Source organism: Adiantum capillus-veneris, chromosome 23 (assembly GCF_014529385.1).
Source record: "Adiantum capillus-veneris isolate H3 chromosome 23, ASM1452938v2, whole genome shotgun sequence".
In the NCBI taxonomy this organism is placed as follows: Eukaryota; Viridiplantae; Streptophyta; class Polypodiopsida; order Polypodiales; family Pteridaceae; genus Adiantum; species Adiantum capillus-veneris.
Genome location: NC_140953.1, coordinates 24,813,010 through 24,957,188, shown reverse-complemented (window position 1 = coordinate 24,957,188; position 144,179 = coordinate 24,813,010). Strand labels below are relative to the sequence as shown.

The 144,179-nt window shown below is 43.9% G+C and overlaps 2 protein-coding genes and 2 pseudogenes across 3 annotated transcripts; 3 read left to right on the top strand and 1 right to left on the bottom strand.

The window, feature by feature from the left end:
* Positions 1-33,038: 33,038 nt before the first annotated feature.
* On the bottom strand, positions 33,039-130,996 carry LOC147427530 (uncharacterized). Of its 2 annotated transcripts, XM_086497614.1 has the most exons (10): positions 130,308-130,996; positions 89,058-89,258; positions 88,799-88,921; positions 88,675-88,712; positions 88,118-88,259; positions 85,900-88,038; positions 85,575-85,733; positions 84,070-84,180; positions 48,100-48,242; positions 33,039-33,562 (listed from the first exon to the last, which is right to left on the bottom strand). In XM_086497614.1, the coding sequence occupies exons 1-10, from the start codon at positions 130,383-130,385 to the stop codon at positions 33,304-33,306; spliced, it is 3,393 nt and encodes a 1,130-aa protein (XP_086353740.1). In that variant the 5' UTR covers positions 130,386-130,996; the 3' UTR covers positions 33,039-33,303. The 2 variants fall into 2 exon arrangements, with proteins under 2 accessions (XP_086353740.1, XP_086353741.1); XM_086497615.1 differs by lacking the exon at positions 130,308-130,996 and having other exon boundaries at positions 89,058-89,264.
* On the top strand, positions 77,003-78,489 carry LOC147427532 (uncharacterized). Its single transcript, XM_086497535.1, has one exon. It carries the CDS (start codon positions 77,303-77,305, stop codon positions 77,810-77,812), a length of 510 nt encoding a protein of 169 aa, XP_086353661.1. The 5' UTR covers positions 77,003-77,302; the 3' UTR covers positions 77,813-78,489.
* LOC147427531 (uncharacterized) lies at positions 79,707-81,898 on the top strand (annotated as a pseudogene).
* A 123-nt stretch (positions 130,997-131,119) lies between the features above and the next one.
* LOC147427529 (uncharacterized) lies at positions 131,120-133,981 on the top strand (annotated as a pseudogene).
* Positions 133,982-144,179: the final 10,198 nt, after the last annotated feature.

Here is a 144,179-nt window from a genome sequence, read left to right as displayed (position 1 = left end):
CCTTGCTTCACATCTATTGAGGATAACCCATGTCTCCTTGGCCCTGCCACATTTGGCATACATGTCGACCAAGGTAGTGTCAAGCACGACATAGATTGTTGATTATATGTTTGATGTTCTCCATTTTGCATAGTACACATGGCTTCAAGATGCAAGCATAGGTGATTGCATCTAGAGAAAATTTCTCCGTTTGCATTTGTTGAAAATAGCCCAAAGATCTCTAGTCATGCCGCTGTTGAGCATATCCCATAGTTAGTGTGTTCCAAGAGATGACATTTCAGATAGAAAGCTCCTCAAGCCCTTTTTGTGCTTTCTCAAGCACACCACATCTAGCATGCATGTCGATCAAGGCAGCACCAAGCATGCAACTCCTATCTAACAATACCATCATTGCTCATGTTGGAGTCCTACATAGTGCCACATGCTTGCTTCACATCCGAAAAGCTTTGTGGCCCTATCCCTGTTGGGCATATCCCGCAATCAGTGCATTTCAAGAGACAACATTCTGGAGTACATGTCGACCAATGCAGTGCCACATGCCTTCAAGACAAAATCATAGGTGATTGCATCTGGATATATGCCCTCGCTTTGCATCTGTTGAGAACAACTCAGGGCTCCTTGGCCCAACCACATTTGGCATACATGTCGACCAAGGTAGCGTCAAGTAGGACGTAGATTGTTGATTATATGTTTGTTTTTCTCTATGTTCTACTACATGCCTTCAAGATGCAAGCATAGGTCTTCTGCAAAATCTCTACTACATTTCATCATTCAATTTGCCATTCCCTCTTCTCTGATTGCCTTCTTCAACATCAAATATGGCCCCTTGGAGCTCGAGCAATCATGGCGTTGTGCAGAAACCGAATATGTTGTTTCACACATCCTCTTCCTTGTTAAGCCAAAAGTCCAATCTCATCAGTAGTGAGGTAGAAGAAGATAATAATGATGCATTAGCACCCCCTCTTGCATCCATCAGTAGAGCAACTTTCGGCGTTGGCGGTCCTCAAGCAACCAAGCACGCACTTCTTTGGGCACCCATACCACAGATTGGGATCAACAAAGGAAGTTTTGGTTCTCTCAAAACAACTTCCCAATGCGCTCATGCCAATATGTTAATAACCGCTTGCATCCCAACATCCGCCTCATCACTGGGTCCAGCCCCAAACCATGTCGAAATCCCCTTGGCGACCACCTCCTCCTACGATTCACCACGAACAAGTCGTTTGCACAGAATCCGCATATTCTACAACATGGAACTTATTGTTGGTTTAAGCTCCCACTCCTTCGCAAGCTCATGTTGTCGCATCCGGAGGTGGATTGGATACGGTGGATGGACAACGATGCAGCATTCAGACTTGACATTTAAGCTTTTTGTCTTTGTCATGTAAAGCACCCGATTGAAAACTTAAATTAAACTCTACACTATTTATAGATCCATCATCTGCTATTCTACATCTAGATTTCAATCATCCAAGGGCTAAGTTTGGACCAAGTGGCTCACTCTAGGATCCAGAAAGTGAAAAAACTCAATAGGTTTACCAAAGTGAAGAGAGAGAAGAGAATTTTTTGCATCATGGGAACAATAACAATAGAGCTTAAGTCTAGCCAATAAGTCTTCAATTGGAGACTTGTTATTCAAAAGAGATGGTAACCCTTGGGAATTCCCTTTGACACTATGACTAATTGCGCTTTCAAACACCATTCTTATCATATCTGTCAAGCTTGTTCATCATTTACCTTCAATCATCACTAATCTTTAACAAATATCACATCGAGCTCAGAATTACAATATCCCTTTCCTTATATTTTTTTGTATAGCAAAGAGGCAATCATGTATCCCCTAGACAACTCTGCCCTTAGGCAAAATCCTAATGACCTTTAAAGTTTGAAGCATGGCCTAACCTCTAAAGAATCTAAGAAAATGAATCATCAATGTTCCTAAAATTCATGAGTCTCCGCCTAGCCTTGTATATGGTAAAGCTCATCATGTCAGTGATGGAGAACATAGTCTGGCCTAAGTATCTCTATCCGTCACGTAAGTGACAGGTCCTTGAGCTTGATTCCCTCTACTTCTAGTTCCCCCCTTCAAACAAGCAAATGCATTGCTCTTGACGACTTCCAAAACCAATCTTGCTAGAAAATTCCCTTCAAAGACAAAGGCTTCTATTCTAGGTACAACATCTCTATAATGAGTGGATGCTCATGTTGCCTCCAAATGTAGCACCACTTGTAATAGCAAGAAAAGAGAAGGGATAGGTACCTTGTTATATCTTAGCCATGAAGTCAAAATCTAACAACAATCATGCAACTTTAGGGATTCGAGAGGATAAAAGAGAGAACCATTCATGGTATTAATAGACATGCTAGAATGCCCCTCATACCCACACACTTAAGGTCTCTGTCCCACATGATTCTTGCAACCTAGACATACAGTAGACTAGGGGTGACACATACCAAAGCATAGGATAAAAGCCCATAAACCTAACAACCCTACCCTTGGGGTTTAGACTATGATAATTGATAACTCTGACACACTCCAATCCAAGAGCAAAAGAACATCTCCAATCGGGCTCCAATCTAGAAGACCATCCCCAATCTAAGAAACAAAACATCTCTAATCCAAGAGACACTGCATACCTCCTTTTAAATAGATGTAGAAATACCAAGACTAAACTGATCCAAGCTATCTCCAACAAAAATACACTAAGAGGTAAAGGAAATAAAGAAAGTAGAGAATGTCATCATAGTTGTGGTCGCAAGTAACAAGAAGCCTATTTTTCCGGTTTCTTCCTCTTCCTCTTCTTTGCCTTCTCCTACCCGGCATATTGATCTTCTAGGCTTCGAACTTCTATTAGTACTTCCTTTGTCCTTCTTGAAGCACTTTGAAGGAGGATGGCCACAAGCTTTGGATTCTAGGCAATCTTTTGCTATATGTCCCTCACCCTTTTAAAAAAAAAAACAAATTATTGCTAGAACTATTTGAAAATGCTCCTCCCCTTGAAGTTGAGTTCCTCCTCTTTTTCTTCTATTCAAAGTCTAAAGAGTTGATCATCGTGAAAGTTGGGGGCTGGGTCCTTCTCCTTAATGATAGTAACAATTTGATGTTGTGTTATTTGATGGCAACACACCCAACCATCTTGTCCTCTTAAGGTACACCACAATTCAGATAGGTGATTTGTGTGATCCTACTCTTGCGGCGGTTGACAAGGCTTGCTATATCTTTGTTGGGCTCCATTTTTAGTTTGTAGAGTTCCTTCTTAAGGCTTACCCTACTCTTCTTCCTCCTAGCCCCAAATTTATTTTATAATCCTTTGCATGCGGCTGATTAAGTCTCACAATCATCCGTGAAGTGTACATAATTTTCATGCAATTACGTGATTATAATTCCTAGTGCTTGCTCATCCTTTGCTTGTGCACTGATGGCCCGTGTTTTCACTTGTGCCCCATCACTTGAAGAGGGATCACTAATGGTTGGCTTGACTATTCCCCATAACCCCTTCTTCATTAGGTAACCTTTAAGTTTAGTTTGCCATGTATGAAACCCATCCACATTAAATAGCTCAATGAACTTCTCTCCTATTGTGCTACAGAGGGATCTTAATCAAGGAGACTCTCCTATGATCAGTGTTTGTCCTATTATCATTTTGATCAAAATGCCATTACCCCTTTTGATCCAAGTGTCCTATTTTAACCCATAGGTTAGTTTTTCAAATATTTCTTTGCCATATTGTCAGGCCCTAATTCCTCTTTTATAAGTACCATAAAGCATAAAGTAACCCAATTAACAACTTGAGATATGTACCAAAAAATCCCATTGTTGGGTTAGAGCATCAATTTTGGCTAAGTAAAAACCAAAACTTGTAGGCCTACATGGGCGAATCAAATCTGACTTACCTCAATCTATATGTGTTGTGATAGATAAGAGAGAAATCTGCTAAGTCTATCCCAGCTTAATCTAATTACACATTAGTAATGGCATTTTTTTAAGCGGAAAAATAGCAAATATGAACCTGGTATCAACGTTTTATCCCAAATTATGCAAACCATAGTCCCCACAGCTTGTTTCACACAATATTCGTCCTTCAGGGCCCACTTTACCATTACCATTTTAACTAGTGTCAATGGAAAAACCTAAATTTTAAGCTTCATAGTATCAAGACAGATCAGTCTTACTGAAATATCAAGTACTTTTATTTTGTTGTCCAAACACGGCATTACCTAGCATCAAGACTATGATTATGCAAGGATCTCTAGAAGCCTCAACCACAATGCATTAATGCAATACCCAAGTTTACCGATTTCTTTTGGGTCATGACCCACTGTTATGAAAAAACCATCTTCCTACCATAAAAAAGCCAAAAAACATAAGTAATCAGCTTAATGAGTTATGGATTAAACGACCATTGATCCCCTCAATGAATATCACCAATTTCATCAGAAAAAATGGGTATTGTAAGCCATATTTTTTCACCATCCATCCTACAAACAGTCAGTTCATGCACAATTATGCAGTCACGGCATAATATCCAAAAAAAAACCAGGTAAAGCCAGTCGATAATTGCGCGAATAGCAAAATATAACCTAAACTCATCATAGTAACAGGAAGGTTTTAAAAACATTATCAAATGTTATCAAGGTACTAATATCAAGGAGAGTACCGACCTGAGACATTAGTTCAACAACCTCCATAGCTGCACATTATTAAAGCCTTCACACCTCACTTTGAAATACACACACAGAGAGAAAAATACCCACGGGCTAAGTGAGGGGCCAAAGCACCCTCACCTTTTATAGGTCATCCGATTTGCTCAAGGTGAGAAGACGCCCCACGATCAGAGTATTTAGTGGGTACAAGTTCCCAAGCCACCTCATTGCCTGCCCCTGCTCGCGTACTGGGAGTTGAGAAGGAGAGAGATTGTGTGTAGGAGTTAGCTGTTAGGAAATAAGACGTAGCTAAATAGATAATTGAGTAGATTACTTAATGGAGAGAGACAGATTTACATACACAAGATTATAGAGTAGAGAGAGAGAGAGAGAGTACACACGATATACGTGGTTCACCCAATGTGGGCTACGTCCACAGGAAAGCAGCCACTCAATGGCTTTAGTACTTCAAAACAAGAAGTAGTTTACAAAGGGATTATACCCTTAATGGAGCTCCCGCCTTGCTTCACTCTCGCCACCTCACACTCACCTTGTTGCATCAACTTCACACTATGAAATGTGTGTAGAAATGGCCTCCTTTTATAGGCCAAAAGGGTTGCCCTCTGTCATGAGAGGCAGCCATGCGTAGCCGTCCTTGTGTGAATAAGTCCAAATCGGACCCTCCAATCCGCCCATGTGTGGCCGCCCTTGTCTAGACAAATCCGCTTCTGAATTCGACCACCGGCCATCGACTTCCGACCACCGGCCAACCTACCGGTTGTTTTTCGATCACTTTCCGGCCGTCGTCTGGCCATAATATTCCGACGAAAAAGAATATTCCGGCGAGGGAAAAAAAAGTCCTGAATTTTGGCCGTGAAAATTATGGTTTCCGGCGAGTGATTTTCCTTCACACACGATGGCTTCTCCTCATAATGGGGGCCTTACAAATGTGCGCTTTTACCACAGAAGATTACAAGGGGTAAATCAGGCTCCATACTTAACAATCTCCCACTTGGAGAGTGATCTCCAAACCAAACCTGTGACTGCTTTCCATCATGGCTTCTTATCCTTGAATGCCGAGGATTGAAGATGAGAAAAAGCTCAACTTCTCCTTGTTGACCACCTTTGTAAACATGTCTGCAGGATTTTCACTTGTATGCACCTTTCCTAGCTTTAGTTGTGCCTCTTCCAAAAGAGTGCGTATGAAGTGATATCTCACCTCAATGTGCTTTGTCCTTGAATGAAAGGCTAAGTTCTTTGCAAGATGGATAGCGCTTTGACTATCACTGTACAAGACACAATTGTTTTGTTTGAATCCAAGCTCTTCTAAGAATCTGTGAAGCCATAGAATTTATTTGCTTGCCTCCGTCATTGCTACATACTCTGCTTCCGTGGTAGAAAGTGAAACCACTTTCTGCAGCTTTGAAGCCCAGCTTATTGTTGTGCCTCCAACCGTGAACACATAGCCAGTAGTGCTCCTTCGAGTATCTTTGTGTGTAGCGGAAATGAGCATGAACATACTGGGCATTTCATTAGAATAGATTCCTAATGAGAATTACAAGAGTGCTTGGGTGGAGAGAGCAACAAAAAGCATAACACCTAGTTAGATAGCATTGACAATACTTTCAAAAGAGAGAGAAATTAAGCTAATGACAACAGTTGAGGACCGGATTTGCATGGAGCCGGTCCCCCCTCCAAAAAGCTTTGTATTATGGTTTCTCCCATCAAGAGAGACATTGTACAATACAATTCTTTGTGTTCCTTCAAGACTAGCTAGTGCAATGAAGATGAAAGCTTCATGCACTAAGCAAAACACTTAGCAAACACAACTTGAATTATCCCCATTCTCAGACCCAAGACTTCACACACCTTTGAAGATGGTGAGAGCTAGCAGGGTATGAGAGTAGATTGAGAGGAAGAAGGAGTATCTTACGAGAAAGATATACATCTTCTCACATAATCACTCATATTAGCATAGCTTAGCTTAGTAATTAGCTTGGTAGAGGAGATGAGCATGCATTGAAGCTTGGCTCTTGGTTGGATTTTCATCCACATGCCAAGAGTGTGTTGATGTAGGCTTCTATCTCACAAGCTTGGAGTAGGTGATGAGTTCTCCATTAAAGCTTGGGAAGAGATAGTCTTCTCTTTCTTCACACATGAGATTGTGTGAGTGTGTGTGTGATAATGCCTTGCAAAAATCAGCCCCCTCTCTCTCTCTTGGGCGATCCCCCTTGCTATTTGCTCTTGCAGGCTCCCTATTGGACAATGCCAAGCTCAGCCAATGGCTAATAAGCAGCATAAGTGCTAGCCTTCTGACATGTGTCCCCCTTTCCCCTTTTGTGAGAGCTTAATCAATTAAACTTAATTGATTTAAATGAATTAAATCCCCATTGGACCTTTCCCCATTCTGACCAATAGGAATTAAGTAGCCCATTGGGCTGCTCAATTCCTATTGGACCCCTTCTCAGGCTGTCCAATAATCATCCAGGAGACTTAATTTTCATTGGTTATTTTTATTAAGTGTTTCAAAATTAATTAGGCTAAATTTACTCTAGCCTAATTCTCATTGGTCCACTTCAAGGGTCATCCAATAGGAATTGGGCACACCTTGTGGGCATCTGGGCTAGGGAGCTGACATGTATCCCTAATTCCCTTTGTGTAAAGGGATGGCTTAGCCCATTTTGGAACCTTAGCATTTTGGAAGTCTTAATGGGCTGAACCTTAGGGTCTTTTTAGCCCATTGTTGCACATGGCTCTTTTGCAGATGGCCCCCCCCTTTGGATCCCTATTTTCATTCCTTTGGATCCCTACTGTGGCCGGTCTGCTAGCTTAACCAATATTCTAGCTTTTTCTCCCCTGGCACTTCCCCACATTAAATGATCAATTTAATATGAGAAAATCATTTAGGAGAATTAGATATTGATTATTATGACAAAAATATCAGTTCCTCCAAAGTACAAAGCATTTGTTGTTGTCCCTTTTAGATACCTAAGTATCAACTTCACAGCTTGCCAATGCTCTTTTCCTGGGTTGTCCATGAACCTACTCACAACTCCCACTGCATGTGCAATGTCTGGCCTTGTCCAGACCATAGCATACATTAGAGAACCTACCGCTGCAGCATATGGAACTTTAGACATATAGGCTATCTCCTCTTGTGTCTTTGGACACATATCCTTTGTTAGTTTAAAATGACCAGCTAAAGGTGTAGAAACTGGTTTTGCATTTTGCATTGTAAACCTCTCTAGTACCTTCTTGATGTAATCTTCTTGAGATAGCTTTATTGTCTTCTTTGTCCTGTCCCTTGATATTTTCATACCAAGTATCCTCTTTGCAGCACCTAAATCTTTCATTGAAAAAGATTTAGATAGCTCCTCTTTTAGGTCTTTGATGTCCTGCATGTTAGCACTTGCAATCAACATGTCATCAACATACAACATTAGGATAATGAATTTCCCATCTCCCAAATTCTTCGTGTAGACGCAGTGATCCGAGTTGCATCTTGTGCATCCATGATCCAACATCCATCGATCAAACTTCAAGTACCATTGTCTTGATGCTTGCTTTAAACCATACAAGCTCTTCTTTAATCTGCAAACCATTTTCTCCTTACCTTTTACTTCATACCCCTTTGGTTGAAGCATCTAGATTGATTTCCTCCTCTAAGTCACCGTGAGGGAATGCCGTATTTACATCCATTTGCTCGAGATTTAGATCATGAGCAACCACAACGCTTAAGACAAGCCTAATTGAGTTCATTTTTACAACATGAGAAAATATTTTATTGAAGTCAATACCTTTCTTTTGAGAAAACCCTTTTACCACAAGCCTAGATTTGTACCTTTTCTTCCCACCTTCTTCTTCCTTCAGCTTGTACACCCATTTTTTTTGAAGTGTCCGCTTACCTTTAGGCAACTCAACCAACTCCCATGTTTGGTTGCGATGTAGTGAGTCCATCTCCACTTGCATGCTCTTCGTCCATTATTCTTTGGATTCATGTTGCATAGCTTCTTCGTATGATTCTGGCTCTTCAGAATCTAAGATCAAGAGATGGTTGAAGGAAGGAACAAACCTTTCTGGAGGTCTACTTGCTCTTGTAGATCTTCGGGGAATAGGTTGAGGCTCCTCATTTGGTTGACGTTGTTGCACATTGTCAACGTTTGCAGTCCTTGAGTCTTCACCGTCCTCAAGCTCCATATACTTATCACATGTTTCTTTTGTTTGTTTTCTTTCCAAGTAATCTTTCTACATATTTTGTTCGTTAAAAATTACATCCCTACTCCTTAAGATTTTACCATCTTCAGGATTCCATAGGCGATACCCAAAGTCACCTTCTCCATAGCCAATGAAGAAACACTTTTTGGACTTTGCATCTAACTTTGATCTTAGGCTTCTATCAATGTGCATGAAAGCCTCACACCCAAACACTTTGAGAAATGCATAATTCACCAGTTTACATGTCCATGCCTCTTCTGAAACTCCCACATCCAATGCCGTTGAGGGTGACCGATTGATTAAGTACACAGACGTACTTACAGCTTCCGCCCAAAGCTCAAGCGGTAGGCCTGCATGTAGCCACATGCTTCGTGCTCGCTCCATGATTGTCATGTTCATCCTTTCCGAAATCCCATTTTGTTGAGGTGTCCTTGGGGTTGTCCTTTGCCTCCGAATGCCATTGCTAGCACAAAAGTTTTCAAAAGCTTGGCTGCAATATTCGCCTCCATTGTCGGATCTGAGGCATTTAACCTTGGTACCTGTTCCATTCTCCACAAAGGCTTTCCACCTTTGAAATATGGAAAATACATCAGATGTATTCTTCATGACATAAACCCGTGTTTTTCTAGTCGCATCGTCTATGAATGTTACATAGTACAATGAGCCACCAAGTAATGGTGTACTTGCACGACCCCAAAGATCAGAATGAACCAACTCAAGTTTTTTATTTTTTCTTTCATTTCCTGATTTTGAAATTTTACCCTCTTTTGTTTACCATAAACACAATCTTCACAGAACTCTAAGTCCACTTCTTTCAAACCTGGTAGAAGCTTCTTTGTTTGAAGGATTTGCATTCCTTTGGCACTCATATGCCCAAGTCGATAGTGCCACACCGCACTATCAACTTCTGTAGTTGTTGCACAAGCTGAAGGTTGCGTGCTAACAGTACACAAGTAAAGTGTATTGACCTTTTCTCCCTTGGCAACCACCAAAGATCCCTTTGAGATCTTCCACCGTTTGTTTCCGAATGCAATGTTGTGACCTTCATCGTCCAATTGTCCTGTAGAGATCAAATTTTTGCGAACAGAAGGAACATGCCTAACATCTTTAAGCTTCCATTCATTTCCGTTAGCAGTTTTGACAGAAACTGTACCTTTGCCGACAATCTCACAAGCTTCATCATCTCCCAAGTATACATACCCAAAATTACCTTTGGTGTAGTCTTGGAAATGTTGCTTGTGTGGTGTTGCATGGAATGAAGCCCCGAAATCTACTATCCAGGAATTAGACACATTGTCTAATGAGAGAATTAGAGCATCTTGCTCTACTTTACCTGCCACATTGGCCTCCGATGTTGGCTTGTTGTCTTGAGACTCAGTCTCCTTCTTCTTCTTGGACCAGCAATCCTTCTTGACGTGGCCCTTCTTGCCGCAGTTCCAACATTCAAGAACTGACTTTGTGCGTGACTTGCTCCGTCTTGAGCGATCACGACCCTTTTGGTTTTGAACCTCTCCTTAGGCCTTCCTCTTGTTTCCACTGACAATGCAGCACTTGATGATTCTTATGTGCTTCTCCTTCGTATTTCCTTGCTTAGGAGAACACCCACAACATCATCAAACTTAAGAGTATTTGTGCCAAAAATAGAATTACTTACAGCCATCACAAGGCTGTAACTATCCGGTAGAGATGATAGTATAAGGAGAGCTCGCACTTCGTCATCGAAATGGATTTTCACCGATCGAAGTTGACTTATGTTTGTGTTAAAGTCATTTAGGTGTTCTGCAACTGAACCATTCTCTGCCATCTTTAGATTGCACAAGCGCTTCATAAGAAATACCTTATTGGATGCCGATGGTTTCTCGTAGAAGTCGTCAAGTGACTTCATCAAGTCCTCCGTGGTCTTCATCTCCGAAACATTGAAGGCCACCGTTGACGCCAAGCTTAACCGGATTGTTCCCAGTGCCTTTCGATCAAGGACAATCCATGCTTCATCTGCCATCGTTGTGCAGGCTTCTTTGCAAGACTGCCTAGTGGCAGATAGAGGTCCTTCTGGTAGAGATAGTTTTCAATCTGCATCTTCCAATGTTGGTAGTTTTTGCCATTGAACTTCTCAATCTTGAGCTTCCCTTCCTCCGCCATAACTCCCACTCAATTCAAGGAATCCTTTCCTTGAGATAATTTAGCTACGAGCAAACCTTGCTCTGATACCAGTTGTTAGGAAATAAGACGTAGCTAAATAGATAATTGAGTAGATTACTTAATGGAGAGAGATAGATTTACATACACGAGATTATAGAGTAGAGAGAGAGAGAGAGAGAGTACACACGATATACGTGGTTCACCCAATGTGGGCTACGTCCACGGGAAATCAGCCACTCAATGGCTTTAGTACTTCAAAACAAGAAGTAGTTTACAAAGGGATTATACCCTTAATGGAGCTCCCGCCTTGCTTCACTCTCACCACCTCACATTCACCTTGTTGCATCAACTTCACACTATGAAAATGTGTGTAGAAATGGCCTCCTTTTATAGGCCAAAAGGACTGCCCTCTCTCATGAGAGGCAGCCATGTGTAGCCGTCCTTGTGTGAATAAGTCCAAATCGGACCCTCCAATCCGCCCATGTGTGGCCACCCTTGTGTAGACAAATCCGCTTCTGAATTCGGCCACCAGCCATTGACTTCCGACCACCGGCCACCGGCCATTGACTACCGGCCACCGGCCAACCGACCGGTTGTTTTCCGACCACTTTTCGGTCGTCGTCCGGCCATAATATTCCGGCGAAAAGGAATATTCGGCGAGGGGAAAAAAAGTCTCGGGGGCTCCCGCCCCCCAGGCCCCTAAAGTTGCCCTGAATTTTGGCCGTGAAAATTATGGTTTTCGGCGAGTGATTTTCCTTCACACACGATGGCTTCTCCTCATAATGGGGGCCTTACAAATGTGCGCTTTTACCACATAAGATTACAAGGGGTAAATCACGCTCCATACTTAACATTAGCAGTAGGTTGCGGTGCGTAGTAGTACAATCAAGGGGGACAGAGAGAGCGAGGGCGTGAAGTGTTAGGGTAGCAATGAAAGCCACGATCCTTACATAATATCTTTAGGGATGGGTACCCATGTGAAGATAGAAGGGAGAGGGTTGTCCCCCCAGAAAAACCCATACAATATTTTTAGGGTACAACTTAGGAAAATAGACCAAGGTAAATAGTAACCCTTGAGAAGAAGAACAATTTTTTTAATATTTTAAGTGCTGGATAAGTACACATGTGTGTGTGTGTGTGTGTGCGTGCCCGCCCTGTCCCAAACACCATACACAATGGGTTGATAGTAGGCCCATTGTGAATGGGCCTACTACCTAATCAAAGAAATGAGGTTGTTGTGGTTGAAATGTAAGCCAGGCCAATGATTTTGAGAAAGGGATTGTGTGATTCTGTTAATTATGTCCTTTCTTTTGAGTCCATTAAGGAAAAATTTATGTATAAGTATCTTAATATCTTCCCAAGCAAAGAAACAGTTGGAAGAGGAGTATACTATTAGGTATAGGAGGCTGATACAAGTACTAAGAGCTGCTTTATGTGGTCAGTTATTGTTCTTTTGTAAGAATTGAATAGGTGGGATATCTAACAGGTCTCTTTTCCAAGAGAACTTTTGGTCATAGTCTCCTACACAAGGGTTATGTAGTCCAATTGTAAAGTTAAGGAATTGGACAATAGTGGCAAAGAAGCCGGTTGGTGAGAAGAAAACCCATGTTTAAAGGTTGGTTCAATTTTTAAGCAGTTGGGATATACGTGATTAATTTCCTTTGAGAATAATCTATTGTTGAGGCTTAATAAGTCATCCATATATTTGTATTTGTAAGTATGATCAAAAAATGAAAGTTTACGATATTTACTTTTTTCACTCATGGCTATTCAAAGAAGGCTAAGTATAGTTTACATATAAGAGGTGAGCAGGAAAATCCCATGGGAATGCCCTGGCTTTTATTAAAGCGCTGTCCTCCGAAGAGAATAGTACATTTATCAAGTACCCAAGATATGTTTTTAAGTAGTTTTACTTCATCGAAGTGAAGGGGATGAGAAGATTGTGATTTTTTAATCCATCTAGGTTTTTTGGAGAGTGATATGTAGAAGAAACCATTATTCCTAGCATTCTTGAAGGTAAGCTTAATCATCTGAGATAGAACATCTTTCAGTCCTAATTCACCTTCCAAAGGTATATTCTCATAGCACTGAGTAATATCAGTTGTGAAGAGATGAAAGATTTATTTAGGGAGGTTTAGAGCAACCTAAGTGGCATTTTTTATCAACCAAAATGAGTTATAGTGTATTTGTATAAAGTTAGAGCAAATTTTTTGTTTAGAGGCACAGATATTCTAAAATTCTGAAAGAATAAGGTCAAGTCATAGGGTAATATCTTTGGTAATGTTAGAAAAAATAATATTCGAGGCATCAGATATCCATCTAAACTTATGCTTGTGTAACTTATAGGTGGGAAAAAGTACTGGAAGTTTGTTATCTTGAATACAATACCCCATATTTTCTAGATTATTTGAAATAATATAGGTGACCTCATAAGGAGATGTATTAAGTGGTGTGAATTCCTTCCCAAAAATCCTAGAGTGAGCTGCATTCCAAGCCAATTTTTTGCATATAAGAGTGGGACAATTGGAGCTTTTATCAAGTTCTACAATAAAGCAGTCTTGTGAAAGTTTTTGAAAATCAACAGCTAGTTGTGGTGTGATCCAAGAGCTTTCAGTACATAGCCATTAAAAAGGTATATGTGAGATCTTCTGAAACAAGCATTTTTCAACTAATTTAATAAAGTCCAATAGGACTGTCTTCTCCAATCGGAGAGTACTGATAAGGTCAGTTAAACAACTAAGCAAAGTTGTTAAAGGTAGATATGGGTTTTAAGGAAAAGTGGGTATGTGATTAGGTCCCTTAGCAAGGATTTTTCGGATTGTAGTGGTTTCAATGAGATCCAGATTACAAGTGCAGACATGTAAGCCATAAGTGTCAAAATCTTTGCACTATGGGATAAATTTATCACAATCACAATCAGGCATAGTGTTGTGTCGTAAGAAATCATTACTGTAGACCACATTCTTAATAGGTTGTTGATATTTCCAACCAATAATAACATTATCAAGTATCTCATGGTTTCCAAACAATAAGTCAAAACATTCACAGAAAATTGTTTTAGGGTGTACCCAATCCATAAGTACATTTTGAAAAAGACAATGTTCATAAATATACGCTTTGTCAGATGTCTTTTTGGTGAGACACAATCTTCCACAAGGGCCAACTACAACCTGCACAATCATAAGTGATTATAAGTCAAGAAGGTGCCTGATAGGGGTGTTCCTTCCTCTTCCCCTAGTGAAGCTACGAGATTTTCCTCTATTAAAATTAGAGGGGGAGCTGGGTGTCACGAATGAAGTGAAAGAATTGGGGGTGGCAATAGACTTGGGTCTTTTTAGTGAGGGGGAATCATCATCATCAACACAAGTCTTGAGAAGACTGGTGTAATCTTAACACCTTCATCATTTTCATAGGTAGTTAAATAAGTCCCTTGTTCATCAACTTTCAATTCTTTGAGGATATCTAGCATAAGTCCACGAAAAATGTTGAAAGCAACTTAAGAAATTACTAATTGTTTAGCGTGGCCACCTAGCCAAGAGCATATGAGAGGCAGATGCAAGTCCACCGGTTTTTCAGGAAAGAGCTGGTCCAAATGATTGAGGATAAACCAGATAGCATGGTCAAACCACATAATGTTGGATTTGCATGAAGCTTTAGGGTCAAGAAATTTACAAGCACATTTAACATAAAGTCGAAAAACATTCCAAATGGATTCTGTGTAGAAATTAGGACTTTTGGAAAACTCCATGTTCCCTTTTGTTCGTATGTATGGACCTGTATTAGAGGAGCACTTGGAGTGGTCTATTAGGTTAGGGTTGAAGGGGTCTTTAATGAGTTCTCCTTTGTCTAAGAACTGGCCTCCTTTCAGAATTTTGAGTCTACAGTCCTCAATAGTGGCGGCAGGGAGATTAGCCAAATACACCCATGTTTCGCTAAGTATAGGTGCCAGAAAAGCTTTGTTAGGTAGAATCCAAAGCTGATGATCCACCCCAAAGGATTCAATTTCAATATGTCTAACAGGAAGGAAAGGAAAAACCTTGGACACTTTGGTAACCATTTCTAAAAGGTTAGAGTCAATTAGGGAGCAAAGATTAATTTGGAATTCCTTCACAGCCTCAAGTGTTGCAGTATCTCTGCAAAATATTCCACCAGTTTGAGGAATAGTTGGGGCAGCAGGGGTACTGATAAAAGATCGATTGAACCCACATAATTTTTTCAAAAATTTAGATAATTCTGCTTCAGAAGAAGAAAGTAAGGCAAGCTCTTGCTGATATTTGTAAAGAAAGTTGTAACATTTAATGCACTAGTAACTTGTGTGTAGCGGAAAATGATAACATAGTGAGCATTTCATTAAGAACAAGTTCCTAATGAGCATAGAGAGAGTACTTAGCTGAAGACAGCAACATAGCAATTACATCTAGCTACTTTGGCATAGACAATACTTGAAAAGAGAGACAAATAGAACAATTGACAACAATTGAGGACCGGATCTACATGGAGCCTGTCCACCCTTCAAAAAGGCTTTATATTGTAGCTTCTCCCATCAAGGGAGACTTTTGTACAATACAATTTTTGTGTTCCTTGACAAAGCTCTTTGGTGCAATGAAGATGGAAGCATCATGCACCAAATTGTGCATGAAAAACACACCTAGTGACCCTAGCTTCAGTCCCAAGACCTCACATACCTTCAAAGATGCTAGCAGGGAATGAGGAAATATTGAGAGGAAGAAGATGTATCTTATGAGAAAAAATTATTCTCCTCACATAATCACTCTAATAGCATAGCTTAGCTTAGTAATTAGCATGGTAGAGGAGATGAGCATGCCATTGAAGCTTGGATCTTGGTTGGATTTGCATTCCATAGCCAAGAGTTGTTGGTGTAGGCCTCTACTTCTCAATGCTTGGAGAAGGAGATGGAGTTCTTGCTTAACACATGAGTAATTTGTGTGTGTGTGTGTGTGTGTGTGTGTGTGTGTGTGTGTAGCCAAAAATTGGTTAGTCTAAAATGCCAACCTCTCTCTCTTGGTCGACCCCTCTTCCCACTTTCTCTTGTTGGCTTCCCATTGGCTCCTGCAAAGCTTATCCACCAATTACAATTAAGAATCAAAATTGATAGCCTTGTGACAAGTGTCCCCCTTTCTCCTTTTGTGAGAGCTTTAGGTAATAAAAATAATTTATTTAAACTCTCATTGGACCTTTTAGTGTTCTGGCCAATAGGAATCCAGCAAGCCATTGGGCTGTTGGATGCTCATTGGACCCCTTGGTAGACTGTCCAATAGTCTTCTAGGGAGCTTAATTTATATTGGTTCTTTTATCAAGAATTTTTTAATTGATTAGACTAATTTTATTCTAGCCTAATTCTCATTGGTCCACCTCTATGGCCATCCAATAGGATTTGAGGGAAGATTGGGGGCATCTGCGCCGCTAGGATCCTGCCATGTGTCCATTATTCCCTTTGTGTAAAGGGAGAGCTTGGGAGTGTGTGTGTGTGTGTGTGTGTGTGTGTGTGTGTGTGTTTTTTTTTCTCTCTTCCCCTACATTTAGGGCTCTCCCCCTCCTTCCTAGGGATGTGGGAAGACTTTTAGTCTTCCCATAACCATCCAATTTTCCCCCTTTTGACCATTGAACTTATTAATTTACATTTTGGAACCTTAGCCTATGGAAGTCTTAATGGAGCCGAACCTTAGGTCTTTCAAGCTCCATTGATGCACATTGCTCTTTTGCAGACTGTCCCCCTTTGGATCCCTATTTTCCCTCCTTTGGATCCCTGCTGAGACCGGTCTGTCAGCCTTACCAATATTCTAGCTTTTACTCCCTGATACCTCCCCATATCAAATGATCAGTTTAACATGAGAAAATCATTCGGGAGAATTAGATATTAGTTTTTTATGACATTACCTCTCTCTTGAAATCATAGCCGTCCTTGACAATGAGATAGAGAAGATAAAGCCTAGTCATTAGTCCATTTGCTAGCGGGTAGAGGATCCCTATTTTACCCTACGACAATGGATGACTAGTCTATTTGGTGCTTGAGAGCCTTAGCTGCCGCAAGCATGTATGTACATTAGTCAGTATCAATCTTCCATAGTAGAGTGACAAACTCTACTTGGTGTTCGGGAGACGTCGTCTCCACAAACATGATCCTAAGCATGCATACTTATTAGCATTTGTGCACAATAAATAGAAAGAGAGTCTTTTTAGACAAAACTTTGTTCATTTATACATATTTACATTTGCTTACTCTAGGGAATCATTGTAAGCATTGACAAGGTTTAGGTTATCTTTTGATTGTATGCCTTACATCCATATAGCATCTTCAAAAGGAATTTTTAAATTTGATAAGATATCATCCAATAGTCTTACCGCCTCTCAATACCTTGTCTTCGTGTCGGAGAATGGATTCGGGCTGCAGCACCTCTTCTTCGTCCTCGATCTCCGGTGGGTCTTCAATGGTTGCTTCTTGAGGTGGCTCTCCTTTGGAAGGCTTTAGTAGGCTCACATGGAAAGCATTGTGTATGATCTAATTCTTATGGAAGGCAACCCTCATTTTGTAAATTGATAGCAAGGACTAAATTGTTGGTTTTCAATGTGACCCTCTTTGCATGTGACAACAGGGGCTAAATCAGTGTTTTTCAATGTGACCCTCTTTGTGTGCACTATACAAAAACTGATATTTTGGAATAGTTGCACCGTCGGAGAGAAAGCCGGAGAGAAAGCCGCTTTGGGGTTGATTGGAACAGTACTCTTCTAATATTTTCTAATCTTCCTTAGAGCCTCCATTCTCATCCTACATCTATGTTTCTTTTGTGTTGTTGATGGTAGGGGTGGAGCTTGTTGTTGAACCTATTGAGGAGGGTCATTTTTGTAGTTTTTCATCTTCTCCTCTTGTGCCTATTGTGCTTCGGGCATCAACGAGCTTATCTTCTTCTTGTACCATTGCTTGGCACATTGTGAAAACTTGGGAGAGTCCTAGCGGCACCTTGTTGGGCGATTTGAGCATTGTCTTTTGCTGCCTTCTTATCATCTTCTTTCCTTGCTTGTAAATTGGCAAGGTGGACTCTCTCGACTTCTTCCCTTGCCCACTCGTCTTGCTCTCTCTACCTTATCTCCTATGTTGCATCTTGTGTGCTTCTTTCTCCTTCTCCTTCCTTTGTGTCTCCTCGTCTCTCTTCAACAGCTTGGTCTCTTGTGCTTTGGATTTAGGGTCACATGTTATGACCTTGTGAATCCTTTATTTGATGTGAGGGCCAAAGTTGCGCTTTGTATCCTGAGCGGTAGTTTCAGCTACAGCCTGTGGGACAACGGGAGGTTTTTCCACATTAAGAAGAGGGCCTTGATATTCTTCTTTGGTGGCCCTTGTTCTTGCTCTGCTTTTCCTTCTTTTTGTAGAGTATCTAGGGGAGGGGCATCTGACAAAGGCGTGTGGGTGGCATGATTTAATGGTGATATATTATCAAAAATCTAACGCATGGTTGTTGATCCTCTTGATTTGTTGATGGTTGTAGGGAAAAAAATGGGCATCAGGGATGGGTTGTGATGATGGTGGAGGTGGCAAGGTCTCCATGGTGACCATGGACTCCATATACGATCGAGGTTGTGGATTTGATGCCATAAATTTTGCATGAGTGACTGGTTGTGGATGTATGGTGGTTATACTGGTGGTGGTGCCATTGGTGTGCGTAGTTGTTTCATGTTGTGTGTCATCCATGGCATGCAAGATATGAGTGGCTGCTCTTGCGGGTGAGATAATTTCTTAGAACGTGCAAACGAGAAATGAACTTCAAGTTATAAGTTTTGACTTATATAGTACTTAAAAGAAAATTTAATTCAAAAACTTAATAAAACTTATCAAAATCCTTAAAAACTCCAAAAAAAACTTCTTGCATGGAGCCACCGATGGTGTCGCAAAAAACTTCACTTGACATTATTATGCAGGTTTACAATAGAGATGGTAAATTTGAAGAAAATTTGTCAAGTTTTTGCCTAATGCATGTCCTTTCATCGCTTTGTTTTTATCCACTCTAGGAGGCAATCTCTTGCACCTGATGCATGATAGGATTGTGATCACCTACGTTAATCACTATTGTGATCCTACATCTCAAACTACTTTTGACTCTAGTCTTTTTTCTCTCTCTTCTAGCTAAGACTCTATAGAAGTATTTGAACATATCATGCAGAGCATTGCTCCTTTTCCTCTCACCTCCATGACGTATATATTTGAAGTAAACTACTTTTCCTTGATAATGTGAGTGCTCCATTCCATGGCTACTCCAAATGCCCAACGAGCCATACATGTCAAGGAAAAATGCACCATGTACAGAAAGTATGTGTTGCAAATAAATATAGACAGCTTTAGTTCAAACCCACAAGCAATTTGACTTTAGAGACTAAGTATTTTGCCCAACATGTAATGTGTCGTGTGTTTGCCCCCAAGAACCAACCATTTGGGATGTGAAATTATTGATTGCAAACTTCAAGGTGGAGACCTCATCATTGGTTATCTTTGCCTTTTCAACTAGACTAAATAACTCATCAACGGATTGCCATACATGAGCATGCTTAATTCAAAGGGATGCTTTATTACCTCTGTAGGTGATTATGTCACACATCTTTTTCCATAACTGAAACTCATTGGAACTTTGGAAGCCATAATAGTTCCAAAACAGATGCCTCTCTTTACTACCACCCATACATTTTTTTATTGGGGTGATCCTATATGCTTCTCAATGCCTTCTTGTCCACCACAAGACGGACACTTGATAGAATAGCATCAAGTTATCTTATACACTCTTCCCTTCTTTTTGTAAGCTCCAAATCCAAGCATAATTAATGTGAAGCATTGGCAGCTTGTCAAAAATTCTTAAACATGCATGAATGGGGTGCACACATCTACATTTTTTAGTGGAATGTGTAGAATAGAATCCCAATTTGGGTCTTCCGCATTCACATTAAAGGGTACACTTTGGTCACATTTAAGAATACCTTGAAAGCGGTGTTGTAGTGCTTTACTCACTATTTGCATAGCAACCACACCTTTTGGCTCCAACTATGCCAACCTTTTTCTCTCCACCCTTTGACTTGTTTTCCTTTGCATCCTTGCCTCAGTGATTGTTGCAACTTTACTGTGGCAACAATAAATGCATGGAAAGCAATTCATGACACCTTGCTTCAATGCTAACATGTTGGGGATCACCCCAATTTGGGTGGCCATCACATTTGAAATATTTGTAATGCCTTTAAAAAGACCAAACCCTAAATGAAAACTCCTCTCTTTTTGTGTGCACTCTTATATTTCATTCATCCTACGAGCCTCTCTTGTGTCGTGGCTATGTTGATTAGGGAAGGGCTAGGCTATCCCCTTAGGTGGTATCAAAGCCATGGTGGAGGAGATGGGCTCGCCAACACTCAAGGCCACTACAACTACCTCTAAAAATGCTATCAAAAGTGGTGGCGCCATTGTTGCATGGTCGCATATTTCACAGGTCGGCATGTTGTTGCATCTCAAGACGTTGTTGTTTCATTTCAAGATGTCGTCTTCAACTGCCCTACTTCTGGACAGCATCTCAAAACACCCCTACATGTTGCCTCATCATGCTACCCTAGTGTGCAGACTTTGACTGCTTCAATCCTTTGCATCTCAAGATGCGATCATCCACAAAGTCTAGGGCTTCCTCATGCATCTCAAAAAGCTGAGGAAATGGGCCTTCTTCCAACCATGGATATTCAAGATGCAGATCCAACACAAGGTAGAATTTCAAAGGGTACCGCCCATTGCCACTCAGCTTGCATCTCAAAAGGTTGTTGTTTTGCCTACCCAGCTGCCTGCGGCATCTCAAAATGCCATCTAGAATGGTAAATAATCCGCTGTCAATTTTACCTTCATTAACTATTCCCTTGCAGTTTGTGCATCCCAAAACCCAGATGGAGCTATGGTACTTCAAAAGTAAGTGTTTTGCACGGTTATTTAGCACAAGATTGAGTATCCTCTTTGCAAGCCAATTGTGTTTGACTTTTTGTCTTTTTCAAAACCCTCCATTCACATTAAGCAGTGTATGTGATGATATGTATGTCAAACAAAGGTTGGTGAAGACCCCACTTCCGTCCATGTTTATTGAAGTGCCTATCAAGATATGTCCAAGCTCTCGAAAGTTTATAAGGGATTAGACATTGCCCCGTCTAAGGAAATAAGAGACCAAAGGTAAGACCTTCCCTCATGAATGGTATGTTTAAATTGTGAGCCTAGGATTAGTACTCTTGTGAACCATGGGTGATGAATCCATTATGAGAACCACCATGATGTATCAAGTACTACACCTAGATGTATCAGTAGAGCCTAAGAGTACAACATTGATGATGATTATACCAAGTTTGGCTGAAGGGGGCGACTGTTGGGAATCAGCCCAACTTGGGCAGCCATCACATGTAAAATATTTGTAATGCCTTTAAAAGGCCCAAACCCTAAATGAAAATTCCTCTCTTTTTGTGTGCACAGTCATATTATCTTTCATTCATCTTGCTAGCCTCTCCCCTTAATCCTCAACCCAAGCCGTAAGTTTATTGGGAAGCCATAGGCTCGGGGGGTTCACCATTTAGTACCCCTTATATAACGTGCATTCGTGGGGTATTAAAAAAATCCCTCTTTTAACATGTCTGAATGAATAAAATGACCCCTTATTTCATGATTTTTTTCCAAATTGAATATAAAACCCCTTATTTTAATGTATCTCTGTTAAATTGCCTAATTTTTTGGCATTTTAAAACCCCTCCTTTCGAACTCACATTATACATTAATATGATTACATAGTGCACCCCCCGAGGCCATAGGCTATCCCCTCATAACATACACTTCAAAGTTTTCAAATTTCTTGCATAGTGTCATTCAGCTTTAAACATTCCCAAACCTGAAACTAGAATTTTTATCGTTCATGTTGTTGCCGAATGATGTCAACAATTACAGTGTGATTGAAATACCAATTGAGGAACTCATGTGTCATACAGGAGGTGAAAAGTTTTCAGTTACCAAATATTCTTCTTTGATTGAACCCCAAAACACGTTGTGCCCTTTTGATTGGCATTAAGCTCAACAACAACACCCACCAAGGCCCCGTTCATCAAGGTAATGATTACCCTTTCAAGATGTTGACCTTTCACAACCTGGCACTCATCGAGCTTCATAACAAAGATTACTTTACCATCACAATCTTCCTGTGCTAAACCATATAACATGATCATTACCTCCTTAAGCTTCAACAAGTCAATACATACATTTTTGAACTTATTGTAGCAAAAAAAATTGTTGTCCTCCATGGACATGACATAATCCACACATTGAAACCCACCTAATAAGCTTACAACCTCATTATTGGCACATTTATTTGCAAGGTTCACATTGTAAGGTAATGGAAGCAATCTAAATATAGTCCCTTTTCTCTGTGTTTGAGCATGATGGCTCTGTACAAGGCTTTGTAATCTTTGCAACTTATTCTTGCACTATCACATACCTCCATCATTGCTTGAGGTGACATAGTGTTCAGTAAAATACTTACGGCACAAAAGTTTGGCAATTCTAGAATTGGATGGGTCATTCAATAGCTCAACAAGATCCTTTTGCTTGACGACCTATTGTAGAAGAGTACATCATGTTGCTTGACCATTGAAATTGACTTTCATCATCATGCTGCAAAATGCCTGCAAGTTGAATAGTTTCAATAGTGTGCAAAATTTTAAAATACATGTCAAAAGCGTGCACCCATGCTTATACCTAGTTGATAGGTATGTTTCTTTCATACTCCACCACCAAAAGATAGAACAGACATAATTTGTCTCTTGCGGTTTGCAAATGTGGAAGCCAAGGAGAATGTGCGTGAGATGATCAACTCAGTGCAACATATTATGTGCATTGTGTTACAGTTGAACATAATTGTTCGGTTGTCACACTTGATCCTGTTTTTGTTGGCCTAAATTTTGTTCGAGATGTGCTATTTCTTTGTTGAGCTACTCGATCTTCTCATTGGCTTCCTCTTGGACTTATTGAATGTCCTTGACATACTTCTCTTGTAGTGAAGAGTATGCAACAAATAGTTGCTTTCTTGCTTCCATTTAATCGAAGAAGATAGAATACAATCTCCTACAATAGCCAAACAGTCCTTCTTTTCCATCACTTACAAGGCACAATAGCTCAGTGGAATCTCAAAATGGTGGTGATGTATTGGTTAGAGGATCCTCAATAAATATAACCATCAATAATCAAATATAACCATCAATGATACCATTTTGGCATGTTAGTAATGTTTTGAAATGAAAGGGGATTGAATGACATTTAGAGTGAGATTGATCAAGCTAATAAAAGAAACAAGGTGTAATGGTGATTCATAGTACAACAGCTATAGCCAGAGGATGTTGGCTAGAGAGGAAGAACCAAAGAGAACTCAAAGATATGAGATTTGGATGATGTTTTGGAGGGAAGAAATGATGCTGTTGATCATGGTTGTGCTAGAGAGAAAAATTCTATTGCACACAAGTAGGTTAGAGTCTCACATTGCTCTAAGTTAGTGGTGGAGATGGAGAACCATGAGAGAGAGAGAGAGAAAGAGAGAGAGAGAGAGAGAGAGAGAATAAAGGAAGAGAGGGTAGGAGAGAGTGAGCAGATTTGTAACCTAAGAAGATCTTCTCTTTTTGTTAGATCTAAGCAGCAAAGAATGTCCCTTCAATCATTGGGAGAGGGAAATGACTTTGATATGAGAGAGAGAGAGAGAGAGAGAGAGAGAGAGAGAGAGAGAGAGAAAGAAGAGAGAGAGAGAGAGAGAGAGAGAGAGAGAGAGAGAGTGCATAGAGAGAATGTGAAATATACAATTTTCTAGGAGGTGACCTGGAAAGTACTTCCTTTAATAACCTTAAAGTGAGAGGAAGCGGTTTCAATGTGATAGAGTGGAGAGGGATAGGAAAAAGAAAATTTAAAATTTTGAACATATATTATGAAAGTAAGTTATCTATCTCTTTTGATAAAAATTGCATATTTTAATAGACAAAATATAAAAATTGATTTTTTTTTAAGATCAGCATAGGCAAATTTTCTCCACTCTTCTAAGATTGGTCAAACTTGACTTAAGCCTTAAGCATTTCCTTACACTTCCAAATAAAAAGGTCCTCCTACCCGTTTCACTTCCTAATGCCTTTCACCCAGATTATTGAACAATTACCTAGATATCATGCACTCACATACTACAAATTGACCCTAGCTTAGTAGACCGGCATGACCCCTCACCTTGTTTTTCATGTGTACAATTGAAAATATGATTTTGTGTTTAGTTTGTCAATGAGTCCATTGTCACTCCTTTCATTTCATAGCTTTACATAGCTTGACTTTCCTTCCATTTCATTGCCAAAGTGAACCTTTCAGCTTGTTTAGTTGGTAAGAGAGCCTTTCATTTATAAACCTGATATATGTCCTTTTCATTTTAGTCTACCAATGGGCAAGTCCATACAAGTGCTTTGCCTTTTTTGCCTAATTAAAATCACAAGTAATAAATTACAACTCTATATTATTTTCCATTGGTGGTTGAAGAATGTTTTTCATAGGGGAGGTTCCAAGGCAAAATCCAATTATTCATAAATTTTTAATAGGGAAATTCACGTTCCAAGGCAAAATCCTTGGAGCATGAAAGCATTGAAAGCACTACATTATCTTTTCAAAGTGTAAAAGTTCAAGCATGATAAGACCAGTATGGTAAAAGTGTTGTATGTTCATGTAGTGTCACTTCTTCTAAATCATTCATTCTTCTCTTTTCCTAAGCTCAAAGAATATCAGCCAATCAAGTATAAAGGTTAGATTAAATAAATTGCATATACAAATACCTAAAGTCTTCCACATGCTTTGATTACAGTTTCATGAGTACAAAGTCATCTCAATGAATACACATGTTTTTGTATGGGTAAGTATTAAAAACATATGGAATGCATAGAGCTAAAAACTATCATTCATTCAAATAATCTGTTCAATTTAATACATGAAAGTGTATTTCTTCTTCTTTATAGCTTTGTGAGGTTTGATGGTGCAATTTATCAAATAAAAAGCAGCCTAACCTAATTTATTATATATGAGTACAATTTAGTCTATGGATTGACTTGGCAAAACCAAAAAGAAAAAACAAATTGCTATTGTTTTTAAATTCTTCATTATAGTTAACTTGAAGATTAGCTTCAATTTTTGTTTCCGCTTTCTACTTTCAATGTTTTCGGTTATGATTGAGACTTACCGTAAATGTTATTTCAATTTTAAAATAATAAATGGATCTTTTTATTTCATTTCACATTGTGACATGTCTTTACTTTTCTTTTCTTTCATTCTATTGTTTTTGAATGTTAAAGTGAAGCTTCACCTTGCATAATTCTAATAAATTCTATAGACACACACACATACATATATTGATAAGTTCTTTTTATTTCATATTTTATTTCACAGCTTCACATGGCTTGACTTTTCTTGCATTCTATAAATTAATTCTAGTCAATATTCAAAAAAGTCTCTTTTATTAAGAGGTCGTCAATCAAATTTCCTTCTCACAAAGAAGCGAACCAGAATTACTAGCATTACTTTGCAAGATTTCTGAACTATTTTCTCACAAATTTCATTGTTTTTCTTCCCTTTACCATGGTTTGCAACCTACTAGTCTCAATTTTCAACCGGCTCTAGGCCAAGCTGAGGCAATCCTTTCCCAAACACTGATTCCAATTAAACTCAACCTAGTGACGTTATCACTTTCTTAGTTTTAGAAAGCCACCGTGACCCTTTCACTTGTTTTTTAAAATTAGAGGCTTTGAAATTTCTAATTAAACACGATGAACTTTTTATAAGCAACAAATATAACAATAAACTATAAAGGCTTATCATCTAAAGGGAGAGTTTAAAGTACCACACACTACTAGAGTGCTCATCTTTTGGTCACATCCGAACTTGTTTCCCTCACATTTTAAGCCATGACTTGGACCTACACACTTTCCTCTCCCAGGCAATGAATGTTCAAGAAAGGTTTGCCTCAGCTTAGCCTTGAGCCGATTGAAAATCAAAATTAGCCGATTGCAAATCAAGGCAACGGGAAGAAAAATCAATAAAATATACAAGAAAATAGTCCAAAAAATACTACAAATTTAGAAAATTCTAATAGTATTTCCGGTTTGCATCTTGGCAAGGAGGAAACCTAGCCGTCTGGGGAAAAATACTTTCCCAAACACTTCTCCCAGCCACAGTGTGGGCCTCCATTGCGACACTCATCACCACAATTTGGAGCATTGTAAATCACTCATCAACCGCATACATACTACATCACATGTAACTTTGGTCACATAGGCCATTTGACCTCCAACGATGATAATAAAATCTCTCTCTCTCTCTCTCTCTCTCTCTCTCTCTCTCTCTCTCTCTCTCTCTCTCTCTCTCTCTCGTAGTCTTTGTTCTGATGTTATGCATTCCCATCAATTGTGTAGGTAAATTACAATGGATGCTCATATAGATTTCAAATTTCTTTTACGAAATATGCCTTACCCAAACACAAAGTGGTGTGCCATGGAAAATTCTTTTCTTTTTGTCTGGTTGAAATGAGCCATCTTCAAGGCCATTAGTATATGATTAGAAATGACTGATGTAAGTATCTAAATCACCCTTGAGATGAAAATTTTCAATTCTCTAGCACAATACATTCTCTTTATTCTCTCAGTCATCCCAACAGCTAGCGCTACAAGGGGCACAACATGTCCTAGATAGTATTTTGCCACACTGGTGCCTGTTTGGTTTGTTTAATAATAATTTGAGGTAATTGAAGATCATAATTGCAGATCAACTAGGAGGGACTTGTGCTTTATCACTTGTTTGTTTAGAATGTCAATGTGAACCCTTCACCTTGTTAGTATTTCAGTGTTTGTTGCTAGGTGTACTTAAAAGAATATTGCATCTTCTTCCAATGGTCCACGAACATTAATGTCACCATACATAGGTTCATGCATGCCACCTTCTTGTGATGATGTCATATGCCTTTAAGCATATATGGAAATCACAAGAGGCCCTTGCTCCACATTTTTTAAAAAGCACACAAGGCTTAGTGCCCTTGCTCCTATTGAATATAACATGCAATCAATTTACAACAGTAGCAAGCTTGTGAAGCTCTTTTCGTGTTGTTGTTATGTTGAACTCGCTAACCAAGGAATCATCTCTTCTTCTAAGAGTCTCTGACAAATAAACACACCATGTATCCATTCAGCTTCTTATGGAATAAAATAAACCTCCGTAGGAAAATTCATTTGGATAAAATATCCAATGCAAACCACCACAAGGTTCTTCACCCTACCCATGTACCCTACACTAAGTGCATTCCAAGAGGCAACATCCTAGACAAGGTGCTCATCAACATCACCCTCTGTTTCTATGTTTTTGACTATGCTTCTATAATGTTGTCTAGCTCTATTTCTTCAAATTTTTTATTTTATTTTTTGCAAAACTCACAATTGTAAGTGATTGTATTAGAATGTCATAGAGATAATTACAGACCAACCTCAAGCTCATGTCGAGCCTTGAGGAACCGACATTAACACCACAACATGTAAATAAAGTTGGCGCCCTCAAGCCTTAGCACTATTGGACACTTTACTTTTGGAAGAAGTTCATGGTTCAAGATCATCAATGATTTTGGACCATCCAATTTTTAATAGGTTGGGAGGAGCTTGAACTCACAAGCTCCCCACCCCATGAGGAATTCTCTACCGATTCGCTAGTGCCATGGTTTTTTATATGTGTAGACTTGTTTATAAATTTTTATTTTCTCTCTCGGTAGTCTCAGTTCACACCAAGGTCATGAGAAGTTTGTGGCATGTTCACTCAAAGTTCACACCTAGCTTACATTAGCAAACATGCAGTCCACATCATGAAGTCTTTGACAGAAACTTTAAAGCAAAGTGGAAGAAAAGAAAATTAGCTTTAAAAAAAATGAATTGTTTAAATCAAAATGGAGCCGTGAGACGTGTAAAAGCATGATCACTCAACTTACCTATGTAAAGAGTGAGGTACCTAAATAAGACAAGGGAGCCATACTCTTAGGTGCTTTACCCTCTGGCTATAACAAATTAGCGACTATCATTGAAGAGCAGCTCTAATCGTGAGCTACAAGATATCACAAGACTTAAACTTGAAGGGAAGAGACAAAAAGAGCGATCCAATCAAATATATGTAGTAAGATAAGATTGTGTATCCCAAGATTGTGAGATACCCTCGATCAAGGTGTTTCTTCAAAGATAGGCCAAAGAGCAACTACAAAGACAACAAGAAGAATACAAAGACTTGAGTTTACATAACACGTGAGAAGAAGACAAAGAAGATGAAGGATCCACTCATTTTTCCTACCATGGTTCAAATTTTGACATTTTGGAAACAATCACATTATGATGTCCCTTTTCCCTTTGTATTACATCATTTCTGCGATAGCTTAGGAGAGCTTGGTCTTTGCCATGAGCTTTGTTCAAGGGGAGGTGCCTGTGTATAGGATATAGGTTACAACAAACCTTTAGATGCACCAAGGTTTGACAGTCCCTTTTTATCATTCCACAGAGCATCCAAGGTTTCAAGGCCCTTGTTGTCTAGGTTCCTGGCAATTTCAAGCCAATGGTTATCAAGATACAAATATTCCACAATGGGGCCCCACAAAGACCAGTGCCTAGCCGTCCTTTCTTGTATCTAGTCTCCTCTTTCCACTTGAGTGCCACGGCTGATTTATAGCATTTTTTAATAAACTTTTTTATAAAACCACCTACTTGAGCCTTCACGTCGGAGGGGGGAAGAAGTCTATTTTGTAGGCTGAGATTGGACCATAAACCACCTTCAAATTTCATGTGTGCTTCCATTACCATTTCCCTCGCCATGACATCCCAACTCTCATCATAATTGGCGAGGGTACACAAAAATTTAGCACATGACCCTAGGGTCACCTATACCCATTCCACCCTGAGCCTGCGACGATCGCCGCCCATTTACCCCAAAAGAATTGCTTAATTTGTTTCAAAGAGGAATTCCAATTTTTTTGAGATAATTGCAAGAGCGTCGATTTTGTCAAAGGTGCAATTCAACGGGTGTATATGCATATTTACACTGCAGACATAGGATAATGATCTCTTGCTAAGTAAGTCATTAATCCCAACTTATGCAACAACGGGTTTAAAGAAAACATTTTTGTAAAAACAAGCATTTTAAATACACCTTCATTTCGCACATGTATTCAATATAATATCTTAACTTATATCAAATCCATGTTTGAAATGAAGAGTCCAAAGGGTACTCAAAACGTGTATCTAAGCATTATACTAAGGAGGCATCCGAGCTATTTGCAATAGGTTCAAACACACACATAAGGTGGGTACCCGTGAGGTTAACGCAACGACAAGATCCCCATGTTTAGCCATTAGCTCAAACGAAAGGAGTGTAGAGTTTAAAAAATGTCCAAAGGAACCTTGCTATGGGTTCTAGACACATGGACAATGTGGATCTATTGACTAACATATGCATAGTAAGAGTTATCAAACGAAGTGTGAGCCTCTGGACACAAATTCTATTCTGGAGTCATGCTAGTGAAATCTTCTTTGTAGAATAAAAATTTTGTATGCCTAACAAGTAAGAGTGGTTGCGGAGGTGCGTCCTTTTTTTATGGAGTTCCTTGTGCAAAGGATATGTCGGGGTTGTTTGTAACTTAATGTAATTCAAGCTCAACTGAGAACTCTCTTTTTTTAATGTCCAAAGGATCTAGCTTGGTTGGTTGAGTATTCATCCTCCGTGACCTAGGTCATGGGTTCGAATGCGGCCAAGCGACCCTAGTAATGCTCATGGATACCCATTGTATCACCATGCATGGGAAAGTGCTTTCTACTATTAAAAAAATTTGCAAATGCCTGCTTGAGAGAGGAGCAGAAGCCTTCTCGCCTTAAATAGGGAAAATGCAAGCGGTACATTCCTTCCAAAGCGTCAAGCAAGTACTAAAGGACCATCGAAGGCCACAGTAAATGAGTCCAAGGTATGATGAGACCACAAGACTACCACTAACATGAATCAAATGTCATTTTTCCAGGGGAGCAGGGTGCAGAGGAGCTGAAACCTAGGGTAAAAGGAAGGAAGCATACCGTTAAGTTTTTAATACCCATCCTTATGGTCTTGTTCTCATTTTTCAAGGAAGCATACCATTTTAAGTCTTCAATACCCATCCTTATGCCCGCAATATGTTTCTTAAATTAACCCTATTGTTTTTTGGTACTCAGATGACACATGCATTGCCATGGGCTTTCATTAAAGACTATCAAAGCCTTTTTCGGCACAAATACAACACTTGGCATCACTTTCTTCCTGTGCTTGCTTCTCACCTGGGAAAAGTGATGTCCTCCCAAACTAAATGCCAATACAAATGTGTTTTGTGTGCTTAGGGACATGGATGTTCCCACCCCTGAAAATATTACTATTAACTTGGGGGACACTCATTGGAAAGCGCCCCTTCAAGCAACCTCGTCCTTCTATTCCACAGCTTGTTGATTCCAATGAGAAAGAGGCCTCTAACCCTAGATCAACCTTCGTTGGGGCCTCAACCTTGCCTAATGCTCCAATCCTGGATGAAGGCAAAGTCAAATCTATTAGTTCCCCAAACACTCCGAGCAAGAGAAACCTTGCAACTACACAAGAGACTAGGAATAAGGGTAATAATTTGGATTCAAGGGAAGAATCTCCTTGGATCACCCCCATGAAGACTGTTAAAATACACTCACAACTTTCTTCTCATAATTATGTACCTCTTGTAGAGAAATATGCAAAAACCTCTTCCTTGTAGTGATAATCGCACACTAGCTGGCCAAGGAACAAGGTGGTACATTCTTATAGAGATGCAGTGATTCATGGGACTTCTTCATCACTAGCATACCCTACTTACTCTTATGCGAGCATGCAGGATGCAGTAGACGAGAGCCATGGTATATTGATGTTGATGTGCCTATAGGCACATCAACCTAGTCTCTTCTTTCCTTTGCCTTTGTACATATCTCTCGAATGCATAGTTGTGTTAAATGAAATTCATAAATATGCGCGGGTTGTGTCACTTTGACAAGTAAAAATTTACCTAGCATTATCTAAGGCAGACATTGGTTATTTTGCAAGAGCACCATCAACATCAATTTACTAGGCAATGTTAGTATTTTGTGGGCTGTTGGATAGTATATGCTATTTTAACGGGCTTTTCATGTGTTTTGATGATGGTTAGGCATGAGCTGCAACTAGTTCTTGCATATAATGATCCATTAGGTCGTTGGATGGTGGTTCAATGTAAAATCAATGGCCAGATTTATGAATTTATTGGTGTTTATACGCATATAGTCTAGGGGCAACGGACTGCTTTATGGTGTGAGATGCCTTCATATCCATGGCTCTCCAATGATTTGTTTTGTGGTGATTCTAACAATGAGCTCGCTATATCTAATAACACCACAGGGCATTCACACATGTTGGGTGTAAAATTGCAAGCTTGGACATACCTTATTGCATGCACACGGATGTAGGATTTGTGGAGCCTTTTGTATTCGAATGTTTTTGGATACACTTTTCAACATAATGCTCACTCCTTGTATCATGCACAATTAGATCGGTATGATGAGTTTGTATGCGAGAAGAGCATAGGCCACACCTTGCTGTTGTCTGTTAATGCCCCTATTTTGATGACCTTGCACTTTGGGTGATTACACTATGATTTGCCTCTCTTTAGAAAATAGTTGCTACACATCAACAATTCCTAGCTATCTTTTGCATGAGGTGTTTCACAAGATGATTCATGATGTTATTCTCCCACTCGTCGCCCAAATGAATCTTGATCTTGATATTGCTTCGTATCGTTTCATCATGCGCGTGCTGTGTGTGAATCGGGATTATGGCAAGCACTACATGCTTCAGTTACATGGGGATGTTGAGGATACCAAACATGTCTATTAAGAGCTTCAACTTTTGGTTTATATGCACCTATTGACTGAATGTGAATTGACAACACTTTGCTTGTGTATGTCTGCAACATAATGATAAAGCAAACTAGATAAATGGCAGAGCGACTTGACATCGAACATTTGTGGATAAGGGATATGCCTCGAAACATATTTTTAAGCACTTACACCATTCAAGGGCCTCTCAAACCATCAAGAGAGTTATGCTCTAATCAAGCTCTTAATAGCCCCAAAACGTGAGCTTGTTGATGCCATGGCTTCACATTTTGGAAATGTTTTTGTTGAGCACTCCTCGAGCTTCTGTTGAAATTCATCATGCATACCAACTTTTGTTATCTACGGTGCATTCAATTCTCTCACCTCAAGATGCACATTAAATGGAGGTGGATTTGACTGAAAATGAATTGCACTCAACGTTACTTGCTCTCGATTGATGACATTCCCCTAGTTGGGATGGGCTCACTATGGAACTTTTCATCTCCATTTGGGAGCCCTTAAAAGAGCATTTGCTATACATGATTAATGTTGCATGGACTAAACTGAACTTGTTATCTTGGAAAGAAGATTTGCTAAAATTATTAACCAAACAGGCACTTTGTGAGCATCTCTCACATTGGCGGCCGGTTACTCTTATGCCAATCACATACAAAATATTGTCTAAGATAACTACACATCGCATAGAGGAGTCTCTTCTTGCGGGTATCCATCCAGCTCTGTATGGCTTCATCCCTCGTCGCCAAATCATTGATAATTTGGCTATGTTTTAATTGGAATAGAATATGCCAAATATACCCAGCAAGATGTACTCGTGATGCAAGTAGACATTGAAAAGACCTTTGATACGATACATGGGGATTTCATTGCTGACACAATGCAAGCTCTTGGATTCGGTCCTAAATTAGCCGATGTTGTATGATGTAGAGTAAGAAAAGCTTGAGCTGTCATGTGGATCCCACATGGATAGCTTAGATGAGCTTTAATGCAAAAATTGCTCTTAAACAAAGAGCTCCACAACCTTGAAATGTTATCAGGTCACAAGGGGCACATGAGGAAGGTTGCTTCCTTGAATCATTAAAGAATTGTTTTACAATAAAGGCTGTGTGGAAGCAGCAAACATTGCAAAGCTTTGCTTCATGCACACAGCAATGTCTGAACTGTTAGAAATACACCTCCATTGGAAAATTCACTCTTCATAAAATTATAATTTTAGTCCAATTATGTTACACCTACACTCTGGCAGCCTATGTACAGCAACATAAAAATTGGGTTTACTCCTAATCAAGAGTGGTAAAATGAAACAAAAAATCAGAAGATAGCACTCCTTAAAGGGGCAAACTTCTTGGTCCCCCGCAGGTTCCGAATGGTCATGACCAGTTCTTCTCTTTCAGCCTCAACCTCCGCAAACTGGAGGCTCATGTTAAAATACCGTTCCTTCATATCGCAAAGCTCATCTTCGAGAATCATGTTCTTTCTTTTAAGCTCTGCTAAATCCTTCACGACTTTGTCGACACTACCAAGGTTCTCCAAAGCAGCTGCATGTACATTCTGCTGCTTTGCAAATACACTGCATGCATAGCAAAAAAAAAGGTAAAATTATATCAGAACGCTTTTGGGGGATTAATCTCACTAATCACAACTGCATGATTCAAATTACTACCTTTTCTATAACCAAAGGCTCTCTTTTGTCAGTACCAAACAGGTTTTCCCACTTAGCTCGAAGTGGGCTAAGATGATTTTGATCCTGAAGGCTAAGAGTTTATTTCTCAATGGTCATTTTTATGCTGTTGTGATGTTATGAAATGCTCGTAAGCCCTTTACTTGAACGATGATAATTTCGGAGTTGACATTACAGAACCTAGTAAAATCCTAAAAAACATGGTCACATCCAGCCCAGTTGCCCAAATCATGACTGGTATCAGGACTGGATACTCGTCTACGCTTGATTGACAAGTGGGAAAACTATATGGTCGCAAAGCTATTGGCACTACTTAGGCACCTTGAGGTGCGCTGGACGGATGTTCAATAAACTAGTCTAGCTTATTGAAACACAAGCCAGTCATCACCAACCAATCACTGGAACTTTTCCAAACAATCAAGGTGGAAATGTAAGTAGCGTTTGGTACAAGCATTTTACATAACTAGTTATTGTTAGATTTCATGGAATCTTCGACCATGGGTCATGACTAATACATCAAAAGGCTCGTATGAGTCTCACAATCTCAACAAAACAAAAGAAATGATGACCACACATCAATGATTGCCATTGTCTCATATTAATGATGACCTCTGTTTCAACCAAAACCAAGAAAAAAATAGCATCCCATGGAGCAATAATTTAAAAGAGGGAATTTAAACGCACACTGTACGTAGTGCGCATACAGTAAAGCATGCCATACATGAAACTGTACCATAAGGTAAGCTACGTACAAATACTTCCACCTTGCAGACTTATCAATTACCTCTACTTTATTTTGAGTTTGTTTCATGCTCTTCCTGGTTCCAAAGGTTCACAGAAGCAGGAGACGGTAGTTTCAAGAATCCAAAAACATCTTGATTTGAAAAACTAAACTGGGCAGCAGATATGACCGGCCTCAAAATGCAATCTCCATCCAAAGAACAAATGAAACCTTCTTGTTCTTTTTTCAAAAGCATTGCCTACTGTTGAGTTCTATGCATCAGTTGGCAGCTGTTTGCAGAGCCCTGATCCATTCCAAGCCTTAATACCGCTTGCAAACACTCTAAAGCCTTACTATGCCTCAAAAAACCTGAATAGCTTCATAGTGGAGATGTATTCAACCCCACTGCAATTTTTTGTGAAGCTTGGAAGTTTTTACTGTTTACTATTTGGTTCAAACTTCTGATGCGTCACATATGCTCTTGTGGAGTTCTGGCTCCCGACTGGTAGTGCAACTAGCCTTGCTTATACATTTTATATACCTAGATGAATCCAGGATAAGCCCAGATTCACCCTTAAAGGAAAGTCCAAGGTATAGACCCATGGTAGTCACCCACAAGACAATATAAGCATCAGCTCCATCATGCATAGTATTGACTAAATACCACAACATCCCCACTAACGTCGTCAGTGCCCAATAGTGGGTGCAGAACTAGGTACTAACATATGCTCCCAAACACAACACACACCACACGCACACACACATGAGCATACATCAACACAAAGTTCAGCGTACTGAGTTTCTGTCATGACTCCGGAGATCAAGGGCAGACTCACCCATAATGAAGCCTAGCACTAAAAGAAGCATTAAATCGAAAAAAATTAGCACAAAAATGAGGCCAGAAATGAGGCTTATACATTTTAACTGGCCAGAATGAATATGTTCAAATCATGATAAAAGGGCAAAGAAGTCTTTCATGTTGAGCATTGACCATGTAAGCTTAATCAGCATGGTCTTAAGTTGTGTAATTACCAGAACTGACCTTTCAAGCTATATGAAACCAGGTCTCCTGCCTTTGAGTTGGCATGGGAAGTCTGATATAAATGAACACTTTGTCACACACTGTTTACCACTGTCTAGCCTTCAACCCCAAAAAAGATCACCGTAGCCATTACAACACTGGCTCTTCAATCATGTATGAGATTGAAGATGAGCATGGACGTACTTGACAAGGTGGCAAGCTCTGTAGAGATGTGGAAGGTAATAATGGGGCTAATGTCAACAAGAATGTGATTGCCACACATTGCAGGTCAGCAATCATGAGTGAATGTGAAGATCGCTAATTTTTGCAGCATTCAATTCTTGGCAAGGCACATAACCAGTTGATAAAAGTAAATGCTAGCTTGTCAAATGTCTCTCAAGCGAAAAGCAGAAGGTGGCGAGGTCCAAGCATGTCTAATTTTATGAAACCTGCAGCCCTCAATGACATGTGTACATCATGTCTTACAGGTGCAAAGATCACATTTAGTCACAAGGTTGTAGGAATTGGGGACACCAAACAACTCTTGGTTTGGAAATGGCACAATCAACCAAACGCCATTGGAATATGAAATGCCACATTACAGCATATATGTGCTTAAAACTTTTCTTTTTGTGTCTCCAAATGATTGGAAAATAGAAATGATAATAAAAGAGCCTAATATGACCTCATTAGTGGTCATGAAAATGCATCCCAAAGTAGAAAGTAGTCCTCATGCATAGCCAAACTGATAGAGTGTCTATAGGAGGTGAATCCTATTGAAGCCCTGAACTGCAGCACACCAATGATAGAAAAATATGTTCACATCTAATCATGTAGTGTCTCGAATCTATAGACCAAGTCTACGACACCGGTCCGCCAATGTCCAAGCAAATGTAGTGTTACCCAGGTAAGTGTGGCCGGTCACCTATAAAAGGAGGTCAAGACCTTGTTTGTAAACCACGATCTCCATTGGCTGAGTGCCAATGGTTGGCTTGCGAGGCCAGATATGTGCGAGGTCACCTTGAAGAGGTGAGGCAAGGTGGTCTAGGACGCTCGGTCTTACGAATGTGCATGTACGTCCGCGGACTGAAACGGGAAGGCACCACGTGCCAATGGGAAAGAACAGACGAGACAACTCAAAACAATTGAACTGAGAGAGAGAGAGAGAGAGAGAGAGAGAAATGAAATGAAATGAAATGATATCATATATTAACGTCTTCAAAAGGCCAAAATGACCTATGAGACCATCAGATACAAAGTGGTGAATCTAATACGTCTGAAGTACCAAGTACAAAAAGTACTGAAAGAAAAACTGAAAACTGAAAATGAAGTGTGAAATGTGAAATGTGAAAATGTAGAATAGGCCCTCAATGACAATCTGGGTGTCGTGCTAGAATGCCTCTGATCCTCTGTTGGAGTCTCCGTCGATAGAGTGTGCTCCTGTGTCTCGGTCGTGGTCGTCTCGATCTCCCGAGCTCAGTCGCCCTGTCAATGAGGGTGCCTCTCGTATGAATGCGGGTACAACCCTGTGCTGGTGGTTGGTCTCTTGGCTCCCTCGATCCAAAGAAGTCTGTGATCTGTCTCTGCGACTGTCGTGCTCCATATCTCCTCAACAGACTATCTCTATGTCGGTGTAGCTCAAGTAGATATAAGCCAAGGCATCTCTGAACCTGATACCTCATGACTCTATCTAGGGGTCCAAAACCCTCCTTGAATAAGCAATGGAAGCGCCCTCGTATCTCATAATACACAGTGCAGTGGCATATGTAGTGTAGCTCTGTCTCTGGCTCTCTACCGCATAGTTGACATATCCTAGACTCCGGCGGTATCCCTTTGAATCTACCCGTCTCAGTCTCCAGCTGGTGTGAGGATGTGCGAATCTGACCAATAGCACATCGCAGACCATGAGACAAATGAGTGTCCATGTAGCTCGGACGAAAGTTGGAGAAGGTGCTCTTTGTAAAAAGCCATCTTCGTGCCCAACTCCTGCATCGGCTCTACCCATGTCCTCCTGGTGTCCAACTGTATTAGATCCTGCCGAATGAGTCTAGTGATCTTCGTCCGTGTGACTGGTAGGGAGGGTGCATCTAGGGAATACTGAAAAGGAGGCAATCTATCCATGCTGAGACCATGCCTCTGAAACCATGAGGTCATCTGCGCATACCAACATGATGCATCTCCTTGCATCGCTAACTGTCTAGAAGACTCAAGAGCCAATCTAGTATATCTGCCTCTATGTGTATCCCATAGACTGTGCATAAAGGACACTGATCTAGTAAGAGCCTCAATCTCAATAGGAGGGGCGGCTACCTCCGCTCGAATAATCGCATGTGGTACGGAGGCCTTGGCTCTAATCATCCGGGATATCATAAATACCAAGGGTCTCTCCATGTTCCTCCAACTGTCATGATTCAGAGATGGTCCCCAAACTTGGACCCCATAAAGCATAGCTGAAGCAACCAAAGTATCAAAGAGCCATAGCTTTGTTCGTGGTTCTTGAAACTGAACCTGCGAACACATCCGCTCTAGCCCTCCCAATGCCGCATAGGCTCTGGACAGTCTAGTCTCTGCTGTTCTCCTCAGAGTAAACCTCGGTCCCGTGAATACCACCCCCAGATATGTATATTCATTTGTGTACTCCACAGTGTCTTGACCATATACGAGTGTAGGTGCCGATCTCTTTACCCACTGTGGTGTGGTGTTAAACACCATAATCTTGGTTTTACCAAGGTTCACAGACAGTCCACTATCCTCTGCAAAGTTGTGCAATGCATCTACCTGTCTCTGCATGCCCTCTGGAAATGAAATGAAATGTTATATTAACGTCTTCAAAAGGCCAAAATGACCTATGAGACCAAAAAGTTAAATTTGGTGAATCTAATATCATGTCTGAGTACGAAATTAAAAAGAACTAAACACTAGAACACTAAGGAGGAAGGAAATAAATAAATCTGAAGTTGATTCGGGATTGAGACGAGATACAGGGGGGGTTGGTGGGTTCAGATGAAATCTCTCATCGGTCGTTGTCGAATCTCATCAACCTCCTCCATGGTCAGTACTCTAGTTGGGCATCTTGCATGTCGAGCTAGAGTGATCTGTATCTTCTGTTGCAGCCGTCGTCGATGGTGGGAGACCCCCCGAGGTCGTGGGCGTCTGGATCGGCCTAGCTCAGTGGCTCGGTCAAGCAACGTACCTCTAGTATGGGTGGGCTCTGAGATCTACTGTAATGACTGCTCCTCTGGCTCTCCCCTGGCTGGTGTAAAGAAATCTTTGATTCGTCTCTGAGACTGTCTTTCCCCTGATGTCCTCAACGAGCTCTCCCTAAGTCTGCGCAGCTCTAGTAGGAACAATCCAAGACATCTCTGATCCTTCTATCTCATGACTCTAGAAAGAGGTCCGAAACCTTCTCTGGACAAGCAGTGGAAGCGGCCGCGTATCTCATAGTACGTCGGGCAATGACATGTGTAGTGCAGCTCCGTCTCTGGCTCTAAGTTACATAGGTGACATATCCTGGCCCCTACTGGCACCCCTCGAAATCGGCCAATATCGATCTGGAGCTGATGTGAGGATGTGCGTATCTGCCCAATAGCGCATCTTATCCCATGAGATAAGTGCATATCCACGTATGCAGGCCTAGTCACAAAGCCGTCCTCCGTGAGTTGGAGAAGATGCTCTCTGTAGAAGGCCATCTTCATGCCCAACTCCTGTGTCAACTGTATCCATGTGCTCCTAGTATCTAGCTGAATCAGATCCTGGCGTATGAGTTTGGTGATCTCTGTCCGTGTGAGAGACAGGGAGGGTGTATCCAGGGTGTACTGAAACGGAGGCAATCTATCCATGTTGAAACCATGCGACTGAAACCATGTTGTCATATGTCCATACCAGCATGCTGTATCGCCTTGTAGAGCTAGTTGTCGAGATGACTCGAGGGCAAGCCGAGCGTATCTGTCCTTGGGGAGACCTCATAGACCATGCATAGAGGATACTGATCTAGTCAATGCCTCCACCACTTTTGGGGTGGGGGGGGGGGGGGGGGGCTCGAATAATCTCATGCGGCACTGAGGCCTTGGCCCGAATCATCCGGGCGATCATAGAGACCAGAGGCCTCTCCATACATTTCCATCCATTTGTGTTGCCAGATCTCCCATGGTGGTCTACTGAGGGTCCCCATACCTGAACTTGATAGAGCATAGCTCAAGTCACTAGAGTGTCAAAAAGCCAGAGCTTTGTTCGCAGTTCCTGAAACTGAACCTGCGAACACATCCTCTTTAGTCCTCCTAAAGCTGCATATGCTCTCGTCAGTCTAGTCTCTGATACTCTCCTTAGTGAAAACACCGGTCCATCGAAGACTACCCAGATAGGTTACACATCTGTGTACTCCACAGTCTCCTGGCCATACGTACATGTGGGCACTGACCTCCTAACCCACTATGGTGTGGTGTTGAACACCATAACCTTGGTTTTCCCGAGGTTGACAGACAATCCACTATTACGAGCAAATGCATGCAAAGCATCCAAATGATGTTGCATCCCCTCTGGAGAGTCAGAAATCAGCCATCAGCATATAGTAACAACGGAATCCATTTCCCTGCTAGCTGAGTCCCCCCTGTCTCCCTAAAGCTCTACATAGTCCGAAAACTCATCCACATGCATCCCAAAAAAAGAGTCGGGGATAGGGGGCATCCCTGCTTTACTCTAATAGTGGAGAGGACCATGTCAGACATTCCCTCAGTGGAGCGTACCCACCCCATCACTATCCTGTATAGAGCCAGAATACCCCACATCAGCTCTGTAGGCACACCCATGCCCTGTAGTCTGCATATAAGTCTAGCTCTCGGCACTGTGTCAAAAGCTTTGCGAAAATCTACAAAGCTACAATAGATCCTCTTGCCATGGTGTCTACCCTCCTCAATAATAGCTCTGAGTGTCAAAATCTGGTCAAGAGTGGAGAAACCTCTCCTGAAACCTGCTTGCCCTGGTGCTCTTATGCCTTCTTGCTCTGCCCATCTACTCAGCTCCTGCTCAAGAATGGATGCATACAACCTAGCTAATGTGTGATCAACCATGATGGTGCGATAATTCCCGGGAATCATGGGATCTCCTGACTTGAACATAGACACAAGTCTCAAGGAAGCCTTCATACATGGCTCGATTAAACATCATAGCCAAGAGCTCTGCAAGCATATCTCTGGCATGGATGAAGTGCTCTGCTACCAGACCATCATGATCATGTGCTCTTCTTGTCTTCATCCTGTTAATAGCTTTCCTTACCCTCTCGGCAATAAAGAAAGAACATGTCTCCAGGCATGTCTCTAGTGGGTCCGGCAGAGGTGGTTGTCCTGATGCCGTGTAGAGAGATGTGGCATATTCCCCCCATGTCTCAGTGGAGGTGACCGCTGGTGATGGTAAATGTTCGTGGAATAGCCACCATGCTTCGCCTGAGTCCTGACTTATAAATAGCTGATACAGATCCCGCTCTAGCTAGGATAGATAAGCCCTTTTCTTTCGTCGCACTAGGCGGTGAAAGATAATCCGTGACTCTGAGAGAGAGAGAGAGAGAGAGAGAGAGAGAGAGAGAGAGAGAGAGAGAGAGAGAGAGAGAGAGAGAGAGAGAGAGAGAGAGATGATGAAATGAAATGGAATGAAATGTTATATTAACGTCTTCAAAAGGCCAAAGTGACCTATGAGACCAGAAAGTTACAATGTGGTGGATCTGATACAAAGTCAGAGTAACAAGATGACAAAATGAAATACTATGGAATCCTAAACTGCTAGGTGTGAACTAAACAGCTAGCTTCGATAGCTAGATCACGAGAGAGAGAGAGAGAGAGAGAGAGAGAGAGAGAGAGAGAGAGACACAAGACGGGGAGTGGCGGAGTTCCACCCCAAGAGAGCACCGGCCCCAAACCATGGCACCCCTTTCCATATTCTTTATATTGCTTCACCAAAGTACAACTGCTGGGATTCTTGCTCTGCTTCCGCTCTTGCAAGAATGCCAGAGAAGAGGCCCCCAGCCTGTATTTAAAGGCCATTGGTCTACCAAAAGCAGTTACATGAAAAGCATCCAGTCCTAAAAGCATTTGGTCTCCAAAGAGCAGCCAGCGCGATTTTAGGAAAATCCGTACAGTCTACCAAGTCATCAACCAGCACCGTAAAACGCGGAAGTCTGTACAAGCTACCACGTGGCACTGCCAATGCAAATCACACAACTCCGTACAATTGCCATGTCATCATCTTTTACGCAAGTGATTGAGTGTGTGTGTGTGTGTGTGTGTGTGTCTACTTTATTTAAATGTCTTCTGTCACTAGGCCCCCATCAAACAGGCTCCCATAAGTTGGTAAAGACTTCTTTTAAAGGTTTGCCCCCACTCGGAGTGGATCTATAGGTTTGTAAGAACTTCTATTTCTTCTTTTTCTACTACTTCTTCACTTAGGGTTTAAGCCCCTCCGCCGGGATCTACAAGTCAGCTCAGGTCTTCAGTGGCTTGACACGTCAGCACTTTGTGGCATCCCCCCTTCTTGAAAGAAGAATAATCGTCCGCGATTACTGTATATCTACAATACAACTCTAGTTAACACAAAAATACCCGAGGAACTTTCCGAGGAGCAATCAATTTTCTCGTTCCAAATCGGAGCTCTTGATATTCCGACGAAGTAAAATTAGCCATCACACCCAAACCGCGTTGATCTGTAACGGGTGTCTCATAATTACATACCCAAGCAATCTCACCGAATTAGGAATATTCAATGGTTGGCACATCACAACGCAGCACGAATGCTCACATATGCATGTTACAAGACATAGAAACATATAGTCACCGATAAACACTCCCCCCGCAAATAACCATCCCGGTCCACGCCATGAGCTGTTCAACAACTCCCTCATCACTCCTCTCGCAAATAACCTAAAAAGGTTCGGGCCATGAGATATAGAGCCCTTTTGCAACCAAACGCACCCCTAAACCGCAGGCTACGTCGCTTGGAGGTGCTTAAGAGAGTAACCACTACTCAAACTTCTTAATACTCCCCTCATATAGAACCATCCATGTCCGCCATGAGTAACAACAACAATACTCCCCCCGTAAATAGCCACAAGGGTCCGGGCCATGAGTATGTGCAAGCATTCTCAAACATCACTTTTCTTTAGAACTCCTCTTGGGAGCAAATGGCTCATTATTAAAACCAGTATTAAACTAGAGTCAAACAAGTCAAATCGACACAAAGACAGGTTAAAAACAAATTCAATCCATTTCAAAAAAAAATCAAACAGTACTTTCTTTGGCAATGTTCAAAAGTATTACAAAATGACCAGAAAATTCAGTCAGATTTTTGTTCAAACAACCGAACTTTGAGGGACTGGCTTGTCCTTTTGCATCAGGGCAATGATACGATTCCGAATTTGGAGTGCCGCAACATTCTTGTCGCGCCAAGGCATGCCCAAGAGAATGTCGCAATTGCCCAACTTCATGATGTGGAAATCGGCTTTTTCACGATAGCCTTGGATGGTCACTGGAAGCGCACCGCTTAGAGGTAAGGCCTCTCGGTCTAACCGGTGGCCAACTCCGCTTCAATTTCTCGTCCTTCTACATCATAATCAAAGTCCATCTGCTTCAGGAACTCTAGATCATAGTAACAGGGAATGGCCGTTTTCAGGTCTCCGTTCCCCGTTCCCATTCCAAGTTCCCGTTCCAAATCCTCGTTCCGTGTTTCAAACGTGAGTACCCGTAACAGGGAATGGCATTTTGTTCCGCGTTCCCGTTCCCGTTCCGGTTTCCCGTTCCTGGTAACTATGCTCTAGATGAATAAAGTTCTCTTTGTCGACCGTCGGCGCAGGCGTCAGCTTCGCCGGTATATCAATGCCAAGGGGACAAGCAAAATAGTTATGCATTGTTTGAAAGCATCCAAAGCATCGACCTCCTTCTAATAAGGTATCTCATTTTTGAGGCATTGAGGCCTTAGAGGTTGACTTTCACGTGGTTTGTTGTGATCGAGGATTCTAGTTTGTTGCGAGAGTTTGTTTTGTGGTAAACTCTAGCTTTCCTTTCATAAGCTTGTATCCGACCGCTGCATGGTCCATAAGTTCTTGGACAATAGAGACTTGTTTGGACAGACAATCCTCATGTAACAGTGATGGTAGTCCAATGGTGTAACACTCACACTGGTCCTCCAAGGGAATAAACTTAAAGAAGTATACAAGAAGGTAGACATCAAGGAACCTTTGGTTATAGCCGTCCATGATCTTTATGGCGAGCATTTTCAAGTTCCCCCATTCTAACAAGATTTGGACTTCAAAGAGAGAAGTCATGTAGCTACGTGAAAAAATTGTCTTGAAAGCTTGCCAAGTCCTTGGAGCATGCGGTTGTGTCGCGATCGAACTCCACCACTACATGGCATTATATTTAAGAAATCCCGCTCCTCGAGAAATCTTGGATTCTTTTGTATAGTTCCCCAAAGCATAGATATTGTAAGATTGCGGTAGGAACTCCAATGCTTTCTTTCAATCTTTCACCCCAAAAAAGGTGAAAAAATTGACTGTCGTGCCGTCATCTTTGAAATCCTTCAGCTGATCAAGCCCATACCCTGGGTATGGATAATAAGGATATCCATACGGGCTCCATCCATTGTACCCTGATGGCGGTGCTGGTGGGGGAGGTGGTGGCAATGCCGATGGCAAAGGCAGTTGCATTGGATTAGGGTAAGACGATTGCACCACGTTCCTGAAGACTTTCTCGATCGGAAGAGAGAGCTGGGGATGTTGTCGGTTGGAAACTCTTGTACTTTCTGGTGCCGGAGGAGGCAGCACAACCTAGGGCATCAGAGGGGGTAAAATGTAATTTAGGAATTGTTGAAAATTTTGCAACATCGGAAGATTTCGTAAAGGATGCCATGAAAATATGTCGCGAAGCTCGTCGAGAAGAAACTGCAGGTGCTCTACCAAATCCAAAATCGCCATTGTTCTTTGTTTGTTTTGGGTAGGAACCGTATGCTTTCAGAAAAGCACATGATTGGAGCTCTCATACCACTGTAACGAGAGGGCAGCATGTGCCGACGGGAAAGAACACACGAGACAACTTTGAACACTTTCGAAACAGCTCAGCTGAGAGAGAGAGAGAGAGAGAGAGAGAGAGAGAGAGAGAGAGAGACGGGGAGTGGCGGAGTTCCACCCCAAGACAACATTGGCCCCAAACCCTCGCCCCCCTTTCGGTAATTCTTTATATTGCTTCACCAAAGTACAATTGTTGGGAGTCTTGCTCTACTTCCGCTCCTGCAAGAACGCCAGTGAAGAGGCCCCCAGCCTGTATTTAAAGGTTTTGGGCCTACCAAAAGCAATAACACGAAAAGCATCCAATTCTAGAAGCATTTGGTCTCCAAAAGCAGCCACCCATTTTTAGGGAATCTCTACAATCTGCCATGTCATCAACCAACAACGTAAAACGCGAAAGTCTGTACAAGCTGCCATGTAGCATTGTCAACGCAAATCGCAGATGTCCGTACAATTGCCACATCATCATCTTTTACGCCAGAGATTGTGTGTGTGTGTGTGTGTGTGTGTGTGTGTGTGTGTTGGATCCTGCTTTGTTTGAATGTCTTGTGTCACTCGAGCCCCATAGGACGCGATCTCATGAATTAATATAGACTTCTTTTAAAGGTTTGCCTCCACTCGGCGAGCATCTGTAAATCGGTACTACTTCTTCTTTTTCTATTGCTTCTTCACTTAGGGTTTAGGCCCCTCGACCAGAATCTGCAAGTCAACTTAGGTCTTCAATGGCTTGACACGTAAGCAATTTGTGACACGGACACTGCCCCAGCTAGGAGGGGGTGCTACAAGATAGTAGTTATCGGCAAGTGGTTAGTCCCACGCATGTCTATAGGCGGTGCAGGTAGCCGGGAGATCCTCCCTCCCTTATGATTGTTTCACGGTCTAAGAGTGGCTTGGCTACTAGATGGGCGGTGTCCAAGCCTATGGAGTGGTTATCAAAGTCGGATCATACATTCTCATCTACTAATTAATGAGAATATGTATTCTCTCATAGATATATATGCAAGTGAATAATTTTTCTATTTCCTCCTTGGTTTTTTAAGGAAAACATGAATGGTCTTTAGGACTAGTTTTTTAGTAAAATCATAATCTTTCCATATGATTTTGTTTGTTGTAAGGAGCTCCAAACTTTGGATTATCCTAGGATGATACAATCCCTATTGCACATACTAGTAGTGTGCCACTGGGCTTGACAAATAGCAAAGTGAAGTATTCGGTTGATGTATTGCATGTGCCTAATACTACAAAGAACTGTGGTTGAGCAAGGTTTGCAAGTCAGGTTTAGAAGAAATTTGAAGATTTTTCCCACCAAAGTGTATTAACACCCATCAAACATGTGTACAAACATATATGCAATGCAAAGAGGAAACACCTAATCTACTCGAGTTGCCTAAACATGCATGTCCCTCTGACAAACTCACAAAGTAGCCGGTACAAATCCTTTAAACTCAATAGACGAACATTGGCTCTGAAGACGAAGTAGTGGCATGTCCACATGGCACATGGAGCCGTGTGCATGTGACACCCCCTTTCTAAAGAGTGAGTTATCTATGACTAGCGAGATGAACACAACCACCAAAATTACCTTTGACCTGGATGTAAAAACCCTAATACTAAATCCATCCGATACCACCCTCTAATATCAAAGCAATCATTCTCGTTAGCGGGTATAAAGCAAGAAAGAAAAAAGGCAGGTACTTCTCTTGGGCGAATGCAAAGACCCAACATTTGAAATGGCATGTCTTAAAAGGTTTACTTATGTAGGTTGTTTGGAGGCATCTATTTGAATTGGTTAAATCCATTGCTTTGAACCCTTTGAAGTTTACGCCGTATTTTTTCCTCAATAATTTATTGCAATGTTTCACCCAAAAAAAAAAGAACAAAAGATAAAATAGAGGAAAGATAATATACACAAATTACAAGGTGGCAATGCGAATTCATAGAATCAAGCTAGCTATAGAGACCTCACATGCACGTCAAATCATGTGCACTCATTGAAACTACGTCAAATCATGTGCACTCGTAATATGACACAGGCTTCCATTGGCCATACTACTCAGAATTCATACACAGTGCTTATCCAAACCCACACCTCATTTAAGCCCAAAGCATCTTGATTTGACTAGATCAAATCCTCTAATCTTTCAAATCTTGAAAACTTGTCTACTACACAACAATATAGTTCCTGTATCACCTTTTGGCCGCGTAAATGGTAGATGTGGTCCAAATGTTATGCTTGCATTGAGAAAAATAAAATGATGATGCCTTATGGCACCTCTCTCTAGGTGTTCTCACATCTGAACTTTGAGTTCATGAGCGAAACCGAGGAAGCATCTTTCCACAAGGATTTGTGTGAGCACAAATGTTTAATGCCCCCAAATGCCTTTTATGCGAGCTTTTTGTGGTACAATCGTATACTTGCACGGGAACGTCCTTTACTCGTAGGTTCATGAATGGGGACCATCCATGCCGATGTTGCATTACACAACATATTTATGTGCTCGCAGGCTTTATTTTTGCATGCTATTTTCTTGCATGAATGCCTTGATTAGCTTCAGAATTGGGGACACCCGTCCGTAACTGTGGGTGTGCTGCTTGCTCACATATTTTCGTGGCTTGTGAACCGGTGGTAATTATACCCCTCTTGCCAGGTTGAGAAAATCCTAGGACTGAAACCTTGGGTAACCCAGTTAGGCCTTCAATAAATGTGTGTCCACACACAATTTTAATGTTTGGGGGGACAAAACTTAACACCCAAGCCATAAATTAAAGGCTTTTCACTAAGATGGAAAAATTGAGATGTGGCAAATCTTTTGTGAGTTTCAGCTGTTAGGGCATTTTGGGGAATGATAACTTTGTTTTTGCAACATTTTTTTGCACTTTGAAGCTTTCCATAGCCATACCTACCTTGGGCATAGGGTTGTCATCGTATGGTCATACGGTAAAGTACGATACGGTTTCGTACGAATAAATACAATGTATTAGAATTTATATCATACAGTGTTTTTTTTTGAAACACTTTGGGATTATTTAAGATTGTACGGTATTTTAATCGTATGGTCGTCGAGTATAGCATATGTGTACAATATGGGCATTTGTACGCCGTAGAGAAACTTCCATGCTTAGGACTTTCTACATGCACGGAGCTGTGTTTCATCAAACTGAACTCTCTGTTTTTCTGCAATTTTCTCACAATTTCAGCCATGGGGATCACGGGGAAGCTCTCTGCAACCAATGTCGACAGTGGACGAGTTGCATTGCAGCAGAGATAACTCTTTTAAAGCATACACAGGTGTGAGGCATTGGCTTTTGAAGGGCATTCACAAACATACCCCAATGCTCATGGGAAGACACTTAGCACTTCTAGCTGAAATGGCTAGCTAGTGTTTAAGCTGTCACCAAACAAAGGGATGCAATTTGAGGGCAACTTTTATCAACCGTGGACATGACGAAGTCGACCTTAAATGATAATCAGCAGTACCAGGATATGAGCATTAAGGCGACTATGTAGAAAGTCGCAGTATGTAGGCTTTACGGTTATAAATTACCAGGGAGGACACATCACTGTCAATATCATAGAAGATGACATCTCACACAATTCAAACCACGGAACATAATAAAATATTTTGTGTTGAAGCTAGTACCTCTGAAGCTGTGTCTTATACATGAGGTTGCTCTCCAAAACTTCTGCAAGCTCAGTCTCTAAGGTGGATATCCTCTTCAGGATGTTCTCGCCTTTTGCAGCTGCATTGAATCTTGAAAGTGCACTCTCAAGCTCCTTCTTTTCCTGAGGAAAAAAGAACAGATATTAACAAACTGAGAATCTCCGATTTCAAATGATGTGGAATAAAACAATTCCAAGTAGGCTACATACTAAAGTAATTGCAGCTCACCCCACTCATAGCAAGATCAATAAATTAAAAAGCAGGTTCTCTCTCTCTCTCTCTCTCTCTCTCTCTCTCTCTCTCTCTCTCTCTCTCTCTCTCTCTCTCTCTCTCTCTCTCTCTCTCTCTCTCTCTCTCTCTCTGTGTGCACGTGCACCGTCTGTGCTCCATGCTCAGCTGCTGGTCCGCCCACCCCCTCGCACTCCTTTGCCAACCCGCCATCCCACTGTTTTACCTGTGCTCATCCCTTTCCTGCTGCTTCTGCCCACCATCGCCCTCTCTCTTCCCTGCTGGTCCAGAGCGCCTCTCATGTGCTGCCAGCTCCCAGCTCTGTTCCCACCAAGTGGAGTGGGCTGCTACTGTTCAGCCCGCTGAACACTGTCACCTAGAGTAATGCCCCCCCCCCCCCCCTTCCCCTTTTTGCACTGCACCAGGATCAGCGATGGAAACCACACCAACTTGCAAATCTTCCCCGCTGGTCACGAAGGCAACATTCATGGTCATGAACAAACGAATAACGTAAATGGAAAAGGACATGGAGGAGTGGAAAGCGGCGACGGAAGGATGGTGGAAGGAGAAGGCTAGCCTTCTCCAAATGCTTTTCAATGAAGGCAAGCAATTGAAACAGGAGAGAGAGGACTTACACGCAGAAACCGAAGCACTCAAGGCCTCTCAAGCACTTAAAAGAGGAGGTTTCAGCCCTCAAGCAAGGCTTGCCGATAGAGCAAGCGGTGGACTTGAAGAAGGAGAAATCCAGCCCTCGATGATAGAGGAACTCAAAGTTATCAAGGAACAAATATGGATGATCAAGCAGGAAGAGAAGTAAAATGTGGCAAAGACGTCCTCGTGGGTGGATGTGATCACGAAGACAAAGAAGAAGATGGATAAGGCGAGAAACGGATAGAAGTCGCCAAGAAAGGGAAAGGAAAAGAAACAACATCTATCCCCACTCCTACAATCATCAACATGACATTAAAAGAAGAGCAAAGGAGGAAGACTAGAGCTTTGCATATACGAGTAACCGGTCTAAAAGACTGGGATGATGTGGAAGAGGAAGTCAAGGAACTTCTCTTCATGAAGGGTGGTGAGGCTACTCACACAAAGGCATGGCGAGAGGGGAAGAAGAGAGAAGGAAGTGGGGAGACTTCATAGGAGAGAGCATTAATTATGTGTTTCCCCTCCATGGAAGCGAAGGACTTCTTGCAGAGGAGTCCTACACTAAAGAAAACAGGAATATTTCATGGAGATGACCTCACACAGGTTGCCCATTTGAAAGAAGTTATGCCCGAAATAAGGACAGCTCGAGAGACAGGAAACGTGGCCTTCTACAGGGATGGACGAGTGGTTATTATGAAGAGGCGCTCCGCATGACGGCACGAGACCTATGGGACCACACTCAAAGTTGTTACCTCGAATTGTAATGGATCTCTACGCCTTGATGTAGGTGCCTTTGAGGATAGTTTCACTGGGAGGGACATCATCTTCTACTCTTAGCACATCAGGACCCTGGGCAATCCATGCCATATGTGAGCGGATACAGATGGGAGACTAGAGCATAGAGGACGAGGCTCGAAAGCATCCAAAACATCGGCCTTCTTGTAATAAGGTGTCTCGTTGTTGAGGCGTCAGACGAGGCCTTTGCGGTTGACTTTCATGAGAATCTCGAGAATTTGTTCGCGGTTGCCAGGAGTTTTGGTTATTCTTCGGAGTTACTTCTGTAGTAAACTCTAGCTTGCCTTTCATCAATTTGTAGCCGACTGCGGCATGGTCCATAAGCTCTTGCATAGTTGAGACTTGCTTGGACATGCAATATTCCTGCAATGTGATGGTAGTGCAATGTTGTATCTCTCGCACTGGTCCTCCTAGGAAATGAACTTAAAGAAGGATACCGGGAGGTAGACGTCGAGAAACCTTTGGTTATAGTCGTCCATGGTCTCTGTGGCAAGCATTTTCAAGTTGCCCCATTCTGCCAAGATCCGAACTTCAAAAAGAGAAGACATATAACTACGCGCAAATATTGTTTTGAAAGCTTGCCATGTCCTTAGAGCATGCCGTTGCGTCGCGATTGAACTCCACCACTGCATGGCATTATCTTTAAGAAATCCCGCTGCTCGAGAGATCTTGGATTCTTCTGTATAGTCCCCAAAGCATAGATGTTGTCGAATTGTTGTAAAAATTGCAATGCTTTCTTTCGATCTTTCATCTCAGAAAAGGTGAAAATTTTGACTATCGTGCCGCCATCCTTGAAATCTTTCGGTTGGCTAGGCACGTATTCCGGGTTCAGATAATAAGGGTATCCATATGGTCTACAACCATTGTAGCCTAGTAGCAGTGGTGGTGGGGGAGGTGGGGGCAACGGTGGTGGCAAAGGCAGTTGCACTGGATCAGGGTCAAATGGCTGCACCATATTTCTGAAGACTCCCCCGATCAGAACAGACAGCTTAGAAGGTTGCCAATTGGAAGCTCTCGCACTCTCTGGTGTCAAAGGAGGAGGTATCACCTGGGGCATCAGAGGGGGTAACATGTAATTCGGAAACTGTTGATAAAAAAGAAGCATCGGGAGGTTTTGTTGCGGATGCCACAAAAGAATGTCGCGAAGCTCGTCGAGGAGAAACTGCAAGTATTCTGTCGAATCCATGAACCCCATGTCTTGGGTTCTTTATGGCTTATGCCTTGTAGGACAGAGCTATGAAAACGGGAGTGCGCCCGATACGTGATGGAGTAAGGGTGGGAGTGGCTAATAAGTCCGAGGCCGAGACACGAAGATTCTTTAGGGCAAAATTTGGAAGCGCCGGTTTGCTCTGTCTGCTCTTTGATAGGACCGGTTTGCTTTCAGAAAAGCGAACGCCTGAAGCTCAATTACCACTGTCACAGGAACGGGCACCATGTGCCATCGAAGAAAGAACAAACTGAACAACTTTAAGCACTTCAAATAGCAAATGAACTGATAGAGATAGAGGATTCACAACACACGAGATGGGGAGTGGCGGAGTTCCACCCCAAGAGAGCATTTGGCCCAAACGTTGGCACCTCTTTCGGTATTTCTTTATATTGCTTCAACTCACTACAATGCCGGTACTCCAATCTGTCACAAACTGAAGACGTGGCAGTGCCCGGACATACAGCACGAACGTGATGACGTGGCTGACAGTACGGATTTCTGCAATGTACGCTGATTGGCTGACGTAGCAACTTTACAAAATCCCGCCACTCACGCTGACTGGCTGATGTGGCAGCTGTACAGAATCCCGTAATTTACGCTGGCCTGCTAACGTGGCAGAACGTACGGATTCTTGCAGATTACACTATCTGCTTTTTGTTGACAGATTTTAGACCGGTTGTTTTTGGGACATTCTTGCTTTTGAGTTTGAAGCTTTTGGGGCTCTGCTTTTAGCATCCCTTGTAACCTTTATAATGAACCCGAGGGGGTTCACTGTGCAGAGCATCTGAACGCAGAGTCTGAGAGCAAGCACCCTTCGCGAGTTGTACTTTGCTCAATGATTAATATAAAAGAAATACCGAAACGGACGCCAGTCTTTGGGGCCAATCTCTCTGGGCAAGGAACTATGCCGGGCCGTGTCTTCTCGAATTGAACTGTGATCTTAAAGTTGTGACGTATTTGAAGTGATTATCTCTCGTGTCGCGACAGATTCTAGACTTGGGGTGTCCAAGTTTGTTACATTGGTTTTAGAGCACAAAAAGATTCTTCTTCTATGGAGGATCCGATCCTTTCTGCAGCACACGCAGGCTTTTGTGAAAGAATCTTCATGCCTCGATCCCGGACTTATAAACGACTCCCACCCTTCATACATCGCGCATCGGGCGCGCTCCCGTCTTCATCGCTGTCTTACAGAGCATAAAGCCATAAAGAATCCCAGATTACACATGGGTTCTTGTGGAGAATCTGACAGAGATGACACCTCTCAGTGGGAAGGCAAAGAAAAGTTGAAAATCCGACACAAGAATTGAAGAAAAAGAATGAAGATTTGGGCCAAAAAAAATTCGACGGACAAGTTTGCCAGAACGGAGTACAAACGTCAACTGCAGGTTGGCATATGTGTCAATAGATTGATTAAGTACTCCATGGACTTGAGATTGGCCAAACACCTGAAGATTACCCAATTCATGAGATTCACTAGAGATGGCTCGGGAATGAATTGGATATCCTTTCGATTCGAGATAAGAATGATAAATTTGAATGAATGAATGATGACGCATGTTCAATGATTCTAGTGCGTCAAGATTTTATATGAATGAGATGATTGGATATTGTGGTGAGCGCATCAAGAGTTCGTGCTAGATGAGATGGCTAAACAAGGATTTAGGTACATCAAGACTTCTGGACGGATGAGATAACTAGATGATTGAAACATTGTGTTCAATATGAACTAAGTGTGTGAATAAAGAACTTTGAAACAAAAATTTCCCAAGGTAAATCTCTTTTATATATGAGATTAATGTTGTCTGGAAGAACTTGCTAGTTGTGTGCAGATAACATGTGAAATCGATGATGAATGAATGCAATTGGGAGCAATGACCGCTCCATTATGAACCCGATAAGTATCATGAATTTCGAATGAAACTAATATTTTATGGAAGGTCCTGCTATTTGTGAAGAGATAACAAGAATAAGAATGAGATGATGATGATTTTGGAGCAATGACAGCTCTCGAATGAACCTGATAGCGAATCATGAATCACAACTGATTCAATCGAATGAATGATTAAACCACTCTGTTCAATATGAGCTTGGTGATGGATTGGTACCCCCAGAAAAGAATTTTCGCACACGGCAGTGCTTGAGGCGACAGATTCTCGCACACGACAGTGCTTGAGGCGACAGATACTCACACACGACAGTGCTTTGAGGCGAACAATTCTCGCAACACGACAGTGCTTGAGGGGAATGACTACTTGCACAGGCCAGTGCTTGAGTTGAAAAATCTATATAGACATGATCGCAATATAGGATTAGTTAATCCAACATCAGTGAGGTCCAAGATGGATCTAGATGCGATTACTAAATACGTTGTTGGCAGTCAAGGTCAGAGATTTGGAATGAATTTCTATGTGATGTGATCTGAACGTGTTCTGAACAAGATGTGATGTGACTGTCGTTTTGTACAAGTGTTAGATGTGTCGTGTCTAGTGAGTTGGTACTAACAATCAGTGTCTACTAAGACAGTTTATAACCTCTGGCTGTAGGTGTAATCGAGGGCGATTACAATTCTTTCAAGAGGGGGGTATGTCACAAACTGATGACGTGGCAATTCTCGGACACACACAGCACGGACGTCATGACGTGGCTGACAGTAAAGATTTCCGCAATGTTCGCTGACTGGCTGACATGGCACCTGTACAGAATCCCATCACTCACGCTGACTGGTTGACGTGGCAGCTGTACGGGATCTTGTAATTTACGCTGGCCTGCTGACGTTGCAGAACGTACAAATTTTTGCAGTTTATGCCGACTGCTTTCTGTTGGCAGATTTTAGACCAATTGTTTTTGGGACATTATTGCTTTTGAGTTTGAAGCTTTTGGGGTCTGCTTTTAGCATCCCTTGTAACCTTTAAAATGAACCCAAGGGGGCTCACTCTGTCGAGCATCTGGACACAGAGTCTCAGAGCGAGCACCCTTCCGGAGTTGTACCTTGCTCAAAGATTAATATAAAAGAAATACCGAAAGGGGCGCCAGTCTCTCTGGGTACGGAACTACGTCGGGCCGTGTCGTCTCGAATTGAAATATGATTTTAAAGCTGTGAAGTATTTTAAGTGATTCTCTCTCGTGTCACGACAGATTCTAGACATGGGGTGTCCAAGTTTGCTACACCAATCCTTGCCTCCACGCAGAAGCATGCCAAAGACTGAGCCCTCTGCACATATTTAAAGGCCCTTGGCCTATGAAAAGCAGTCACATGAAAAGCTTTAAACTCAAAAGCATCTGGCCAAAAGCTGGCGCTGAAAATCAGCCAACGTAAATCACGGAAATCCATACATGTTGCCACGTCAGGTCAGCATGAAACGCCGAAATCCGTACAGGCTGCCACGTTAGCAAGTCAACGCAAAATGCGGAATTCCGTACAGGCTTGCCACGTCATCAAGCTCCACGCAAGTCTTTGTGTGTGTGTGTGTGTGTGTGTGTGTGTGTGTGTGGGGGGGGGGGGGGGGGGGGGGGGGGGGGAGGGGAGGAGGGGGAGGGGGGTCCCACTTTATTTTTTATGGCTTTAGGTCCCCTAGGCCCCAGCGAACAGGGTCTTGTAAGTTGGTGGGAACTCATCTAAAAAAAAAAATGCCACTCAACAAGACTTTATAAGTTGGTGAAAACTTCTTCTCCCCGACCGGGATCTACAAGCTGGCTCCATTCTTCAATGGATTGACACGTCAGTAGTTTGTGACACAAGATGTATGAAGAGGCCTCTAGTCTCTATGATTTCTCAAATCATTCGGGCTAAGGCCTCAGTGCCACATGACATTATTCGAGCCGAGCTAGTTGCTCCTCCCCTCGCAGTCGAGGCCCTTACTAGATCAGTATCCTTTATGCACATTTTATGGGACCTCCCCAGAGACAGATATGCTCGGCTAGCCCTTGGTAGCAGCCCCTACTCGCTACACCTTCATGCAGGGGACAGATTCTGTATACATAGACGAGATCTACAGACGTCTATGCACTGAGGAGCCAGGGCGTCCTCTGGAGGAGCTTACTACTATACTGACACAGAAATTACATGATGCAGCAGCAAAGGCATACACACAAACCCAGCCTGAGCAAAGACGCCGTTCAGGGAGCATGCCTCAGAACAGCTGGTATGATGAGGAATGCCGCCATACTAGAGCTAGACATCAGAGGGAGGTGCTTTTGGGGGACATCACTCACAGACAATCACAGATTGACTTCCGAAAGAGGAGAGGAGGTTTTTTTGGCTCGACTAGAGCAAGATCTATACCAACTATTCTTGAGTCAGGACTGGCGTGAGGCATGGCGGCTCTTTCATGAGCAATCCCCCCGCCATTACCTCTACAGAGACATGGGGTCAGTACCCGTCATCTTTGTACACAGTACCTAGACAGCCGCCCCTTCCCGACCCCCCCGATCCATGCCCACACACATGTGCTTTTTTCACCGTTAAGATGGTGAAAAAGCCATTGACAGAATGAGGACTGGGAGAGCATATGATCATGATGGCTTAGTGGCTGAGCATTTCATGCATGCCAGAGATCTACTAGCAGAGCTTCTAGCAATTATGTTTAACCGTGCCATGTGTGAGGGCTTGCCTGATACTTGGAGCCTATCTACGATTGTACATGTCTTCAAGTCAGGAGAACCTATGCAGCCTTGGAATTATCGCACTATCATGATTGGACACACATCGGCACGGTTGTACGCATCCATTCTTGAGCAGCTGCTGAGTAGATGGGCATAGAGGAAGGGAATGCGTACAGCTGGGCAAGCAAGGTTCAAGAGAGGTTTTTCTAATCTTGACCATATCTTGACACTGAAGGCCATCATTGAGAAGGGCAGATCCCATGGGAGATGGATCTATTGTAGCTTTGTGGACTTCCACAAAGCCTTTGACACAGTGCCCAGAGCTAGATTGCGCAGATTACAGGAGATGGGAGGTACCCACAGAGCTCATTTGGGGGATCATGGCATTGTACAAATCAGTAGTAGGGCATGTACGCACCTTTGAGGGTCTATCTACACCGGTTCACTCCACTATTGGGATGAAGCACGGCTGTCCGCTCTCTCCTACTCTATTCGGTATGTATGTGGATGAGATTTCTCACTACATTGAGAGCGATGGTGATAGAGATGCACACCTGGCAGGGACATGGATTCCAGTATTGTTGTATGTTGATGATATTGCGTTGATCTCCAACTCTCAGGAGGGGATGCAATGTCACTTGGATGCTTTGCATTGGTTTGCACACGAAAGTGGTTTGTCTGTCAACCTTCGTAAAACCAAGGTTATGGTGTTTAATACCACCCCACAATGGATCAGGAGGTCAACACCTACATTCACATACGACTAGGAGACCGTGGAGTATACAGATGCTTACACTTACCTTGGAGTGGTTTTTAACGTACCTGCATTTTCACAGAGGATCTCCGAGTGGTGTATTATCTGTTGAGGTTGAAGGATTTCCTCAGTCTCTTCGACTTCTGGAGGATCTTCTTGTACGGGCGCCACTGGAGGAGGTCCAACATATGGTCGGAGGAGACTGACATGAAAAGCATTGTGGAGGCGCCAGTTAGAAGGCAAATCCAATCTGAAAGTCACATCATTGACTTTATCTGTAATTTTGAAAGGGCCGTAAAATCTATGGGAATGTTTGACAACTTTCCCTTTGCCGACCCGCTTTTTCAATCTAGCTTTCTCAAGCCGAAGCAGGACATATTGTCCTTTTTCAAGATTGAGATTCCTTCTGTGCTTGTCTGCTTTTCTCTTCTGTTGCTCTTGAGTACGAAGAATCGCTTGCTTTACTTGTTGATGGGCAATATCAATATTGCGCACAAATTCATCTGCGGCGAAGATGTTTTCTTTGGTCACCATAATAGGAAGTAAGAGTGGCTTCCCATAAATAATTTCGAAAGGGGCTTTACCAGTTGAGGAATGTATGGTATTATTATATGCAAACTCAACTATTGGTAAGTACTGTTCCCATTCGGATTGTCGTTCCGAAACATAGCACTTGAGGAGATCTAAAACAGTGGCATTAGCGATTTCGCTTTGACCATCTGTTTGAGGATGATAAGCTGATGAAAAATCAAGCTTAGTTCCCAAGTTTTCAAACAATGCCTGCCAAAATAGACTAGTCATGCGGGGATCTCTATCGCTGACGATAGTCTTTGGCAATCCATGGTGTTTAAAAATCTGAGCTAGAAATATTCTAGCCATGTGATCAGCTTTGATCGTCTTTTTTACTGGAAGAAAATGTGCTTGCTTACTAAACCTGTCTACTATAGTCCAGATTGCATCATTTCCATTCTTGGATCTAGGAAGATCCGTAATAAAATCCATGGCAATACTTTCCCATGGCGTGTTAGGCACAGGGAGCGGCTGAAGCTTGCCATAAACTTTATGTCTGTCATATTTCACTTTTTGGCATACTAAACACTCACGTACATGTTTTTCAATGTCCGCACGGAGTGTTGGCCAAAAGAAATACCTTTCGAGGGCACTAGTGGTGGAAGCAATTCCCCGATGCCCGGCATAAGGAGAATTATGTGCTTCATCCATCACCTTTTGTCGTAAGGGCTGAGCTATGCATATTGCTTGCTGACGATAGAGTGTATTATCCCTGATACAATAAGGTGGCTTTGAATGACCAGCTTGAAGAACTGCCCAAATTGTGGCGAAGTCTGGATCTTGAGGATACATCTCGCTGAGAGATTCTAGTTCCTCATGATAAATTGTTGTTAGTGCATTGATCTTTGGACGCCTGGAGAGAGCATCTGCAACTGCATTCTTCGTTCCAGAAGTGTGTAAAATCTGAAAATGAAACATTGAAAGAAAGTTGGCCCATCTCATCTGCTTTTCTGATAACTTTCTTTGTGTGAGGAAGTAGCGAAGACTTTGATGATCTGTCTTGATAATAAAATCAGCTCCTAATAGATAGTGTTTCCAAATGGAAAGAGCACGAATTACTACCATTAGCTCTTTCTCGTATATGGAGACATGCAACTCTGCATCTTTAAGGCGCCGACTTTCATAGGCTATCGCGTGACCCTCTTGGTTCAAAACTGCTCCTACACAATCTCCAGATGCATCGCAGTATACCTCGAAAGGTTTGCGAAGATCAGGGACGGTGAGAACAGGTCCGTGACTGAGTAGATACTTAAGCTTTTCAAAAGCTTGTTTTTGTCCAGACCCCCAATGGAATGGAATCCGCTTCTTTGTCAGGTCATGGAGGGGACCTGCTATCGCGGCAAAAGCTCGAATGAAACGCCGATAATAAGAACAGAGGCCAAGGAAACTTCGTACATCATGTACTGTAGTTGGCGTAGGCCATTCTACAACTGCTTGAATCTTATCAGGGTCCATTCTCACCTGATTATGAGACACTATATGGCCCAAATAGTGGATTTCTTTTAAAAAGAATTCACTCTTCTTAGCATTCACAAATAATTTGTGTTTGCGTAATTCTTCAAACACTAAGGCGAGATGCTTATAGTGTTCGTCTTCCGACTCTGAGAAGATTAAGACGTCATCAAAGAAAACGCTTGTAAAACTTCTATACGAGTGGAAGATTCTATCCATCATTCTGTTGAATGTAGCTGGTGCATTAGTGAGTCCAAAAGGCATCACTAAGAATTCATACAACCCGAAGGTTGTTCTAAATGAAGTCTTATGCACATCCTGAGGAGCTATGCGGATTTGATGATAACCGCTCTTCAAGTCTATACAACTAAAGACACTGGCTCCTTGTAACTTATCAAGAATGTCGTCAATCCGAGGGATTGGAAATCGATTCTTGATTGTGATCTTGTTTAGAGATCTATAGTCTATGCACATGCGGAATGTGCCATCCTTTTTCTGTACTAGCAAGACAGGTGAACAATATGGAGAAGTACTAGGCCTTATTAAGCCCTTCTCCAAAAGTTCGTTAAGCTGCTTGAGAATTTCCTCTTGCTGCATTAGACTAACTCGATAAGGGGGCTGATTTGGAGGAGAACTTCCTGGGATCAAATCAATGGTATGATCCTCAGGTCGCGAAGGTGGGAGTTCATTTGGAAGTTCATCTGCAAAACAATCTTTATATCTTTCTATTAACTTAAGTCTTTTTTGCTCTAAAGAGGAAGAAAGTTGTGAAACAGACACATCTCTCTCTCTTGCAAAAATCAAGTACGCTGAAACACACTTTTTCATTTCTTTCTTGATGGCAATGTGGTTGGCGATAGGAATACGCCAATCACCTGCATCTGCAAGTACAAGATACTCCTTTCCTTTATGAGCAAAAGATAAGGTTTTCTCAACATAGTCAGGAATGGGATGCATCTTGTAGTGCCAAGGCATTCCCAAGATAACATCGCATCCTTCAAGTGAAGCTAGTAAGAAAGACTCTTGATCCTTGTAGTCGTCGACCTTTAGATTCAACTTCCCTATGATTGGAGTAGAGTTTAAGTTCTGCCCTTTGAAAGCAGATTGCGCTTGAATAGAGACTCCGAAACGATTGGGCTGCAAGTTCAGGTCGTCAGCTAGCTTGGTAGAGATGAAGTTGTCTGTGCTACCAGGGTCAAACAAAATAAAAGCCCGCTGGTTGTTGATACTACCCCATGCTTTGAGAAGAGCTCTTTCTTTGCCATCCTTGGTTGTATTTCCCTGTACATCTGGGACTGCATTGGAAGAGGGTGGTTGTGGAGGTTTGGTAGGACAATCACCCTTCATATGACCAACTTGTCCGCACTTGAAGCATCTTCCTTCACTAATGTATGTTCACAACTCAGCAGGAGAGAGATATCTCCCTTTCTTGGGCTGATTTGGCTTTGCTTCTGCTTCGGAGGCGGTTCTTTTCTTCTTTAGAGAAGAAGTAGAAGAGGTAGGCTGCTCATGGAGAGCCTTCTGCTTAGCATGGTAAGTGCTTTGCTCCATCTTCCTGGGAGTACCCTTGTCATGTATTCCATCAGCTATGCGGGCTGATTCCATAAGTATCTGCAAGTTACCTCGAGGGTAAAGCTTCATAGCCTTTTGCAAGGCTTCATGCCAACCTGCTTCAAACTTGAGCATCTTCTCCGAATCGTCAATCTTCTTGAATGGAGTGACTTTCAAGAGAACGTCCCAAAACCTATCCACATAGCGTGAAACAGTTTCGTTCTCTGACTGTGAAAGTCGATCCCATTCTTTCTTTACCTCTTCCTCATAGTCTGGAGGAAGGAACTGTGCGTAGAACTCCTTCTTGAAAGCGGTCCAATCTTGGGGTTTGCGATCTTCCAGGATAAGGGTTAACCACCAATTGCTGGCGGTGCCTTTCAGGTACAAACTAACATGGCGAAGCTTGGATCTTTCTTTAAAATTCCCTTCAGCAAATGCAACTTCAAATTGGCGGATGAAAGCCAAAGCTTTGTCATTATCACGCCGTCCATTGTAGGTGTCGAATTTCACATCTTTATCTCCCGACTTGAATGTTTTCTGCCTGTGGTGCTTCTTCTTATGGTGCTCCTTCTTTCGATGCTTAGACTCCTTGGGGACAGGAGTCCTTTCCCTTGAATGTACTTCTTGCTGCGACGGATCGTCGAGAAACATGTCTTCCGGAGAAACTATGTCTTCCAGATCCTTCATGAAAGAGAACTGAGGGGAATCAGGGGGATCTTGCTCTTCAACTTTTGGATTAAACCGCACATGACGTTCTGGAGATTTCTTCTGCCTCTCGTGCATGCGGGAAGTTCCAATCAAAGGATCTTTTCTTGGTTGTGGCGCCTTTGGGTTCTGCGGAATTTCTCCCGACCCCATCGGCATTTTCTCCTTCCCTTTTTCAAGAGTATGGAGAATCTTTTGGACTTCTGGATGGGAGAGAGCTTTCTGCAACTCTTCCACCTATTGTTGAAGGAGAGAGAACTCTATCTCGCGTCCTCCCATTTCTGCAGTCTGCCAAGAGTCGTCAATCCCTTCAGGAAGAGAGAGAGGACCTTGCTCTGATACCACTGTCACAAAAATACGGAAGCGTAAACTAACGTTTAATTGCACTTCAAAAACTCAAGAGAATTAGAGGGAGCGAGAAAACTTGACACTTCATTGGGGACCAGAAGATGGGTTGGTCCCCCCCATAAAGAGAATATCTTTATTACTAAGGGAGAATCTTTACAAGCACAGGAACGGGGCATACGCCCGTCCTCTATTCTTTCTTCTGTTCTGTTCTGACTACTGACTGAGAAAGTGTTTCCACTTTCTTACTGCTTAGGGGATTTCCCCTCTTCTGCGAGACTGGTTGGAAGCTCTCGAAAAGAGAGTCTATCTTCCGAAACAGCTCATCGGAAGCTCTCACAGAGGAGAGTCCATCTTCCGTTATGTGTTGCCTTCATGCTCATTCATTCATGCATCGAACACAAAAGAGAAACGAGCAAAATGCACACGCACATGCTTGCTGTAATTTTCTGCACATAACCTGAAATTCTTACCTGTGCACACCCCTACGCCGAAACAGAGGTCTTCTTCGCGATGGAATCGCGCCAAACTTGATGTAGACTTAGGATAAGGAGAGGGAAGAGAATTTCTATGGCTGATCTGCTGAAAACAGCCCTAATCTAGGTGATTAGGGGTTGAAAACAGAGAATTACAACAGCCGCACTCTGCTAAGAGAGCGTCTACGGCAACTTCTCGCGATGAAACTTCACCAGAAGGTGTCTATGACTGTGAGATCCCTTGTTCTTGACAATGGGAGCACAAGGCTACCACATATGTCGCAAGGGGCTGCTCTCAAGCTTCAATGGAGGGCTCCACCGCGTAGAGCACGCTCACATTAGGGGGGGTAGGTGCACTGCCAGCCCTAAAAATGGGGGAGGGGGGGCTCCTAAATAGCCATCAGGGAGAGGAGGCGCTAGGAAGAGAGAGAGGGTAAGAGTGAGAGTGAGAGAGAGTTAGTTTGCATTGGTAAGTGTGCCACTTGGCACACTTACTTTAAAAACTTAAAAACCATTCAACTTTTGACTTTAAAAACTTCTAGCTCATTAAAAAAAAATGTGCAACGAACTAACAACTGCTACCAATGATTCTTTTATGAGAACACCAAAGGTCTGCCGGCGCAATGCCGCACGGGCACTGCACCGCCTTTACCTGTTCACACTTGTCCGGCCGTCCGCCCGCCCGGACACGGACCGTTAAATTTAATTTCACGAAATATACCCTAAGGCTTTATTGGCTTTATTAGCTTTATTAGCCTTAGGGTCACTGTTCTAAGGACCCCATCTCATTCATGTGCTTGTACTGATGCGCGTATTTTTCCTGAGCCTAAAATCTGAGGCTACTGCTTACCCCTTTCTGAAAACCCGATTTCCCAATCACTAGGGCTTCAGGGTAATTTCTGCTAAGGTCCCTCTGAGGTGTTCTAGCCCGCATTTAGGCTCACCTGAGGCCTTAGAACTGCTAGGTCTATTCTGGTGTGCACACAACTAATTAGATAATTCTTTTCTCGCAAATAAATTAATTATTTACAAATTCTGACTTAGTTACAACGACTCCCACCCTTCATACATCGCGCATCAGGCGCGCTCCCGTCTTCATCGTTGTCTTACAGAGCATAAAGCCATAAAGAATCCCAGATTACACATGGGTTCTTGTGGAGAATCTGACAGAGATGACACCTCTCAGTGGGAAGGCAAAGAAAAGTTGAAAATCCGACACAAGAATTGAAGAAAAAGAATGAAGATTTGGGCCAAAAAAAATTCGACGGACAAGTTTGCCAGAACGGAGTACAAACGTCAACTGCAGGTTGGCATATGTGTCAATAGATTGATTAAGTACTCCATGGACTTGAGATTGGCCAAACACCTGAAGATTACCCAATTCATGAGATTCACTAGAGATGGCTCGGGAATGAATTGGATATCCTTTCGATTCGAGATAAGAATGATAAATTTGAATGAATGAATGATGACGCATGTTCAATGATTCTAGTGCGTCAAGATTTTATATGAATGAGATGATTGGATATTGTGGTGAGCGCATCAAGAGTTCGTGCTAGATGAGATGGCTAAACAAGGATTTAGGTACATCAAGACTTCTGGACGGATGAGATAACTAGATGATTGAAACATTGTGTTCAATATGAACTAAGTGTGTGAATAAAGAACTTTGAAACAAAAATTTCCCAAGGTAAATCTCTTTTATATATGAGAAATGTTGTCTGGAAGAACTTGCTAGTTGTGTGCAGATAACATGTGAAATCGATGATGAATGAATGCAATTGGGAGCAATGACCGCTCCATTATGAACCCGATAAGTATCATGAATTTCGAATGAAACTAATATTTTATGGAAGGTCCTGCTATTTGTGAAGAGATAACAAGAATAAGAATGAGATGATGATGATTTTGGGAGCAATGACAGCTCTCGAATGAACCTGATAGCGAATCATGAATCACAACTGATTCAATCGAATGAATGATTAACCACTCTGTTCAATATGAGCTTGGTGATGGATTGGTACCCCCAGAAAAGAATTTTCGCACACGGCAGTGCTTGAGGCGACAGATTCTCGCACACGACAGTGCTTGAGGCGACAGATACTCACACACGACAGTGCTTTGAGGCGAACAATTCTCGCAACACGACAGTGCTTGAGGGGAATGACTACTTGCACAGGCCAGTGCTTGAGTTGAAAAATCTATATAGACATGATCGCAATATAGGATTAGTTAATCCAACATCAGTGAGGTCCAAGATGGATCTAGATGCGATTACTAAATACGTTGTTGGCAGTCAGGTCAGAGATTTGGAATGAATTTCTATGTGATGTGATCTGAACGTGTTCTGAACAAGATGTGATGTGACTGTCGTTTTGTACAAGTGTTAGATGTGTCGTGTCTAGTTAGTTGGTACTAACAATCAGTGTCTACTAAGACAGTTTATAACCTCTGGCTGTAGGTGTAATCGAGGGCGATTACAATTCTTTCAAGAGGGGGGTATGTCACAAACTGATGACGTGGCAATTCTCGGACACACACAGCACGGACGTCATGACGTGGCTGACAGTAAAGATTTCCGCAATGTTCGCTGACTGGCTGACATGGCACCTGTACAGAATCCCATCACTCACGCTGACTGGTTGACGTGGCAGCTGTAACGGGATCTTGTAATTTACGCTGGCCTGCTGACGTTGCAGAACGTACAAATTTTTGCAGTTTATGCGACTGCTTTCTGTTGGCAGATTTTAGACCAATTGTTTTTGGGACATTATTGCTTTTGAGTTTGAAGCTTTTGGGGTCTGCTTTTAGCATCCCTTGTAACCTTTAAAATGAACCCAAGGGGGCTCACTCTGTCGAGCATCTGGACACAGAGTCTCAGAGCGAGCACCCTTCCGGAGTTGTACCTTGCTCAAAGATTAATATAAAAGAAATACCGAAAGGGGCGCCAGTCTCTCTGGGTACGGAACTACGTCGGGCCGTGTCGTCTCGAATTGAAATATGATTTTAAAGCTGTGAAGTATTTTAAGTGATTCTCTCTCGTGTCACGACAGATTCTAGACATGGGGTGTCCAAGTTTGCTACACCAATCCTTGCCTCCACGCAGAAGCATGCCAAAGACTGAGCCCTCTGCACATATTTAAAGGCCCTTGGCCTATGAAAAGCAGTCACATGAAAAGCTTTAAACTCAAAAGCATCTGGCCAAAAGCTGGCGCTGAAAATCAGCCAACGTAAATCACGGAAATCCATACATGTTGCCACGTCAGGTCAGCATGAAACGCCGAAATCCGTACAGGCTGCCACGTTAGCAAGTCAACGCAAAATGCGGAATTCCGTACAGGCTTGCCACGTCATCAAGCTCCACGCAAGTCTTTGTGTGTGTGTGTGTGTGTGTGTGTGTGTGTGTGTGGGGGGGGGGGGGGGGGGGGGGGGGGGGGGGGGGGGGGGGGGGGGGGGGGGGGGGGGGGGGGGGGGGGGGGGGGGGGGGGGGGGGGGGGGGGGGGGGAGGGGGGGGGGGTGTGGGGGGGGGGGGGTGGGGGGGGGGGGGGGGGGGGGGGGGGGGGGAGGGGAGGAGAGGGGGAGGGGGGGTCCCACTTTATTTTTTATGGCTTTAGTCCCCTAGGCCCCAGCGAACAGGGTCTTGTAAGTTGGTGGGTGGAACTCATCTAAAAAAAAAAATGCCACTCAACAAGACTTTATAAGTTGGTGAAAACTTCTTCTTCCCGACCGACCGGATCTACAAGCTGGCTCCATTCTTCAATGGATTGACACGTCAGTAGTTTGTGACACAAGATGTATGAAGAGGCCTCTAGTCTCTATGATTTCTCAAATCATTCGGGCTAGGCCTCAGTGCCACATGACATTATTCGAGCCGAGCTAGTTGCTCCTCCCCTCGCAGTCGAGGCCCTTACTAGATCAGTATCCTTTATGCACATTTTATGGGACCTCCCAGAGACAGATATGCTCGGCTAGCCCTTGGTAGCAGCCCCTACTCGCTACACCTTCATGCAGGGGACAGATTCTGTATACATAGACGAGATCTACAGACGTCTATGCACTGAGGAGCCAGGGCGTCCTCTGGAGGAGCTTACTACTATACTGACACAGAAATTACATGATGCAGCAGCAAAGGCATACACACAAACCCAGCCTGAGCAAAGACGCCGTTCAGGGAGCATGCCTCAGAACAGCTGGTATGATGAGGAATGCCGCCATACTAGAGCTAGACATCAGAGGGAGGTGCTTTTGGGGGACATCACTCACAGACAATCACAGATTGACTTCCGAAAGAGGAGAGGAGGTTTTTTTGGCTCGACTAGAGCAAGATCTATACCAACTATTCTTGAGTCAGGACTGGCGTGAGGCATGGCGGCTCTTTCATGAGCAATCCCCCCGCCATTACCTCTACAGAGACATGGGGTCAGTACCCGTCATCTTTGTACACAGTACCTAGACAGCCGCCCCTTCCCGACCCCCCCGATCCATGCCCACACACATGTGCTTTTTTCACCGTTAAGATGGTGAAAAAGCCATTGACAGAATGAGGACTGGGAGAGCATATGATCATGATGGCTTAGTGGCTGAGCATTTCATGCATGCCAGAGATCTACTAGCAGAGCTTCTAGCAATTATGTTTAACCGTGCCATGTGTGAGGGCTTGCCTGATACTTGGAGCCTATCTACGATTGTACATGTCTTCAAGTCAGGAGAACCTATGCAGCCTTGGAATTATCGCACTATCATGATTGGACACACATCGGCACGGTTGTACGCATCCATTCTTGAGCAGCTGCTGAGTAGATGGGCATAGAGGGAGGGAATGCGTGCAGCTGGGCAAGCAGGGTTCAAGAGAGGTTTTTCTAATCTTGACCATATCTTGACACTGAAGGCCATCATTGAGAAGGGCAGATCCCATGGGAGATGGATCTATTGTAGCTTTGTGGACTTCCACAAAGCCTTTGACACAGTGCCCAGAGCTAGATTGCGCAGATTACAAGAGATGGGAGGTACCCACAGAGCTCATTTGGGGGATCATGGCATTGTACAAATCAATAGTAGGGCATGTACGCACCTTTGAGGGTCTATCTACACCGGTTCACTCCACTATTGGGATGAAGCACGGCTGTCCGCTCTCTCCTACTCTATTCGGTATGTATGTGGATGAGATTTCTCACTACATTGAGAGCGATGGTGATAGAGATGCACAGCTGGCAGGGACATGGATTCCAGTATTGTTGTATGTTGATGATATTGCGTTGATCTCCAACTCTCCGGAGGGGATGCAATGTCACTTGGATGCTTTGCATAGGTTTGCACACGAAAGTGGTTTGTCTGTCAACCTTCGTAAAACCAAGGTTATGGTGTTTAATACCACCCCACAGTGGATCAGGAGGTCAGCACCTACATTCACATACGACTAGGAGACCGTGGAGTATACAGATGCTTACACTTACCTTGGAGTGGTTTTTAACGTACCTGCATTTTCACAGAGGAGAGCAGCAGAGACCAGATTGACTAGAGCCCATACAACATTGGGTAGATTGGAAAGGATGTGTTCGCAGGTTCAATTTCAGGAGCCTCGGACTAAGCTCTGGCTCTATGATACTTTGATGGCTTCTACATTGCTCTATGGAGCTGAGGTATGGGGAACTTCATTGGATCATCACGGGAGGTCGGGTCGCACTGATGGATGGCGGGACATAGAGAAACCTCTAGTCTCTATGATCTCGCAGCTCATTAGAGCCAAGGCTTCAGTACCACGTGCCATTATCCGAGCCGAGCCCCCCTCCCCCCCCCCCCCCACCCCCGCACTAGTGGTTGAGGCGCTCATCAGACCAGTCTCCTTATACACCGCATGTGGGAACTTCCCAAAGACAGATATGCCCGCCTTGCACTTGAATCCTCTCGACAGTAAGCCATGCAGGGAGATACAGCATGTTGGTATGGGGAGATGACATCATGGTTTCAGGCGCATGGGTTCAGCATAGACAGGTTGCCACCTTCCAGTACTTACGGGATGCACCATCTCTCACTCTTACACAGTCCGAGATCACCTGGCTCATCCGCCAAGACTTGACTCAGCTAGACACCAGGAGAACATGGATACAGCCAGCACAAGAGCTGGGCACGAAAATGGCTTTCTACAAAGAGCATCTTCTCCAACTTACGAAAGACGGTTTTGTGACGAAACCCAGATACATGGACACCCACTTGTCTTATGGGATACGATGTGCTATTGGCCAGATACGCACATCTTCTCACCACCTCCGGATTGAGACTGGGAGATACAGCGGAGTACCAGCAGATGCCAGGACATGCCCCTTGTGTGACATGGAGCCTGAGACAAAGTTGCATTACACATGCTGCTGCCCCGTCTAATACAAGATACGAGGCCACTTCCATTGTTTGTTTAGAGAGGGCTTTGGACCCACTCTCCAGAGTAATGGGATACGAGATCAGAGATGCCTGGGTTTGTTCTTGCTCGAGCTGCGCAGACATAGAGATAGCCTGACAAGAGGAGAGGCTAGCCAGTCTCAGAGACGGATCACAAATTTCTTTAGAGCAGACACTGGACAGCCGGAGGAGCTACTCCCACAACAGAGCTCACCTTCGTCTCGCACCAGAGGCACGCTGATCGACCGAGCAATTGAGCTGGGGAAATCCAGACACCCACGACTGCGGAGGACTACACAGCATCGACATAGGCTGCATCAAAAGATTCGGATCACTCTGGCCAGGCATGCACAATGCTCGGTCACAGATCCGCCAGCGACCGATGTTGGATCTCCTGTGATTTAGCTATTTAGCTATCCCAGCCAGCTGCTTACTTTGCTTAGTTCACATCGAGCAGCTTAGGATTCCATAGTATTTTTGTTTTGTTATGTTGTTATTTTGTTACTCTGACTTTGTATCAAGTCACCACATTGTAACTTTCAAGTTGATGAGCGCGCGGTGGTGTGTGCAAGTGAAAGAGCACGCGAGGAAGTGCACTGTGCGCAAAGAGGGGAGGCGAAGGCCAGCAAGAGAGGACCAATGGAGTTGAAGGGATTTTGTGACTCTGACATAGTTGGTGATGTGGATACACGGACACAACTCCCACTGCATGGGCTATGTCAGGCCTAGTAGCAACCATAGCATACATAAGTGAACCACAAGCTGAAGCATAAGGCACACTTTGCATGTCATTGGCTTCTTCCTTTGACTTGGGACAATCATCCTTGGAGATTTTAACATATGGCTGTAATGGCACACCAAGAGGCTTTGCTTCAGCCATGTTAAATCTGTCCAGCACCTTTTCAATGTACTTTTCTTGCGACAAATACAATAGGCGTTTGTCTCTTTACCGTGTAACACGCACTCGAAGTATATGTTCAGCTACCCCAAGGTCTTTCATTGAAAACGCAGATTTCAGTTGCCCTTTAAGAGCATCTACAGTGCTTCTTTTCTTTGCAACTATCAACATATCGTCTACATAGAGCACAAGAATGATCGGGCTGCCATCCTCATCACGTTTGGTATACAAACAATGGTCTACATGGCTTCTTTTGTAACCATGTTTAAGCATGAAGCCATCAAACTTCTTGTACCACTGTCTACAGGATTGTTTCAGTCCATACAAGCTTCTATTGAGCATACATACCAAATGTTCCTTGCCAGGGATGACAAAACCCTCGGGTTGCTTCATGTAAAGCTCTTCTTCCACATCACCATGCAAGAAAGCGGTATGTACATCCATTTGGTCCATTTCCAAATCAAGAGCAGCCACTATGGCAAACAGTACACACAAAGTGGTCATCTTCACAACAGGAGAGAACACCTCCTGAAAGTCTATGCCCTTGGTTTGAACATATCCCTTTGCCACAAGCCTTGCCTTATACTTGGGTTTTACATCAACAGTTTTGATTTTATACACCCATTTGTTAGGAATAGCCTTCCTTCCTTTGGGCAATTCAACCAAATCCCAAGTATGATTAGCATGCAAAGCTTTAATCTCTTCCTGCATAGCAAGCTCCCACTTGTCGCTGTGCTCACATGTCTTTGCCTCTTGATACGTAAGAGGCTCTCCCTCATCTGTCAACATAATGTAATGCAAAGAGGGGTCATATCGACTCACGGGCCGTCTTTGACGAGTAGACCGCCTCACCCAATGATCCACATTATCCGGCAATGGGTTTACATCACGTGGCACTACAAAATCATCAACAATGGGCTGGTGTACATCATTTTCAGCACCATTTTCAGCATTGTTTCTTGGCTGCAAATGCCCTTAAAGAGCCTCAATTTGCTGTCCAACATCATCTGGGTCAAACACCACTGGATCATCTACATTTTCAGCCATTTGTGGTGCATCCTGGGGTCAAAAATAGGCCTAACAAGTGGCTGGTCATGCTGAAATTTCACCCTTTTATGGTCGTGCTTTGAGGCACAATTGTTTTGAAGCAGCCTTGCCTCATTAAAAACAACATCCCGGCTGCGTACAACCCTTTTGAGATGAGGTAACCAAATCCTGTAACCCATTTCGCCTTCTTCACCATATCCCATGAAGAGGCCTTTAATGGACTTCGCATCTAGTTTACTCCTCAACTCAGGTCTAACATGACAAAAGCTTCGCAACCAAAAATGCATAAGTGATCATATGAAGCAAGCTTGCCAGACCAAACCTCTTCAGGGATGTCACCTTTCAAAGACATGTGAGGGGATCGATTGCATATACGCACTGCAGTTTTCAAAGCTTCTCCCCAAAATCCATGAGAGAGATTAGCTGTGGACAGCATGCATCTCACCCTCTCACAAAGTGTCCTATTGAATCTTTCAGCCACACCATTAGAAGAGGGGCTGTATGGTACAGTAAGCTCCCTCTTAATGCCCAAATTTTCACAAAACTTGCTAAATTCAGCACTTGTGTACTCCCCCCCATTGTCTGTACGCAAGCATTTTAGCTTTCTACCTGTTTGGGTGGTCACAAATGCATGAAATCTCTTAAACGCAGCAAAGGCTTCATCCTTAGACTTAAGCAAATAAACCCAAATTTTCTTAGAATGATCATCAACAAAGGAGACAAAATAACATGCACCACCCATAGACTTAGTAGGCATGCTACATACATCGAAATGTACAAGATCAAGCACACAAGATTTACGAGAGACACAAGAGTAATAAGAACGCTTTACTTGCTTGCCATATTGACATTCATTACAAAAGTCAAGCTTTGTGCCTTTAGCATCAAGCTTGTTCAAAGTACAAAGCTTAGAAAGGCCCTTTTGGCTCATATGGCCAAGCCTCTTGTGCCACAACTCCATGTGAGAGTTAATTTCAGCCAATGCAATAAACTTGCCCAACACGGCCTTTCCATGCATGCTGTAAAGTGTCCCTTTCTTTGTGCCCTTTATAATCAGCCTTGAGCCTTTAGTCATTTTCCATGACCCTCTCTCAAACAAGATGCTGTAACCATGCATATCCATCTGACCAACAGAAAGCAGACTCTTCTTGATTCTCGGCACATATCCAACATCATGCAAGACAAGCTAATTTGTGCCATCTATGGAGAGATGCACAGTGTCAATACCTTCAATGGAACATGCATGATTGTTTCCAAGGTATACATGGCCACGCTTGCCCGCATCAAAAGTAGAGAAACACTCCTTGATAGGAGTCACATGAAATGAAGCACCGAAATCAACAATCCAAGTCTGGGACAATGCATCATTGACAGTCAACAAAGCATCAATAAGATCACTCTTGGTGATCTGCATGTCCTGTGAATGAACATTTAGAGAGGCATCAAAGTCATAAGCATCATCATCTGACAAAGTGGCACACAAGATATCCTCTACATCTGACAGCTCCTCAATCACGACACTAGAAGCCACATTGGCCTTCTCTTTGTCCTTTGAGCTATCCTATGCATCTGCCTTGACTTCCTTCTTCTCTTTCTTTTTGTCTCCGCCATTCTTTTTCCTTTCTAACTCAGCTTTATAGTACCTGCAACCGGGTTTCTTGTGACCTTTCCTGCCACATTGATAGCAAGTCACATCACCCTTACCTTTGCTTGCATTTCCCCTTTCTTTACTCTTACTCTTACTTCTTTGTGAATAAGCATTCTTCTTTTCTGTCCTGCCTCTAACCATGTTGGCAGAGCTGCCTCCCTCTCCACTCGCTTTCCTCCTGATTTCTTCATTCAAGATAGAACCCCTAACACCATCAAAGGTCAAATTGGGGTTACTGGACAACGAAACCACCAAAGTTTCCCATGACTCAGGTAACGTCATAAGCAAGAAGATAGCTTTCAGCTTATCATCAAAAGGGGGCAAGCCAGAATCCTGTAACTGCAACAAAGTACCTTTGAACAATGACAAGTGCTCTGCTGCACTTTTGGACTCATCTAGTTGCATGCCAACAAGTTTTCGCATCAAGTGCACCTGGTTGACAGGCATTGTATTTTCATACATTCCCTTCAACTTCTCCCACACATCAAAAGCAGTCGTGAGACCTTTCACATCAATGACGGTCTCATCGGTCATGGCCATTTTAATGTATGTAACGGCCTTCCTGTTCATGCTAACCCATGCTTCATCCGTCATATTCTGTGGCTTCACTTGTTCAAGTGCCCCTTCGCAATCCTTAAGAAATAGGATTCCTTGAATCCTGTCTTTCCAAAGATCAAAACCTATACCATCGAACCTCCTAATCTCGAAGAGGTTCTTCACATCCGAAGAAGATGAGGCCATAGTTGCACGAAATAAGAGGGATAATACGCTGAATTTTTGGGTAAAATGCGCAAAAATCGGAGTATAGCCTCACAGAGATGTGCACTACAGCTCCAAATGGTCACAGGAGCAATTTGGGGCAAAATAGGACGATTTGGGCACAAAATTCAATTTTTGAAATTTATGCACAGAAAATTTCAACGAGCGAATTTGTGCTCGAAAACAACAAATTTAGTTGTTTTTGAACTCAGAAGACATACATAAGGCTAATACACAACCTTTAGAAGCATGTAAGCACCAAAGCCCCAATTTGTAGCATCAAAATTGCATGAAATTGAGCCACAAATGGTCATACATCGACAAAATTTGTCAAATGTGCGTAGATTGCATCTATTTGCACTTTCCCCAATGTAATCGCACCATAAAAACATTTGCAAAAACCTGCGCAAATCTGAAATTTGCTTAAAACACCTGTTTTAGGGCTTGTTTTTTGGCAATTTCAGTGTTTTCGGGAAGCGGGGACTTAGCAAAAGTATTCCCACACCTTAATACATCATTTGCAAAACCTGTATTTTGCTGTCATAACCTGTAGTTTCCTGTTTTTGACCTAATTTCAGCCTGTTTTAGGTCAATTTTGGTTGCCGAGAGCTTTGTAGTGTCCGGGGAGGAGTCCTTTGGCGACGAAATTGAAAAATCTCGCGTGAAAGTTGACCTTCTTGGTTGAAATTCAGCGTTTGCAGGTTTGGGGACAAACCCTAATCGGCTTTGATACCAGTTGATGAGCGCGCGGCGGTGTGTGCAAGTGAAAGAGCACGTGAGGAAGTGCAGTGTGTGTGCAGAGAGAGGAGGCCAACACAGGAGCTGGGCACAAAGATGGCTTTCTGCAGAGAGCATCTTCTCCAGCTTACAGAGGACGGTTTTGTGACGAGACCCAGATACATGGACACCCACTTGTCTCATGGGATACAATGTGCTATTGGCCAGATACGCACATCTTCACACCAGCTGCGGATCGAGACTAGGAGATACAACAAAGTACCAACAGAGGCTAGGACATGCCTCCTGTGTGACCTGGAGCCTGAGACAGAGTTGCACTACATGTGTCACTCCCCCGTCTACTACGAGATACGCGGCCGCTTCCACTGCTTGTTCAGAGAGGGCTTCGGACCACTCTTCAGAGTCATGTGGTACGAGGATCAGAGATGCTTGGGTCTATTTCTGCTCGAGCTCCGCAGACACAGAGAGAGCCTGATGAGGGGAGAGGCCAGCCAGTCTCAGAGACGGATCACAAACTTCTTTAGAGCAGACACTGGACACCCGGAGGAGCTACTACCACAGGAGAGCTCGCCGCCTCACACCAGAGGCACACTGATCGACCGAGCGATCGAGCTAGGTAGATCCAGACGCCCACGACTGCGAAGGACTACAAAGCATCAACGGAGGCTGCATCAGAGGATTCGGATCACTATGGCCCGACATGCACGACGCCCGGTCAGGCTATTGATCAAGGAGGAGATTGATGAGATCCGCCAACGACCGATGCTGGATCTTTTGTGATCTGTGATTTAGCTTTAGCTATCCCACCTAGTTGCTTAGATCACACCTAGCTGTTTCGGATTCCATAGCATTTTATTTTGTCATCTTTGTTACTCTGACTTTATATCAGATCCACCACATTGTAACTTTTTGGTCTCATAGGTCATTCTGGCCTTCTGAAGACGTTAATATAACATCTCTCTCTCTCTCTCTCTCTCTCTCTCTCTCTCTCTCTCTCTCTCTCTCTCTCTCTCTCTCTCTCTCTCTCTCTCTCTCTCTCTCTCTCTCTCTCTCTCTCTCTCTCTCTCTCTCTCTCTCTCTCTCTCTCTCTCTCTCTCTCTCTCTCTCTCTCTCTCTCTCTCTCTCTCTCTCTCTCTCTCTCTCTCTCTCTCTCTCTCTCTCTCTCTCTCTCTCTCTCTCTCTCTCTCTCTCTCTCTCTCTCTCTCTCTCTCTCTCTCTCTCTCTCTCTCTCTCTCTCTCTCTCTCTCTCTCTCTCTCTCTCTCTCTCTCTCTCTCTTCTCTCTCTCTCTCTCTCTCTCTCTCTCTCTCTCTCTCTCTCTCTCTCTCTCTCTCTCTCTCTCTCTCTCTCTCTCTCTCTCTCTCTCTCTCTCTCTCTCTCTCTCTCTCTCTCTCTCTCTGGTTTGAGATGTGCTATTGGTCAGATTCATACATCCTCACACCAGCTGGAAATTGAATTTGGCAGATTTAGGGAAATCCCACCTAAGAGCAGAATTTGCAAGTTATGCGAAATGGAGCCGGAGACAGAATTACACTACATATGCCATTGCACCGTGTACTATGAGATACGTGGGCGTTTCCATTGCCTATTTAAAGAAGGCTTTGGACCTCTAGATAGAGTCATGCAATACCAAGATCAAAGATGCTTAGGCTTGTACCTACTGGAAATACATCGGCACAAGGATAATCTAATGAGAAGACAAAGAGCACTACAGCCTCAGAGGCAGATCACAGATTTCTTTGGATCGAGAGAAGCAGGAGGGGAAGGAGAAGCAAGAGACCAGCAGCCAGCACAAAGGAGTACCCACATCCATACCAAAGGCACCCTCATTGACAGGGCGATTGAGCTTAGGAAATCGAGACGACCACGACCAAGATGCAGAAGCACACTTCACCGGAGGAGACTACGACAAAGGATTAGAAGCATTCTAGCCAGACACCCAGAATGCTCCTAAGAAGTTTATTTAGTACTTTGTAGTTAGTTTTTCACATTTATTTTCACACTTTCACACTTAGTACTTTAGTACTAAGGTACCCAGACTTTGTAATAGATTCACACTTTTGTATCAGTTTGGTCTCATAGGTCATTCTGGCCTTTTTGAAGACGTTAATATAACATTTCATTTCATTTCATTTCATTTCTCTCTCTCTCTCTCTCTCTCTCTCTCTCTCTCTCTCTCTCTCTCTCTCTCTCTCTCTCTCTCTCTCTCTCTCTCATACTTTGGTGGCTTCTGCATTGCTTTATGGAGCTGAGATTTGGGGACCTTCACTGGATCATCATGGGAGAACAGGCCGCAGTGATGGATGGGGGGACATGGAGAAGCCTCTGGTCTCTATGATCTCGCGGCTCATTAGAGCCAAGGCTTCAGTACCACATGCTATTGTACGAGCAGAGCTAGCTGCCCCCCCACTGGTGGTTGAGGCGCTCACCAGATCTGTCTCCTTTATACACCGCATATGGGAACTTCCCAGAGACAGATATGCACGCCTTGCACTTGAGTCCTCTCGACAGTTAGCCATGCAGGGAGATACAGCATACTGGTACAGAGAGATGACATCATGGTTTCAGGCGCATGGGTTCAGCATAGACAGATTGCCCCCCTTCCAGTACTCACTGGATGCGCCCTCTCTGACTCTTACACAGTCCGAGATAACCAGGCTCATTCGCCAGGATTTGACTCAGCTAGACACCAAGAGGACATGGATACAGCCAGCACAGGAGCTAGGCACGAAGATGGCTTCCTACAGAGAGCATCTCCTCCAGCTTACGGAGGATGGTTTTGTGACGAGGCCCAGATACATGGACACCCACTTGTCTCATGGAATACGATGTGCTATTGGCCAGATACGCACATCTTTACACCAGCTGCGGATCGAGACCGGGAGATACAACGAAATACCAGCAGAGGCCAGGACATGCCCCCTGTGTGACATCGAGCCTGAGACAGAGTTGCACTACACATGCCACTGCCCCATCTACTACAAGATACGAGGCCGTTTCCATTGCTTGTTCAAAGAGGGCTTTGGACCATTCTCTAGAGTCATGCGGTACGAGGATCAAAGATGCCTGGGTTTGTTTTTGCTCGAGTTGCGCAGACACACAGAGAGCCTGGTGAGAGGAGAGGCTAGCCAGTCTCAGAGACAGATCACAGACTTCTTTAGAGCTGCCACTGGACACCCGGAGGAGTTACTACCATAGCAGAGCCCGTCGCTTTACACCAGAGGCATACTGATCGACCAAGCGACTCAGCTAGGGAGATCTAGACGCCCACGACTGCGGAGGACTACACAGCATCGACGGAGGCTGCATCAGAGGATTCGGGTCACTTTGGCTCGACATGCACGACGCCCGGTCAGACTACTGACCATGGAGGAGATTGATGAGATCCGCCAGCGATCGATGCTGGATCTCCTGTGATCTAGCTACCCCAGCTAGTTGTTTAGCTGCTTAGTCCAAACCTAGCAGTTTAGGATTCCATAGTATTTTATTTTGTCATTCTGTCATTTTGTCATCTTGTTACTCTAACTTTGTATCAGATCCACCACATTGTAACTTTCTGGTCTCATAGGTCACTTTGGCCTTTTGAAGACGTTAATATAACATTTCATTCCATTTCATTTCATCATCTCTCTCTCTCTCTCTCTCTCTCTCTCTCTCTCTCTCTCTCTCTCTCTCTCTCTCTCTCTCTCTCTCTCTCTCTCTCTCTCTCTCTCTCTCTCTCTCTCTCTCTCTCTCTCTCACACACACACACACCAGCCTGTTGCCATGAGCTCCCTCTCAGCCCACGCCACAACTCTGCCCATCGCCATCTACAGCCCATGGCCCAGCGCTGCTATACCTCCATTCAGCTCCTGCATTACACATGGCTGCAAATCGCTGAATAGTGGTAAAACAGCCCACTGTGTAGCAAACCAGCCAGCCCCCCGCCACTGTATGGCCACATACCTCTCTCTTTTTCTCCCCCATCGACCATGGCGACCCCCCCTCCATCCGCAACAAAAGTTGGCAAGGGGCTCATGACGACCCCCCTTGCCCGGTACCGCCGCCGTAACAAAGTCTCAGAGGAGCTACTTGCCTCAATCCGCCGGGAAATGGAAGGGATGCTCCAAGCGAAGATCCTGCAGGCCACCGGAGTGATGCACCAATACATTACCGATTTGCGAAAGGAGAATGAAGCTCTTAGGATTGAGCTTGGGGAGACCAAGAAGGAGATAGAGCTTCTACGAGCCTCGATCATTCTGGCCCGGGAAGACCAAGAAGGAGATAGAGCTTCTACGAGCCTCGATCATTCTAGCCCGGGAAGATGGAGAGATCTCACACGTGGAGACTATTAAAGAAGACTTGAAGAAGGAGCTGCACACCGAGATGGAGGCTACCCAGGGGAAATGGGTGGAGGTGGTCCACAAGACCATCAAGCAGGAGGTCAAGGAGGATGCCGTACGTGAGGAGCACATCAGAGTCCAGGACACCCTGGACGAGGAGAGGTTGAGGCAGGCTCGACGCCTCAACATCCGTGTGACCGGCCTGGCAGAGGGACCTTCACCAGAGAGAGATGTCGAGGAGCTGTGCAAACGACTCGGCTTTGGAGAGACTATGCCCTTCACCCGTGCATGGAGAGCAGGACGGGACTCCTCGAGAGCACGGGCTTTGGTGTTGCAGATGCAGTCCCCGCAAGAGAGAGTCGCTTTCTTTCGAAAGCGAGTCCTGATCCGCACGCTTCCAGGCAGCCCCATCTACATCGACGAGGATCTGACGAGGATGCAAGTCGAGCACCGCCGTACCTGCATGCCTCAGATATTACAGGCGAGGAGAGAGGGCCGAAAGGCCTTCTACAGAGATGGTCGTATTTTCGTGGATGGGCGCCCCATGAAATAGGGGCACGCGGCCTATGGGACGCCGTTGCGACCAGAGATACTTCTCAGAGGAGCAGTGTGGAACTGCAATGGGTCATTGTGGACTCGCCCCGACAGACTGGATGAGCTTATAGAGGACCACGACTTCATTTGCATCACTGAGACCCATGAGAGCCCTGAAAGGGGGCTACCAGCCATTGCAGGCTTCAGATGGGAGTCAGTCTTTCGAGCTACCACTCGCCGCGGCACTTCACGAGGATCCGGTGGGGTGGCCATATTATTTCGCCGTTCCATCAGCAATCATATACAGATTGTGAGCCGAGATGAGGAGGCACGTTTTCTATGGGTACGCTTGGAGATAGACCACGACCATTGGGTCTATATCGCCATTTGCTACTTTCCACCACGAGGCTCCTCATATGCGAGCACCAATGGGCATGCACGGGAGGGGGATTCCCCTTATACACCACTCTCAAATGACATACTCCGCTACTCAACACTCGGAGAGGTCTTCCTTATGGGAGACTTCAACGGGCGCACCCAGACCAGGCAGTGCGAGCTCTATGATATGGACCACCCAGAGATTATGAGCAGTTTTGACCCAGAGGAGATGGGGATTAGCAGACTGTCAGCAGACTCAGGGCAGGATACCACCGGGTACGGCAGTCACCTATTGGAGCTTGGTAGCCAACATCATCTCGTTATTTATAACGGGATGCAAAGGTGGCCAGATTCGAACGGGCTCACTTGCTTCCCTCACGAGGGGGGGGGGGGGGGGGGGGGGGGGAGAGAGTACTGTCGACTACATTCTTGGGAGTCTTCTGGGGGCCCAGCTTCTCCGATCTTTCAGTGTCGGGAGACGTCCTATCGGCGCAGACCACACTTTCCTCACTTTCACACTCACCTCCCATTTGTCACACACACCCACCCCACTCACACAGCCACATACCACTATTCATTTTACACACGAGCTCTCTCATGTCTATGCACACCATCTCCGCACACATCTCCTATCTCTCGACCCACATGCCCCCCTAGAATCACTCACATCAGATCTTACCTCCATGATTCACACATCTGCCATTCAGAGCTTCCCTCACCACACACGCACACATGCACCCCGCACAGATTCCATGACACGGAACAGCTGGTATGACGATGATTGCAGAGCATTACGACGTCAGCTCAGAGAGGATGAGGCCCGCGAGGTACTCACACACCAGGCTCAGCACCAGATGCAGTCTCTCACCCGCCGTAAAAAGCGGGAATGGGAGGAGCAGCAGTACTGGGAATTATATCACTTGCTCATGAGCCGAGATAGTGCAGAGGCATGGCGCCGCATCCGCGAGCGCAGGCCACCGACATCGATCGAGGACCCGGACACATGGTACCGCTATGCAAAGGACCTTTACCAGATACCAGGACAGCCACCGATATCCCTGCCACAGGGACCACGGCCCACCACTTCGTCCTTCTTCACATCAGAGATGGTAGCTCGAGCCATCCGGCATCTACAGCATGGTAGAGCTCGAGACCAGATCGAGCTACAGGCCGAGCATCTGATTTATGGGAGAGAGACCTTGGCACCTTTCATAGCTCATCTCTTTAACCGCCCACTTGTGGAGAGATTTCCAGACTCGTGGACACAGCACATCATTGTACCTATACACAAGTCTAGAGACACCATGGATCCCAACACATACAGGACTATTATGATTGGCCACATGTTGGCCAAGCTCTATGGCGCGGTTTTAGAGGAGGAGCTTAGCACCAGAGCAGAGGCAGCAGGTATCCGAGCTACAGGACAGGCTGGGTTCCGCCGCACATACTCTACCATCGATCATATCTTCACGCTACGCTGCTTGATCGACCAGGCACGAGTGAGGAAGAGGAGGCTTTATTGTTGCTTTGTGGACTTTCGCAAAGCATTTGATACGGTGCCACGTGAGCGACTCTTCAGGCGACTACTCTCACTTGGGCTTGAGGAGGACATGATATGGGGCATATATACACTTTATGAGCAGGTATGTGGGCGAGTACGATGTCCAGGAGGCACTACAGAGACCTTGTTTAGCACCATTGGTGTGAAACAAGGATGTCCACTCTCCCCTACACTCTTTGGGCTCTACATTGATGAGATAGTGGATTTTATTCAGCATAGAGGAGGTGATGGGGTGGAGATGGGTGGCACCACAATCCATATACTATTATATGCCGATGATATTGTACTCATATCAGAGTCAGCAGAGGGGCTGCGTCAGCATCTACTTAGGCTTGATGACTTTTGTGCGCAGCGAGGGCTCTTAGTGAACCTTGGGAAAACCAAGGTTCTCATCTTTCATACATCAGCACGGATCAGACGAGAGAGCTCTTTCACAGCAGCATGGGGCAGTATCGAGGTTGTAGGCCATATGTCTACTTGGGGGTGACTTTTACCGCGGCATCAGGGGCCTTTTCCATGACACAGGCAGCCAGAGACAGACTGACCAGGGGGTACTCCGCACTCGCACAGATGGAGAGACAGTGCCACCAGGCACACTTTCAAGAGCCCCGTACGAAGGGGTGGTTTTTTGACACTTTGGTTACACCGGCTCTTATGTATGGGGCAGCCATATGGGGACCTGGCTTGGCAGACTCGATCTGGCCTTTGATAGAGCGCCCACAGGTACTGATGATCTCCAGGATGATCCGCAGCAAGCCGTCCGTTCCACATGATATAGTCAGAGCAGAGCTAGCAGTCCCACCTATGCTAGTAGAGGCACTGTTTCAGACGGTTTGCTTGTTACATAGATTACAGAGTATGGATAGGGACCGCATTGCCTATCGAGCACTACAGGCATCACAGTCTATGGCACTGGCGGGAGATGCCTCTTCTTGGTATGCACAGACCAGCGAGTGGTTCACTAGACATGGGCTTGATATAGATCGACTACCACCCCTCCAGTATGACATCCATGCACCTACTTATACTCTCACTCATCAGGAGAGGAATAGGATCATCAGGCAGGAGATTTCGCATATTTACATTGAGAGGACATGGATGTTGAGCCCCAGGCAACCACTATCGACGAAAATGCTCCACTACCATGAGCATTTTCTCCAGATATCAGATCAGGGCTTCATAGACACCCCTCAGTATATGCAGCAGTACATGCCACATCACCTACAGGTAGCCATCGGTCAGCTCCGAGTCTCATCACACCAGCTTGAGATTGAGCGGGGCAGAGCCAGAGGCATACCACGAGAGAACCGGACTTGCCCAGTGTGTCAAATAGAGGTGGAGACGGAGGAGCACTTTATGCTACGATGCCCACCTTACTCAGAGCTTAGACAGAGATTTGGGATTGAGGGCACTCTCCAGACATGCATGAGGAGGAGAGACCAAACTCATGTGGGCCATTTCATCACAGGAGCACTCCACATACGTGAGGAGTCTACACGACCACGACCACATGACACTGGAGGTGTTCAGCAGACGATCACTCAGTTTTTCCAGAGAATGACTTCAGGGGATCCCACACCGCCGACGACGATTCGGCTGACACTCGAGCAGGCAGAGGCACAGCGAGCACGACGCCGACCTCGGGAGTCAGGATACCGACGGCCCCGTCTATACGGGTAGGATATACTGAGGATCCGTACACTTCATGAGCAGCAGCTGGAGAGGGCCCGCTCCACCACACATTGGAGCACCCACTTACATCGGGTTTTTCAACCCCTTCCCCCCCATGTACCACTTTTTATACCCATCACCCATTACACACTACTAGCCAGCTCTGATACGGGTATGCCCTCACACTTTTACTTTCACTCAGCACGAGGTAGTCATTTTCTGCTGTGACAGAGCTACATCCACAGCCATATATTCATATGGTCAGTATCTGCGGTGCCAGAGCCATATATACCCATACCACCACACATTACCATCATACCACCAAACTGCACATCCCGGTTCTAGATTAGCTTTCATTTCAGCATTTTATTTTCAGTATTTTCTTTTCCGGACACCCGGACTACCACTAGATGTACATTGATTTGTCTCATAGGCCGACTTCGGCCTTTAGAAGACGTAAATAAAGCTCTCTCTCTCTCTCTCTCTCTCTCTCTCTCTCTCTCTCTCTCTCTCTCTCTCTCTCTCTCTCTCTCTCTCTCTCTCTCTCTCTCTCTCTCTCTCTCTCTCTCTCTCTCTCTCTCTCTCTCTCTCTCTCTCTCTCTCTCTCTCTCTCTACTTCGTACCTTTATGGCATGATACCATTGCTCAGCCTACCAACCACCCATAGGAGTCGATAGCACTCCTATCAGTTCTTTGTTTGTAGTTTTCTTTGTTTGTACCCAGACTTGGTACTAGACTCATCATTGTAATCAGTTGGTCTCATAGGTCATTTTGGCCTTTTGTAGACGTTAATATATCATTTCATCTCTCTCTCTCTCTCTCTCTCTCTCTCTCTCTCTCTCTCTCTCTCTCTCTCTCTCTCTCTCTCTCTCTCTCTCTCTCTCTCTCTCTCTCGATCTAGCTATCCCAGCTAGCTGCTTAGTTCACACCTAGTAGTTTAGGATTCCATAGTATTTTATTGTGACATTTGTCATTTCATTTTTGTCATTGTTGTCATCTTGTTACTCTGACTCTGACTTTGTATCAGATCCACCACATTGTAACTTTCTGGTCTCATAGGTCACTTTGGCCTTTTGAAGACGTTAATATAACATTTCATCTCTCTCTCTCTCTCTCTCTCTCTCTCTCTCTCTCTCTCTCTCTCTCTCTCTCTCTCTCTCTCTCTCTCTCTCTCTCTCTCTCTCTCTCTCTCTCTCAGAGAGTGGGCATGAGAGAGCATGGTACTCACAGGTCAGAGCATGGTTTGAGGGACATGGTCTTGACATGGAGAGACTACCACCATTCCAGTACGACCCCCACTCACCATCTGTTCACCTCTCTCGCAGTGAGAGGAACTTGGTATTGAGACAGGATCTGTGGCAGCTATACACCAGGAGAGTCTGGGAGTCACCTGGCTTGGGGACGAGGATGTCAGATTACAGAGACCAGTTTCTCACCATACTGTCTGGGGGGTTCATACAGAGACCACGCTATATGGACACATATATGCCACATAGCTCACGGGTGGCGATTGGTCAGCTGAGAGTGGCTTCACACAGGTTAGAGATTGAGATCGGGAGACATACTGGTGTTCCCAGGGAGGAGCGAGTCTGCAGAGCCTGCACAGAGGAGGTGGAGAGTGAGGAGCACTTTGTATGTAGATGCAGAGCATACACTGAGATCAGAGGCAGGTATGAGGCCTTATTCAGAGGACAGCCCAGTCTCGGAGAGATCATGGACTCTCGAGATCAGAGACAGCTCGGACGCTTCTTACTAGAGATACAGAGCCATCGGGACACACTACTACAGCCACGCACAGCTACACAGACAGAGGGGAGACAGTCGCAGCTCACAGACTTCTTTCAGAGGATTGCCGCCCCTCCCTCACCAGACACTCAGAGGGGAGTGACACTCCCACAGGCGGAGGTGAGCCGAGCTAGACGACGACCACGAGTCACAGGCTACAGGGGCGCGAGCTCCCACCACCGACAGATCGAGGAGATCCGAGCCCGGGAGCGCCGTGCCACTGAGGAGCGAGTAGCTCAGATGAGGGCCGACCCGACAGCTTTCATCCGGGTAGCCTTGGCACCAGCCCCGCCCATGTACCACATCTTACATCCCCCCATTTGTACAGGATGGAGCTAGATAGCTTGATGCATTCTCATTCTCATGATTGTACTACCTTGAGCATATAGACATGCATATACCCCTAGAGATAGAGCTCCATCCCTCCTCAGATACTCCCCTACCTACCTACATTCAGTTCAGTTTTGTATCAGTTTTGTTTTATTTGTCTTTCCGATAGACGGATGACATACACACCATGTACATTTGATTTGTCTCATAGGCCGATTTCGGCCTGACATAGACGTTAAAAATCTTTCTTTCTTTCTTTCTTTCTTTCTCTCTCTCTCTCTCTCTCTGTGGATCAAGCCAGCACAGAAATTGCCTATTGTTGACAAGCTTTTCAACACAATAATGAAATCAACATCTGTTTATTTGTCATGTAAGAAAATTTTAGCTTTGACCTAAGGCTAACCACTACCTTGGGAATGAGGGTTGTTTTCCTAATTCCCAGCTTCAGCGACCAAAAAATAAGACTCAAAACAAATTATTTTACAACTTCCTGGTGTGATATAAAAAAATCTATGGACAAATACTTTAAAATAAGAGAAAACAGTTTGTACCTCTTTCAATGTCTCCATCTCACATTGCAATGCTTGTTGTGAAGCTAATTTACACAGGAACTCGTTTTCACGTTGACAAAGCATTGCGTTCTGATTTTGTACACTGCTTAGCTATCAATCAAAATAGGCCCAGGCAACAGATTAGAACATGCTTTGCAACAACAGATAAAAAAGCACATAGAGAACTCAAGCAAATGTCCATGAATAATGTACTAAAACAACTCTTTCATTTTGCATTGATGAGCACCACACTTAAATTAACTAAGCCAAAAAAACAACAGCACCCAAACCATACAATGCGTGACAATATTTTCTCCTCACTAAATACCACCCCCCCATTCAGGAGGGATGAACAGCCCACGTCATTTTGGAATGTGGGCTGTCTGTTTTCTGAAGGAAAGCAACAAAACATCGTGCCAAATAAGCCCCCGTGGTCTCAAACCCACAACCCACACTTTGAGACTTCAATGCCTTACTAATGTGCTATTGCACGTCTATTGAAGTAAAAGCAAAAAAACCTGGCTTACACGGTAAAAGGTAGCCAAAATAGTTAACAAGTAGTTCACACAAACTTCACACAATGAAACAATAGTTCACATTGCACGCATAGTTCACACTCAGTTCACGTTTAGTTCACATGCACTTCACATCTGGAATCGGACAAATCCCAGCACCACAACTGATTGCAACCATTGATCCCTCCTGGAAGGAGAAGTCATACTTAGTCGCGAAGATAGGATTGCCCAAAAAACCACAGCAAGACCTCAAGAAGAATCCAATGACAGTTTCCCTTCCTGCACTTCTGTAGATCAATGTTCATTTTCAAAAACTCTAACTGATGCCCACTATTTTGATCAAACGTCACTATCCATCCTGTGTAATGCTAACTATGGTGTTTATCAAGCTTGAAAAGTCTTGCGTGCTTATGCATTAACAGAATAATTACCAAATTACAGCCGAATGTTCTTACTAGATGATACAAACTTTATGTATTCTTTCATGGTTCCTTGAATGTGTATACGATCTTGAATCTGAAATTATCAAATTACAGTGGAATGTTATCACTAAATAATAAGAATTGTATGTCTTCTTTTTTCGTTTCTTGAATGTATGTATATGATCTTGAATTACAACATGTAATGTTACTGAAACTTTTCAATGACAAAAGTTGCTGTCCAAAGTCTATCCCAGCTTTCACAGGGAAAAAAAATCCTCATTCTTAAGTCTACGGTCAGTGAGGTGGTGCTCAGACACTTGTTAATTTAGATACAAATAGCACATCTTTGAGGAATGGCCATTGCATTGAACTTAAATTATAAGAGGAACAAGCTTTAGCGCCGACTCCTTAAACTTGAGGAATCTTGCACAAGCAAGACTATGTCATATTTGCGATCTTAAAAAAAACAAGTTCAACTAACGAGGTCTAACTAATGTAATAACATGGTAAGATTTGGAAAAAGAAACTTAAAAAAGAACTTGAACAAATCCAAAATCGTATGGATAACCTCTTTCAATGCTTGTTCTAGCTTTGAGTTTGAATGCTCCTTCACAAGCTCTTCATTGACCAGTTCCAAGTGCTCAATACGTGATGACAACTGTGTGTACTGCTCTTTCAAATGCTCTTTAGATGCTTCTAGTTCAGCTGCTTTTGTTTTAACTTCAGCCTGACAAGTAAAAATGGATCGTTTGCATTTTAACCAAAACTGGGTACACAATATTCAGGATAGGAAAAAAGGTTTTTGTAACTTTAAAGCAAGAAACATACACATACGAATGCACGCACATACACATAGGTTGCTGGTAATCCATGACAGTTTTATGTTAGATTACCTCTAAGAGCTTCACTTTGCTGCGCAAATCAGAAAGCTCTTTTGCCTCCCGTGAGGGTGGAATGGTAGGTTTGTTTGCCCCTACCCGACTATTGGCTCTGGACAAGGACCTAGTTAGGTAAGAGACTTGGTTGCCACCATCATGTGTAACAGAATCTCTTTGCTCTTTAAGCCTTCTCTCGGCTGAAGCTAAAGCATTCACTTTGCGTTGCAGCTCCTCCTCCAGAAAAAAGACTCTAGTTTTCAAATCCTGCAGTTCAACCTCCTTCTCAGAAAGTTTCCATGATAAGTCGCTGCTCTGCTTCTGCAAGTGCTCATTTGCCTCCGTGTTTTTCTCTTCAAGAGGGCGTCTAGAACCTTTCACACTCGTGTCTTGAAAATGTGAAAGATTTTCCTCCACGCCAATCTTTGACTGCTTAGACCAGTTCATAACATCTTTTGGTAATTTAATGTCTTGTAACTCAGCTTCAAGCAAAGCCCTTGATGACCTCAAGGAGTTTGTCTCATCTTCTAACATAGCTACACGAAGCTCTAAATCTTTGATTTGAGACCTGTTGAATTTATCCTTTTCCAGTAAACCATACAGTTCATTCTTCAGATCTCTCTGAGATGTTTCTAGCTCAGTAATAATCTGCTGCATGTTCTTCACCTGAGCTTGTGAGGCATCCAATTCTGTCTGATACCGCAAAGAGTTGGCTTCTACTGCCTCATATTGATGCATTAGCTTTGATGCATTCAGCTGTTCCTGAAATAGCTTCTCCTCAAACTCCACATTAATAGCCTGGAGTTGACATAAACCGTTTCTCTCTTCTTCTTTTGCCTTCAAGATAGCTGCTATTTCAACCTCAAGCCTAGCCTTTTCTACTTTCATACTGTCCGTAACCTGCATTTCTTCATCGTAGAGTCTCGAAATAGCAGACAGCTGCTCATTAGTCTCTTCAAGCTGCTTCCTTAGTGTATGAATAGTTTCACCCTTTTCTTGTTCAAGCATTTGGCATGCAGTCTTAAGATTCTTTATAATCTCTAGGGTGTTTAAGTGGTCATTCTCAGCTTTCATGGCTCTGTCAAGAAAGCTTTGAGACTCTGCTTCAATTGCAAGTCTGGCTTCCTCATTCTCTCTTAGCTTTTCTCTTAGATCACCATCAACAGTGTCACCTTCCCTTACTATGACAGCATTAGAATCGTTGAAATGAACCTTCTCCCCTACTAGCCTATCAATTGTATCATCCTTAGAGTTTAGTTTATCATTTGCCTGCTTCAACTGTGACAAAAGGTCCAGATTTTCTTCAGTCAGCTCCTGAGAATCCCTTTCAAGCACTGCCAGCTCCTTGCGTAGGGATTCTACTAGCTTGTTGGAATCCGAATCACTGTCCTCCATCCTTGTGCTCTCATGCGTTCTTTCACTCCTCTGTTTATCAAGCTCCTTCTCAAGATCTTGAATTTCCAAGAGCAGCTCTGAGTTGGATTCTTGTGTCTTCTCAAGTTGCACACTAAGATTCAAATTTATACCTTTAACATAATCCAGCTCATCCTGCAACTCCTTCACAGTTTGCCTGTTGGCCTCCCCATCCATCTCCTGCTGCCATTTTGAGACCCCATCTCGATTCGTAGGTGGAGGGGATGCTTCCACCAACTTTAGGCTCTCCATCTCTTCCTTGATAATATCGCGCTCTTCAATTAGCATAGACAATTTTTTATGCACCTCTTCACTCCGCTTCGCTTCATTTGCTAGCTGTTGCCTGAGTGCCTCAATCTCAGCCACGGCCAATTGATTTGCGTCATGATCCCACGAGCTGGGCATTGCCACGGACACTGTTCTTTGAAGACGAGTCCGCCGTTGACTAGTCTCCCATCTAGTCTTCTCTTCATGGCCCAATTTCGCTGAGCTTGCTATAGGTGAGGTCCCCTCTACATTAGAACTATTTTGATGAGGCGGGGAGATATAGCTGCTGGATGACGGGCCCAGTGGCTTATAAAGCCTTTCTGGTGACATGAATTCGCCATCATAAACACCACTTAATACCTCAAGCCTGCCAGAGCTACTTGCTGAGCTAGTCAATGACATAAACTCATCATCATCTCTACCCTGTAACTGAGGTTCCTCCATTAGAGGTGTCGAAGGAAATTCCACTGATTCACTCTACACAACCACATCAATAGCAAAGGTTAGTCTAGAAAACCTCATGATTTCTTGCACATATCAGGCTGACAAAACTCACTATATCTGCTTGCGGAGAATTTTCTTCTCCAAGCGAAGCATCGTCAACTGATGTCCTCGAATTGACTTCTGTACATTGTTCACCCTCAGCACTAACTGCCAAGGAGCTTTGTTGAAGGGATTCTTTCTGGTCATCAGTGTCCCTACATAAGCCAGTGCCCAACCTTTAGCCATATCCAACGTTAACACAAGTCATAATGTGGTAAAAACTACCACAGGGATTCTGAAAAAGATTACAAAATGAAAGGGGGCAACAATGGATATCTACACATCATGCGGGTCATTAAAGCTGCTTTACTGCCAGTTATCTACAAGGACACATCGCATGTTCAATCGAGTCAATCAGTAAGACTACAGTAAATTCCGCAGTTGAACGAGCAAAGGTCTACCTAAGATAAGCGTATTCAGTCCTCAAAAAATGAATCGCCAAGAATTGAAAAAGGAGATTTCAGCATGATTACTTTCAACTCTGAAGGCTAAGTACACTCAATGCAGCACGAATCCAAGTCAACCCAAAGAAACTTGACAAGAGAAACCATAAAGAATAGCATAGCTAACCTGCTGGGAGACTTAGGCACCATTCTTTGTATTTTGACCTGTACAAGTCATAAAATTGCAAACGCTATTCAAAACCTACAAGGATAAATTCGATTGAAGCAGCGTGGAAAAAAAGGCTATTTACATGGAGTATACTGCCAAAATTGCAGTTCTGTAAGGGCAATAACAAGGAAACTGGCGTTGTGGACTGCAGGTAGTCCACAAAGTTGATAGTTGCATCTCCCAGTATCCCGAATCGAGACAAGCCCTGCCATGCCATTAAAAGATGTCACATTTAATCAGCTACTGCCTGGGGCATGAAGGAAATGCTTCAGACAGGCACAAGTATTAAACACATCGTTTCACAATCTACTACTGTGGCAAAATCTTCTTCCCGTGCTTACCGTAGAGACCACGAGCTTGTAAGATTCCTTGGGGACATCCTTTTTGTTCAATTCTTGTGCAATCAATATGGATTCAAAGAGAGCTTCTCCCCAACGACAAGTGCCATTCTTCACCGGTGATTTACCTGTCTTAGAGGTGGTTTTCCCTGTCTCCAGAGACACTATAGAAACTAGTAACTTGTCCCATCTTTGCTGGGGCACCTGCATCAGCAATCTCTCTCTCTCTCTCTCTCTCTCTCTCTCTCTCTCTCTCTCTCTCTCTCTCTCTCTCTCTCTCCTTCACTTTATTTTTGTACCCAGACATTGAATTAGATCCACAAGGATTGTATCAGTTTGGTCTCATAGGTCATTTTGGCCTTTTGAAGATGTTTAGTATAACGTCTCACACCAGAGGCACACTGACCAACTGAGCATTTGAGCTAGGGAGATCTAGACGCCCACGACTGCGGAGGACTACACAACATCAACGGAGGCTGCATCAGAAGATTTGGATCATTTTGGCCAGGCATGCACGACGCCCGGTCAGAATACTGACCATGGAGGAGATTGATGAGATCCGCCAGCGACCGATGCTATCCATGTCCTCTTCGTATCCAACTGAACCAAGTCCTGCCTGATGAGCCTAGTAATCTCTGCCCTAGTGAGGGAGATGGAGGGTGCATCCAGAGAGTACTGAAATGGGGGTAGCTGATCCATACTAAAGCCATATAACTGAAACCGAGATGCCATCTTTGCATACCAACATGATCTATCTCCCTGCAATGCCAGTTGTCGCGAAGACTCTAGTGCTAATCGAGCATATTTGTCTCTAGGGAGAGCCCAGGTGCTATGCATAAATGAAACTGATCGAGTGAGTGCCTCCACTACCAATGGAGGAGCAGCGAGCTTTGCCCTAACAATGTCATGTGGTACTGAGGCCTTGGCCCTAATCATCCGAGAAATCATAGACACCGAGGGCTTCTCTATACATCTCCATCCATCAATACTGCCAGCTCTGCTATGATTATCAACTGAGGTGCCCCATATCTCCACTCCGTACAGCAATGGCCGAGGTGACCAAAGTGTCAGAGAGCCAAAGCTTTGTCCGAGGTTCCTGGAACTGAACCTGCAAACATATGCTGCATAGGCTCTGGTCAATCGCTTATCTGCTGCACGCCTCGCGGAAAATACTGGACCAGTGAAAACCGCCCCAAGATAAGTGTATGTATCTGCATACTCCACAGTCCATGTGGTGGATCTGATACAAAGTCAGAGTACCAAAAATAACAACAATGACAACATAACAAAACAAATTAAGAATACTATGGAAACCTAGGCCGCTCAATGTGAACTACGCAGCTAGCTGGGATAGCTAAATAGCTAAATCACAGGAGATCCTGGCTAGGTACGAAGATGGCTTTCTATAGAGAGCATCTTCTCCAGCTCACGGAGGATGGTTTTGTGATCGCACCAGGATACATGGATATTCATCTATCCCACGCGTGCATCCTCACATCAGCTAGAGATCGAGACAGGCAAATTTAGAGGAATACCCGCTGAGTCCAAGATTTGTCAGGTGTGCCAAATAGAGCCAGAGACAGAGCTACATTACATATGTCACTGCCCAGTATACTATGAGATACGAGGCCGCTTTCATTGTCTATTCAGAGAGGGTTTTGGGCCACTTTCTAGAGTCATAAGATACCAGGATCAGAGATGCCTCGGATTATACTTACTTGAGATTCGCAAACACAGAGAGGACCTCTTGAAGAGGGGCACAATGAGAGAGATCCAACAACAACGGAAGATTACATATTTCTTTCAGTCACAGACAAAGGAATTCGAGCGGCCCCCACAACATAACAACACCAGAGACACCAGAGGCATACTGCTTGATCGGGCGATAGAGTTGGGGCGGTCCTGTCACCCACGCATGAGGGGGCCCTCTCCACATCGACGCAGTTTGCGACAGAGGATCCATACCATACTAGCGTGACATAGGAGTCGTCCCGACAGAGTGCCTACCTTGGAGGACATTGAATCTCTATAGCCTTTTGGATACTGACGTACATGTATATGATGCCTCGATTGTCAGAGAGCTCCATTGTATCAGCTCACCCTTTGTATTCCCTTTGTATAGCTTTCACCCCACCCCTACCCACTATTTTCTTTTCAGTTCTTTGTACTTTTTGTACCCAGACCTGGTATTAGATTTACCACATGTAACCTTTTGGTCTCATAGGTCATTTTGGCCCTTTGAAGACGTTAATATTACATTTTCATTCTCTCTCTCTCTCTCTCTCTCTCTCTCTCTCTCTCTCTCTCTCTCTCTCTCCCCCCTCATGTCATCCCCAACTTCACCCATGGCAAGCAAAATCAAGAGATAGAATGTACGAGAGAGAGAGAGAGAGATTTCTCAAACCAACCTAGGTCAGCAAGGAACTAGATTATTTTTACAATGGGAGCTAGGGGGTCCTTATATACCCATGAACTAAATTGCATGACCCAACTCTCATGTTAAATAAATTAAAAAATACATAAAATGACAAAATAAATATATAGGATCACATTGGGCATTCACTAGAGATGCATAATTTTGGCACCCTCTCTGCAGCTCAGAATGGACATATATAGGAAGACCAAAGTTGATGAAGAAGAAAGTACCATGGGCACCCCAACAGTGCCCGACTACTGGCACCTCTGATTTACAACCATCAACTCCTCACCATAATGAAGATGCCATGTCACGTGACACATCCAACCCTATGTGTCCGTGGACAAGCTACAGCATGATCAGGGTTCAGTTCAGTCAGTCAGTCTAGAATAGGAAGTGATCTCGCACTTTTGTGAGTCTGTTCGCAGACCGTGCATGTCTATACACTTAGATTAGATGCATATCCTCTGGTTGCGCACAGCATGACCATCAAATTCCCATCAAGAGCATTTTTACAGTGCATAGACCTATTTTCCCTATTTTTGACATTTTTCACTTATTATTTTTAAGTGACTTTTGTTGGAAAGTAGGTAGGGCAATTTTGCTAAGTTTGTATATAAGCAAACCTAGCGCTAGCACTTTCTGGCAGAAGAGGCAACACGAGCATTGCCCAACAGGCACCTTCTCAAGCAAGACCAACCGCAAGAACCCCTAGCGTTTCCAACCTTGAACCTTGGCGTTTTTCCCAAGCTATATCAGCCCTGCCCTTGGGAGATTTCAGCCATCAAGGGGATAGCACTTCTAGCATTTTGGAGCCAATTCAAGCTGGCGTTTTTCATCCCTAGATCATAGCGATTTTCAGCCAGCATACAAAGCATTTTTCAGCAGTGCAAGCAGCATTTTTGACATGCTGTCCAGCGTTTTCAGGCCACAAAAAACAGCCAGCCACTTCAGCGTTTTGCCAACTTGCATCATGTAAGGTGCAGCGAAATGAATGTTGTATTTTCTCAAGATTAGTGATCTTTATTGCTCAAGGTTCCTTTTAGTTCTTAGGGAAGGAGAGAGCCTTCCGTCTTGTAGAGTGCTGTGATCACGAACAAAGTGAGTGGATATTGTGCGTGCAAGTGAATGAGACTGAGAGAAGGAGAGAGAAGAGATACGACACCCGAGAGGTTGTAAAACCCTCCTCCGAAGGCCCCACTCTCGTCGGCGAGAGTGCTCTACTTTGATTGCACAAAGGTGTACAATGCGTATGCAATGGACTAATGCAACTTGGATTATGCCGGACAACGATGACTTGGTGGCTGAAATCTGTGGTCTTCTAACTGCTGTTTTTTGGGACTGTTTGGGTGGCTGAAAATGACTGTTTTGGCTGCGTTTTCTTTGGCTAATGATGGGGGAACTTCTGCAACTAAATCTGGGATGTATCTGCTACTGTTCATCTACTGGAAATCTGCGTTTTGTCAAGGCTGAAAAACGCTGAGATCTGCAAGTACTGCTGGCGTTTTTGCAAGGAAACGCTGACTGAAGATGCTAGCGTTTTTGCATGGAAAACGCTGGGGCTGAGGCTTTGTAGGTCGTGGGAAAAATGCTAGAGAAGAAGCTTATGGCGATGCTAATGCTGTGGGAGAAAAACGCCAGGATGAGGGAAGGATGGCGATGGTTTCTACTTGAAAAACGCTAGGAGATGCTGAGAGGGGGGTACTACTGAGAAGTTGCCTGTTGAGCGGGAAGCTCCTGCTGCCTCTTCTGCTAGAAAGTGCTAACTTGGGTTTGCTTATATATTAACTTAGCAAAATTGCCCTACCTACTTTTGTTGAAAAGTCACTTAAAAATAATAAGTGAAAATACCAAAAATAGGAAAAATAGGCTAAATGCACTGGAAAATTCCCCTTACTGAATCTGTTGGATTCTGAAGGGAATACTGATGATCATGCTGTGTGCAACCGGAGGATATGCATCTATGCTAAGTGACTGGGCATGCACGGTCTACGAATAGACTCACAAAAGTGCCAGATCACTGCTAATCTAAACTGACTGGAGTGACTGAACCCTGATCATGCTGTAGCTTGTCCACGGACACACAGGGTTGGATGTGTCACGTGACATCCCCTCCTTTTCAAAGTGAGGTACTGGTATCGAACTGTATGGCGTCGAGGGAGATCGCCAACAGCATCCGGAATCCTGGAAGGGACTCTTCGCCGACCCACTCTGCTGTGTGGGTCGAGCGGTACTTGAACTTCATAAAGGTCTGCAACGCTTGCTTCTTTGGGCCGCGCCGAAAGCGACTCAAAGTTTTCTGTGGCTCCTTTGATGTTTCAACTTCGTCTAGAGTCCTGCTTCTTTCGTCTTCAAGAATCTCCATGGCTGAAAATTCTTGAAACCATCTCCAACACAAAACCATGAACATACCCGTTCCATGTAAAGTGAAGGAAAAAAATCTTGTCTTCGCTAAAGACTGTGTATGCAATGTAGATGAACATAGAGACGGAGTGACAATCCGTTCATCAAACACATGCAAACAATGCGCTCGAATCTTTTCTGTTTGATCGAAATCAACCAACTGTGGCAAATCACAATGGAAATGCCCATGTTTGGTGCTCATACTATCATGTGCTCTTCCTACAACTGTGTCATGCCAAGGAAGAGACATGGAATGTGACTTCCTTGCATACCAAATTTTCAGCTTTTCATGAACAATCCGCATACATTCGTGCTCATCCATGAGAGAAACGTGCTCAACATACAATATATCATGCCTAGGAAAAGGGATCACATAACGATGTTGACTAAAATACAGGAAACCTTCACGAATGAAACACTCGAACAATGCGTGCGTATCAATCATGCGAACACATAATACTTCCTGTGAGGGTTCTTTGGACCAAGGCTCGAGAGCCAAGATCAGTTTTTCCTGAAGAGGTTCTTGGGACCTAGGCTCGAGAGCCAAGATCGATCCTTCATGATTGATCGAATCTGCAACGAGGTTAGCTTCGCTAGAAAAAGCATCCACTAACACATCATCCTTGTGAACAATCCCATCATCTTCATGCAACGCATCATGCTTGTCTTTATCATCCAAATCATCATGCAAATCATTATCATTCAATTCATCATGCTTCCCATAATCATGCAAATTTTGTGTGTCATGCTATGGAGAGAAAGAGACTGAGAGAGTCTCCTCCTCCTGAATCCTTTCAATCTTATCCTGCATATTAGCAATGAGAGATGGAGAAGGAGGAATTTCCACTCCATGAAAGACAGTAGGAGAATCACTTTTGGCATTGAGAGTTAATTGTTTGCCTCCCAATCAACGAGAGGGTTCAGTTCACGAAACCATTTCATGCCTAAAATCATATCACATCCTGAGAGAAGAGAAACAACAAATCTTCTAGTGAAGGCAGTCTGCTGAATTGCAAACAACACATCAAGGCACTCCTCCGTGATGAGAGCGTCCATACCAGGACGAAAGCCAGAGACCTGGATAGGAGATCTCGGACTAACTTCGAGGCGGGCTCTCTCAACAAGAGAGAAACTGATCACATCATGCATACTACCTAAGTCAAACAATATAACAAAACGGTGCCCCGACGTACGACCATAACATTTAATGAGAGAATCATCAATAGGAGGGTCCTGAGAAACTTTAGGCACACCCGTGTTATCATTCATTGCATTGACAAATGTAGAGGGTGCTGTGGGTTCTTTAGATTCATTCGATTCAAGCTTAGGACATGTTCGTTTTATGTGACCCTTAATGTGACAATGAAAACAACGACCTTCCTTAGAATAAGTGCTTTGTTCTTCCGAAGTGATGTATCCTCCTACAATTCCTTGTGGTACCTTTTCATCTGGAGTAAGCTTAGGTTTAGCAATTGTGTTAGCCTTACCCTTAGATTCATTGGAAGAATTCTTTGATGAGAGATTGTTGGAAGATTGGTTAGAAGAGTTATCATTCTTACCATTTTGAAGGTTCTGAGAAGTCTGCGAGGTACTTGTGTTAGTCTTGTTCTCCTTAGGCTTTCTCTTGTTGTGCTTCATCTCCTGTGCGAGAGCAATCGCTACCGCCTTGTTGAGATCGATTGGATCGAGTACCTCGACATCGTACTTGATATACTCGTCCAATCCAAAGAGAAAAGCCTCTTTGCGCTCATCATTCGACATGCGTAGTTGGGTACCTAGCTGCAAAACACGATTAGAAAAAGACATAACCGGCATACCATTTTGCTTGAGAGCCCGCCAATCGTCCTTCAATCATGCAAGGTACTGAGGTGGCATAAACCGCGCCTTGAGCTTGTCTTGCAAATCAGCCCAACTAAAAGAGGGGTGTGAAATCGTCGGCTGCCTCTAGGTGCGCGGCTAGGTGTGCCTCTTGCCATGCATGGTACCAATTGATGGCATCATCGGCGGTACATAGCTGCCATCAAAACTTTGCTATTTCCTATTTTCTTAGTTGTCGCAAAATAAGCATTAAATTGATTCAACCAAGAATGAATAACAGTAGCATCCATCTTACCATCATACTTACTGAAAGTCAACTTTTCTGTGACTGGATGGTTGGAATCATCTCCTTGACCATTTCCTCCATAGGGTTTGGTGCACTTGGTGGCGTAGATGGCGAAGGGGGAGGGTTGAAGAAATCATCTCCGGGTGGGGACGAGTCTTCGTCGCCTCTCTCATGCTCATCACCTGTATGCGAAGTATCCATTCCGCTTCGGGTCACGACCATGTACTATGATCTTGGGGTCTTAAGCTCCCGAGGAACTTGGGTTCTTGAGGGTCTTGAGGTTCTTGAGGTCCTTGATTCGTGAGAATCTTGGGTTCTTGAGGTTCTTGAGTCTTGAGGGTCTTGGGTTCTTGAGGTTTTCTTTCGCTTGCAAATCGCGCTGGAGAAGGAATTCTCTTCACCCGAGTTCAACCCTTTTCTGCAGGCGCACCCCTTGGCGGCCTTGCGCTAACACCAAGGTTGCTTTTTCCCACCTCACGTCGATTGGCCGGCCGCTAAGTGCACAGTCCGCTCTACATGAGTGAAAAGAGACACAAGGGGAGGCTGGACAAGCCCTTCTTTCTTGGGATTCCTGTCACTCTTCAACAAAACACGATTAGGAATCGCCACGCCCAAGTAGACTTGGGTTCGTGCGATCGCAACAAGCAAAAAAATTTCTTGTGGTTCTTTCCTTGAGTAATGCAGAACACTTCCAAAGCTCTGATACCAATGTAAGGTGCAGCGGAATGAATGTTGTATTTTCTCAAGATTAGTGATCTTTATTGCTCAAGGTTCCTTTTAGTTCTTAGGGAAGGAAAGAGTCGTCCGTCTTGTAGAGTGCTGTGATCACGAACAAAGTGAGTGGATATTGTGCGTGCAAGTGAATGAGACTGAGAGAAGGAGAGAGAAGAGATACGACACCCGAGAGGTTGTAAAACCCTCCTCCGAAGGCCCCACTCTTGTCGGCGAGAGTGGTCTACTTTGATTGCACAAAGGTGTACAATGCGTATGCAATGGACTAATGCAACTTGGATTATGCCGATGACGACGACGGTGGTGACGACGACGACCTGGTGGCTGAAATCTGTGGTCTTCTAACTGCTGTTTTTCGGGACTGTTTCGGTGGCTGAAAATGACTGTTTTGGCTGCGTTTTCTTTGGCTAATGATGGGGGAACTTCTGCAACTAAATCTGGGATGTATCTGCTACTGTTCATCTGCTGGAAATCTGCGTTTTGTCAAGGCTGAAAAACGCTGAGATCTGCAAGTACTGCTGGCGTTTTTGCAAGGAAACGCTGACTGAAGATGCTAGCGTTTTTGCATGGAAAACGCTGGGGCTGAGGCTTGTAGGTCGCGGGAAAAACGCCAGAGAAGAAGCTTATGGCGATGCTAATGCTGTGGGAGAAAAACGCCAGGATGAGGGAAGGATGGCGATGGTTTCTGCTTGAAAAACGCTAGGGGATGCTGAGAAGGGGGTACTGCTGAGAAGTTGCCTATTGAGCGGGAAGCTCCTGCTGCCTCTTCTGCCAGAAAGTGCTTTGCTTATATATTAACTTAGCAAAATTTCCCTAACTACTTTTGTTGGAAAGTCACTTAAAAATAATAAGTGAAAATACCAAAAATAGGGAAAATAGGCTAAATGTACTAGAAAATTCCCCTGACTAAATCTATTGGATTCTGAAGGGAATACTGATAATCATGCTGTGTGCAACCGAAGGATATGCATCTATGCTAAGTGACTGGGCATGCACGGTCTACGAATAGACTCACAAAAGTGCCAGATCACTACTAATCTAAACTGACTCAACTGACTGAACCGTGATCATGCTGTAGCTTGTCCACGGACACATAAGGTTAGATGTGTCATGTGACACATCAGCATTTTGTACTGCCAAACCAGCATTTTCAGCAAGGCAAAATTCAGGAGGTAAAGGAGCAGCACATCAATGTTTTGCAATAGCATTTTCAATCAAAGGACCATCGGGCTTAGCGGATAAAGAACAGCCCGACCGGAAGCATCCAAAGCAATCAGTTTTCAGCCATAGTCTCGTCCTCGTCGTCACCATCGTCAACCTCGACATAGCCATTAGATTTGCATCAGCATTTTTTATCAGATTGTGCAAACAATAGTAGACCACTCTCTCCATCGAGTGGGGCCCTTGGAGGAGGGTTTGACAACTTTCTGGTGTCGTGTTCTCTTCTCTCTCTATCTCTCAGTCTCATGCTCCTTCATTCACAGTGTTCACCACTTTGGTTATGTCCATTGCACTCTCTCACTAAAGAAACGGAAGGCTCTCCCTTCCATAAGTAAAAGAAATCCTTGAGCACGGTTCGGAGCACTCATCTTGAGCAAAGTTCAACATTCACTTCCGCTGCACCTTACATTGGTATCAGAGCTTTGGCAGTGTTCTGTATCACTCAAGGAAAGAACCACAGAATTTTTTTTGCTTGTTCCGGTCGCACATAACCCAAGTCCTCTTGGGCGTGTTGATTCCTAATAGTGTTTTTAAAGAGTGACAGGAATCCAAAGAAAGAAGGGCTTGTCCAACCTCCCCTTGTGCCTCTTTTCACTCATTGAGAGCAGACCGTGCACTTAGCGGCCGGCCAATCGACGTGAGGTGGGAAAAAGCAGCCTTGGTGTGAGCGCAAGGCCGCCAAGGGATGCGCCCGCGGAAAAGAGCAGAACTCGGGTGAAGAGAAGATCCTTCTCTAGCACAGATTGCAAGCGAAAGAAGAACCTCAAGACCCTCAAGAACCCAAGAACCAAGACCCCAAGAACCCAAGTTCCTCGTGAACTTAAGAACTCAAGACCACAAGAACCCACGACTTCAGTGGATGGTCATCACTCGAAGCGGAATGGACACTTCGCTTGAAAATGATGAGCATGAGAAAGGCAAAGAAGAATTTTCCCCACCAAGAGGTTTTTCCGACCCTCTCGCTTCCCCATCTACGCAAAGGATTGCACTAACTCCTATGGAGGCTTTCGACATGATGATGATGAACAGGAAGTTAGCAAGAAGAGCAGAAAGACTAGCAGAATTTGATCGTGAATGTGCAAAAAGAAATGCAGAAATGGATCACAAGAACAAAGCAAGAAAAGCCATGAACGATCGACACATGAAAGAGATGTTGCGACTCTTTTTTCAAGCGCAGGCATAGATGCGCAAGAGATTCGGGAAAAGGAGACAACACCCGCAGCATCAGATTCAGCCTAGCGTTTCTACATCACATCAGAACCCCAACATTTTTGCAAGGCATCAGCATCAGCACGAAGTATTAAGCATTTAGCCATTGTATCAACATTGTGCAAGTAATCAAAAGCAGGTACCTGCTCTGACAACAAAGCAAGGGGACCCTTTGTAATGTGCAACGGCAATGATTGATGGTGAATGCTCAAGATGAGTGCTCGTTGCGTACTCAAGATTCCAAGTACTTCATGAGAGATGTGCAAAGACTAGAGAGAAAAGAGAGAATGATATTGTGAATGAGTGTTCTGCGAGTGAAAGAGAAAGAGAAAGGAGACTTAACACTAGATCATAGTTTTTTTCGTTAGCGTACGATTGGCCAGCCGTACTGCCGTACGGGTACGTGTACGGATCAAGTACGGATGCATTTTTCGTACCTCCAGCCAGTGTGGCAAAAATTTTGGGGCAAAAAAGTTTTGGCTGCAATTTTTAGGCCGCGCGCTCGTATAGTCTTTAGGCGAATGTGTCTGCACACTCTTTCTCCACCCTCGGGTCGCACTCTCTCCTGCCTTCAACTTCTCCTGCCAACACACACAGTAGCTCAGCACTCCAAGGCTCAAGCTCGTTGCACCATCTTCCAAGCCGGATTCTTTGCAAGTTTGCAGATGGCCGAACCAAGGGTACCGAGTGGCAATATGTGCAGCAAGTGAAGTGCCTCCCAAAAGGAAAATGGACTTGCAAATGTAATTTTTGTGGGCATTTCATGGGACGGTGGTCCTTTGCGTATCCGTGCACATATTTTGGGCATTGCTAGCCATGGTGTGGGAGGCCCATGTGATGAGGCCCCAGCCGATGTAGTAGAGATTGTCGTCAATGATTTGGAAGGAGATGCCTCTCAAGCTCAAGGAGGTGCTTCGATGAGTACGCATGCTAAGGGAACAACTAATGTAAGTGGCTCTTCCAAGTCCAATGTGGGGTCCTCAAGCAAAAAGAGGAAGGTTCCTCAAGGGGGTTTGGCAAGTGCATTTGTGTCACGTGACACATCCAACCCTATGTGTCCGTGGACAAGCTACAGCATGACCAGGGTTCAGTTCAGTCAAGTCAATCTAGAATAGGAAGTGATCTAGCACTTTTTTGAGTCTGTTCGCAGAATGTGCATGTCCAGACACTTAGAATAGATGCATATCCTCTGGTTGCACACAGCATGACCATCAGATTCCAATCAAAAACCATCAGAAGCATTTTTACAGTGCATAGACCTATTTTCCCTATTTTTGACATTTTTCACTTATTATTTTTTAGTGACTTTTGTTGGAAAGTAGGTAGGGCAATTTTGCTAAGTTTGTATATAAGCAAACCTAGCGCTAGCACTTTCTGGCGGAAGAGGCAACAAAAGCACTTTGCTCAACAGGCAACTTCTCAGCAGGACACCCCCAGATGGTCTAGCGTTTTTGCATCCCCAGCAACAACCTAGCGTTTTGGACAAGACCAGCCTAGCGTTTTGCTTCTGCATCGGCTTGGCAACAAGACTACAGCAGGTCAGCCTGACGTTTTGCATTGCAAGGCCACCGGCAGCAGCAAAAGACGGTTTTCAGCCCTAGCATTTTTGCATCAGCATAGCGTTTTGCAGTTTCACCGCGACGGAACACCAAGACTCATCAGCGCTTTCAGTTTTCAGCCCTTAGACACAGCAGAACAAGCCCCGAACCTCACAGATCTCACCTTTCCACAGCAGATCCTCGCCGCACGGTCAAATCCCGCGCAATTTGCAGATTCAGCCCGGAAAACGCAGATTTCAGCATCTGCGTTTTCAGCGCGTCGTCGTTGCATCGTCGTCATCAACATCTTCACCGACATAGAGTCAGAATTCAGCAAATAAAGATTTGCAGATTTCCCGTCTCGTCGTCGTTCTCATTGTCGTCGACATCGTCCGCAAGTCCAAGCATTGTAGAGATTTGTGCAATCAATAGTAGACCACTCTCGATGGCGAGAGTGGGGCCCTTGGAGGAGGGTTTTACGTCTCTGGTGTCGTATTCTCTTCTCTCTCTATCTTTCAGTCTCATGCACTTCCATTCACCATGTCCATTCACTTTGTTTGTGTCCATTGCACTCTCTCACTAAAGGAACGGAAGGCTCTCCCTTCCGTAAGTAAAAGGAACCCTTGAGCACAGTTCGGAGCACTCATCTTGAGCAAAGTTCAACATTCATTGCACCGCACCTAACATTGGTATCAGAGCTTTGGCAGTGTTATGTATCACTCAAGGAAAGAACCACATAATTTTTTTTTCTTGTTGCGGTCACACGAACCCAAGTTCGCTTGGGCGTGTCGATTCCTAATCGTGTTTTTGAAGAGTGACAGGAAACCCAAGAAAGAAGGGCTTGTCCAGCTTCCCCTTGTGCCTCTTTTCACTCATTCAGAGCGGACCGTGCACTTAGCGGTCGGCCAATCGACGTGAGGTGGGAAAAAGCAACCTTGGTGTGAGCACAAGACCGCCAAGGGATGCGCCCGCGGAAAAGAGCAGAACTCGGGTGAAGAGAAGATCCTTCTCTAACACAAATTGCAAGCGAAAGAAGAACCTCAAGAACCCAAGAACCAAGACCCCCAAGAACCCAAGTTCCTCATAAACTTAAGAACCCAAGACTTCAATGGATGGTCATCACTCGAAGCGGAATGGATACTTTGCTTGGAGGTGATGAGCATGAGAGAGGCGAAGAAGAATTTTCCCACCAACAGGTTTTTCTGACCCTCCCCCTTCCCCATCTACGCCAAGGATTGCACCAGATCCTATGGAGGCTTTGTGCAAGACGATGATGAACATGATGACAACGTGGCACGAAGCAAGAATGGCAACCATGGAGCGTGAACGCGAGCAATTACGCTTGGAGGCCAAAGAATTTGATCGCAAGTACGCAGAAAGAAAAACAGAATTGGAGCGCAAGAACATTGTTCATTCTTCCTCTCTCATTTCTAATGTGCAGGCGAAGATTGAGGAGATTCGGGAAAAGGAGACTCTATTAGTCTCTTCTTCTCCCAAGCATGACACACAAGATTTGCATGATAATTTGAATGACAAGCATGATGATGATAAGCATGATAATTTGAATGATAATGATGATTTGGATGACAATGACAAGCATGATGATTTGCATGATCAAGATGTGATTTCTCACACATGATGATTTGCAGGAAGATGATGTGATTGTTCACAAGGATGATGGTTTGGTAGATACTTTTTCTGGTGAAGCTAACCTCATTGCAGATTTGATCAATCACGAAGAACCAATCTTGGCTCTTGAGTCGAGGTCCACAGAACCCCCACAGGAAGATTCGATCCCTCAGGAAGAACCGATCTTGGCTCTCGAGCCTAGGTCCAGAGAACCCCCACAGGAAGTACTATGTGTTACGCATGATTATTTACACGCATTGTACAAGTGTTTCATTCGTGATCATTTCCTGTATTTTAGTCACCGTCCTTATGCGATCCCTTTTCCTAGGCATGACATATTGTACGTTGAGCACGTTTCACTCATGAATGAGCACGGATCTATGCGGATTATTCATGAAAAGCTGAAAAGTATGCATTCAAGGAAGTCACATTCCATGTCTCTTCCTTGGCACGACACGGTCGTAGAAAGAGCACAAGAAAGTATGAGCACCAAGCAAGGGCATTTCCATTGTGATTTGCCACAGTTGATTGATTTAGATCAAAAAGACAAGATTCAATCTCATTGTTTGCGTGTGTGTGGTGAACGGTTTGGCACTCCGTCTATTTGCTCATCTACATTGCATGCACAGTCTTTAAGGAAGACGAGATCTTTTCCAGTCACTTCACATGGAATGGGTATGTTCATGTTTTTGTGTTGGAAATGGTTTCACGAATTTTCAGCTTCGGAGATTCTTGAAGAAGGTAGCCGCATGACTCTAGACGCAGTTGAAGCATTAAAGGAGCCTCAGAACACTTTGTGTCGCAAGCGTTGCAGACCTTTATGAAGTTCAAGTATCGCACGACCCACACATCAGAGTGGGCCGGCGAAGAGTCCTTTCCAGGATTCCGGATGTTATTGGAGATCTCCCTCGACGCCATTGTAACTGACTTGGACACTCCAAGTCAAGAATCAACCGCGACAGCACCAAATAACCACTTCAAAACAATTCACAGATCACAATAGATTTGCACTGGCCCGGCGGAGTTCCGTGCCTAGAGATATTGGCCCCAAAGACTGGCGCCCCTTTCGGTATTTCTTTTTGTATTAATCAATCATCAAAGTACAAGAGAGTAGTTAGGGTTTCACTCTCAGACTCTGCGTCCAGATGCTCTGAGAAGTGAGGCCCTCACCACTAATTTAAAGGTTACAAGGGATGCTCAAAAGCAAGAGCCCCAAAAGCTTTTAAAATCAAAAGCATCAGTCCTCTCTCTCTCTTTAGAGAGTCTTTTCTTTTTTTTATATAAAAAAAAGCAAAATTCGCGTTGCTCATCATTTCAAAAAATAAATAAATAAATAAATAAATTTCAGCCTCCGCGATTTCCGAAAATTAGGGTTTCTGGCAGAAATTAGGGTTTTTGGCAGAAATTAGGGTTTTTGTTGTTCGCCACGTCATCACTTTGTGACATACCTCCCTCTTGAAAGCATTGTAATCGACCGCGATTACGCCTGCAAAACCGACAAAAGCCATAAACCGTCTTAGCAGACACTGACTGTTAGTACCTACGTACTAGGAACACACATCTAGCACATGTACAAAATCGACAGTCACATCACACGACATCACAGGACATAACCAGACATCACAGGACATCACATGACATTCAACATTCATTCGGATCTTAGACCATGATTTATCGGCAATGTAGCTAGCAATCACATCTAGGTCCAATCGGGACCTCATCGATGTCCGATTGACTAACCCCTATTGCAACCATGTCTATTCGAGATCAAGTAGACCAAAATGTTGCAGTCATTTCGCCTATCAGTTCCTGCACTCACAAGAAGTCAAGAACAAATCAGTATCATAATCAGGAATTCCATTTCATAAAGTCATCCAGCAGAATACTGTCAGCTCTCAGTATCCCTGAAGCTCAAAGAGACATCAGTGACTTTAATATCAAAATCGAGGCATCTGTTGACAAAGGAGTGGAGTAACTCCCCTCTTGTGCATCCCACTGCACCAGATCTCCGGCCAAGCTGAATTCTGGGTTTCGTTTGGAGTAGACTATGCTAAACCAAAGCATCGAGGTAAAGTTTCACAATCCGAGGAGTATCTGCTAGGTCCTCCTCTTCCATCCACTTCGCATCAAATGCAGGAAAGTTCTTGAACTAAACCAAGAACCGCCTTCGGACTTTACCTTTCTTCGTATCGTTATGTGCCAAAATCTGTTCAGGAACAAGGATCTCCTCGTTTTCTTCCACTTCGGGTTGCTCATCAGGCTTCCCATCATCAGGCACATCACCTTTAAAAGGTTTCAAGAGATTCACATGAATGCATTGTGAATCCTCCAAGTATCTGGCAGTTTCAATCGGAAGGAGACATCATTTATCTTTTCAGTAATCTGGAAAGGTCCGTAGTATCACATACTAAGCTTTGGAAAAAGCCTCTCCTTTCCCTTTTTTCTTTCTTAGGCGTGCCTTCTCAAAAGTAAGAGCACCCATTCATCCTCCTTCAGTTTCAAGTCGCGACGATGGCGATCCGCTGCCTTTTTCTGTCGTTCTTGAAACTTCTGCAAAGTCTCGCGAACCTTGGCAAAAGCCGTATCCAAATCTCGCGAATACTCATCCGCTTCAAATATCTAATCTTTCATACTCAGGAAGGATGGAACCTTCACAGCACTTTCAACAATCTCACATGGCGTCTTCCCCGTCGAAGAGTGTATCGTGTTATTGTAGGCAAATTCCACCAAAGGTAAGTTCTTTTCCCATTGAGTCTTCTGATCCGAGATACAAGACTTCAATAAATCTAAAATCACTGAATTGGCAATCTCAAATTGCCCGTCAGTCTGCAAGTGGAACGATGACGAGAACTGCAACTGCGTGCCAATGTTCTCCCAAATTGCCTTCCAAAACAAACTCATAAATCTGGGGTCTCTGTCGGAGACAATCGTCTCAGACGTGCCATGTAATCGGAAAATCACCGTGATCATTCTGTGTTCTCGGGAGATCAAAAATGAAATCCATTTCAATATTTTCCCAGGGGCGGGTGGGTATGGGTAAAGGCTGTAACAATCGCTGTGCCTTATGCCTGTCAAACTTGACCTTCTAGCATACCAAGCAACTGCGCACAAACTCTTCCACATCCTTCTTGAGTCACAGCCAAAAGAAGTATCTCTCTACCCCTTTCATATTGGTAGCAATGCCGCGATGACCCGTAAAAGGTGGACAGTGGCATTCAGTCATAACCTTATCCCTCAACGGCTGTGTAACGCACAACATAGTCTTTCTCATCAAGTAGCCTTCCCGAAGGGAGTATCCCGCTACTGTCTTCCCATCCCGTATCCGTGTGAAAATATCTGCAAAATCTGTATCTGTGGCATATTGATCGACCATATCCTCGAAGCTCCTATGATGTATCGCGGAAATAGCCAGAACCAACGGTTTCCGAGACAAAGCATCTGCCACCACATTCTTCTGTCCCTGCACATGGACAATCTTGAAGTGGAACTGTGACAAGATGTTCACCCACCGCATCTGCTTTTCCGAAAGCTGCTTCTGTGACAAGAAGTAGCGCAAACTTTGATGGTCTGTAAAGACAGTAAAATCCGCTCCGAGTAGGTAATGCCGCCACTGAGTAAGAGCATGGATAACCGCCAAAAGCTCTTTCTCATAGATCTATGCTGTCATCTCCGGCCTAGAGAACAAACGGCTCTCGTAAGCTATGACATGGCCTTCCTGCATCAAGACCGCACCCAGACTACGACCACAAGCATCACAATATACTTCAAATGACTTCTGCAAGTCCGGCAAAGTCAAAATAGGTCCCGTAGTCAATTTCTCTTTCAATGTCCGAAAGGCAATCACCTCTGTGGATCCCCACGAAAAAGGTACTCCTTTCTGTGTCAAGGTATGCAAAGGGGAAGCAACCTCTGCAAACTTTCGTATGAACCGCCTGTAGTACGAACACAGTCCCAAGAAGCTTCTAACTTCATGGACATTCCTCAAATCGGGCCAATTACGGATAGTCTCTATCTTGGCCGGGTCCATTTGCACTCCTGCTGCTGACACACTGTGTCCCAAAAAGCGTATCTCTGGTAGGAAAAATTCACTTTTCTTTGCATTAATCACTAACGTGTGATCTCGTAATGCCTGAAAGACTTGAAGCAGATGATCTCTGTGTTCTGCCTCATTCTTGGAGAAAACAATGATGTTGTCAAAGAAAGTGCCAACAAATAGCCTGTACTCTCGAAAAATCCTGTCCATCATCCGGTTAAATGTCGCAGGAGCATTGGTTAAGCCAAAAGGCATCACCGAAAACTCAAATAACCCAAAAGTCGTCCGAATAGTTGTCTTGTAGACATCTCCTAGCGCTATCGTGATCTGATGATATCCACTCTTCAAGTCAATCCTGCTAAAGCACGAGGATCCCTGTAACTTGTCGAGTATATCATCGATCCTAGGAATCGGAAATCTGTTCTTGATGGTGATTTCGTTGAGAGTGCTATAATCGATGCACATTCTCCAAGATCCGTCTTTCTTCAAAAACCAACAACACTGGAGAGCAATACGGTGAAGTACTAGGCTGGACACGACCTTTTTCCAAGAGGTCTTTCACTGGGTTCATAATCTTTTCATTCTGTACTCGGCTCACACGATAAGGTGGCCGATTCGGTGGCGTGCTTCCAGATATCAGATCAATGGTATGATCTTCAGGCCCTCTCAACAGCAATCAGCATGAGTGTGGAGAAAAATCTTGGCGTTCTTTTGATCAGGTCAAAACATATTCAACCTTTATCCATCGTTCAGTTCTCTCCCAAAAGAATGAGTAAGACACTGAAGTTCATCAAGTACAATCTCTAAGCCCTTCATTTATCAAAGTCGCTTTCTCGGCCCGGTAGTCAACCACGGCGTAGTTCTTGTGGTACCAAGGGATCCCGAGTAGAACGTCACTCGCGTGCCCTGAACACCCCTATCATTGCAAACAAAGTTTGCCAATGCTCGGTGTAATGGCAACATCCCATCCGGGTGCTAGTCGAACTACCTCCGCCTATGGCGTCAGTCTGTCGGGCGTAATTCCAAATCGAGCCGCCAATTCCAAGTGAAAAGAAGTTGGCCTTGGCTCCTTCAAAAGAGCTTCCTGATCCTTCACTTTGCCCCAAAAGCGGCAAAGTTAGTACTTTCATTCATTAGATTCGGTGCATGTCCCACGCCATGTGGTACCAGTTTTGCTTTTCTATCTGCCTTTTCTGCCACATTCCTCAGCTGCTCTCGAACTCTCAGGCCTGTCATCATCTTTATCATTCTGTTCTTTCTGTGCCTTTTTAGGGCACTATGCGGAGATATGTCCATGTTCCCCGCATCCAAAGCACTTCCCCTCTCTGATGAAGCGAGCTCTCTCCTCAGGAGTAAGCTTGGGTTGTGCATCCTTTTTTCTCTGGGTTGCTCTTTTTCTTTCTACTTTCATTCCAAGAAGTCTGTTCGGCTCGTTGTGTCATGGCCTTATCTGTGGGGTAGGTCAAACTACCAGAGTGAATGGCAAAGCCCCGCTTCGCATGACTCATCAACTCCTTAATAGAAGCTGACTTCTGTTCCAAGCAGTGATCTCGGATCTCTGTAGGTAGACCCAAGGTAAACCGCTCAATCTGTTCTCTGAACGAGATCTTCTTGAATGAAGAGGCGGGTAGAAAAGAGCTCCAGAATCTTTCACAGTAAGAATTCACTGTATCGCTCTTGGTCATCCGAAGATGGTTCCAAGCAGCTCGTATATCTCGCTCAAACTCTTGAGTCAACCAAGAAGAAATAAAAAGCCTCTTAAATTTCAGCCATGTAACTGGCGCAGTCCTGTTTAAAAGAAGCGTGGACCACCAAGTACGAGCATTCCCCTTAAGGTAAGAGGTAGCTCTCCGAATCTTGGAGGCTCTGAAGAGCGTCCTCCCGCGAAAGCGATGTCAAACTGCTGTATAAAAGACAAAGCCTTCGCAGCATCTGAGTATCCTGAAAAGTATCAAACTTGATCGAGTGGCCACCTTCCTTAAACTCTCGGACTTTCTTGCTTTTATCTTCGAGAAAGTCATACTGGTTGGCTTTGTAAAAATTCTTCTTGTTCGCATAAAACTTTCCGTCATCGGAATCTGAGTTGTCTGTAGACGAGTCCATAGTAGAACTGACAATCTCTGGGCGAGATTTAGCCTTCTTTGCCTTTTTCTTGCCCTTTACGAAGCTTTGTTTCTTGCTTCGCTTTTTGCTTTTCCCGTCTTCTTCGCTCGAGTCTGAAGAGCTAGAAGAACTGTCAGAAGAAGAAGAAGAAGAACTAGGTAGGTCTTCAAACTTGACGCGCTTCTTCAATTTCTTTGCCTTGTCAAATGTCAACCGGCGACCCAAATATCTCGGAAAGTCAGTGCTTTTCTTCTGCTTTTTGTGGTGCTTTTTGCCTTTCTTTCGCACGTCGAAAAGCTGAGCAATCCGTGCATCAACCACGTTCTCTAGTTCCTTCTCCGTATATTTCTTGGAGGCAGAAGGTTTCTTGAGAGCGGGTTTCGGGAGTGGTGTTGTGGTTCTCTGCCACTCCGTCTGTACCTCTTCCAAAGAGGTCTGGTTCATATATTTTGCCATCTTCGGGTCCTTGGCAAAATTGAGCATCATCTTTGTTGCATCGCCGATCAATTGACGACGCTCCATCTCTTGCTGCTCCGCCTGAGTAGCCCGAGGCGGGCCATACTCTCTGTCTGAATCTTCGTTGTGATCCCAGCCCGCATCTCCAGATGCAGAGGGAGTCGACTGATCATTGCCTAAAGCCATAGGTACCGCGGAAAAAAAAAATTCGGGGATCGGATTTCCCGTCGAAGAGAAATCGATCGTGCTCTGATACCATTGTAACTGACTTGGACACTCCAAGTCAAGAATCAACCGCGTCAGCACCAAATAACCACTTCAAAACAATTCACAGATCACAATAGATTTGCACTGGCCCGGCGAAGTTCCGTGCCTAGAGATATTGGCCCCAAAGACTGGCGCCCCTTTCGGTATTTCTTTTTGTATTAATCAATCATCAAAGTACAAGAGAGTGGTTAGGGTTTCACTCTCAGACTCTGCGTCCAGATGCTCTGAGAAGTGAGGCCCTCACCACTAATTTAAAGGTTACAAGGGATACCCAAAAGCAGAGCCCCAAAAGCTTTTAAGATCAAAAGCATCAGTCCTCTCTCTCTCTCTAGAGAGTCTTTTCTTTTTTTTATATAAAAAAAAAAGCAAAATTCGCGTCGCTCATCATTTCAAAAAAATAATAATAAATAAATAAATTTCAACCTCCACGATTTCCGGAAATTAGGGTTTCTGGCAGAAATTAGGGTTTCTGCTGTCCGCCACGTCATCACTTTGTGACAGCCATACAGTTCGGTACCAGTACCTCACTTTGAAAAGGAGGGGATGTCACCTGACACATCCAACCCTATGTGTCTGTGGACAAAGCTATAGCATGACCAGGGTTCAGTTCAGTCAAGTCAATCTAGAATAGGAAGTGATCTGGCACTTTTTTGAGTCTGTTCGTAGACCGTGCATGTCCAAACAATTAGAATAGATGCATATCCTCTGGTTGCACGCAGCATGACCATCAGATTCCAATCAGAAACCATTAGAAGCATTTTTACAGTACATAGACCTATTTTCCCTATTTTTGACATTTTTCACTTATTATTTTTAAGTGACTTTTGTTGGAAAGTAGGTAGGGCAATTTTGCTAAGTTTGTATATAAGCAAACCTAGCGCTAGCACTTTCTGGCAGAAGAGGCAGCAGGAGCACCTCGCTCAACAGGCAACTTCTCAGCAGGACACCCCCAGATGGTCTAGCGTTTTTGCATCCCCAAGAACAACCTAGCGTTTTGGACAAGATCAGCCTAGCGTTTTGCTTCTGCATCGGCTTGGCGACAAGACTACAACAAGTCAGCCTAGCGTTTTGCATTGCAAGGCCACCGGCAGCAACAGAAGACAGTTTTCAGCCCTAGCGTTTCTGCATCAGCATAGAGTTTTGCAGTTTCACCGCGACGGAACACCAAGACTCATCAGCGTTTTCAGTTTTCAGCCCTTAGACACAGCAAAAGAAGCCCCGAACCTCGCAGATCTCATCTTTCCGCAGCACATCCTCACCGCACAGTCAGATCCCATGCAGTTTGCAGATTCAACCCGGAAAACGCGGATTTCAGCATCTGCGTTTTCAGCGCGTCGTCGTTGCATCGTCGTCATCGACATTGTCACCGACATAGAGTCAGAATTCAGCAGATAAAGATTTGCAGATTTCAGCCCTTAGCGTTATTGGACACATTTCTGACACCCCGTTTTTTGTAAATTTGTACATACGGACATGACGCCCGATGTCAAAAGGGCATGTGGGCTTTCTTTTTGTGGGTTTTTTAGCTTGCTTTAGCAAGCACATGTACATGCACTGCAAGTCGCTAGTCTAGTGACAGCTGTCGGGCTACTGTAAGTGCCCGTGAGTGAGTTTTTTGAAGTGAGACTTGTATATAACTGAAACTCATGTACAAACTTAAAAAAATTCAGTCAAAGATCAGAAATTGGCAGGCTATAGGTCGTTGTGTCTCCTTGGTGCTCTTGGATGCAGTTTTTTGCCCCGACTAGCCTTCTCTACGTGTAGTCGTGTTGGACAGCTTTCTGTTCGCGTCGATTTTGCTCATGGCGGCGTATGGAATCAAATTTGGTCATCTTCAGCTTTCTCGCCATTCATTTTTCAAGCTTTCTCTCAAGCTTTAAAGTGCCCCAATTGGAGTTGTGCTCATCAGGTTACAACTAGTTCTCTGCAGGGTTATGGCTATGACAGCCTAGTGGCAAATTGTGTGCTAACAGAATTGGAGGGCATGTATGTATGAATTGCGGAATTGATGTTGAAGTTGTGGGTTTGTGATGTTTAATTGTGAAAGGAGAGGCTCTTGTCTTCATATGCATTGGTCGGCGTGTACTGTAAATCCATGCTTTGGCAGGGTTTTGCTCCTATGTGACATAGTCTCTTGGGTGGGCGACAGCTAGTAAATTCCCAAGGGTCTACTCTTACTAGACTTGTGGTGTTTCAAAAGGATTTTGCAAAGATTTTGGTGTCTTGTAGTTCTCTTTCAACGCTCTTGGGTGACATCACTATAGAGGTGTTTCGGTTTGCTTGTTTCCCAACAGTGTTTTGGTACCCCCACTGAGGAATCGCTTCAAGTTACCTTCAGTTTACAGGTTTTGAAGACATGGCCTTTAATTTTCCGGAGTTTAGTGGAAAATCAAATGAAAGTTCCAAAGCTTTCATTGAGAGAATGGAGTTTGCTTGCCTTCTTGGTGACAAGCAAGACCCAGCGTTGGTGCTACGAATCTTCTACTTCTGTTTGAAGGGATCTAGATGCTAGGGAATGGTTGGAAGGCTACGAAGAGGAGCTACAATCAGCCCAACCTCCTCAAGTTATAACTTATGAAATGGTAAGGCATGCTTTTCTTACACACTTTCAACACGTGGAAGACCCACAAAAGGTATGGCGATCTATTCAAGGCTTAGTACAAGGTGAAGGCCAAACCATAGAAGACTTTGTGAAGGCGTTCAATGCATTGTGGACAAAGTGGTGTACATCTTTGGGGGCTGAAGTTCCTCTAGCCATGTTGAAAAAGGACAGGTTTCTTGCAAGCTTGAGGAGTAACCTACGCTTGAAGGTAGAGCTTAAGCAGCCAAGGACCTTTGAGGAGACAGTTGAAATTGCAAAGAATAAAGAGTGGAAAGCAGAGCGTCTTCATCAACTTGGAATCAATGTCGAGCCAAAGCTTGAAGTGAAAGCGGTAGAGCAACCAAAGGTCCTCATCAGGGAGCCAGGTTATGATCAACAAGCTTCTCATGATGTGAATGCCTTTCGCAAGGAGATGCAAGAGGTTGTAGGTCTTATGAAGAATCTTAGTGTGCATATGATGGGAGGTGGAAGAGGTCAAAGCTATGGATATGGACGTTGTTATGGAAGCAATGAGGATTATACAGGTGGCAGAGGAAGAGGCATGGCTGGAAGAGGGGATATGTTTCAATGTTACAATTGTGGTGAATGGGGTCATAAAAGCCCTCAATGTGACAAGCCAAAGAGAATGGGTGGCGACATGTTTCCTCTTCCTCCACAAATCCCTTCTCGAGCTCAAGATTATGGTATTGAGATTAAAGGGGAAGCAAGACCAAGTGGATTGACAGCAGAAGAAAAGGGCAAAACAAAAGTGGTAAGCATAATCCGTTTGGAGAAGAAAGAGGATGATTTGGGAGCTATGGTCATGCCTGTAGGTAAGAGGGTTACAAGAGATCATGACATGAGTGATGCAAGTCCCAGCCATAAAAGAGGAAAACAGGTTGAAACAGGTACAAGTAAAGAGAAGAAGAAGAGAAAGCCCAGGAAACATTACAATACATCTGACTTTCCTTTGGGAGAAGGGCAACCAAATTATAGTTTAAGGGCTGATTTGGTGGGTAGAAAGGCTGATGTTACCTTTGGGCAACTCATGGAGATGTGTCCCAAGTTAAAGAGGCAATGGAAGCACGTAGTCAACCCCATGAAGAAGGAGCCTGCAAGGAGGTCAGTGAGAGTCTTGTCTTTAAATGAGCTACCTGATATATGTCCTACTATGGATGCATGGCATAAGAGGAAGTGCATTGGAGAGGCTTATATTGATGGAGGTGCACAAGTATGTGTTATTACTCAAGCTTGTGTATCAAAGTTGGGACTCAACATGGTGAAGAATTCAGGTTTTCGCATAAAGCTTGCCAACCAATCAAGGGTGAGGTGCTTGGGAGTTATAAAGGACTTGGAGGTGGATGTATTTGATGTTAAAGTGCTGGTCAATTGCCATGTTATGCCCGCAGGTATTGGTGCTTTCCCTCTCATCCTTGGAAGACCATGGTTACAGGCAACCAAAGCTATACAGGATTGGGGACAAGGTACCATCACTCTCTACAATAGAAGGGGTGATAAGAAGAGGTTTGACATGGCTAGCAAGCAATCTTTGGATGCTGATTTTGATGAAAAAAGTGATGAAGAAGAGTCCTCAAGTGAAGAAGAAGACAATGGGGATGATGGCAGTGAAGTGGAAGATAGCAACGATAGTGATCTAGATGTCTCCTCCTTGTTTCTTGAAGAAGAGCATGATGAGAAACAAAGATTTCTTGGCCTTATGGAGAATGAGGATATCTCTGGTCCTTATGAGCAAATTGAAGAGATGATGCAACCCAAAGTTCAACCTAATGTCAAACAGGAGCTGATACAAGGTATGTTGTCTCCCGACTTGACTAGTCATGAGAAGGGTGAGTACCTACATATGATGCAACAATTTCCCCATTTATTTATCACTTCCTATGAGGAAATTAGAGGCTTTAAGGGAGAGGAAATCCACATTCCAATCAAGGAAGGAGCTCAACCCGTACGCCAAAAGCTAAGGAGAATGGGGCAGGTACAACTTAATGCTTTAAAGGAAGAGGTAGACAAGCTTCTTGAAGCAAGTTTCATATGTCCTGTGAACACTGCAGAATGGGTGAGTCCTGTTGTTGTCCCACCCAAGAAGGATGGAAAGTGGAGGATATGTGTTGATTTTAAGCCCCTAAACACAGCCATGAAGAGGGATCCATACCCTCTTCCTTTCATAGATGACATACTTGATCCTATTGCAGGGCATGAGAGGTATAGCGTATGTGATGGATTCTCTGGATATTTTCAGCTCACCTTGGCTTTAGAAGATCAAAAGAAGACCACATTTATCACACCATGGGGATGCTTTTGTTATTGTGTGCTTCCTTTTGGTCTCATGAATGGCTGTGCATGGTATCAAAAGCGCGTCAACAAGGTGTTCTCTCCCTTTCTTGGCAAGTTTGTGAAGGATCTTATTGATGACTTTTGTGTTTATAGCTCTAGAAAGGATCATTGTGCAAAGCTTGGGATGGCATTGAAGCAATATGATGAAAGTGGAGGTCAACTCAACCCAAAGAAGTGTCATCTTGCTCAACCAAGAGTGAAGTTTTTGGGGCATATGATCTCAGAGAATGGGATTGAAGCGGATCCTGACAAAGTGAAGGCTTTGGTGCTCCTCCCCTCACCTAAAGATACAAAGCAACTTTCTACTTTTATTCAAAAGGTGAAGTATATGGCAAGGTTCATTCCTTTGTCCTCTCAACTTCTTTATCCTCTACAACAACAAGGCTGGATCCTCTACAATGGACAAATGAATGTGAAGAGGTTTTTCAAGGTATCAAAGAGGTTCTTGGTTCTCTTCCTGCTATGCAAGCTCCTAATTGGGATAAGGAGTTTTATGTGAATCCATCAGTAGGTGAGGATGCTATTGGAGCTATGCTTCTTCAACGAGGTAACAATTCTCACTACATGAAGCCTATCTATTGTGCTAGCAGGGTGAAGCTAGAGGTGGAAAGAGGCTATACTAAGGTGGAGCTCATTATGGTGAGTGTGATTTATGCATGTAGAAGGTTTAGGCACTACCTTCTCCCTAAACCATTCACATTTCTCACTAGCTACACTCTTCTACCTCAATTGGTGAATAACCCTACTTTGTCAAAGAGGCTCATGAAGTGGATTGTGGAGCTACAGGAATTCCAATTTTCTTTTCTTGTTGAGGAGAGTACAAGGGCTACATTGGCTGATTTGCTTACCTATAAGGAAATCCCTCTTATTCTTAAGGAGGATGCAGTGAAGAAGCAACACATGGAAGCTCCTGACATAGACAATGCCTATCTATTGTTTTTTGATGGCTCTTACAGGAAAGCGCATGGTGAAGCTTCAAGAGGTGTGGTAGTTTATGATCCTCAAGGTGCTTTGGTAACTAAAAGGAGTTTGAAGCTTACAGCACAAAGCAACAATGAAGCTGAGTATGCTACTTTGGAGAAAGGTCTCAACCTTTGCCTTGAGCTTGACATCCGTCGTGTGAGGGTAAGAGGTGATGCTCTTTTAGTGGTTAAGCAAGTACTTGGGGTGTGGCAAAGTAAGAATCCAAGGCTGAAAAATATGTGTTTTCAAGTGAAGAACCTGCTTAAGCATTTTGAAGCTTGGAGTTTAAGGCATGTGGACAGGTCTCAAAATGAAGAAGCACATGGTGCAGCGCAAGCTTCAATTGGGCAATTGTATGTGATAAGGGCTGATTCTCCTCTTTATTTGGGAAGGGAAGCTTTAGAGAGGGAGGAAGAGTTTCTACAAACAGGTATGCTTCCATCAGAGTTGGAGAAGCCAAAAAAGTACGCCTTCCTACGTCGTGCCAAAAGGTATGTGCTACTTGGTGATGCCTTGTATATCAAGGGGACTGATCTTGTGATGAGAAAAGTGCCTTGGAAAGAGGAAATTTACAAAATTTTAGAGGAGAATCATGAGGGTTCTTGTGGTGGTCACTTTGCATAAAGTCTTGCAGGAGGGTTATGTGTGGCCAAGTGTTCAACGTGATGTTCATCGTTGGTGCAAGTCTTGTAAAGAGTGTCAAAGCATGGCAAATAGGGTTCTCAAATCAGAAATTAGAGGCACCATTGTGGCTTATGATGTGTTTGAGAAGTGGGGTATTGATGCAATAGGTCCTCTACCTATGACAGCTAGAGGCAAATGTTACATACTTACTGCTGTTGACTATCTATCCAGGTGGGCCGAAGCCAAAGCTGTTAAGCACATCACGAGTAAAGATGTTTCCTTGTTTATATATGAAGATATTTGCTGCAAATTTGGAATGCCATTGGAATTACTTTCTGACAAGGGTCCAGGTTTCAGGGGAGAGTTGGTGGATTATCTATGTGAGAAGCTTCATGTGCATTGCAGGTTTACTACTCCATATTGTCCTCAATGCAATGGCATGAATGAAAGGTTTAATGGAGAGCTCATAAGGATGCTTACAAAGATGACAAGAAACAATGTGAAGACTTGGGATTTAGAGCTACCTTGTGCTCTATGGGCTTATACGACTGCCATCAAATCAGGTACTTGTTTTTCTCCCTTCCATCTAGTTTTTGGCAAAGAGGCTTTACTTCCTATTGAGGTGGAGATACCAGCCTTGAAGATGATGCTAAAGCTTGAAGAAAAGCCCAATGATGCATTCAAGGAAAGACTTTTATATTTGCAATGTGTACAATTGGATAGGGTGTTAACTTTTGAGCATTATGAGCACGTCTTGAAGAAGAATCAAGCAAACGCAAATGAGAAGGTAAAGAACAAGGACATCAAGAAGGGTGACATGGTGCTTCGTTACAATAGTAAGCTTGATAGCACTTTTCAAAAGAAATTTCAAATCAAGTGGCAGGGTCCTTTCTTGGTCTTAAGCAGGTTTTCAAATGGCACATATCAGCTTGCTAACTTGGATGGTACCCCACATAAAGCACGTGTGAATGGCTACAGGTTGAAGAAGTATATTGCAAGGTTGATGACTGTGATTGAGGATGAGCCTTCTGTTGAAGAATTTACTGATCGTGTGGCTAATGATGGGGATGAAGTGAAGACTCTCTCATGTGGTTTACAGGATCTCTTTTGTGCTGCTGATCATGAATGATCTAGCAGGCTGGGGTGTGGCAAACTATGTTGGGCGCATTTCTGACACCCCGTTTTTTGTAAATTTGTACATACGGACATGACGCCCGATGTCAAAAGGGCGTGTGGGCTTTCTTTTTGTGGGTTTTTTAGCTTGCTTTAGCAAGCACATGTACATGCACTGCAAGTCGCTAGTCTAGTGACAGTTGTCGGACTACTGTAAGAGCCCGTGAGTGAGTTTTTTGAAGTGAGACTTGTATATAACTTAAACTCATGTACAAACTTAAAAAAATTCAGTCAAAGATCAAAAATTGGCAGGTTTTAGCTCGTTGTGTCTCCTTGGTGCTCTTGGATGCAGTTTTTTGCCCCGACTAGCCTTCTCTACGTGTAGTCGTGTTGGGACAGCTTTCTGTTCGCGTCGATTTTGCTCATGGCGGCGTATGGAATCAAATTTGGTCATCTTCAGCTTTCTCGCCATTCATTTTTCAAGCTTTCTCTCAAGCTTTAAAGTGCCCCAATTGGAGTTGTGCTCATCAGGTTACGACTAGTTTTCTGCAGGGTTATGGCTATGGCAGCCTAGTGGCAAATTGTGTGCTGACAGAATTGGAGGGCATGTATGTATGAATTGCAGAATTGATGTTGAAGTTGTGGGTTTGTGATGTTTAATTGTGAAAGGAGAGGCTCTTGTCTTCATATGCATTGGTCGGCGTGTGCTGTAAATCCATGCTTTGGTAGGGTTTTGCTCCTATGTGATAGTCTCTTGGGTGGGCGACGGCTAGTAAATTCCCAATCTTACTGGACTTGTGGTGTTTCAAAAGGATTTTGCAAAGATTTTGGTGTCTTGTAGTTCTCTTTCAACGCTCTTGGGTAACATCACTATAGAGGTGTTTCGGTTTGCTTGTTTCCCAACAACGTTTTCAGATTTCAGCCCGTCTCGTCATCGTCCGCAAGTCCAAGCATTGTAGAGATTTGTGCAATCAATAGTAGACCACTCTCACCATCGAGAGTGGGGCCCTTGGAGGAGGGTTTTACAACGTCTCTGGTGTCGTATTCTCTTCTCTCTCTATCTTTCAGCCTCATGCACTTCCATTCACAGTGTCCATTCACTTTGTTTGTGTCCATTGCACTCTCACTAAAAGAACGGAAGGTTCTCCCTTCCATAAGTAAAAGGAACCCTTGAGCACAGTTCGGAGCACTCATCTTGAGCAAGTTCAACATTCATTCCGCTGCACCTAACAATTTGGCTTGCAAGCACGGAAGCAAGCAGACCAAGCCTTGCGCAGGTTTTTTTATGTTGAGGATGTTCCTACATGGAAAGTAAGGAGCCCTTACTTTTTGCAAATGGTGAAAGCTATTGGACAAGCAGGTCCTTCGTATGTTCCCCCCTCTTATCATGCTTTGCGCACCACAAAATTAAATGAGGTCAAATTCGTAAAGACTGAGATCATGGGTGTGCGCGAGAAATGGAAAAGATATGGATGCTCTATTGCGTGTGATGAATGGTCTGACACTCGGCGCAGGTCTATCGTTAACTTTCTTCCATGCTCTATTCATGGGTCAATGGTTTTGAAAGCTGTACACACATCTGGGAAAACAAAGACATCGGAATTCATTTTAAGCATCTCAAACAGGTTATCAAAGAGATTGGCCCAAGAAATGTTGTGCAGGTATTGAATGGACAATGCAACCAATTGTGTTGGTGCTGGGGAGATGATTGAAAGGGAGTGGAAACACATTTTGTTTACCAGATGTGCTTGCCATTGCGGACCTTTTTTTTTAGGACATTGGACAAATTGGTTGGGTTGCAAAAGTGCTTGAGGATGCAACAAAGATCGTCACATTTGTGACAAGAAAGTCTACTATGTTGGCATTGTTTCAGCAACTTAGCAAGAAGGACTTGGTCAAGCTGTCAGCCACTCGATTTGCGTACTACTTTATTATGTTGGCCAATCTTGTGGATGAGAGATGCATGCAAGGTATGCGCAAGCTTCTGATTGATGACATTTGTGAAGATGAAGAGATCCAAGACTGAAAAGGCTATCGAGGTCTCGAACATTGTGTTTGATGCATCCTTTTGGCAAGAAGCAAGGCTGATTTTGAAAATGTGTGCTCCGATTTTGAAAATTCTCCGTTTGGCTGATAGGGAAGGAGCCACCATGGAGCTTATGTACGAGCTTACGGATCGCATGGTAGAGCAAACTGAAAACATGCAAGGCATTGATGCTGCAAGGATGAGAGAGATTAGGGATCTATGCATTGAAAGATGAAATATGTTACATGCTATTGGATACATGTTGCATCCCATATGGCGAGGAAGAGGGCAAGAAAGTGATGGCGAGGTGCATGAAGGATGGATGACATTCTTGGACAGGTACACCAAGGGTGATTTGACCTTGCAAGGCACCCTAATTGATGAGTTTGACATTTATAAAGCTGAAAGCAAGTCATTTGCTCATCCAAATGCAAAAGATTCATTGAGGATGCAAGAGGGAGTGAAATGGTGGGAAACTTTTGGGGCTTTCACACCCGCTTTGCAAGCTTTTGCTTTGAGAGTGCTTTCGCAAGGGACATGTGCCTCTCCATGTGAGAGTAATTGGAGCACCTTCTCTCTCATTCATACCAAGAGAAGAAATAGGCTACTCCCATCTCATACAGAGAAGCTTGTGTACATACACACAAACTTGAGGCTCATATCCAAAATCAAAGAGCGCGGCTATATGAGATGGAGGTCACATTGGAAATGCTCAATAAGGAACAAGATGAGAACCGCTTACTTACCTTGCAAGAGATTCAGGAGGACATTGCAGTACAGATGCGATGGAGCCTATTTCCATTGCTGGTATCAGTCATATTGGAGCATCATGCTCAGTTGGTGGTGATGAGGATGAGGATGAGGATGAGGACGAGGACTAGGACGAGGATGATGCTCCTTATGACGATGAGGATGTGAGCTATGGTGAGAGTTAGAGCTCACTGTGCCTGGCCGCCTGCTTATGGAGTCTGGACCATGGTTTTGGACATTTACTTATGCCATATGGTGTTTACTGTTCACTGTTGACTCTAGAGTCTACAGTTTAGATTCTAGCCTCTAGTCTCGCCTCTCTACTTATGTTTTGGATTTAGCCTTCAAGAGACTACACTCCTGAATGTTTTTGGCCTGCTTCTATAGTCCTGACTCCTGACTCCCGACTCCTTTTGTCACGTGACACATCCCAACCCTATGTGTCCGTGGACAAGCTACACCATAGCAGGGTTTCAATCAGTTCAGTCAAGTCTAGATTAGCAGTGATCTGGCACTTTTGTGAGTCTATTCGTAGACCGTGCATGCCCAATCACTTAGTATAGATGCATATCCTCCGGTTGCACACAGCATGATCATCGGAATTCCCATCAAAATCCATAAGCATCAGTTAGGGGAATTTTCCAATGCATTTAGCCTATTTTCCTATTTTTGGTTATTTTCACTTATTATTTTTAAGTGACTTTCCAACAAAAGTAGGTAGGGCAATTTTGCTAAGTTAATATATAAGCAAACCCAAGTTAGCACTTTCTGGCAGAAGAGGCAGCAAGAGCACCTTGCTCAACAGGCAACTCCTCAGCAAGACCAACCCCCGCGACTACTCTCGCGACTACTCTCGCGTTTTCTCCACAGAAGACCTAGCGTTTTTGCATCAGATTAGCCTTGGCGATTTGTGCACAACAAATCAACCCCGACGTCATCACAACACAGCAGATCAGCCTAGCGTTTTTGCATTTGCAGAACCCCGGCGACAAAAGGACCAATTTCAGCCCCTAGCGTTTTTGGATTTCAGCAGCAAATTAAGACCGGCATCATTCACCTAAAGTGTAGCAAATTCAGCCCGTAAAGACCATCAGTTTTCAGCCCTAAGAAACCTCATTTTTCAGCCAAGAAAACGCAGCCAAAACAGTCATTTTCAACCACTGAAACAGTCCCGAAATTCAACGATTAGAAGATATCAGATTTCACCATCGTCGTCGTCGTCGTCATCGGCATAGACCAAGTTGCATAGTCCATTGCATACGCATTGTACACCTTTGTGCAATCAAAGAATAGACCACTTCGCCGACGAGAGTGGGGCCTTCAGAGGAGGGTTTTACAACCTCTCGGGTGACGTATCTCTTCTCTCTCCTTCTCTCAGTCTCATTCACTTGCACGCACAATCCATTCACTTTGTTCGTGATCATAGCACTCTCCATAAGACGGAAAGCTCTCTCTTTCCCTAAGAACTAAAAGGAACTATGAGCAATAAAGATCACTAATCTTGAGAAAATACAACATTCATTCCGCTGCACCTAACATTGGTATCAGAGCTTTGGAAGTGTTCTGCATTACTCAAGGGAAGAACCACAAGAACCACAAGAATTTTTTTTTTTTGCTTGTTGCGATCGCACGAACCCAAGTTTACTTGGGCGTGGCGATTCCTAATCGTGTTTTGTTGAAGAGTGACAGGAATCCCAAGAAAGAAGGGCTTGTCCAACCTCCCCTTGTGTCTCTTTTCACTCATTGAGAGCGGACCGTGCACTTAGCGGCCAGCCAATCGACGTGAGGTGGGAAAAAGCAACCTTGGTGTGAGCGCAAGGCCGCCAAGGGGTGCGCCCGCAGAAAAGAGTAGAACTCGGGTGAAGAGAAGATCCTTCTCCAACGCGATTTGCAAGCGAAAGAAAACCCCAAGAACCCAAGAACCCCAAGAACCCAAGAACCCCAAGAACTCAAGAACCTCAAGAACCCTAGATTCTCACGAATCAAGGACCTCAAGAACCTAAGTTTCTCATGAACTCAAGAACCCCCAAGAACCCACAAGAACCCACGATTGCAGAATGATCATCACTCGAAGCGGAATGGATACTTCGCTTGGAGGTGATGAGCATGAGAGAGGCGAAGAAGAATTTTCCCCACCAGGAGGTTTTTCTAACCCTTTCCCATCTACGACACCGATTGTATTAACTCCAAAGGAGGAGTTGAAGCTGTTGTTTATGGAACAAAATTTACAACGCAGAGCAAGAAATGCCGTAAGAATGGCAGCCATAGCGCGTGAGCGCGAGCAAGCACGCTTGGAAGCCAAAGAACGACAAGCCAAATTGGATCGTGAATTCAAAGAAATGGAACGCAGACACGCAGAAGCCGAAGTAGAAAGACAAGCATCGAGCAAAGCAAGACAAGCAGATTTTGATCGCGAGATCAAAGCACAAAAGAAAAGAGCAACCAACACATGAAAGAGTTCTTGCGACTCTTTTCTATTGTGCAGGCGCAGTTCGCACAAGATCAGGAAAAGGAGACTCTCTCAGTCTCTTCTTCTCCAAAGCAGGATACACAGGATTTGCATGATGATGAGAAGCATGATGAATTGAATGATAATGACTTGCATGATAATTTGAATGACAAGGATAACCATGATGATTTGGATGCCAATGATTTGCATAATGATTTGGAGGACAAAGATAAGCATGATGCTTTGAAGCACAATGATAAGCATGATGATTTGGATGCCAATGATTTACATAATGATTTGGATGACAATGACAAGCATGATGATTTGCATGATGAGTTGCATGAAGATGATGTGATTGTTCACACGGATGATGTGTTAGTGGATACTTTCTCTAGTGAAGCTAACCTCGTTGTAGATTCGATCAATCACGAAGAACCCATCTTGGCTTTCAAGTCGAGGTCCAAAGAACCCCCACAAGAAGATTCGATAGACCCCGAAGCACCGATCTTGGCTCTCGAGCCTTGGTCCAAAGAACCATCACAGGAAGTATTCTGTGTTCACATGATTGATACGTACGCATTGTTTGAGTGTTTCATTCGTGAAGGTGTCCTGTATTTTAGTCAGCATCGTTATGTGATCCCTTTTCCTAGGCATGACATATTGCATGTTGAGCACGTTTCTCTCATGAATGAGAACGAATATATGCGGATTGATCATGAAAAGTTGAAAAGTTTGTATGTCAGGAAGTCACATTCCATGTTTCTTCCGTGGCATGACACAGTTTCTGAACGAGCACATGATAGTATGAGCACCAAGCATGGGCATTCCCATTGTGATTTGCCACAGTTGATTGATTTTGATCAAACAAAAAAGATTCGAACGCATTGTTTGCATGTGTTTGATGAACGGTTTGTCACTCCGTCTCTATGTTCGTCTACATTGCATACACAGTCTTTAGCAAAGACAAGATTTTTTTCCTTCACTTTACATGGAATGGGTATGTTCATGGTTTTGTGTTGGAGATGGTTTCAGGAATTTTCAGCCATGGAGATTCTTGAAGACGAAAGAAGCAGGACTCTAAACGAAGTTGAAGCAAGAAAGGAGATTCAGAAGACTTTGAGTCGCTTTCGGCGCGGCCCAAAGAAGCAAGCGTTGCAGACCTTTATGAAGTTCAAGTACCGCACGACCCACACATCAGAGTGAGCCGGCGAAGAGTCCCTTCCAGGATTCCGAATGCTGTTGGCGATCTCCCTCGACGCCATACAGTTCGGTACCAGTACCTCACTTTGAAAAGGAGGGGATGTCACGTGACACATCTCAACCCTATGTGTCCGTGGACAAGCTACACCACAGCAGGGTTCAGTCAGTCCCGTCAAGTTAGATTAGCAGTGATCTGGCACTTTTGTGAGTCTATTCGTAGACCGTGCATGCCCAGTCACTTAGCATAGATGCATATCCTCCGGTTGCACACAGCATGATCATCGGAATTCCCATCAGAATCCATTAGCATCAGTTAGGGGAATTTTCCAGTGCATTTAGCCTATTTTCCTATTTTTGGTTATTTTCCCTTATTATTTTTAAGTGACTTTCCAACAAAAGTAGGTAGGGCAATTTTGCTAAGTTAATATATAAGCAAACCCAAGTTAGCACTTTCTGGCAGAAGAGGCAGCAGGAGCACCTTGCTCAACAGGCAACTTCTCAGCAAGACCAACCCCCGCGACTACTCTAGCGTTTTCTCCACAGAAGACCTAGCGTTTTTGCATCAGATCAGCCTTGGTGATTTGTGCACAGCAAATCAGCCCCGGCGTCACCACGACACAGCAGCCTAGTGTTTTTGCATTTGCAGAACCCCGGCGACAAAAGGACCAATTTCAGCCCCTGGCGTTTTTGGATTTCAACAGCAAATTAAGACCGGCATCATTCACCTAAAGTGTAGCAGATTCAGCCCGTAAAGACCATCAGTTTTCAGCCCTAAGAAACCTCATTTTTCAGCCAAGAAAACGCAGCCAAAACAATCATTTTCAGCCACCGAAACAGTCCCAAAATTCAGCGATTAGAAGATCTCAGATTTCAGCCATCGTCGTCGTCGTCGTCGTCATCATCGTCACCGTCGTCGTCATCGGCATAGACCAAGTTGCATCACTCCATTGCATACGCATTGTACACCTTTGTGCAATCAAAGTAGACCACTCTCGCCGACGAGAGTGGGGCCTTCGGAGGAGGGTTTTACAACCTCTCGGGTGTCGTATCTCTTCTCTCTCCTTCTCTCAGTCTCATTCATTTGCACGCACAATATCCACTCACTTTGTTCGTGACCATGGCACTCTACAAGACGGAAAGCTCTCTCTTTCCATAAGAACTAAAAGGAACCTTGAGCAATAAAGATCACTAATCTTGAGAAAATACAACATTCATTCCGCTGCACCTAACAGTAAGGCCGCCAAGGGGTGCGCCCGCAGAAAGGAGTAGAACTCGGGTGAAGAGAAGACCCTTCTCCAACGCGATTTGCAAGCGAAAGGAAACCTCAAGAACCTCAAGAACCTCAAGAACTCAAGAACTCAAGACCCGCAAGAACCCAAGTTCCTCGTGAACTTAAGAACCCAAGACCCCCAAGAACCCAAGTTCTTCGCGAACTTAAGAACCCACAAGAACCCACGATTGTAGAATGGTTATCACTCGAAGCGAAATGGATACTTCGCTTGGAGGTGATGAGCATGAGAGGCGAAGAAGAATTTTCCCCAACAGGAGGTTTTTCCGACCCTCCCCTTTCCACATCTACGTCAAGGATTGCACTAACTCCTACGGAGGCTTTGGAGCAATTGTTTCTAAAACATAATTTAGAACGCGAAGCAAGAAATGCAGAAAGAATAGCAGAAATGAATCGCAGACACGCAGGAATAAAAGCAGAAATGAATCGCAGACACGCAGGAATAAAAGCAGAAATGGATCGCAGGCACGCAGAAGACAAAGCAGAAAGAGAAACAAAAAGAAAAGCAAGAGAAGCAGAAAGAAAGGCAAGACAAGAACAGCGCGACCGACACATGCAAGAGTTCTTGCGACTCTTGTCTCCAGTGCCGGCACCGATGCTCGGAATTCGGGAAAAGGAGACTCTCTCCGTCTCTTCTTCTCCCATGCATGACACACAGGATTTGAATAACAATGATTTGCATGATGATAAGCATGATGTTTTGGATGATTATATGAAGCATGATGATGATTTGATCAACAATGATAAGCATGATAATGATGAGCATGATGATTTGGATGACAATGACAAGCATGATGATTTGCATGATCAAGATGTGATTTCTCACAAGCATGATGATTTGCATGATCACGATGTGATTTCTCACAAGCATGATGAGTTGCATGAAGATGATGTGATTGTTCACAATGATGATGTGTTAGTTGATGCTTTTTCTAGCAAAGCTAACCTCGTTGTAGATTTGATCAATCACCAAGAATCGATCTTGGCTTTCGCGTCGAGGTCCACAGAACCCCCACAAGAAGATTCGATAGATCCTGAAGAAGCGATCTTGGCTCTCGAGCCTTGGTCCAAAGAACCATCACAGGAAGTATTGTGTGTTCGCATGATTGATACGCACGCATTGTTCGAGTGTTTCATTCGTGAAGGTTTCTTGTATTTTAGTCAACATCGTTATGTGATCCCTTTTCCTAGGCATGACATATTGTATGTTGAGCACGTTTCTCTCATGGATGAGCACAAATGTATGCGGATTGTTCAAGAAAAGCTGAAAAGTTTGTATGTCAAGAAGTCACATTCCATGTCTCTTCCTTGGCATGACACAGTTTCCAAAAGAGCACATGATAGTATGAGCACCAAACATGGGCATTTCCATTATGATTTTCCACAGTTGATTGATTTCGATCAAACAGAAAAGAGTCGACCTCATTGTTTGCATGTGTTTGATGAACGGGTTGTCACTCCGTCTCTATGTTCATCTACATTGCATACACAATCTTTAGAGAAGACAAGATTTTGTTCCTTCACTTTACATGGAATGGGTATGTTCATGGTTTTGTGTTGGAGATGGTTTCAGGAATTTTCAGCCATGGAGATTCTTGAAGACGAAAGAAGCAGGATACTCGACGAAGTTGAAGCATCAAAGGAGCCACAGAAGACTTTGTCTCGCTTTCGGCGCGGCCCAAAGAAGCAAGCGTTGCAGCCCTTTATGAAGTTCAAGTACCGCACGACCCACACATCAGAGTGGGCCGGCGAAGAGTCCCTTCCAGGATTCCGGATGCTGTTGGCGATCTCCCTCGATGCCATACAATTCGGTACCAGTACCTCACTTTGAAAAGGAGGAGATGTCACGTGACACATCCCAACCCTATGTGTCCGTGGACAAGCTACACCATAGCAGGGTTTCAGTCACTTCAGTCAAGTCTAGATTAGCAGTGATTTGGCACTTTTGTGAGTCTATTCATAGACCGTGCATGCCCAGTCACTTAGCATAGATGCATATCCTCCGGTTGCACACATCATGATCATCGGAATTCCCATCAGAATCCATTAGCATCAGTTAGGGGAATTTTCCAGTGCATTTAGCCTATTTTCCTATTTTTGGTTATTTTCCCTTATTATTTTTAAGTGACTTTCCAACAAAAGTAGGTAGGGCAATTTTGCTAAGTTAATATATAAGCAAACCCAAGTTAGCACTAAATGGCAGAAGAGGCAGCATGCCATTTAGTGGCAGCAGGAGCACCTTGCTCAACAGGCAACTTCTCAGCAAGACCAACCCCCGCGACTACTCTTGCGTTTTCTCCAAAAAAGACCTAGCGTTTTTGCATCAGATCAGCCTTGGTGATTTGTGCACAGCAGATCAGCCCCGGCGTCATCACGACACAGCAGATCAGCCTAGCGTTTTTGCATTTGCAGAACCCCGACGACATAAGGACCAATTTCAGCCCCTGGTGTTTTCGGATTTCAGCAGCAAATTAAGACCGGCATCATTCACCTAAAGTGTAGCAGATTCAGGCCGTAAAGACCATCAGTTTTCAGCCCTAAGAAACCTCATTTTTCAGCCAAGAAAACGCAGCCAAAACAGTCATTTTCAGCCACCGAAACAGTCCCGAAATTCAGCGATTAGAAGATCTCAGATTTCAGCCATCGTCGTCGTCGTCGTCGTCGGCATAGACCAAGTTGCATAGTCCATTGCATACACATTGTACACCTTTGTGCAATCAAAGAATAGACCACTTCGCCGACGAGAGTGGGGCCTTCGGAGGAGGGTTTTACAACCTCTCGGGTGTCGTATCTCTTCTCTCTCCTTCTCTCAGTCTCATTCACTTGCACGCACAATCCATTCACTTTGTTCGTGATCATAGCACTCTCCATAAGACGGAAAGCTCTCTCTTTCCCTAAGAACTAAAAGGAACCTTGAGCAATAAAGATCACTAATCTTGAGAAAATACCAACATTCATTCCGCTGCACCTAACACCTTTTTGTTTGGAGGTTACTTTATGAATCATTACTTAGAGGTCTGAGGCACCATCTTGGTTCTCTCCAGAGTCCACTGTTAATTTCTAAAGTTTCTATGGTTTTAAGTTTTAACTTTTGTCTGTCTATAAAGTTGTAAACATGGTGGTGTGGTATAGTATTTCTACAGTTACTATGTAGCATCCTAAGACTAACGTGTGAAATTTCGGGTGGTTTGATCCGTACTTATTCCGTACTTCCGTACCCGTGTACGTCCGACCTGTGATTGACGTATGGAAAAACTATGCACTAGATGGGGTCCCGAACCCCTCTCCAAGGGCCCCCCTCGCTATCAGTAGAGAGGTATTTGCTTTAGATTGCACAAATGCTGATACAATGGTCCTAGATGCTAAGATGCTGATGGAATCTTGCTATTGATGCTTAGATCTACAAGACTAAGAGCAAAACGCTAGGGATGTTCAATGGGATTTGTAGGCTCGACGAGGCTATGGGCTGATTTGTTGTTGTGGCCGACATTGAGGATGGGCAAAAAAATAAAAGACGTTGGATGGATCTGCGACGATACGACGAGGTTATGGCTGAAAACTGAAAACACAGGTGCTGATGGCCTGATTTGGTGCAAAAATGCCAGAGATGGTGAGGTACTGCGAGTACTTGGTGCTGGTTCTGAGGATTCTGACTTATGCTTGAGAAGTGACCCCTACGGTCACTTGTGTATGGGATTAAAGCTGGGTTGGGCAATGCCAATAACAATCCCACGATTTCTAAAAATGTCACTTAATAATGAGTTAACAAACTCACTTATAAGAGGTGCTTCACGTGCAAATAAATACCTAGGCTGGGTACTAATGCAAATGTATGGGAACACTCCCCATGGACCACACGTAGCAGACATTGGCTATGCTCATGTGCAATCAGAGGATATGCAACTAATCTAAAGTGCTTGAACATGCACATCCTGCGTACAGGTTCACAAGGGGGCCAGAACACTTCCTAGGCTGTCCTAAACCCAAAAAATAAGAGTTCGCTTGTCCTCATGCACATAGGGTTAGAGATGCCTGTGACACCCTTGAAGGTGATTGGGACTCGACATGGAGTGTCATCTCTCTTCTCTCTCTTTACCTCTCTTTCATTGTGTTCACTCAATTTCTCTTCAAGTGAAGTAAAGCAACCTCGTGTTTGCGCGAAGTACTAGATCTGAGCTAAAAATCCTTAAACCCTTCCGCTGCACCTGACAAGTATGGGAGCTTGCATTCATGAATCATCATGACTGAACACAAGAACCATTGTTGATACCACCTTGACTTCACCGGCATCAACAGAGGCACATTACTCGACGTCATCGGTTTCAAGAGATGTCTCGATATTGCAACGGTGCTTGGTAGGGCAGGATGCCTGCATCCACCCGTGCGGAGACCACGCCCACAACATGCTGGATACAATTTATCCTGGAGCGCAAAGGAGGTAGATGCTAAGTCATCTCGGCCACACACGACTACACCTTCCTATGAGATACTCCATTGAGAAAAGAGTATTTCTATGTTAACTTGCATACTTGTACATGGATGTACCTCTAGATGTTCAGATACAGATAAAAACACACCTAAGAGTGTTGTGTGTGTGTGTGTGTGTGTGTGTGTGTGAGAGAGAGAGAGAGAGGAGGAGGAGGAGAAGAAGAAGAACAAAGATTTTGACATCGTAGGAACAATCCCAAGAGACCTCAAAGATCTAACAAAATGTGCCTGTCAGCTAAAGGGAGCCAAAAGGCTATACAAACCTCGTCCCACCCAGTGCAACCGGGGGCTAGACAAAATTCTCCTCACATGCCACATGCACTCTGCACGGTCACACAGTGCACATCTTCACCGTTTGCAAAGACGAGTAGCTTTTAGCTTGGCAGCCTCTGATTCACCTGCAACGGCATGCACGCACAATTTTAATTTCTCCTTTCCATTTTCAGCTCTTGCACTACGGATGCTCTCTAAAAATTCTGTTTGGAGCGTATTTTTCCGGGACTTGGGAGAGGCTGTGTCCAACCCCTTGTTGCTTTCTTAACAGGGCTACGTCCATGGTGCTTGAAGAGCTTCCAACCCCTCCAAACACCAAGCAAGATGGGGCTCTAAACTGCCCACACGCAACCATATATGCCACAATATTCGAACGTGACAACCCACATTGTTGTCACATTGTACAACTGTAGTACCCTTCTGAGTCTCTTAGCCAACATTACAACATCTAAACTCCTCTATTGAATGCAGCATGAAGACCTTCCAACTTCAAAATCTGGTTTTTTCATTATGTCACAGCATGCCTCATGCAGGTGAGAACTACTAGCCAAAGTTTTGCCTTGATCAAATGCAAGCAAAGAACCGAAATCAAATTTCTCATAGCACCAAACTAGAATATAGACCTTCATCCTTCATGAATTTCATCTAGAGGTCAATCCGAAGCCAATTGACAGTCCCTTCGCTGATGCTGCTCCCACCTCATTACCTCAATCTTAGAATAGAAAATAGTACACAATACTGTTGCAGTCAAGAGACGTATCGTTCGGCAATGGCAATGCACACCTCTTAGAATAGCAATCCCTACTGCAAAGACCAATCGTTGTCGCCCACGACAAGGAAAACTTTTCCTAGTCTATGAACTCAAGTGTCTTGCATAGCCTGACAAATGCAATCAACCACTTGTGCAAGAAGAACACCTTTTGATTTGATGATCAACGCTCTTACACATAAAAGGACCAAACTTCGCTAAGTTCAACAAGATTCAATTCACAATCTCAAATTGCTGTAGCAAAATCTGCTCAAGAAAGCACTTACATGTGAGACAAGAAACTCAAGCTTGAAAGTGGCCTTCTCCTTTGCTTTCACAACCTTCTTTTTGGTTGGCTTGAACATTGTCTCTGATATTTTCGGATGCTTATACCACAAACTCTTGTGGCCTCGTAGTCACAGGAAGGCTTCAGCAAGGAGAAAGAATTTCCTGATTCACTTTACAAGCAGGGCGTGCCCAGTTATAGCAAGATGCACTCGGTGTGAAGCCTTCGCTTTAGAAGCCACCAACATGCTGGCTTCCACTGCAATGACCCCTAGTCACAGGAAGGCTTCAGCAAGGAGAAAGAGTTTCCTGATTCACTTTACAAGCAGGGCGTGCCCAGTTATAGCAAGATGCACTCGGTGTGAAGCCCTCACTTTAGAAGCCACCAACATGCTGGCTTCCACTGCAATGACCCCTTCTCTGTCCGCCATTTCCAACATAATGTCACGATGCAGTAATGTTGCAATGAAGCAACCAAAAGCCTAATCGTTCCAGGGGACAGATTGAGCTGCGGCAACGCAAAGCAAAAGCGGAGGCCGGATCCAGAGGCAAAGCCAAAGCCAGTTTGACATGCACCAGAGAGGGGGACAACCTGCGAGCCAAAAGACACAATGTACTTGTAAAGACTGTGAAAGAGAGAGGAGCTTCTTCAAGGAGGGCTCATAGATGATAGAGATGCATATAGCATGTTATCTCAATGCATAAATGCTCGAGACTCCAGAGACTCCAACCCAAAAGTCAACAAGGGCCCAACTGCAAAAGGGCTGTCCAAAAAGCAGCAGAACTTGAGGGTGATTGAAGGTGGGCTTCAGAAATGGCAAGTGCCAAGGAGGACAAGTTGCAACTTGCAGACACAGACTCGGAGGAGTTGATTGAAAACGAGTATATGTACTGTGAAGAATGAATGAGGAAAGAAGGCATGTGTGTGCGGCAGTGTGCCCCCCCCGGTATGCAGGGAGAAGAATGTGGGCTCGTGCCTGAAGAGCTGGCATATGAGAAAGGTAGGTGATGTCTGTATTAGAAACAATGTGGTTTTGGAGATATAGTCTAGAGATTAGAATGTTGGTGTGTGTTGAGAGGTCAATGGATGCTACAGAGGAGCTTGGAAGTATACAAGCGAAGCACAATATTCCTGGATGGTTCATGCCAAGGGTGTGTGTGTGACTGTGTGTGTGTGTGTGTGAGAGAGAGAGAGAGAGAGACGAGAGAGCGCGCGCGCCAAAAAGTCCAGATCTGACGAAAGAAGTTGAAAACTTAAGCGTTAAACGAGCCACAAAAGGGCCTCTTCTCGACTCTAGTCTCTAAAAAAAGGCTGTGCCTGTGTGTTCGGTGCAATGGCAGCAACTTCTCTGTGCTCGACCCATCTCTCCCTCTGTCGCTCTCTATACTTACTCTCTCCTTCTAGTAGAGATAGGTAGAGTAGATCATCTCTCTTTTGTTTTGTATTGAGTGTCCCTTGCTTTCGAGCAGTTTATTGTAGGTAGACTGGTAGAAAGCCCACCTCTCTCTCTCGCCCTTTCTTCTTGTTCTCTCTTTGGCATGTGCCTTTGTGAGAGCCCACATGAAATCTGCATCACCACCTTCCTCGTTTGGCTCGAAAACACTCAGCTTTGAAGAACCCCTTTCTTAGGGCGCAGTCACGCAGGAGGGTTGATTTTTTCACTTGGTAAGCCACGCGTCGTGTTTTGGCTCGTTGAACCCACAAGCGACCACTTGGCATGATCGATGCCATTGCCCACAACTGGAATCGCACGGCTAGGAGCCTCGCAAGAAGTTTTAAAAACAAGTACATTATTGCTTTTTACTTGCGCTTGCGTCGATGCTTCTCCTTCGTTCTGAAGGTCTGCACAAAGGCGGCCACCGCGGTTCAGGTGGGTGTAGAGGTTTGTGTATGAATTGATGACAGAGCTAGAAGCCAAGAACGGCCATTTGCACAAAGTGTTGGCAGATTTTATCATCGACGTCCTTGTCTAGAAGAGTGACAGGCTGGAAACGTTTTTCAAAAGCCTCAAAAAAAGAGGCGTGAGCTTCTTGAGTACTTCATCAAAGGTTTGCAGAGAATTGTGAGGCTGAATATGTTGTTGGGATAGATCAATCTCTTGTCAACCCAAAAAATGTGAGACGGAAAGCTCAATTATCAAGCCGATTATGGTTGAACATTGCCTCAGGGTATGCAGCGGCATTGGAACGAGGGTTTGCATGCTACTCATAGCATGGTAGGAGCTGATCAAGCTCAATCACATGATGGATGCATATTAGAAGCAATTAAGGATGTGCATATTCAAGCAATCTCGAAAGCAATGAAGGATGTACATTCTCAAGCAAGCTTGGAAGCAATTAAGGATGTGCATACTGCACATTCTATGGATTTGCATGCTTCTCACATAGATAAGGCAATGTGTCAGGAGATGAATTGAACAAGATGCATAGGGATGAATCTGTAGATGCCAGCCTAGTTACCCCACAACAAAGTGTTAGTGAGCAAGCCAACACTCTAAAACAAGAAAGTGGAACAAAAGAGCTGAGACACATGGAGAATAATCATCTGAGGGGTGTCTCTCGAATAGAAGATGAGGGTAAAGAGCTTGGCAATGTGGTTTTTGTGAGGTATCCTTATGATTATGAGCAAGTCTCGGAGGTCTTGTTTGGAGGAACTCGCGATTTCTTTGATACTAGGCTTGTCTCATTTGCCCCTTGAACTCGTATTACTATTGCCAGTGGCCTTATCACAGTTGATGCCTTTGCTTGCTTGCCTTGCCACCTATTTTTCCAAGTATTTCTTCAGTAAGGGGATGTCCAAACATGCAAGGTTTTTTTGTAACTTTGAGCCCCAGTTCTTGGTCTTTTCAAAAGCTTTTCAATATGCATTGTTCTCAATTTACTAGCACATCGCATCCTTGGAATGCGCTGATTGTAGGATATGCCCAACAAGGGTCGGTAGGGCCAAGAAGCTTTGAGCTGATTTCAAGGTATGAGAAGAGAGAGAATCTCTCAAGATGCAATCACCTATGCTTTCATGCTTGACATTGCCTTGGTCGACTCGTTGACATGTACGCCCAATGTGGTGTACTTCAAAAATCACAAAACTTGCTTCAAGAGCTTCTTGTCCGGAATGTCGGCTCTTGGAGTGCATTGATTGCGGGCAAAGTTGCCATGATTGTAGCTTTTCAATCTGCATTGTTCTCAATTTATTGGCACATCGCATCCTCGGAATGCACGGATTGGAGGATATGCCCAATAGGGGCCAGGAAGCTTTGGGTTGTTTTCAATGTATGACAAGAGAGAGCATCTCTCAAGATGCAATCACCTACGCTTTCGTGCTTGACACTACCTTGGTCAACTGGTTGACATGTCTGCCAAATGTGGTGTACTTCAAAAATCACAAAACTTGCTTCATGAGCTTCTTGTCCAGAATGTCGTCTCTTGGAGTGCATTGATTGCGGGCAAAGCTTCCATGATCGTAGCTTTGTGTTGTTTTCAATGTATGAGAAGAGAGAGCATCTCTTGAGACCTATGCTTTCGTGCTTGACACTGCCTTGGTCGACTGGTTGACATCTATGCCAAATGTGGTGTACTTCAGAAATCACAAAACTTGCTTCACGAGTTTCTTGTTTGAAATGTCGTCTCTTGGAGTGCATTGATTGCGGGCAAAGCTACCATAATCTTAGCTTTTCAATCTGTGGTGCTCTCAATATATTGGCACATCACATCCTTGGAATGCACTGATTGCAAGAAATGCCCAACAGGGGCTAGCAGGGCCAGGAAGCTTTGAGTTGTTTTCAATGTATGAGAAGAGAGAGCATCTCTCGAGATGCAATCACCTATGCTTTCATACTAATACTGCCTTGGTCGACTGGTTGACGTGTATGCCAAATGAGGTATTCAAAAATCACAAAACTTGCTTCAAGAGCTCCTTGTCTGGAATGTCACCTCTTGAAGTGCATTGATTGTGGGATTTGCTCAACAAGAACAAGGCCAGGAAGCTCTAGGTTGTTTTCAATAGATGCAAAGAGATGGCATCTCTCCATACGCAATCACCTACATACACTTGCAACTTAAAGGCATGTGGCATTACACAAGATGTTGATATGGGCCAAGGAATCCACGATGATATTTTGAGTCAAGGGTTGTTGCTTGGTTGACATGTATGCCAAATAATTTAGATGGCTCGGAAAAGTGCTTGACGAGCTTCCTGTCCGGAATGTGGACCTTGCAATGTTGTCGAGTTGGAGTCATGCTTGTGCAGTCGAGACGTTCACTGTTGTGAATATGTCCTCTCTGTCAGACACAAAACAAGAGTAAAGAAAAATACAAAAGATACAGGATATTGATCAAGCTTAAAGAGAAGCGGACGTAACTTTATAATGTATGTCGTAGACAGTGTAGGGTTTATTGTAGTGATGAGTTCTCCGTTCAAAAGCCCTTCTGGAATCTAGTGAAGCACGTTGCTTCCATGAGCCATCTTATAAATTGCAAATTTTACATATCTCAATCATTAGCAACTATCTTCTTTTGAAAACGTAGTTGTTGTTGAAGAGGTGACGAGTGTCAGACCTATCCAGATTAGGCGGGGGAGTGTAGAGCCTACGCAATGTAGTACAAATCAAAAGAGCACTCTGGTAATGATAGATCTAATTATGTGCCACCTCTCATCCATGCCCTCTTCTATATATTAATTCTAGTGCCTCTGTGCCCAAGCCTCCTTGACGATGATGACTCCTGCTCTCGATCACCACCAACCTCCTGCTCGGGATCACTTGCAACCTAAGCTGCATCCGGCTCCTCAATGGTTTTGACCTCTGTCCTCCTCTCTTTAGAAGGCCTTCAAGCCCCTTAATGCGCTTTGACATCGCTTGCTCTTGAACAACATCACAAGCCATTTCTTATGTTTGCTCTTGAAGCACCACCTTGGCTTTGGCCCCCTCGCTCTCGACACAACTTTACCATGCCTTCTTTCGCCCCCTCGCTATCACTGCCCACGCCTCTTGGAGGGACCACATCATATCTTTGTTACCTTACCCAATATTGTCTTTGTCGCATGACCGTCTCTCTTTATCTGGGATGGTCTAGGTTGAGCTTGTGCCACAGGACTTTTGTTCACCCATCGTGTCCCAATTGCCCCCATTGGATGCATGTAGTCCCAAATAGCTTAAAGCCCCTGCTTTGTGGGCCCAAGCAACCCCTTATCCAACTACCACAAGAGCCCTCGATGTTGCTCCTCTGTCCATTGTCTCTAGCCCTCGCTATTCATCTTCATTGTGTGTTGCAACCAGGTTCAACCACCAAAAGAGTGGACGTTCAAGGCACTCTACTAGGAATGTTCTTGTTGGAAACTTCTCTCTCAGATAGATCTGTACTTCATCTAAATACCCTCATGTGCACATGGTAACTTCAATGTGCTGCAAGCAGCTTCAACCACCAAAAGAGTAGACATTCAAGAATAAAGTGCACATGGAAACCTCATTGTGCTGCAACCAGCTTCAACCACAAGACGAGTAGACATTTGAGAATTAAACGGTCCACCTTTCCATGCTCAGAAGCATGATTAGTGACATTCATGTAGTGTAGGCGATACTTATTGTGTCTCTTATGCATGAGCATGGGAAAGGGCACACCCTCCTTCATGAGAATTGCAACTATCAAAAATCGGCAAACTCTACCATTTCCATCTATAAAAGGATGAGCAATGATCATCCCATAAAAGAGCCTCGCTACACTCAATAATTTGTTCAATGCTTGACTTTGGTGAGGACGCATACCTAGCCATTTTCTTCTCAACTACTTGTGCAATGTCGCATGCATCCAAAAAACACAATGTACCAGAGGTGGTGGAGGCAGGGTGGGTCCTATATACCCCAACAACAGCTGGTAAGGGGACCCCACAGACGTCAATGGCATCATTAAAAAAAATTGAGGCAGATGGTAAGGGGATCCCACAAACGTTGGTGGCATCATTCAGAAAAATTGAGTGTCTTACATAGGACAACTGAATCAAGTGTGCTTCTTGTACATTCGACAAAGGATATGTAGCACCTAGCTTTCATATGTTGCACTAGGTGCCGCATGTTAACAACCAAATCATGTGGAGAGCCATCACACGGCCATGGCATGGATGTAGGGGTGAAATTATACCTCGGATCTGCTTGGCACCTCTAGTAAGTCTCTTCCAGATCGCTTGCAACTTCCTCCCTTTGGAGAGAGACATTCATCGATTGCTCCATTTTGCAAATAAGAAACACAAAATCTAATGCACACCACTGTAGTAGCCTCAGGTTGACCAAGCCTCCTTGCAACCCATAATCTTGAGAGCTGCTCACGAAGATAGGGTTCAATTGAGCCTTTGCTCCACCATTGAAGTCTGTAAGTAACCATGGCAACTCCTGCGAAGACGAGATGAGACCTTGCCAAAGGGGGAATATCGGAGTATTTCCTTTTTTCAACAATGGCAAGGCTGATGGTGATGTTTTTTTAAACTTGTGGTAGCTTCGTAAGGCTAGTGCTCTACACCATTAAAGAGATTGAATCACTTCGTATTAGCTACAAATATCCCATAACTTCCTGGTCCCGCTCCTATTTAGCATATCCCGCAATCAGTGCATGTTAACCCTCACGCACATTCCTATCACCTACGACAGATGTTGTATTATTTATTTGGTAGAGTCAGGTACCGGGCTTGTCGATCCAATAGGAAAAGGGTAAGAGTGATCGCCGATGAGAGGCGCACTCTAACTCGAACCTCAAGGGATTAGTTGGCTAAGCATGGGCGCCCAAGTGTGAATGGGGGGAGCTCATATAAAAGTCAACTAAACCTAAAATTCACTCATTCTCTCATTTGTGCAATTGAAGAGTGCTCTTGCTCCATCTCCTTGTGTGTGTGTGTGTATGCGTGCGTGCGTGAGAGAGAGAGAGAGAGAGAGAGAGAGAGAGAGAGAGAGAGAGAGAGAGTGCGATCGAGCATTGCGGCGGCACGACGACGGCGAGGCGGTTGAGCGCGGCGTAGCAACGTCTCCCTCTTCTTCGCGGCAAGGAATCCTCCACGACAGCAAGCGTAGAGCGGTGAGTGACACACCATCGCCATCTTTGAGCTTACTAGTTTAGGCTTGTTGTGTGCTTGGAGCCATTTGTGGCTCGCACACAGTGTATCGGCAAGTTCCTTGCATTGACACGTGCGACATACGCGGACATTTTTGGTGCCGATGCCGGGGAATGCCATACACTAAGCTTGAATGGCACTCTGTGCTTCTTTTGTGGTGCAATTTCAATTGTAGGAAAGGTAGGGAAGGAAGGTGTGTGTGTTGAGAAGAAGGATTTTGTGTTGCTACTGTGTATTTCTTTGTTAATGAAGTTTTGAAATGTTACTGTGTTTTCTCTGTGCTAAGGTATTAGTATTAAGGTTGTTAGTTATGTGTAATGTAAAGTACAATAAGTAGGAAGTAGACCTGTGAGAGCTAATGAAGTGTGTTAGTGTGTAACAGTAGGTGTATTGGTTGTAAGTAGGTAGGTAGAGTGTGTGTGTGCTCGCGCGCAGGCCGCGGCGACCTTATCCCAAAAACAAAAAAACTTTTAAAAAAAAAAAATAAAAAAAATTTAAAGGTAGGACCGAGATCGGGAATATCTCCCAGAATCAAGCCCAAGCTCACTCTCAGGCTCATGCCTCAGTTGCCCTTTAAAATTACGAGTTTTAGCTTCACACGTAGCTAAAAATCGACTTTTTTGAGGACCAACGGAGCTTCAGGTGACCGAACGTTATGCTGTAAAGCACACCGCGACCCACTGACTGATACGCTCGTTTTGAGCTATCATACACTTTAATCAAAAAACCGATCTTAAAAACATTAAAAAACATATAAAAAAAAACGAGTGAAAACGGACACCTAAAAAAATAACCGGTTAACCTTCGAGGTTATTCGCCGACGTTGGTAGGGTGCCAAAGGCACATGCATCTGCGCTCTAGTCGTGTGCTAGAGACGGAGCAACTAGAGAAAATTTCGACTTACGTGAGTTCTCAATATCCACCTACTTTAGGTTCCGGGCCCTCGGCGGGGACCCAAGGTAGTACAAACCAAGACCCGAAGAACATAGCGGCTAGTGACTCTTCCTGTGACTACGACGTCATGGAGGGTTTCGCAATGCCTAATCCTGATAGCTTAAGCCAAGACATGCATGCCATGGGCCCACAGTCCCGGCCGAGCGTGCTTAGCTGCTTGAAGGAAACCTTTAGTAGAGCCACTCGCTCCGAACATGGAGCTAATGATGTAAATGAGGGGGGTGGGGAAGTAAATTCTCCATTCATGACCAACGTAGACCCTATGCCCTTAGAGAATGTGCACGTGAATACTTCATTCACTGCACCTCCTGACTCTTCAGAGCTATTCCCCTCCGAGCTTATATTACCTGATGGTAGAAGCCTTGTCGAAGTGCAATAGGTTGAGCGATATATCATTGAAGCAAGGGAAAAGGAAGTCGAGAGTTTACGCAAGGCAGAGCAACGAAGAGAGTTAAAAGAAAAAGCCCTATGTCAATATCCTTGCTAAGAGAGCAATCGAGTGCTCCTGACTTAGCAACTGCTAAGGGCCAACCCCTAGAAAGCAACATTGTATCTAGCTCAAAGGACACCCCTAGCACCTCAATCCTAGATGGAGCGTTCTTAAATGAGAATTGGGAGTACGAACTACAAACGGAAACTCTAACCGACCTATACACAGGTGACACCTATCACGTGGGTTGGTTAGATGCCCTACAATACACAATGGGTGCTACTAGTGTGGAGGATCAACAACAAAGAGTTTGTGAGGTCATCCATAGGGTCATTGAGTTAGAAAGACAGAACAAGGGGATCAACATGCCTTCAACGGGTCTCATGAGATTCTTGGATACAGGAAGGCTAAACAACCGACCTTATCGCAAATGGAGACTCCCTCGGTAAGTCCGATGGATCCCCCATATGTTGTTTCGCCAGGGGTCTCAATGCAATCTGAGCCCACAAGTGATAGCTTTACCTTTCCAAGTCTAGCTCATCTTTCCCTTGATGACACAATGGCTTCCAGTCCTACCCCAATGATGGGCATGCCAAGAAACACGCCATGGACCTCATTTGTTAGTAAAGCACCACTACATGGTAGCTCAATGCCTGCAACAGTACCTGCAAGTGTGTACCAATCGTATGCACCTATGGGTCATCGCACTCATGTAGTCCCTATACCTACCATTGTTTCAACAACCTATGCTCCACAACCACAACACCCCAGTTCTTATTTCCATGGGACCATACCGGCTAGCATTAGCATGTCACATCCGACGTCTACTATGCCTAGGGCCACACATATGAACTTTGGGCCACCACATGGCACAATATCGTACCCAACGTGGAACTCAAGGGCTTCCTATACGCCAAGCCCAATGCCAATGTTGGGGTATAAAGCCCAATGTGGTCGCCCAGGTAAGTGGGCGGGCCGCCAAGTATGTACACATATTCTTTTGTTAAAACCTAATAAGAACTCACTATGCTCTACACATTACAGTAGAGCAGGTTCACCCTATCGTCGTGCTCTTCTTCTCGCACTCTCTCTCGCGTCGCACTTCCGCTCGTACTCCTTCAACTGGTATCAGACCTCAGATCGAGGCTCGGGGCAGCATTGTAGGAGGCTAGATTCACCAGCTCAAATTGGAGTGAAATTCGACAGGCGAAGACACGGCCCCAAATCCTGTGGGAGAACCCGAAGGACTTGGTGTTCTCAGAATTTCATTATGAGGTCATCTCGGCCACCGTTCGGCTTCGACAAAGTTCTGCGCAGGCCATTTTCGACTACGTGGTCTCAGCGGGTGCAGATCCGACTTTGCAAATTTGGGGTTTTCGGCCTACGACTGCAGGTGCTGAGGATATCGACACTCCCAGAGTGTTGATTTGTGGCTGTCTACACATCGAAGGACGGCTCACAGATCTTGGAGGCGTGTCACATACGACACGGGCGCATCTACACACAGATTGTAGGCAACATCCACTAGTTCATCAGGTAGCTTGTGTTTGTTGCTTGATATTCCAGATTTCATCCTGACATTGCAGGTACTTCCACATGGGATGTATTGTCAGAGATGATGTATGTCTGTTGAGGGTTTGCTGGCTGTGAGTCACGCAGCAAACAACCGCCGCAGCGGTTACAACATACAGTGGGAAATTTGTGGATGTATGACTTTGTGGGAAGTCTATGTACTGTCAGATTTACTGCAGCCTTTGTTGAGGGTCGAGTGAGGTTTTATTGAGCTGGGGGATTCTCGAATGTTGAGATCCTTTCGGTGATACAGGTCTTGGAGCGATCCCTCGAGCACCCTTAGATAGGCAGCTAGGATGTATTGACTGTGAGTTAGACAGTTGGGATTGCATCTTTGCTTTACTGCCGTTGAGGCATTGTCGCAGTCTATGCTTATAGGACAGTGACAGGACAGTGAGAGACAGTACAGGTGCATTACAGGTTTACCCGCAGCTTACAGTGTCAGAGAGACAGTGTTTTTTGAGCTGTTTTTTGGTCTGCTTTTGAATACACCAGAGCCATTTTACAAAGGAGACTCTGCCGAAATTTATGCAGAATATGAAGCTTTCTTGGTTCATTTGACAGGTTGATATTGGTTCAGAGGTCAGTTTACAGGGGAAACTCTGCCGAATTTTTCCCAAGAAAGTAAACCACTGTGAAGCGTAGCTATGGCTGGATCACAGGACACTGCTCTTTACAATATCAAGAATCTGGATGGAACCAATTTCCCATTGTGGAAGCAACAGATTTGACACGTGTTGGTACAAAAGAAGCAGATAAAACCTATAAAGCTCAAGGGGATAAAACCAGAAGATATGGACGAAGATGAATGGAGCGAAATGGATGAATTGGCACTTTCTACCATTATGCTGACTTTGGCAGAAAGCGTTTACTTCAATGTAGCAGACGAGATGTCGGCTTATCAAGCATGGTTAAAGCTGAGTGGTCTTTATGAGAAGCAGAGTGCAGCTTCACAGGTATACTGGCTTAAGAAGCTTGTTGACTTGAAGATGAAAGAAGGGACACCTATGTCCAATCATCTGAATGAATTCAACACAATCTATAGTCAGTTGTCAGCTCAAGGTGTCAAGTTTGACAAACCTGTTAGAGCTATGTTCCTGTTGATCACATTGCCGGAAAGTTGGGACACTTTTCGCACAGCTTTGAGTAATTCTGCACCTCCAGATGGTTTGAACATAGCAGGTGTAGAAGGAAGTCTGCTTACTGAAGAAACCAATAGAAAGACAATGGACAAAGGCAAAGGAACAGCCTTAGTTGTCAGGGGAAGGACCAAAGAAAAGTACAAAGGTGGAAAGAGGAATCAGTCTCGTAGCAAGTCCCGCAGTGTTAAAGGCAAGAGTGACATAGAATGCTACCATTGTGGCAAGAAGGGTCACATGAAAAGAGACTGCAGAGAATGGAAAGCAGAAAAAGGCAAAGAGAAAGCTGAAGATCATGGTGAGAAGAACAAGTCCTCAGTGAAGATTCAAGAAATAAATGTGACAAACACTGTTGCAAAGGATGACAGTCTAGTGTCAGGAGACATCTACTTCTTGAAGAATACAATGGACTCAGCTCTTCTTACAGCATCTGATGGAAATGCACTGAGTGACTGGATTATAGACTCAGGGGCATCACTTCATGTGTCTCCAAACAAGGAGTGGTTTACCTCTTATGTGACCACTAAAGATCATGTTCGGCTAGGCAATGGGCAGACATGTGAGATCTTAGGTGTTGGAGATGTTCAATTGAAGTTTCAGAATGGCTCTTCTTTCACGCTGAAGAATGTGAGACATGTTCCTGCAATTACAAAGAGCTTGATCAGCACAAGTTTACTTGATGATGCTGGCTACGTCACCACTTTTGGACAGAACATGTGGAAGATATCCAAGGGTTCTATGACAGTAGCACATGGAGTAAAGTCTGGAGGACTTTACATGATTTATGTATCAAATGTCTCTAAAAATGTAATCAATGTAACCGAGCAGCCGAACGTTTCTTTGTGGCATAGCCGGTTAGGACATATGTCCAAGAAGGGAATGGAAATCTTGTCTCGTTCTGGTTATTTGCCTGGATTTTCATTTAATGATTTTGAATTCTGTGAACATTGTCTGTATGGTAAGCAAACACAGCAGCCACATAAGCATAGAAGCAGTAGAAGAGATACACAGTTGGCACTTGTTCATAGTGATTTGTGTGGACCTATGCCTAACCTATCTCTAGGGGGAGCTTCTTACTTTATGACATTTATAGATGATTACTCGAGGAAAGTATGGGTTTACTTTCTCAAGCACAAGGATGAAGCGTTTAGTGTTTTCAAAACGTTTGTGACACTTGTGGAGAATCAGAGTGGCAAGAAGCTTAAATGCTTACGCACTGACAATGGTGGAGAGTATGTTTCAAAGGCCTTTCAGGACTTTTGTGAGTCAAAAGGTATAAAACGTGAACTTACTGCTCCTTACAATCCTCCTCAAAATGGTGTTGTTGAGAGGATGAATAGGACCATACAAGAGAAGGTCAGAAGTATGTTGTCTAATGCACAACTGCCAAATGGGTTTTGGGCTAAAGCTGTATCAACAGCTGTTCATCTTGTAAATAGATCTGCTAGCAAGGTTTTGCAGAAGGATTCAGTGCCAGAGATGGTATGGTCAGGCAAAATTCCCTCATACAAGCATCTCAGAGTCTTTGGCTGTGAGGCATATACTCACGTTCCAAAGGAATTTAGGAACAAACTTGAGCCAAAGAGTAGAAAGTGCATCTTTCTAGGCTATGGTAATTCTGGTGAGATGGGGTACAGACTTTGGGATCCCGAATCCAGAAAGGTTGTCCGCAACAATGATGTTCACTTTAATGAATCCAAATATCATTCTAAACCAGAGAGGGTTGAGGAGATTAGAAGAGTTGTCTTCCAAGAAGATGGACCTGCACGTGCAAAACAAAATGTCAGGGCTCAAGAGGAGCAAGGACAGGATAGAGTGGAACCACAGGTTGTGGCTGAGCCTGAGCCACCTATTGTGCGTAGATCTAGACGTGTCACGCGCCCTCCTGATAGGTTTGTTCCATCTATGAACTATGTCATGTTGACTGATTGCAATGAGCCTTCATGTTACAAGGAAGCAGTGCAAATGAAGGACTCCGGGAATTGGCAATTGGCCATGCAGTCAGAGATGACAGCTCTGCATAAAAACAGGACATGGAAGCTAGTTAAATTACCACAGGGCAAAAAGGCTCTACCTTGTAAATGGGTTTACAGGTATTTCATGATAGTCAGCCAAAGTACAAAGCAAGGCTTGTTGCCAAGGGCTTTAAGCAAGAACAAGGCATTGACTTTGATGAAGTCTTCTCTCCGGTGGTCAAGATGACTACATTGAGATGCTTTCTTGCATTGGTTGCCATATTAGATTTGGTGTTGCACCAAATGGATGTCAAGACAGTGTTCTTGCATGGTGATTTAGATGTGGAAATTTACATGCAACAGCCAGAAGGGTTTGTTGAGAAAGGCAAGGAAGATTGGATATGCCAGTTGTTAAAGAGTCTTTATGGCTTAAAACAATCACCGAGGGCATGGTACCATAAATTCCACAAGTTTATGCTTTCTCAAGGCTACAAACGTAGTGAGTTCGATCACTGTCTATATACAAAGAAGGCTAAGGATGGTAGTTGGCTGATCCTTATTTTGTATGTGGATTACTCGAAGTGAAGAATCTGTGCAAGTCTGCCCTTTCCAGGTACCTGCTGATGTTCTCTGACCTGCTATAATCCACCAATTCTTGTGGGATCATCGGTATATCCACCGCTTGCCCTTGAGGATCTGTGAAAGTCCCCTGGTAGATCTTTATTCCCTCT

What these genes read in the sequence shown, in the direction of transcription:
- LOC147427532 (XM_086497535.1), top strand. Translation starts at nt 77,303, where the DNA reads ATGGAGGCTACCCAGGGGAAATGGGTGGAGGTGGTCCACAAGACCATC.
- LOC147427530 (XM_086497614.1), bottom strand. Translation starts at nt 130,385, where the DNA reads ATGTTCAAGCCAACCAAAAAGAAGGTTGTGAAAGCAAAGGAGAAGGCC. An exon ending in ATTCTCCGCAAGCAGATATA is followed by an intron (nt 88,039 to 88,117) that starts GTGAGTTTTGTC and finishes GTGGTTGTGTAG; the next exon opens with AGTGAATCAGTGGAATTTCC. An exon ending in TATAAGACACAGCTTCAGAG is followed by an intron (nt 33,563 to 48,099) that starts GTACTAGCTTCA and finishes CTATGCATGCAG; the next exon opens with TGTATTTGCAAAGCAGCAGA.